We start from the raw sequence: 144,179 nt of genomic DNA, 5'->3' as shown, positions 1-144,179 counted from the left end.
GACCATGTGCTATTCAGACGGAAATTGTAGATAATGGTTTTCTTACTCCGACAAAATTGATTTCAAGATCTACAGACGAAAATTGTGGAACCTTCTTAAAGGCTTACTCCATAGGATACCACTGGGTTTTCAGATGCAGGGAATGAATGAAATCTTTACGGGTATAATTTTTCTCAGAGATTTTAAGACAACTCTATGATTCCAGATTATACAGTCACACAGTGGTTTGTACCAATGCTACATTTATCCGGGAATCAATGAGATCATACAGGCAGGAGTTGTGGAGGTCAGAGAGAATAGGAATTGTGGAGGTCAGAGAGAAAAGCGGGGACAACCAAACATCTCAGTTACAGGCAGTAACGTTAGAACCTCGGGACAGAATGTAAGAGTTACTAATAGCTGAATCAGAAGAAGCTCAGTTAGAAGTACCTGAGGGACTGGATGTCAGGGCAGTGTTTCACTTGTCAGAGAAGTTTAGTCGCATCAAATTTACAAGGAGTACCTAAGCTATATTCAAGGATCAAGCCTATCTATTCAGAAGCAGAGATTCTTACAGATTTAGTTCAAGAGGTGATTACAAGACTGAGAATGGGACATATACAAGATTTGATAGCTACAGTTATGACAAGACATATGTGTCAAGTGACTATCAGGGGTTTTGCTATAACAGAAGAAGAAGCTTGACAAACAAGGATGAGTAGGGATTCAGTTGAAGAGTTGAGACAAAGGTGGAATGTTTTCTTAAGGGAAGCAGTCATTCAAAACTTATAGTGCATGGGAAAGAGTTGGGATGGATCAGATGATGAGAATCATGAATATCTTGCTTTCATAGCAATCTCCGAAGATGGTCCAACTCACACATCTCAGGTTTCAATTTCTTGAACCACTGCAATATTTTGTTCTCAATAGTCAATGCATGATAAGATCTTAGTGTTTAAATGTTTAACACTCGCACAAGCATGATAGCATCACACATAGATAATGTTGAACTAGTTCATTAGATTATCTTTCTGGTAACCAGGATTGATGTTTAACTTGTGCATGTTACTTTAGATGATCTTAAATATGTGTTTGAATATATATTGAGCATGATTAATTGCTTTAGTGAGGTATATGTTTTTCCAGCATATAAGACCTTTGTTAATGCTTACTCTCTGTATCCTATTACAATGTGAGTTATTCATTTGATTTGAATTATTTGTTAAGATGTAATAGATTTATAATTGGGTTGAGATAGCTAGATGAGATACATCAACAGGATTGGACTAGATAGAATTAGTGATTTATTTGTTAATTCTGTTTGTTCCATATCATGCTTATATTGCTTAATTCTTATGCATAATGTTTCTGAATGAATGCCATGTATTCTTATTTAGAATTACAATAGGGCAAAGACTGCCAGTCCTCCTTATGTAAGGTTGGAACCATTTATCCCCTAACCTAGAGACAAATTTGTCAAGGGTATTTATATGGAGAAAATGGTCAGTCAAAGATAAGACTTAACATGATAAGGTTGCAGCTGTTGTTATCTCTGTTTATAACAAAATCTCTAATCCAACTGGACCCAAACTGATAAGTTGGGTACCAAGAACTTTTAATCCATTTGTGAGTGCAGGACATAACAGGTTAATTGATTCATATGTATTCTTGGTAATTCATACTCAAGGCATATGATCAAAGAAAAAGCCTCACAATCAAATGTGATTAACAAAAGCTATTCCGTCAATAATCTTTGGAGATGAGAATAAAGGTTTTCATTACGGGACAAGCTATACAGAAAAAAGGATGTCATAATGGATTCTACAATTGCTATCATGATAACAACTAATTATTGGAGTCATTGATAACATTTGAAGCAAATTCTTGCTGGAGAATCAAGGCACAAATCCTCTTATCAGACAATTCTGCATCATAGGACAAAATGTCAATTCAATGAAGGATTAGTGTCTCATCTGAAGCAGGAAGATTGAGAAGTTTGCTCTCTTAGAGTAAGGAAAGGAAATGCTCGTGGCTAGACTGGAAACTCTGAAAAGGTAAAGTTAATGGTTTTTACTGTAAAGCTTCATCTGACAAAAGTTTAGCTATGGCATCAGAAGCTCTCACCCTTGAACATCAACACAAGGAACTCTTTTGTAAAAAGGGTTTAGTGAGAGGACTGCCTCATCTAGAATTCAGAAGATGGTAAATATGAGGCATGTCAGAAAGAGAAGTCAAAGACAACATCACATCAAGTAAAGATATACCTTAGTGATGGTGGTTGACTAATCTTATGAAACAAAGTTGTTATTCGTGCATTCTCAAGACAAGACATCACAGATGGTGGTTGATCATATCAGGAGATCAAACTGGAAGCAACTATAGAGACATATTCAGCACTAGGAGCTCCGTGTCAGAATGGAGTGGTACAAAGGAAGAACCCGAACTTGATTATAGCTACAAAGGAAATATCAAGCTAATCAAGACTTCCTAAATACAAAAGGGCTGGAGCAGTCAATACAGTTTGCAGCAAGTTAGATCAAGCCTTGATCAGGATGTATACATGAAGACCACTAATGAGTTAATGGCCAACAGAAGCAAACACTGGATAATCTCAAAGTGTTTGGAGAGAATGTTCTACAGTTAGGATATTTTCCATGGCTACTCAGTGGAGTCTACAACCTACAGGGCATTTGTGGTTGATCAACAGAAGATGATTGAAAGTCTAAGTGCACAGTTCAACAACTCCATGCTCCAAGCTGTTAAAGGAAAAATTGATGGTATTGATGATTCATATCCAAGCAGTGTATAATACAACTCATTATTTCAATGAAGCCAATCAGCAAGGGTAAGGATTTTCAGTAAATCCCAGCAACAGCTTAGGGGGGCAAAAGAAGGATCAACTAGTCAGATACAATACCACATTGAATATTAAAGGACACTAAAGAACATATCTGCTGAGACAAAGGGTTTGATGTCAATATTATTCCCAGAGTCTAGTTCTTAAGTGATCCAGATGGTGGAATAATGATTAGCAGGGCTACTGAGTGTGAATGATTATTTCTCTAATTTTTTATCTGAAGAAGAAACTAATAAAGTTACAGAAGCTCTGATAGATCCGGATTGATTGGGTGACTGCAAAGCAAGATGAGCTCAATCAGTCAGCAAGCAGATTGTAGGGAAGCTGGTATCCAAACCAAATGACAGTAGTGTAATTGGTACAAGGATAACCAGAAGTCAAAATTGGATTACGATGGCATTGTTACGAGGGACAAGGCCAAACTGGATGCTAGGTTATTATCAGGAAGCAGTATCTAACAGATAGCACCGGTGACGAGACTTGAGGATATTATGACATATCAGGCACCTAATGCACATTACACTTGGAATTGGACTCTAGTAGATGTGTACAAGTGCACTCCTGGTTTGTGAGTCAAAAGAGGAAGTCAATGTATATCTCTTCTTCACAAGCTCACTTCAGGATGGTATGAACTAGTATACTACTCAAGCAATCATCAAAGACATGGTATGGCACTCTAACTGAAGTTACAGTTTAATATGAACTAGTAGAGTCATCATATTAATAACTCTCTTATCACTAGGCACAAACATAATGTTATATATGTGCTCTGATATAATGATAATGTTATATGTTGGTCTACTAACAAAAACTTGTGCAAGATTTTTTGCTAAGTAATTGCAGAGTAGGTATGGACGAGCATGTTGGAAAGGTTACAATTCTTTTTGGAATTACTTCAAGCAAGCCATTAGGATAATTCTTTTAGGAGCTCAAGCAAGCCAAAAGAACAATTCTTTTAGGAGCACAAGTAAACCAAAAGGATGATGGCAATACAAGTAAGTTAAGGATCTTTTGAAGATGCAAAATTTGGAAGATTCTGAACATGCCAAGATTACTTATTAACAGAAACCACTAAAGCTTGATCAGTGCAACTCAGGTATAATGACAAACTATAGAGGTATGATGACCTCACTCTTTACTCAAATGCTAATAGATAACATGTAATGTTCTCAAGATGCTAATATGCAAGGTTCCAAGTGGATCCTAGAGAATCCAATCTTATAGCTATTAACAAGATTATTAGATATCTTAAGGGACTACCAACTCTTGGAGTAAAGTACCCTAAAGATATTATGCTTAACATGTTTGGCTATATAGATACAGATTATGCAGGTTGTAAGAAAGACAGGAGAATCATCTCTGAAGCTGTCAACTTAAGTGACAGGAGAAGCATCTCTGGAAGATGTCAACTTCGTGGAAGAAGATTGATTTCTTGTTATGATGAGAAACAACCTCAAATCCAACAACTCTGTGAACACTTTATGACAAGGCACCTTCACACCAGGTATCATTTAATTCGAGAGCATGTCTTTTAGTTAAAGAGTTACTGACAGAAACATTTATTAAATCACTTGATAAAGTTAATTTTTCAAGACTGGTTTGTAAGTGTGGGATATCATTCATTGCATATTAGTTGGAAATCCCATATGTAAGGAATTCTTAATATAAGTTCACAAGTATTAAATCTTCAATATTTAAAGGACTTGTGAATTTATCAGTAATCTAGTACCTCGTACTTAGTGCTACTACCTTGATTATCATGATTACAATGTCATATATATTTGTAGTAGTTAAGTATTATAGCATTAAGTTTGAATACTATTTTAATTGATTTAAATTATGACTGTAGACAATTCCATTCTATATCAATCTCATAATTTAAATTTACTAAAATAATATGCAGCATAGTTATTTGTATCATGTACGAATAATTGTGATACTTTTAGTATTAGTGATATTATTTAGAATTTTTGTTCTAAGTAATCAATGCTTATTTCTAAAATCACTAATATTGAAAGTTGAAGTATTTTCTAAGTTATGTGTATAAAACTCTCAATATTTTATATGCTTAGAAAGTATTTCTAAAATTACTAATTATCCAGAGGGTGATTGCCATGTATATAAGTCATATATCCTTTTGGTGATTATTCAAGGATAATTATAAATATTTAGGTGCTAGTATCTAACTCATAGATATTTAGTATTTATTTATTTAATATTTATTTTGGGTAGTTTGGATTATGGAAATTGAAGCAATTCAATGATTTTATTTGCTCCATAATTCAAATTAACTTAAAATAAATAAGCAGCATGATTGATTATAACTAAATCTGTCAACAATTGATATCTAGTATATTGATTGTAAATTATGTGTTATAAGTTAATTATGAGATTTTGGTTTTAGTAAATTTAGCAATGCTTATATCTCAAGAATTCACTGAAATCAGAATATGATTGTAGCATGATTAGTTGTGTGTAAATTCTTGACTTATATCAGTTAATGATATTTAGTTAAAAGTTTAACTATGAACTAATTGTGAAGTATTAGTATTTATGACATTACTTAGAACTCCTCTAAGTAATCAATGTTTATCCTCAGTCACTTATACTAATATAAAAAGTGTAAAAATATCTCTTGAAATACAACTATGGTCAATGAAGATTTTGCTTTATTAGAAGTAATCATATGTTGTTCACCTAGAATAATTTTTATACTTATTTGCAAATTCCTAAACACTTTGATAATAGATGCAATACTCAATGGATCGAAGTACATGGAACTTAAAATATTTTTCTAAGATTACAAACAAGTCAATGTTGGTTAATGTTGCTTTATTTATCGAACCAATAGTGTTTGAGATATTACAGTTGTTAGGAGTTAACAATTGTACGATATATGAAATTGAATGTTGATGTCTTTTTGATATATAATTGGTATTTAATTCATTGATATCTTATTTTAATATTTAAAATAGGATGCAACATAATTATTGGTATCAAAAGTACTTGACAAGTATCAGACAATGATATATTGTTAATATTTTGTTGCAGATAATTGTGAGATTTTAAGTTCTAGTGGATTTATATGAGTTGCTACATCTAACAAATTCACTACAATTTAAAATTAGCAACATAGTCAGTCTTATTAAGATTATTTATCAATAAACAATTTTGTTGATTATAATCTTATAAATATTGATTATGGAGCTTTTGACATGAATGAGAATTGCTTAGACTTTACCCTAAGAGATCAATGCTTTTACAAAAACTCATTCATATTAAAAGATAAAATCTTTCTTTCTCTTCTTAATACTGCTAGGTCATCAGTCTGTGTCTTATCAAATCATTTATCTTTTTAGGCATATAAACAGACTTGTGCACTCGAACAAGTTTAGGAGAAAATCAAACTTTTTTCTACATTGGTGATTTCTTATTTCATTAAAATCTTTTTAAAATCACTATTGTACATCATTTCTCTCAAAGATTAAATGCATAATTTTCATTCATTATAGATCTTAAGTGCATTTTATCTCTATATTGTTATATGCTCTGTGATGCAGGTTCAGCCTCCAATGGCATTCTTTCATTTGATAGTCATGAGGTTGAAAACCCACAACTTCTATCCCAGACTGTAAAGACAAATACAGAAATAGAACCAACCAACACTCTCTTACCACTAAAATGAAGTATGAATGAGCGTGAGGGAGAAAGTGCCTTAGTGCACCATATAAGGAAGGTTCTGAAGTCAACCCAGCAGCTCTGTCTCCTACAAAGATGAGTAGTATTTAAACAAAGACAACTGCTAGCGCCCATACATCTTCTCAAAAAGATGTAATGGCTGAAAAGGCATAAAAATAGTTACTAGATTCATCCTCTCAACAGGGTGCGTCTATTGAAATTCACCTGTCGGCCAGGGTATCCGATGTAGTGTCACCTCAAACATAAACAGTTCTTGATGCACAAGGAAAGGTTACACACACAAGGATGAGTTGACGGAAATAAGAGTTTCGACCATTTTAAGGTCAGATTCGATTGTTCAAGGTTCTTTAATGGACCAATTGCCTTTACAGCTGTTAGGAGAGGATACTGATCCAATAGCCATATGTCAGTGGTCAGTGTCCACCTCCCCAGGACTAATAAACCTGGATGTATCTGCGGATAGTGGATCTGACATAGGTACAGACTGGCAACTTGTTGACAATGATTCAGATATTACCTGATGAGTCACAAGGAAATATCTTCACATATATTAGAAGGGAACTTTGATCTTTATGCTAAATTCTTTGGATCACTGTTTACCTTCCCAGAGTTCAAATCTGGAACCCTAAAAGGGAAACTAGTAACTTGTAGATTATGAGTCAGATTTATCTGACGAGTCTAACAAGGATGAGGATTTTCGAACTCCCATGGCACCACCTGTGACCTCCTTAAGGATGGCTAAGGTGATTTTCCTTGCAGGTACAGCTGGATTTTGGAGCTATGAGAGGAGTGATACACTTGTGAGAATGAGTTTAAACACGAGTGGAGAGAAGAGTGAAACACTTGTGAGGTACACGAAATAGAATCACACATTCACAGTGAGGAAGAAAGACAAAAACCATATCCCATTCCCTATCCCTAAACATGGTTCTTGATACTTCGGGTCTCGATTCTGTTTATGATTGGAACTTAACTCTTAGGAACCTAACATTTACAGATTGGATTAGAATACTTCGGGACCTTTGGGAGCTCACAATTGGTAACACTTGGTGATCTCACATTTGGGAGATATAAGGAGTTTGGAAGATTTGTGAACATGATGATCAACAGTGAAGTCATTCTTGCAGCATTTAAAGGACATGGTTGATCAGACTATGACTTGTTATTTCTTTTCCAACCAAGTAACATATGAGAACTCCTTCAAACAACAACATACATTCCTTCTCTAAGGGGGAGATAAAAGCTTATATAATAGTTTGGAGGATTCCTCAACTAAGGGGGAGAAATAGCAGGAAGGAGGAAAAAGGTAAAGCACATGTATACTACACTACACCATTGTTGTTTGTAACTACGGATCATATTGTATGGGAGAGGTGGTAAACACAAGGTGATTTCCTGGTAATCAAAAGAAGTGGTTTGGTTCATCACTATTCTTCATAGGGGGAGAAGTTGTTTTCCAAAAGGGGAGTACCATCAGTTCTTATCTGCGGATCCTATTATACGGGAGAGGTGGAAGACGAAGGTGATCTCCTTTAAGCAGTTGATTCTAATAGGGGGAGAAGCAAGAGAGATATGTGCTTCCCAACAGGAAATGTGGTTGTACAAGAGAAGCTGCTGATAATTATTTCAAGACTGAGAAGTATTATCTGGCAGAGATTTGAAGAACCAAGGAAATGAAGATGAAAACTGCTTGAAGATCAGTTCAGTGCTAAAGGAATAAGCATCTTTCATTTCAGTTACTCAAGAAATCTGGAAATGCAGCATTTGATCCAAAAAACCAGTAGCATTATTTACAAGTCCTGGTACATTACTTTTTCTAGTTGTTAGTTGAGTTATCCTCTCTATTTAATTTGTTTGTTAAGTTTAACAATCAAATAGGGGGAGATTATTGGTGAGACTGTGTAGCTGTATGAACAGTTACGTGATAACTCAACACAATAACAATACTAGAACATGACAGGTTAATAATACTACGTCTACACAAGAAATCAGGAAGAATGAAGACAAGGAAAATACAAAGAATCAGAAGATTAGAAGAAAGCCTGAAGTCTGTCTACAGGTCACTGAAAGAAGTTCATTAATATGATCATGCCTCAGTGAAAAACAAAGGTTAAAGACTTTCAGAAATGTTAAAGATTCAGTATACAAGTGCTATCGGAAGATTTTAGTGTATTGGCATTGATTGAAGATAGACAGTGTTCGAAGCATAGGAATCTGAAGAATTGAAGACAGGGTATAGAAAGAGGTTAATGAAGACATTTTCTAGAGTACCAGAAAGGATTCCAGTGAAAGTACAATTGTTTATTGCCAGTCAGTGTTCGAAGCAATAAAGTTGAGGCAAGCTTAACAATGTAATCAAGGCTATAATACGAAGACCTGAATCGGGGTTAGTCGTCTGTGAACCAGACCAGTTGCACTAGGCGTCAACAGCTCGTGAAAGGAACCTGGGTATTATTTATAGAAGGATTGTTAAGTTGAGGAACGTACTTGGATTGAACGTTTATATGTTAAAGTACGAGAAGAGGTGTGCGGGGTATACAGCTCAACAGCTCAGGGGATTGGCGAAGCTCAAAGTTTAATTGTTAAAATTAAATAAATTATTTAATGGACTTTAATATAAATTATTTAATAAACTTAAAATGATTTATTATAAACTTTAAATAAATTTATTTTATAAATCTAGATTAGTTTATTTATATAAGTTATATTTAAGTTTATTTTATAAATTAATTTAATTACAATTTAAACTTAAAAAGAAAAAGAAAACAAAAAGAGAAAAAGAAAATAGAAAAAGAAAACAAAAAAAAGAAAGGAAAGAAAATCAAAAAGAAAAACAAGAAAAGGAAAAACAAAAGAAAAAGAAAATGAAAAAGAAAATCAAATAAAGGAAAAAGGTTACCTGGGTGACATTGGTCGCCACAGGTTTTGTTTTGTTTATTTTTTGGTTAAGTACATTTACATGTACTTGGATGTTGCCACAGAGAATAAGTCCCTCCCCCTGTCGCCACACAGCTTCTCCTATACCTCCCTTGTCGCCACACACACCTTGTCACCACATAGGAGTTAGTGAAATAATTCACCAAGGCAACTTTGTTACTCCTGTCACCACAGAAGCACTCAATTCTCAGCCACAAGATTATTGGATAAAGTCTACACTTTGCAGCAGAATATATCAAGCCATTCATTCTGAAATATTTTTTGTTCATCTTCTCTCCCAAAAAGAGAAGTGAAATGGCATCATTGATTTACAGAGAAGCTCAAGCTATTTGTTTATCCGTTTAACTTCTCACCGGAGTAACGTTATAATACCCGATTTAATTCTTGTATATTCATAGGGGCATTATAATCGTTACCCGGTAATTAAATCCTAGTACAAAAAAAAGCTAGATTATTGTATAGGATTTGATTTGTAAATCTTTGTAGTAGCTAGGAACTTTATTGTTCTTAGATTGTAGCTCGTTAATTTATTTACCGGAGTGTAGCAACACCCTCGAGGATTTATATACGAATATATATTTCCCCGAATATCTTGTGTTCCTCATTTTTATCGTTCCAAACAATATTACTTTCAAGAACACGAAACCACTAACCGAGCACTAAATATTTTATCCGCTAAAGATTCGAAATAATTTTTAATTTAGTGATTATCGTATTCAACCCCCCCCCCCTTCTACGATAATTTGGGACCTAACACATCTGGATTCAACTTCCAGACAACATTAAAAATGATCTGTTATCTTTCCAAAGAGAATTTCATCTCCGCATTCTTATACAGCAGGAGAAAATCATACATCTTGATGTTCTCTTTGTTGAAAGTAGGAAGAAGAATTAAATATCATCCATATGCATCTCTTCACCATCAGCTTTGTCAGGCTTCTTAGACCAAGATTGTTGATGATAACCATCTTAGACTAGGACTATCTTGTAATTTTTGCATGTAATCTAAAAATTTCATGAAATGTACTTGTTTGGTATATTAATGAAATTTCCTTTAATTGTAAGATTTAGTCTGTGTTTATCTCATATTATGTGAATGTGAATCTATTTGAACTGTATCTTTTGATGAATGTTTGATTAAAATTATGGTCAATAATAAATTGTGATGAAGAGGACACAGTTGAAGCACAGGTTCATGCATCAGAACCTGTGACAGTTGGAGCTGAGAATGTTACTTCTCAGAAAGAAACTGCAGCTCAAAATTTTAATACTTTGAAGAGGAAATCTGTAAGTACTGTTACTGCTGAAGCAACTCCTTTATTGGCAAGCAGACTAAAGAAAATGAGGGCAGAAAGGTACAAGTCCAAGTCTATATCCGAGGATTCAACTGAAGTTGAGGAAGGGGATCAGGAATCTCTGATCTCATCAGAACCTGTGGTAATTGAAGCTCTGCCATTCCCTACTCAAGCTCAGGATACTGTGTCAACACCTCCCGTCTCTCCTATTAAAGTTACTGATGATATTGAAGAACAAGCTACAGCTTCTGAAATAGATATTCATAATCTGAATATACAAACTTTTTAGGTCCTAATATGTTTGTAGAATGGGGGTTGAATACAAACTTTACCGTTTAATCGAATTAAATGTGGAATAAACAAGTGAAACAAATTTAAGTTAAATAAAACTATTATTAAACTTGAAAGGTGTTACAACAACTGTATCGATTACAAGGAATTAATCTCAAATAAATTATCACAAATCTAGAATAAATTCGACATGAACTTTTTCTATTTTTGCGATAAAAAGATCAAATGCAAAAGCAATTTGAGATTAAGTTCTAGGGATTTTGATCCGCTAGATAGTTACACAAGAACAATAGAATGATTTTTAGTGGTTTAGATTTAACTTTAATGACTAGAAATAAATGAACTGAAATGCAGTTGAGAGTTAAACTTTGTTTGCGGCTGCTGCTTCTCTGTATTCTTTAATTGGTTGAATTGTTATGAATGTTATAGGTTCTCTGTCTTTTAAAATAACCAAGGGCAGTAGCAATTGTATTGGAGATACTATCCAAGGCTTGGCAAGGCAATCCACTGAACCGCCATGACTTTCGGTGATACAAAGGATTGAACTAGCAAGACTATTAAACTGAACTGGCAAGACAATTCTCCTCCCTGCTAGAACTTTCGGTGAGACAATTAGAAATGACCTGGCATGACAATCGGTATGACAATCTGGATTGTCATGCCAATTCAAGTTTAATTGTCTTATTGAATTAAAACTGATTTTAATATAATTTCACTTCTGAAAATCAATAATATTAATTTGAAATTAAATAATCAATTAATTCAATTAATCAATAAATTAATCTTTGCAGATATAATTTATTTTCTTAATTAAATTATATGACTTAATTAATTAATAGAGAATTAATACTACTCTTGAACTGCAACCATTCTTCTGAAAATCTTCTCAAAATAATGAATCAATTCCACCACTTCAATGTTGACACTCGATGTACTGTCTGGTTCATGAGTGACTAACTTCTGTGACGTTCTTCATGACTTGACTTTAATAACTTGATTTTCTTCAGATTAAATCCCTGTAATTATCTGATACCCTGACAAGATCTCTGACACTTGATTAAATCCACCATCTTGACTTATATCACTGAGGCTTGATCAATTTCTTAGACTTCTTCCAGTAAATTAATTCCTCAATTTTGTAGATGAACAATGTTTCTTAATCCTTTGACAGATGTTACTGTGAGAGATCTCTTTGACGATAGAACCACTATTTACTTGTTACATTCTTATTTGAGTTGAGTTAAATCCTCGAATAAACTAATAGGCTATGATATATGTCTTTCAATCTCCCCCTATTTGTTTGTTAGACAATAAAAACAAATACCTAGAGGATAACTCAACTAACAAATAAGAAAAAAATAAAAACAGAATTGCAAAGTAAATAGCAGAAATGTTCTGGATTATATTTAACATTTTCCAAATTCCAAAAGAAATTTATAAGTGAATACAAGATAGATGTTCCTCTAGTTTGAACATATGAATACATTTGTCTATTTTGATTCATTAAGCTCTAAGCATATTACATTAAGTTTTGAGCTATTTGAATTCGGTTGTCTTCACTTCTGAATTCACCTTCTTCCAAATCTTGTAGCAGCTCCTTGTCATAGACACGATCCCTTTCTGAAGAGAAACCGACTGGTCCTAACTGGTTAAACCCTAACTGACTTTAGCTTATTCTTAAACGGATTGTACCTTTTGATGTTCTTTTCACAATAAGCTTGAATCAGATCAGCAGCTCGAGTTTTCAACTTAGATGAGTATCCAGCAGTTCTTAAATGATGTCCCATCCAGACAAAATGCTTAGCAGAGTAGTCTTTAAGAGATTGTGAATCGAGATGGCAGATTTGAAGACAGTCAGACTTAAAGAATCTTACTTGAAAGGGTAAGTTGACCACTTGAGGACTAGCCCTATTAGCAAACTCTTTTAGCCTTTCACAAAGGACTTCATTCAATTCTGAGCTTTTTTTGACTTTGTTGAGAAGAACCCAAATCTCAGATAAAGAATGATTCTCAAACAGGTGAAGTGATACCTTGAAAGATCCTTCACTCTGAAAATATACAAAGATGCTCATTTCATTTAATATTCTGTCAAAAGCAGCTGAGATCCTTGAGATTTCAGTCTTGATAGCATTCATGTACACGTCATTGTTTGGATTAGAAATTTCCAGCCTGTCAAGAAGATGTAGAAACTCCCTATCATTGTTCGTGCTCAGCTGAGGTATATCAAGAACTCTCCTTGCTTCATCCCATTTTATACCAATCTTTATATTGACATCTCTTCTTCTTTCTTCAGCTTTAATGTCATGAAGATGTTGCTTTTTAAGAGTTTCTGTTCTTTGGATTTCTTTCTTCATGTTAATGATCTGAGATATTTTTTAAGTTCAACTTCTTTTCTCATCAACTCTGACTGCTGCTTCTGGAACTCTTTCTCAAAAATAGGATCCACTGGAGCTTCCTCTTCCCAGTCTTCAAAATTACTTTCCTCTTCAGCTTTAAATATACCAGCTTTATCTTCCAGGACTGTTTCAGTGGGAACATCAAGAATATCGAAGTCATCTTGCTCTCCACTATAGTAGACATCGTCAGCCTTCCTTGTCTCTCCAGCAGAAGAATCTTTTTCTTTTCCTTTTCCACTTCTCCCTTGCTTCTCCCCCTTAGTTGAGGAATCCTCTACAGATTTCCCTTTAGACCCTTCATGACCTCCATTACCTCCAGAGCCCGAGCCTCCACCAAACGGCCCTTCAAAGAAGGTCATTTACTCTTCAGTAGGACAGTGAGAATTTTTTATCATGAAATAAAAGTGCTTCATCCCTTCATTGAGATGTTCCATGCCCTTTTCTATCTTCAAAAATCTGGAAGAGTCCAATGAATGGTTCATTTCAACCAGGTCTTCAAGAGAATTCATTCTAGTATGGAGAGAGCAGAAGTTTGCAATGTCTTCGGCTAATAAAGTTGGAGAATCCTGAATGGAGTTAAGCTTTGGTATCACAGTGGTCTTCAAATCTGAGATATCATTCCTGATGAATGCCAGCTGATTGTTGACAGAGGTGGAAGAAGAAGACTGTTCAACCACTTGTGCTTTGAATGTTTGAACCTCAACCTGACTTTTAGCAAGTTATTCTTTCAGAGTAGCAATCTGAACTAACAGGTTTTCAGTGTTTGTGTATGTGTGTGCGCTCACCTGAATATCTCTCATTTCTGGTTCACTCAACTCACGTGCTTGTGTTTCTCTCAATATAATTGCTCGTGAGGAGCCATCCTGTTGCTGGTCTTCTGTACCTGCAATTAAAATCACCTTAGCCTCTTCAAAAGAGGTCAGTGGTGGTGCAATGGGAATTCGCGAGTCCTGATCCTCAGTCAAATCTATCTTTTCATGTTAAATAGATGTCTGAATTGCTTCAGGGATAGATTGACCAAGTTGCCCTCCACTTTCTCCAGATAAATCTGTGAGTGAATAATCCCGTGAGGGAGCCAGAGGTGTTAGTTCTGGGAGGGGAGAAAATGACTCTATTAGAGGTGGCTGAGAGTCAGATTTTCCCTCTGAAACATGTAATTGATCTTCTGCCGTAACTATGGCAGGCACTGTAACCGACTCAATGTGCACTCCTCTTTCTGTGTCCTGAGTGTCATCCATTGGTATATATGCTTCCATTGTGAGTAATGGAAGTGTGCTTGACTCAGTACAAGATGTCATGGCCCTATGGCGAATTTCAATAGATTCATCCTGTTGAGAGAATGTCTCTAGTAACTGTTCAGTGGCCATTTCAAAGTCCATATCCTGTTGGGAGGACAAGGATGGGATTTCAGATGCCTCGGTAAATGTTCTTCTCTTCTTGGGAGGAGGCAGAGTTGAGGGTTCATCCACATCTAAAAACACACTACTTCCTTCTAACCTTCTCGGTAACATTTTTGACAATGGGGGAGAGTTTGAGATAGGTTGTGACTCTGTGTTTTGCTCTATGACCTGGGATTGAATCTGTGGTTCTACAACTTCATGGTCAGCCCTATCAACCACTGGGGGTCTTACATCAGAAGTAGGAATAGGTTGAGAGTGAGGAACTATTACCTGCAGTGGAAGAGCATCTGATGTTTGTGCATGGGTGGCTTGAACCACTAGAGGTTGAGTTTGCTGTTCATGACCGGGAAGATTAAAAATTGGTAAAGGAATGAAGGTGGCCATGAAAGTAGATACAAGTACTAGAACTTGCATGAATTTAAAGGTTGTGTCTTAACGTGTGTAGATCTTTTTGCTTATCGGAGGGGGTTCAGTTACTGATGAGTTAGCAAAAAGAGCCTTATGCTCAGGGGTGAGAAGATGTTCTGCTATAAGCATAAGAAATCGAGCGTAGTAGCAAGAAACCCTACGATTCGTAGAATGATCACGCTTAGCTGCAGTGAGACATCTCAGAAGAATGGGTAAAAGTAATTTGCCAAAATTGATCCTTTGATTGAAAACAACCGCAAGACCAATATACTGCAGAGTGGAAGTGATGTTGTGAAAATTGGATTTAGTGCAGTTGGCAAACACTTTGGAAAGTGTATCGAAGAAAATATCCCATTCAGAAACCAAATTTGATTTAGACAGCTTAGTCAAATTAATCACCCCCTGATAGTGAATAGCATAAAAAGAAATTTGAAATCTCATTGTCAGAGGGTAAATTACAGAAATTGTCCATTAGAAAATTTAAAGCTCTATTGATGACTGTTTCATCAACTACATACTGTGTGTTTGCCACGGTGAATGAAAAAGAGTTAGAATCAGCGGCCACAGTAGAAGTTGTGCAAATCAGTCTAAGCAAGTCGACATTAATAGAATATTTGATTTAATAGCAGAGCTAACAATCGAATGATCATTTTAAAAATCTAATCCACGGCTTAAATTTTGAAACATTACAATTTTACGGATTAAAATGACCAACATGATTATGCGAGATAATATGGAAATTTAGAGCCATTAAAAAATTCAATAAAACACACACTTTCAGAATTTTAAGAATTAAATTAAGAAAATTCGAATTAAAAAATAATTAATAATTTGAATTAATTCAATTATATCAAAAAAAAATTAGAAAAAAATGTATCTTGTTGATTTTTTATCCCACAAACTCAGTAGAAGGAACAGATTTTGCAAAAACACACGACACACTACCAAATTTAAGTTCAAAAATGAATTTGGAACACTGCCAACTACAATTGAAAGAAATGTTTTTTTGAAAAAAATTGGCAGCACTTCTGTATGTATACACACGTATGTATATATAACAGGAGTGAATTTATGTTATGCTGAGTAAAAACTCGAGCAAGTAAGGAAGTTGCGGCGGTTTTGATCGGAAGAAAAACGAGAGAGAGAGAGAGAGAGAGAGAGAGAGAGAGAGAGAGAGAGAGAGAGAGAGAGAGAGAGAGATGAATTGGTTTGATTGTGAGAAAGAAAACAAAAGCAAAAAAAAACTGAGCCTAAGTACTACAACTGGTATGACAATCCCGGCAGGAAAACGTTTTGAATTGAAAATGAAAATAAAAATAACTGGTATGACAATCCGATAGTCATACCGATTGTCATACCAGTACAAAATAAAAAGAATTTTAACCGAATAAACTGGAAAGACAATCGATAGTCATACTGATTGTCATTCTAGTACAAAATGAAAAAAAGAAATATATATATATAATATAAGTTTTATAACTGGCAAGACAATTGATTGTCATACCGATTGTCTTTCCAGTATAAAACTATATTGAAAATTAAAATAAACAAAGTTAAACTGGAATGACTTTCAACAAGACAATTTCAATAGTATTGCCGATTGTCATTGCAGTTAAAAAGAACATAAACAATATTTACAATTACAGTAAATACAAATAAAAACTTATATTAATATAGTAAAACTACAGAAAATATTTACAAAATAAAAATACTCAGAAATAACTATATTTTAGTCCAAAAATAGATTTTTTTTGAATTTTAGCAAATAAAATTCATAGAAGATATTTTTAGAGAAAATAAAATATTCTGAGATATTAAAATTAACAAGTTGAATAAATAAATAAGATAGGATAATAAAATTACATAGAAAAAGCAATAAATATGGTATAAATGATAAAATAAATTTACGAATGAATTTTTCATATGACAAATTCATTCGTAAATTCATTCCAAAACAGATCTCAGATATTAACTAGTTTAATCACTAAAACTATTCAACATACCCAATTTACCAACTAATCTGGTAAATATGGATTCATCAAGTGGTTTAGTGAAAATATATGCTATTTGTTCTTCTGTTGGAATAAAAAATATTTCAACAGTACCATTCATGACATGCTCTCTTATGAAATAATACCTGATGTCGATGTGCTTGGTCCTCGTGTGCTGCACAGGGTTGGTGATGGCTATTGCACTTGTATTATCACATAGAATAGTAATTTTGTTCAATACAGAGCCATAGTCCCGTAGCTGGTTCCTAATCCACAAGATCTGAGCACAGCAGCTTCCAGCAGCAATATATTCAGCCTCGGCCGTTGAGTTGGAAACTGTTTGTTATTTCTTGTTGTACCATGAGACCAGTCTGCTACCTAGGAATTGACAACTCCCTGAGGTGCTTTTCCTATCAACAACACTTCCTGCGTAATCTGAATTTGTATATCCAACAAGGTTAAAACCAGATTCTTTAGGGTACCAAATACCTAGATTTGGTGTTCCCTTAAGATATCTCAAGATTCGTTTAACAGCAACGAGATGAATATCTCTAGGATCCGCTTGGAACCTTGCACATAAGCATGTATCATACATAATATCTGGTCTACTTGCAGTAAGATAGAGTAACGAGCCAATCATACCTCTGTAGCTTGTGACATCTACCTTAATGGAGTTTTCACATGGTCCAAGCTTGACAGTTGTAGATGACGGAGTCCTTGCTGATGCAGAATCCTCTAGATTGTACTTTTTGAGGAGTTCCTTGATATACTTGGATTGATAAATAAATATTCCATCTAACCTTTGATTTACTTGTAATCCAAGAAAGAACTTCAGCTCTCCCATCATGCTCATTTTAAATTTGTTGTGCATTAACTTAGCAAATCATTTACAGAGACTATCATTAGTAGACCCAAATATTATATCATACACATAGACTTGGACTAATATAGTATCATTTTTATGCTTTTTAGAAAAGAAAGTTTTGTCTATGACACCCCTAATAAAGCCATTTTCAATAAGAAATTCAGAAAGAGTGCCATACCATTTTCTCGGAGACTGTTTGAGACCATAAATAGCTTTGAAAAGAAAGTAGACATAGTCCAAATGATCTGGATCTTAAAAACCAGGAGGTTGCTTTACATACACTTCTTCATCCAGCTTTCCATTCAGAAATGCACTCTTGACATCCATTTGATAAACTTTAAAGTTTGAGAATGCTGTGAATGCCAGAAATATCCTGATGGCCTCAAGTCTAGTCACTGGAGCATAGGTTTCATCATAATCAATGCCTTTCACTTGAGAATATCCCTTAGCTACCAGTCTTGCTTTGTTCCTTATAACCACACCATCTTCATCTAGTTTATTCCTGAATACACACCGAGTACCAACAGCTTTCTTATGTGTAGGTCTAGGTACCAGTTTCCAGACTTGTTGATGTTCAAACTGATTGAGTTCATCTTGCATAGCAATCACCCAATCTGGATCAGTCAGTGCTTCCTCAATCTTCTTAGGTTCCATCTCAGAAAGAAATCCTGAGAACAGACATTCATTTTGAGTAGCACGTCTAGTTCTGACTCCAACATCTGGATCACCAATAATCAACTCAAAAGGATGAGCTTTATTCCAGACAGTCTGCCTTGGAAGATTTGATCTTGATGATTCGCCTCGAAATACATTGGGATGTTGTGTCCTACTAGTTGATCCTTCAGCATCTCCCCCTGAGTTGTTGCCAGGTTGACTTGATGATTCTCCGTCAGTAGCAGTGGTATCTCCATTGTTGCCAATGTTTCCATCACCATTACCTTGGGTGTCATCATAATTAACAGGTTCTTCCCCAGCAGCAACCTCAAGTACTTGATCATTATCTGATTCTGAATCTGACATATCATTAAACTTCAGTTGCTCAGAAGGATCTTCAGTTTGTATACTTGGGAGTTTAGTGTCATCAAATATAACATTGACACTTTCAATTACTCTATGTTGATCAATGATATACACCCTGTATGATCTTCTTCCATAACCAACAAAAATACCCTCATATGCCTTTGCCTCGAACTTGCCACGACGATCATCTTCATCCTTGAGCACGAAGCATCTGGCACCAAATACATAAAAGTATTTGATAGAAGGTTTATGTTCATTCATAATCTCATACGGAGTCTTCATGAAGTCCTTGTTGATTAGAGTTCGATTCTGAGTATAATATGCGGTATTGATAGCTTGAGCCCAAAAGTACATTGGAAGACCTGATTCACTTAACATAGTTCTTGCAGCTTCAATCAATGTACGATTCTTCCTTTCTACCACTCCATTCTGCTGAGGGGTTCTAGGAGCTGAGTATTGTCTGGTAATCCTTTTGTCTGTACAGAATCTATTGAGAAGTGAATTCTTGAATTTTGTTCCATTATCTGACCTTATCGCTCTAACAGGGACATTAGAATCTAACTCGATCAAGTTGATATGATCAATCACAGCTTGTGGAGTTTCATCTTTAGAGTGAAGAAATAAAACCCACGTATACTTGGAATAGTCATCAACTATCACAAGACAGTAACATTTCTTTGACATCGAACGAATATTAACTGGTCCAAACAAATCCATGTGCAATAATTGAAGAATACCAGTTATGGAGGATGTGTCTGTGCCTTTGTGACTTGCTTTCTTTGACTTTCCTTTCTGGCATGCCTCACACAGTCCTTCTGGGGAGAATTCTAGTTGAGGCAGACCTCTGACCAATTCTCTTTTAACAAGAGAATTCATTATTTTGAAATTGAGATGGGAAAGTCTCCTGTGCCATAGCCAACTCTCGTTTGACGATGCCTTTGCATAGAAACAATTGACTTCAGGATTGCTTCCAGAGTTCATGTCAGCTACGAACAGATTTCCTTTCCAGATTCCCATCAAGGAGGGTTGTTCATTTTTCTTATGCAGGATTTGACACTTCAGCTTGTCGAATAAAACATAGTAGCCCTTATCACAAAACTGACTAATACTAAGAAGATTGTGTTCAAGTCCTTGCACAATATACACATTATCAATGATAACATTTCCAGCTTACAAACAGCCATATCCCTCAATTAAACCTTTGCTGTTATCTCCAAAGGTAACCACTAGGCCAGCTTTCTCAACCATATTTGATAGCAGGGCTCTATCTCCGGTCATATGTCTTGACGATCCGATGTCAAGAATCCACACTACCGGTTCCACCTGTTTAATGCCCTGCAATACAAATGGATTAGACCTTCTTCGGAACCCAAACTTGGTTGGGTCTGTCATACTTGTAGAATTGGCCTTTATCAGGCAAAACAACATTCTTAACTTTTATGTTCTCAACTTTCTCAACGACTGGACATTTGACCTTGTAAACAGCCTTAACAAATTTTTGTTTAGACTTAGGCACAAATGTCTCCCTTCTAGCTTTAGGAGGACTAGCAGTCTTAGACCTATTATGCTTCCTATTATTCACATGCTGATGAGGAGTAGTCTTATCACTAGAAACATGCTTACCATTAAAATAAGCATACGTCAAATTAAAAGCACAAGACATACAATTAGGAGCACCACATACTTTATGAGAGGAATTAACAACATGCAAATTATGCATGGTAGACATGGCATTTTTGTTATCCAACTCATGTGTGTCTGAGTTAGTCTTAGTTGCTTTCACAAATTTGACTGAAGCTTTTGACACACTTGGCTTGGAAACAACCTTCTCATTAGCAAGATCTTCAATACGTATTTCTTCTTGAATAATAAATGAGGTCTCATCAAATGGTTCAGCAATTGATTCTTTATAGAGGGGTTTATCAACACCCTTAAACATATGTGGTACTTCCCTACCTTTAGCACAGACATGAGGAGGGGAGTTTATGCCTAATTTTCCAATAGCAGCATTTTAATCATAACCTACTCCAGATGTTTGATTAATAGCTTGCTTATTGTAGAACTCTTTAGCCTTCGAGCAAGAATTAAAGTAAGCTTTAACCTTAGTCTCAAGACCGGTGATCTTGTCTTTGAGAATAGTTTCGAGTTGTCTATAACAGTCAACTCTATTCTCTAGAAAAGATACTTGTTCTTTTAATTTGTCTTGATTAATGTACACAAGTCTTAATTCATTGACCTCTTTTTCAAGGTCTTTGATTTGTTGAATTAACATTTCATTATCACGACGAGCACAATCTAAGGAGCCTCCTAGATGATAAACTAATTCAGCATCAGTAAATTTTCCCTCTTTTCTTGACGATGGAGTATTTCCATCAATAGCCATAAGAGCAAGATTCTCAACTTCTTCATCTTCACTACCAGTATCATCCCAGCTTCTTCCCTTTGCCAGGTAAGCCCTTTCAGATTTACTCTTCTGATTTGAATCATAAGAGTTCTTCCTTACTTGCTTTGGCTTCCTGCATTCTGTGGCAAAGTGTCCCAACTCATTACAGTTAAAGCATCGAATGGTGCTCCGATCAACCATCCCTGTTTTGTATCCACCACTGCTGGTGTTAGAGGATGAAGATCCACCTTTCTGGAATCTGTTGTAGTTGGACTTGTACTTGAACTTGGGATTCCTCTTGAATCTGACATTGGAGAATCTCTTGACAATCAGGGCCATTGACTCATCTTCCAATTGCTCCAGCTCTTCCACGGAGTAAAAATCATCACCGGATTGATTTGTAGTAGGAGGATCAAATTCTGCTACTATCACATTTTCTTCAGCCTTGGAAGATTGTACCATTCTCTCTGACTGTTGAGATTGTTGTTGTTGTTGTTGTTCAGCTACTAGAGCAGTAGACGTGCTGACCACTCTACCTTTCCCGTAGACTTCCTTCTGCTGAATCTGCTCCAACTCATAGGTTTTTAACACACCATAGAGCCTTTCCAAAGAAATCTCACTCAGATCTCTCGCTTCTCTTATGGAAGTGATTCTATGTTCAAGATGAGTTGGCAGTGTTAAAAGGAACTTTTTGTTGACCTCCCTGATTGAATAGTATTTTCCATTTATGTTCAGGTTGTGATCAAAGCATTGTACCTCTCGAACACTTCAGTAATTCCTTCTCCTGGATTGGATTTAAAATGTTTATATTCAGAGGTTAGGATATCTAACTTATTCTCCCTAACTTCCTTTGTGCCTTCATTAATCACCTCAATAGTTTCCCAGATGTGTTTGGAATTTTTACAGTTCATCACATGTCTGCTCATCAAGGAATCAAGGGAATCAACTAAAATTAATTGAAGGCTGCCATCCAAGGAGGCTTCTTCCTTTTCAGCAGGAGTAAAATCTTCAGGCTCTTTTGCATAGGTTCTAGCTTTGGTAATTACAACATCATTTTCTATAATCTCTAGTTCAATAACAATCGGAATTTTTGGACCCTTCTCTAACACATCCAGATATTTGGGATTTGCAACTTGTAAGAACAAGAGCATCTTCTTCTTCCACATAAAATAATTTTCTTTATCGAACAGTGGAATTTTAACGGTTCCAACTTTTTGTGAAGTCATTATGAATTTTGAATAAATAAAAATTCAAGGAGTGGAAGAATCACAAAAGTCTAGGATCTTGATTTGTTCGTTAATCAGAAGGTTCTGATACCAATTGTTAGGTCCCAATATATTTGTAGAAGGGGGGTTGAATACAAACTTTACCGTTTACTCGAATTAAATGCGGAATCAAAAAGTGAAACAAAATGCAAGTTAAATAAAACTATTATTAAACTTGAAAGGTGTTACAACAACGGTATCGATTACAAGGAATTAATCTCAAATAAATTATCACAAATCTAAAATAAATTCGATATGAACTTTTTCTATTTTTACGATAAAAAGATCAAATGCTAGAAGCAATTTGAGATTAAGTTCTAGGGATTTTGATCCGCTAGATAGTTACACAAGAACAAAAGAATGATTTCTAGTGGTTTAGATTTAACTTTAATGACTAGAAATAAATGAACTAAAATGCAGTTGAGAGTTAAACTTTGTTTGCGGCTGCTGCTTCTCTGTGTTCTTTAATTGGTTGAACTGTTATGAATGTTGTAGGTTCTCTGTCTTTTAAAATAACCAAGGGCAGTAGCAATTGTATTGGAGAGACAATCCAAGGCTTGGCAAGACAATCCACTGAACCACCATGACTTTCGGTGAGACAAAGGATTGAACTAGCAAGACTATCAAACTGAACTGACAAGACAATTCTCCTCCTTGCTAGAACTTTCGGTGAGATAATTAGAAATGACCTGGAATGACAATCGGTATGACAATCTGGATTGTCATGCCAGTTCAAGTTTAATTGTCTTATTGAATTAAAACCGATTTTAATACAATTTCACTTCTGAAAATCAATAATATTAATTTGAAATTAATTAATCAATTAATTCAATTAATCAATAAATTAATCTTTGCATATATAATTTATTCTCTTAATTAAATTATATGACTTAATTAATTAATAGAGAATTAATACTACTCTTGAACTGCAACCATTCTTCTGAAAATCTTCTCAAAATAATGAATCAATTCCACCACTTCAATGTTGACACTCGATGTACTGTTTGGTTCATGAGTGACTAACTTCTGTGACGTTTCTTCATGTCTTGACTTTAATAACTTGATTTTCTTCATATTAAATTCCTGTAATTATCTGATACCCTGACAAGATCTCTGACACTTGATTAAATCCACCATCTTGATTTATATCACTGAGGCTTGATCAATTTCTTGAACTTCTTTCAGTGAATTAATTCCTCAAGTCTGTAGATGAACAATGTTTCTTAATCCTTTGACAGATGTTACTGTGAGAGATCTCTTTGACGATAGAACCACTATTTACTTGTTACATTCTTATTTGAGTTGAGTTAAATCCTCGAATAAACAAATAGGCTATGACATATGTCTTTCACAACTGTTTTTTATCTGGAAGCTCCATCCACAGCAGCTCAACAATCTCCAACTCATTCTCCAATTTTAAATGTTGAGATACCATCTACACCAACCACACCAGCTCTGGAGATAAATTCTGATGCTCTGAATTTAGATAATGTTATTCCTGAATCTCCAGTAGCATCACACACTCTTGTGCTGTCAGAACATAATGAGTCTTCCTCAAGTTCTGAAGACAGTGTTTCTGTTGAGACTCCAGTTCCCATTCTAGGCAAGGAAGGTAAAGAAATTTGTTGAAAAGGAAGCACCTATTCCTTGGGAGGATACTCACAGAGGTGTGGAGTGGACCAAGAAGTGGAATGACACTGATTTCATTCCAAGCTCTTACGTTCTGACAGAGCATATTGCTAAAGCTGATGAGTTGCTCACAAATGCTGATTTAAAGACACAACTCAAGATCAATGCTCTATCTACCAAACATCTTCAAGGTCTACATTCTTCTACTCATGATAAGGTTGATACACTAAAGGAAAAAGCTGATAAGCTAGATCTACAGATCAAGCTTGACAAGAACAGATATATCAGACCTACTCTGGAGAAAATCGAAGCCATTGAGAAGATTCTAGAGAAGCAACAGGCCCAAATTGATATACCAATGATTACTGAAGATGATGGAAGAGAAATTCCTATGCTGAACAACTCTGCTAAAGTGGAAGTTATTCTGAAAGGAAGATGCTTATGTTATAATGAAAACTCTTCACATCCTAAAGTTATCAGACTTGGTGATGGACTTGAAAGAACATCAATTCAAGCTCTCAGAACAGCCATTTATCAAATTGGTGACAGTAAAGATGAAGAACTGATGCAGGTCAAAGCACAGTTAGTTGAAGTTCTGAGAAAAGCTGAAGATAAGTTGGTAAAAGATTTTGTTAAGAATCATTATGGATTCAGATTGATCCAATGATGTTGGTATAGCTGCAAGGACTGTAAGTTGTAGTTAATAGTCTTATTAAACTTTTATTGCATTTGAACTTAAATGTTTTTGACATCATCAAATCTATTAACTTGTATATTTTTGCACAATTTACAAGTTGGGGGAGATTGTTAGATATATTTGAGATGTCATGTCTAATGTGTTTCATGTTTAGTTTTCAGATCTTAACAAACAGGAAATATCAGTACTTACTGGAATCAGTACTTACTGGAAGTCAGAACTTAAGGATATCAGAACTTAGGTTATCAGAAGATAGATATCAGAACTTAAGTACGGGAGGACTTATAGTTAAGGAAGGAAGCTGATTTACAGGATAGATTATCGAAACTAATACAAAAGAAGATATGCATGGAAAGAGTTAGAAGATAAGAAGACTTGTATAAGATATCTGATTGATATATTTTAGGAGACAGAATTATATTCCATATCAATTAGAAGTTATCTTGTAACTGTGTACTATATAAACACAGACATAGGTTTACACTATATGTGTTATCATTATCAAGAAGATCATACATTGTAACCTAGCAGCTCTCATGATATTTTTTCATCACTGAGAGCAAACGGTTCCATTGTAACAGAGTTTATTATATTGAATATATCTGTTTACTGTTACTTGTGTTTGAAATCGATTTAATTGTATTAAACACTGTATTCAACCCCCTTCTACAGTTTTGTGTGACCTAACATGTTAATATAAATTAATGTGTTTGAGGTCTTTATAGGATCAAGTCAATTGATTATTTATATTAAAATTACTAACTTCACTAGTAACGCATTATTATTTTTGGGATTTATCCCAATTTTAAGAATATTTGAAATTTGAAATGAGATCTCACTAGATTTGTTAAAACTATGATTATATATTAAATCGATTTATTTTTCATTTTTCACTTTAAAAAAACTAACTTTTTAAAAAGAATTCTTTTAGATCAACAATATTCATTGATCAAGATAATATTGTACAAATATTTTGAATTATTTTAATATTTTGAATTATTCAAATAAAAGTTATATATATACTATATTGTAGCATTTGATTTAATGCATTTTATATTATTTAAGGAAAAAACATATATTGTTCAATAATTTGAAGGAATTAACCAGTTCAACTGATATTTATAAAACTATCGAACTGAAATTTTTTAATTTTAGAAGAATAGTATAAAATGTTATCAAATTATTATATGAAGAAATATTAGAGTCGTAATGAAAGAAACTTAAAAACGGTTTAAATAACGATATAAATACAAATTTTCTTTCAAATTCTTGAAGAAATCATGAATATCAATAATAAGTCTTAAAAATATATAATTCATTTTTATGTTACAACCATGATTGATACCCGGTTGCGTAAAAAATAGATATGGATTGTTTGTCAGTGATAATGTGAATACCATATATAAATTATAGCAATTTATTTCTTACATAATTTTAATTTTTGAATAATTATAAATGCATATTATTTAAGTAATCAATTATCTCACTAGATGTTAATAACGATTATACATGTACATAAATCAGATATTTAGCATATAAATAATTGAAACCATAATAATTTACTAAGAGATGTAACATACAATAATTTAAATGCTAACACACACACATACATATAACTTAATCTTACTTTTTTAACAGTAGTGTAAATAAAAAACTAACATTTTCCCATACATACATACGTTGAATTTTAAAAACTAATATTTTTCATTATAATTAACTTTAATATTAACAATAATGTAAATTTTACATTATTGTATATTATGATTGCAAGTCATTCTGACTGCAGTTATGCATTTTTTATCCTTTTAAATTGAGTAAGTTAATTGTAAGTTAGTAGTTAACTCAGTAACAATATAGAGCAGTATATATAGTTTATTTAAATAAAATTCAAGATTTTGGTCAATTCTGTATTCAACATATATGTTAATTTGTAACTTTTTATTTGTAAACATACTAACGACATTTTACAGATTAAGTTTAATCGTTTCGTTTTAAACGTATACTTACTACCCTGTTTATATTCATTCATTAAATATAAAATAACGGGTAAGAAAAGTATAATATAATAATAGTTGAGGGGATATTCACTCCTAAAAATGAGGAAGCATTTGAAGCTCCTAATGTTATAGGGGGCATGGAACTTGTTGAAGAGAAATTTTATCTTCAATTCTTTAAAATTTGACTTGAGAGCCTATATACGGATATTATTGGAATTACTATGCAAATATTATAATTGAATGATGTATAAAATAAACTCTAGAAAATAACATTTATCTCGCACGAGTTATTATGCTAGTTTTATCTAAGGTCTACACTGACAGAATAAATAACATTAAGATCCTAGTAAATAGATAAATCACAAATCGGCCATTAATAGAAATTAGTGACACGTGGATAACATATACTCACATAAGCAACGTCAACCTATGCATTAGACTTTCTATAAATAGTGAGCCTTCATAAACTGCATACACAAACCTTACTCTTTACCGCTACTCACTGGTAAGATGGAAAGAAGACGGCTACTACGCTTTCTATTCCTCATCTTCACCTCTATTTTCCTCTTCTTCATCACCTTCTTAAACCTCCCTTATTCTCCGTCCACCTCCGGCTGTGACAGCTCCAGCAACCACCCTTCTCCTTGGTACTGCACCAACCGTTTCCTTCTCAAAAACCCCACGCGCCACCTCCGTAAACCTACGCGCCTCCACTCCTCCGACGTTCCACACCACCCACTTGACCCTCTTACCCTCCAAGAGTTGAAGAAAGTTCAATTCATAATCAAGTCCCACGCGCTTTTTAAGAACTCAGCTTACGCGCTACATTCCGTGGTTCTCGAGGAGCCCACAAAGCAAACTGTACTGACGTGGCAAAAGGGCGACCCGCTTCCGACCCGGAAAGCATCCGTCACTGCTCGGGTCAACGGTGAGGCTCATTTACTCACAGTTGATATTAGTTCGCAAGAGGTGACCCGGCATGAAGTGGGTCATTTATCGGGTTACCCGGTTATGACCATGGAGGACATGACAACTGCCACGTGGGCGCCACTTGGAAATGCTGACTTCAATCGCTCTATTTTGGCGCGTGGAGTGAAACTAGCTGACCTGGCATGTTTACCAATCTCAAGTGGATGGTACGGAGCGAGTGAGCTTGAAGAAAAAACGAGATTAATTAAAATACAATGCTACTCAATAGAAGGCACAGCAAATTTTTATATGAGACCAATCGAAGGGCTCACAGTTCTTCTTGATTTAGATACCAAACGTGTGGTTGAGATTGTAGATAAAGGAAAGAACATACCAATACCAAAGGCTGCCAACACAGACTATCGTTTCTCAGCCCAAAACAGACAGCCCAGTTTGATTAACCCAATATCCATTGAGCAACCAAAGGGCCCAAGTTTTACAATAGAGGATGACCATTTAGTGAAATGGGCTAACTGGGAATTTCACTTAAAACCCGACCCGAGAGCTGGGGTGATAATTTCCCGGGTCAAGGTCCGTGACCCGGGAACCGGGAAAATGAGAAATGTGATGTACCAAGGGTTTACGTCAGAGTTGTTTGTGCCATATATGGATCCAACGGATGCATGGTATTTTAAAACGTACATGGATGCGGGTGAATACGGGTTCGGGTTACAAGCAATGCCACTTGACCCGCTAAATGATTGCCCCAGAAATGCTTATTATATGGATGCTATATTTGCAGCTGGTGATGGCACACCGTATGTTAGAGAAAATATGGTGTGTGTTTTTGAAAGCTATGGAGGTGACATTGGGTGGCGACATTCCGAAAGTCCCATTACGGGCATGGAGGTAAATTTCGACTCCGTGTTATACACGTTACTAATTTTAATATTATATTTTGCTACGATATCTTTATCAACTTGGTTGCCAAAATTTAAATACTGACCGGCTCACTAATTAAACCTTTTTTTTTAATAACAGCTCAACTGTTACACTTCTAGGCGTATGAGGTTGTTAAATATGATTTTGCTAAATTATATGCATGTCCACATCTTTGCCGAATACCGTTATTGGTCGTCTTATTTTAAGGTGAACTGTAACTAGGGCTGTGTCCTAAAAATTTTGATTTTTTTGTACGAAATTTCAAAATTAGACTCTTAATTTATACTTAATATCGGTTTTAATATTTTCTTTGTAAATGAAGTAAACTATCTAAAGACATTGTAAACAAAAAATAAATTCCTACCAAGTACCATTTTTATTTGTTAATGTTCAATATATGTAGGTGAAAAAAAAATTTGGGATCTTATATTTTTGCGGTTGCTCACTCCGTCTAACGCCGCCTTGAACCTGATATTATTATGTTAAGACTAGTTTTTAGCTCCGGTCATGAATCTTGACTAAAGATTATGTGTTCAAATCTTCAGTCGAGTCTCCAGTGTACTTAAAAATTTAATGCACTAGAAATTATGTACCTACAAGAAAAGAGTCGGTCAATACTCTTATATGAGAGAAGTAAAATTTGTTGTTATTGATTTGGTGTGTTTGGAAAAGTGGAAAAGTCACGGGTTGATGCTAGAAATTTGTTTGATTAATTTGTCAGATTCGAGAAGTGAGGCCAAAGGTGACGCTAGTGGTGAGAATGGCAGCATCAGTGGCTAACTATGACTATATCATGGATTGGGAGTTCCAAACTGATGGACTAGTCAGAATTAAGGTTGGTGATTAATAATTGTTTATTAATATAACTTGGTGTTTAAGTGATTCATGAACCTTAACCCATGTAGCTGTCAGAGATTTTGTCCTTTTAAGTAAAAGATTCTGCTTCATAATATAGCCAAGTTTAATACTCCGTATTTAAGTGGGCGGAGCACTAGTATCATGACATCGGTTTCATGGCCTTTCTTTTCTATTCGTCACTTTCGCAAAACTGAAAATATTAATGCATTTATTTTCTTTTAAAACAGTGGATTGCATTGATTTCAATTCTTGTGTGCATATTAACAAAAGAGCTATGTACCTAGCATTACTCTTGACAAATACTCAAATTCAATAGAATATCAAGAACTCATTAATGGACAACAATTTAATTACTTGGTGTATTGTGTGTCAATAATATGGAATGACATGTACATATCCTAAGACAAAATATACTGTGATGAGTCAGAGACGAACTTAAAAGAAGAACCTGTGGTGAAGGATGACACAAAAGGTTATGTGTGTGTATGATTATGAGTTATGACATGAAACAACACCAAAGAAAAGTCCAATTAACGTGTTTGAACTGGATTCTCAGTATTATTGTTTGCTGACAAATGATCACAGGTTGGACTTAGTGGAATCTTGATGGTGAAAGGGACATCTTATGTGAACATGAATGAGGTGAATCAAGAGGAGAATCTGTACGGAACCCTCTTGTCCGAAAACATTATTGGAGTTATCCATGATCACTACATCACGTACCGTCTTGACATGGATGTGGATGGTTCCGCTAATTCGTTTGTTAAGGTGAATATCAAGAGGCAAGAGAACTCAGCAGATGAATCGCCAAGAAAAAGTTATTTGAAAGCTGTAAGAAATGTGGCTAAATCAGAGAAGGATGCACAAGTCAAGCTCAAGCTCTATGATCCATCTGAATTTCATGTAATAAACCCCTCAAAAATGACTCGAGTTGGAAACCCTGTGGGGTATAAGGTGGTTCCTGGTGGCACCGCTGCTAGTTTACTTGATCTCGATGATCCTCCTCAGAAACGAGGCGCCTTTACTAATAACCAGATATGGATCACTCCGTATAATGAAAGTGAGTATTGGGCAGGGGGGTTGTTTGTTTACCAGAACAAAGGAGAAGACACTCTCGCAGTATGGTCAGAAAGGTGAGTATTTTTTTTATTTTTTTTACTATGTTTTATATTTCTCAAAATATTTGTTGGGACAAAGATTTGAATCTATGACCTTGAAGCCTCAATGCGAGTGTTTTGCCATCGACTTAAGCAGATTTATTAATGATTGCATATTCATGATAAGACTGAACATGTAAATTGTTTATTACAGGGATCGGCCAATTGAGAACAAGGATATTGTAATGTGGTACACATTAGGATTTCATCATGTACCATGTCAAGAAGATTTTCCAATTATGCCAACAGTATCGTCAAGTTTTGATCTAAAGCCTGTAAACTTCTTCGAGAGCAATCCGATTCTCGGGGCTCCTCCAAACGAGGAGAAAGATCTTCCGATTTGTAAGGCTTCTGCATCAGCTTGATCTGGTAACTCATTTGGCCTTTTTCGTTATTGTAAATTATTCTAAATGCAGAAGCTTTGTATCACACGATCTAACCTTAAATCCTCATAAATAACACCCCGCTCTTCATGATTTCCTAGGGGAATGAAATGGGATCTATGTAATTAATGGTTGTTAAGTAGACAGTTCAAACTGAAGCACTTGTGTTTGATTATGCTGTCTACATGTAAAGTATGATTGATATTTTTAGCTGTGAAGAAGATACTACAGGATACTTGCAGCATGCTAGTGGAATCTGAATTTTCAGCAATAATGCAACTTGAATCAAGTCGATTGGTACTGTTACTCACCCCACCGGCCCTTTAATTATTCACAAATTTATAAGATTCTTCACGCATAGGAAAAAGCAAGGCTATAAATATCGGGCGTGTTCGGGAAATCTATGAAGTGGGCTTATTAACTTATAAGCCCGCAACATTTTATCGAAGAGTGTTTGTCTACCCAACTTATAAGTTGAATTTACAATTTATAACTTTTGTTTACTAACTTTAGTTTTTAAAAATATTTTTTTAAATGTTAACTTAACTTAAAATTCAAGAATTAAGATAATTATATTTAAAAATTATTTATTTTAGTTTATTTAAATAAAAAAAAAAATCTGGCTTATAAGTTAAATTAGTCAAACACTTGTATAACTTACAAGCATTTATCAACTTATCACTTATCGGTCACTTATTCGATTTAAGTCATAAGTTACTTATTTTAAGATTTCCCAAACAGGCACGTCATCTTTACCAAAATCTTTTTCGTTTAGGGAGACTGGCCAAATTTTGAAAATATTTTTTTAATATTTTTGAATTTTTAGGTGCTTCATATATTATTGAAAATTAAATTATAAAAAACGTAAAATTTTATTTTATGGGAAATACATATTTTCCGGTGCCCCTTACTGGATACCCATGTGTCTATGAACTGCCCCTTACTGGATACCCAATTGTCTACGAAGTCGTGAATAAAGTTCCACTTTAAGTTACTTAAAAAAAAAAAACAAATTCCAAAAGCTTAAAGTATACTTCGGAACACTCCGTTTACACAACTTACAAACACTAAATTCATCAGAAGTTTAGGCATTCAAATATGAATGAATTATAAATGGACACGGGTAAGCTGGTAAATAGACACCGCAAGTGACTGAGGAGTTTACCATTTGAAAATCGTTGTGGACAAAACTCTAAGTTTCCCAGATAGAGGGGACTTCAATGTACAGACCAAGCATTTCACGTAAAATTAATCCTCAGGCATTTGTCATTCTGTTTATAGCGTGTCCATACCATGTGGCAGTGACCAGTACTAATGGCCTGCTCAGCTGTCTCATACTTCCGTCGTTGTCCTCAATACCTGACACACACGCCGAGGCAGGTAGTGCCGGAGCAGGAGCTAAACATTACAGTGTCGCCATATAAAGTTTTAACAAAATTGATATTAAAAACTATATTTTCTTACCTAAATTACTTTCTTGTGAACATGATATAAACGCTACATACTTGGTGCTTTGTACATATTAATTCAAACAAATTTAAATTGCAATTTTAATACAGTAACTAATTATAAAATAATAAACATTACCTGCCAATTTTAAGCTTAACAAGATGCTTCTATTACCAAGGCGGAGGTTTAGAACCAAAGGTCCGAGCCAGGTGTGCAAGATAGGAATGGAGCTTGGGTTCAAAAAATGGGAGGCTTCCTAGTTCTTTCTACAGGCAGACCTCTTGGGCTAGTGGCAATGGTAAGTGTGCCGGAATCTTATCGACTCAAAAGTATACTTAGGGGTCAAGGATTGCATGAAGCAGAACATACTTCTACGATGCAGTTCTGGCGTGATGCATAATATGCCTACATTTGTGAGGTATAGGGTCTTATAGAAGGTCTTTTTTAATAGAATGTGTCTTTTATCATTATCAAAATTGGAACACCATATATATTTAACTGTAAACTTGGAAAGAGGACTTCTGCAATCCAATATAAGATAAATTTATTTACCAATCAGAGGAAAAATTTGCATGAAATCATGAGCTCAATCAAAATTTCAAAGTGCAGGACAAAATTGACTTCCTACCTTTCACTATAAGATTGCTTGTAGTTTACGTATGCAGTAGATAAAGAATCAGTAACTAGGACATAGACAAGTGCAGACAATTACAAGCTATATTACCGGATCTCTCTCCATCTCTACATGAGAAACAAATTTAAGCAGCAATTGCTTCCATTTCCACTAAGACTCCACGCAAGGAAAATCAGATCACGCAGCAACTGCATCCTCCTTTGTGGCAAGCTGGTTTTGAATGTGTTGAGGAACAACGTCAAATTTGGCCAATTGCATAGTGTACGAAGCACGACCTTTTGTCATTCCTCGAAGTGTACTAACATACTGAAACATCTCAGCTAAAGGAACAAGTGAATCAACAACCTGCAGCAGTAAAAACCAAAACATCAATAGTGCATTAATACAGAGACTCTGGTAAACAAATTGATCTTTAATAAAGTTGGCCTCCTAATACACTGTTAAAGTACTTCAGTAAGGTGCAAGATCATTGTTTAGCCATTCTTTATTTCATTTTTTGTGGCAAAAACAACGAACCATATGACAGTTTATAATAGAGGCAGAAAATATGATTTGTTTTACAGCTGAAAAGTTCAGAATAATATCAATCCTGTAACGTACATGATTATACTAATAGAAGTTGTACTTGTGAGTTGTGACAACTATTAACACACTCAAACTAACTATAATTCTCAACTTCAAAACATTAGAGTATCGGTCATTTCTCATTCTTTATTATATTATTACTGGATAGAAACAATGTCTTAGGCAACCTATACAACATATCCGGCTCAATATTTACTAATTGCTGCCCCTTGCCAATGACAAACCGAAATCCGGGTTGCAAGAATATGCCACAAAAACATGACTTTAGATATAGTTTGCAAATAAGTCGATATACCATACCTTAAGACCTCCAGGTTTGTCACCGAAACTGTTAATTTGACCTCTTCTCGAGTTGAGATCACCAATCACATCTCCCAAGTGTTCTTCAGGGGTAACAACCTCAACTTTCATTATCGGTTCTAACATCTTTGGAGCCGCTTTTCTGATTCCTTCCCTAAATGCTCCTCTAGCTGCCAACTGAAATGCTAAGACGCTTGAATCAACATCATGGTAGGAGCCATCTACCAATACAGCACGTACGTCTACAACAGGAAAGCCTGCAAGAACCCCATTACTCATGCACTCCTCCAGTCCTTTCATCACACCTGGAATATATTCTCTAGGGACTGCACCTCCTTTGATTTCACTCTTGAACTCGTATCCCATACCTGGTTCCATAGGTTCAAACCTTACTGTGATATCAGCAAACTGTCCTTGCCCACCTGATTGCTTTTTATGAACGTACTTAACTTCTGCGATTCTGGAAATGCTCTCACGGTAGTTCACTTGTGGTGCACCAACATTAGCTTCTACCTGCAATTGCCACTCTAAGTTACTAAGTCCACGTCAAAAACATTAAAACAAGAGTTTGTGTAACACATAAATTTATAGGTAATAATAATTTTAAATGGAAAACACACCTTCAAAAAACGTTAGAAAGAAGATAAAACATTGATTTAAATAATATTCTAGGATTGTGAACATACTAACATATTCATTCCGTACAACAGAGGCATTAATCACATACTTACACATACACACAACAAGATATACTATATCATCATGTGGGTGTTTTTGTGCATCTGGCCTATCTGTTTGTGTATGTATTCTTACACATTAAAATACAACATTGTTGTAAAGTCAAACAAATATCAACCAGATTCAATATTAAATAAAAAGATGAAAAGTACCTTGTATTCTCTCTTCAATCGATCAACAATAATTTCAAGATGCAATTCACCCATTCCTTCGATAACAGTTTGATTGATCTCTTCGTCCCGTGAGAAGTGGAAAGATGGATCTTCTTGAGCTAGTTTGACCAAACCAGCTCCCATCTTATCAACGTCTGCTTTAGTTTTAGGTTCAATAGCAACCTTAATAACTGGATCGGGGAAATCCATCCGCTCAAGTACGATAGGATGCTCCGTATCAGACAATGTTTCTCCGGTAACTGTGTCTTTTAACCCTGCAAGAGCAATAATATCACCTGCTAAGGCTACCTTAACATCTTCTCTACTGTTGGCATGCATTTCCAGAAGTCTGCCAATCCTCTCTTTCTTTCCCTTATTCGCATTCAGCACGTAAGATCCTGCAGCAAGCTTTCCGGAATATACTCTTACAAATGTCAGAGAACCCACAAAAGAGTCACTCATGATTTTAAAAGCGAGTCCACTAAATGGTTCATCATCACTCGCAGCCCTCTCGATTACCAATTCTGGGTTTTCAGGGTCTGTCCCTTTCATTGGTGGCAGATCAAGTGGAGAAGGCAGATAATCCACAACAGAATCAAGCAATGGCTGGACACCCTTGTTTTTGAATGCTGAACCGCATAAAACAGGGACAAAACTGTTTGAGATGGTTCCCTTTCTAATTAACTTCTTGATGGTAGCCTCATCCGGCTCAATTCCTTCTAGGTAGGCCTCCATAGCTTCATCATCCATGTCAATTATAGTCTCAACCATCAGTGCCTGGTACTCTTTAGCTAACTCTTGAAGATCATCTGGAATGTCTTGATACTCAAATTTAGCACCTAATTCTTCCCCTGACCAAACTATAGCCTTCATTCTCACAAGATCAACAACTCCTTTAAAAGTATCCTCTGCACCTATTGGTATCTGAAGCACTACGGGTTTGGCACCTAAATTTGTTACTATCATATCTCTTGTTCGAAAGAAGTTTGCCCCTAGACGATCCATTTTGTTAACAAAACAGATTCTGGGCACCCCATATTTATCAGCTTGCCTCCACACAGTTTCAGACTGAGGTTCCACCCCAGCAACACTGTCAAATAAGCAGATAGCACCATCAAGAACCCTGAGAGCACGCTCAACTTCAAGTGTGAAGTCAACATGGCCAGGAGTGTCGATAATATTAATCCGGTGATTGTCCCAAAATGTAGTAGTTGCAGCTGAGGTTATAGTAATCCCTCTTTCTTGTTCTTGCTCCATCCAGTCCATTGTAGCTGTTCCCTCATGTACCTCACCAATTTTATAGTTCCTCCCAGTATAATAGAGGACACGTTCGGTTGTAGTAGTCTTTCCCGCATCAATGTGAGCCATGATTCCAATATTCCGGTAGTCCTCCAGTGGCACTGCACGTTTTGCCTCTACAAAAGATCCATTGAAGATGAGAACCACACTTCAAATTTTCCACATTATAAAATACAATGCCAGAGAAAGTTTAAATTTCCCCAGAAGACTCTGTAGTAAAATACTAATTTCAGCATGTCCAACATATCATATAATTCAGCAATTCCAAATTAATCATGTCACTTCGTAACTAAAAAGTACAAACACATACTGTTTTAGTATGGAACATATCAAAACCTAACTATTGGACCAGCACCAATTCCCCGAGCACATTAGAAAGTTGGAAATAAACATGTACACGACATAAAGTGATGAAATTGTGCAAAGAGCAACACTGAAACAATTTAAAATATAAAATATCAAAACATCAACCTACAAAAAACTTGACCCAGGCAAACTATCGTATAACAGATGATTCATAACTATCTAGCCGTCATCATATAAATGGGCAAGCTCTAATCTTTGTAACTTACAAGAATTATGCAAAAAATTGAGTCTTTAGCAAACAAAAAGGAAAACCAAAAGCAAGAATTAATAAAAATCCAATCTTTTAACCTAAACAATAAATATAAAAATCAAAATTTCAATTTCAGGAACAGATACTACCAATCTCTCTCTCTCTCTCTCTCTCTCTCTCTCTCTCTCTCGGAGTGTTGTATACCTTCAGGAGTGGCCATGGCTGAAACAGAGAAATCACGTCTGGGCATAACAGAAGAGAAGTTTGTAGAAGAAGTTAATACAACAGGTCCAAAGAATTGAGAACTAGATGAAGAAGCAGAAGAAGAAGAGACAGAGCTTCGTCGAGAAATGGGTCGGAGTAAAAACCGGCGAGGGGAGAAATGAATTGGGCGGCGTGCGTTACAAAGGCCGTAAGTGTTGGGAAGTGTAGACATTCTTGAAGTAGTTGTAAGTGCTGATTCTCCCGCCATTCTGAACGGGGTGATTTGCAGAGATAGTTTCTCTGCTGTGTGTGTGGCTTTGGGGATAACGAGAGAGAACACACACTCTGATTTTGTGTATGGGTTTTGGATTTTTGCTTCTCTTTTCCTTTTATCTTTGCCATTTTTTTCATTTTTGTAAAATCAAATCAATAAACGAGATAGAATATATGTGGTTTATGAACTGGATAATAAATTATTCATTCCAACTCTCTGCCCCTCTTCACAAAAACAAAACACTTCTCTATGCATCTTGTAAATTGTAATGCATTTTTCTTTTTGTAAACAAGGGTTTTATTACTTATATTTTTACTTCATATATTTTGGGTTCTAAAATACGAAAAATTAGGGGATGAAAGTACTTTTTAGTAATTAATCGAATAATTAATAATTAATTAAAGTATTAATTTAAATAATTTAACTTAATAATAATAATATAATTTTTATTTTAACGATTGCCTAAATAAAATTAAATTGATGTTTAAGTGGCAAATTTTACCAAAAAAACTACGAATCAATAGTTCTGCCGTTCATACCTGATATCTAATTGTTTTACACGTGATAGACAAGTGTCAAATTCTACTAATATTTAGAATGTTGTGTATGTAATTTTTAAAATTTCAACTTGTACATATTTTGTTAGAAATAAAGTGCATGGCCCCTAATAATTTAGTTAAAGCGTACAAAAAACATCACTGAAAGCAGTTTATACTCAATGATCGTTTAGACTGTTGAGTGATGGTATGTCATATCATATTTATAAAAAAAATTCAGACTTTGATATTTATGGTGACTGGAAATATTTTGGTTGTACATGATCTCTAAGTTAAAGATATGATATTCATTGTAATTTATGTAAAATTGAAATTTATGATCGTAAGTTGATTGAACCTTGTTGTATATGGAATCAACAATGTCTCGATCTAATTTCAGCGTTCTACAATATTGTTAAATTCATTGTGATGATGTGTAGTTAGCAAATTTATTGTCATCATATGTTGTTGTTTAACATGTATTGTTGTTTTAATGTAGCTTTTGGATATCTATTACAAAATTTCACGATGTGACTACTGTGAGAACTTCTAAACCTTTTTTTTGTACTTCATATAAGATTTCTCAATATTTGTTCTTTATGAGAAAATAACCTAGATAGCACAAAAAATGTAAAATGCTTAAATAATTGCCCTTTACGACACTCTAAAATGATAGACCGTGTTGTATTTTTGGTTCAGGACAGAAAGACAATAATTACACACGGGTTAACATGCAATTAGAGTACCGTGCCACAAGGTTGACATGCAATTAGAGTGTTGTGCCATAAACTTTTACGGTTTTTCTGTTGTGTGCCCATGGGCATACACTAAGTACAAACTTGTAACAACCCAAATCTGGGGTCAAGATTTGGTGTCACTAAACAATCTTTACATACAATAAATGAATATCAATTAACCCCTTGAATCCAGATCGTTTACAGGTTATGGTATGAAACAAGAATCTAATCTTCTACAACTTTCAACAACTAAAATACAAGTGTCAATACCTAATGCTCTTATCACATTCTTCTAACACATTCGACCTCTCGCAACGGAAATTTCTCTAACTTCGGCTGTCTATCAAAGCTATCCACTTTTATCCTTATCTGTTTCTGGCAGAAATAAGAATTTACAAAGCAAGAGTGAGTCAAAAATGCCCAGCAAGTATATAATTTGAGTTTCAACATTAATATCAAAGAAAACTTCCGGACAAAATCTTAAAACAATTTTAAACCATTCTATTTATTTTGAGTGAGTGATCGAATAAACGTTGGCTGTCACCAGCCTTTAACTAAAATCCAAAAATGACAAGCGATTCCCCGATTCATCTCCTGAATCAGGTTTTTTTTCCGGTTTTGGAATCATAAAACCATTCTAGAGAGAATGCCGTTAATGACGATCAACAACAAATTAGACTGGACACTAGTTCGCATCTATATTCTGTTGATCAGTCAGAATATAATGTAGATCTATATCTCAATATATAGATCTAGTCGGGTCCCCAGGCACTACGGCCCATCTCGAGGCACCAGTGATCCCGGTCCTCAGGATTAAGTAAAACTCAATCCCCAAAATATCACTATCCAACCCGTAGAGTGTTTTGATGTCAAATCATTTTGAATTCAAAAATCCCAATTCAGGGTTCACAAATAACCCGAAAGAATGGGTATTTGCTCACGAGAGCAATCGAGTTATAGGAACAATAATGAAAGGAACGTGCATAATCAGAGTAATTGTAGCGAAATGTAAAACAGTTAACTATTCTGAATTTAGAATAGGAGCGAATAATATTTGCAGTATTTAAAAGAAAATTCAAGAATACTTGCAGTATTTAAAAGAAAAATCCAGAATACTTGCAGTATTTAAAAGAAAATCACGAATACTTGCCTCGATAAGTTTTAATCACTATTATCGGTCGACTTTTGGATTGCCTTGAGCGTTTGGCTTCATCGTCAAACCATTATTCTATTCTGGATACAATCCCAACACTCAGGCCCTTCGATTTGAAACTTCACCAATCTCAACATCTAATCGCTGGATCACTCCTAGTCTGATGTCGATACTCGGGTTTTCCGTCTAGGACCTACAGGGTTGAAATACCCTAATTCAGATAATCGCTTAAGCTTAACATCAAATCACTATCCTACTCTACCCATATGATTTCATAACTGAACTCATATTTATATGTATTATTGAAATACACATAGCAATTATGGTTCACCTCTTCGAAACTCGGTTCAATATTTATTTTTGAAAAATACATATATTCGTCGTTTTGAAAAACAGGGCAATCGATTATTTGTAAATTATTTTGTCTCAATTGCACTTAAGTTCATATAATACAACTATATATGGTTATTCGACGTCTCCGATAATTATAGGGTACGTTCCCGTATTTTTCGGAATTAATTTCTCGAAAATCGGGCAGCGTCTCCTTTATTTGTCGGCCTACCCGTCGAACATCACGACGCCAAAATCAATCACAATCAACCACAATACAATACAATTCACAATCCACTTCATCAATCCCATCCACCAATACGAATTTACTTTATTAATTATTATTTTCGAAATTTATTTTACAACTAATTTTATTTCATTTATAAACGTAGGACTCAGATTAAAATCATCACGGTCCACCGTCGGCTCGCCGAAGCTCATCGCCGACGGCGATAAAATTCGCGGGTTTTCGATTATATCGAACATCCTTCGCGAATTTCATCAATAATTATTAATTAAATCTCGCATCATTGAATAATTTATTTCACAGCCCGAATCAATATTCAACAATACACCAAAATGGTCAATTTAATTTCTGCAGAGAATTAATAAATTGAATTAATAAAATAACATTTCCACAGAAAAGTTAATTCAAGGCAGCAAATCGCAGAGCACACGCGCGTATGCGCAGGACGGAGCTCCGGTCACCTCACCGGAAAAGGCCCGGTCGGCAACCGGATAATCATCAGAAATCAGGCAGCCAAGGAAAACAGCAACAATAATAATAACTTCACAGACCCACACGTATATACACGATTGTATACACATAGAGACATATGACACGCGCCACCGCCGTTGCCTGGCCGGAGAGCCGGCGGCAACAGGGCGGCGAGAACAAAACAAAAGCGTCGAAGCGTCAAGCTTACCAAGAACAAATGGGGAAAGACTGAAAAGTCGATTGAGAAAAAAAATCACGGAGAGAATCAAAAGAGAGATATGCAGAGGGGAGAGAGATTGATATGAGAGAGGGAGAGAGTTGAGAGAGGATTAGAGAGAGAGGCGGCCGAGTTACCAAGTAACACAGGGAAAAAGAAGAAAAGGGGATAAACTTGGGAAATCTTATCGCGTTATTCCTGAATTTTGACATCGCATTTAATATTTAAACGAGTTATTTACGGTTAGAAGTAACCCGAAGATTCATAAAAGCAATTTAAAAATCTCGAGTTAATTTAGAATTACTAATACAAAATTCTGAGAATTTTTAAATCGTTTTTAAAACGCGCATCCAACCCGTATTTTGCAAATTAACGAACAGGCGGGCGGTTAAGTAAAACCCAGAAAATTATCGGAATAGTTTTAAAATTCTTGAAATATTTAAAAGTTAATAAAATAACATTTTCATGATTTTTGAAACATTTTTGAATAAAATACTGATTTTTACTGTTAAGTGCAATTCAGAAAATTATTTAAAAATAATTAATCAATAAAATGTTGATTCTAAATTTTATAAACTCCTAAAAATAATAAATAAAATTATAAAGCAACAAAAATAATTTTAAAAATAATTTTAGCATTTATAAGAATAAATATTCAATAAAATTACTTTAAAATAAATTAAATTCATACAGTTCGATAATTAATTATAAAATTAATCTTCGCGTCCCGCAAATCACAAACAATAAATAATACAACAACACATAGCTGACAGAACCATCACATATCTTATTTGTTTAATAATTCGATAATTATATTTACATATCAGATCTGAAAATAGATTACTTAGACGCTAAGTAACTAAAAAGACGATAAAATTTTAATACCCGATTTGGATAATTATCAAAACAGATCCTCTTATAAAACACTTTATACAAGAATAAGATAGTAATGTCTCGCCTTTTGAGAATATGGGTTCTTATCAATATATAAAATGATTTGCGTATCGAAAATTTCACACCGGGACTCGTACAGGTCAAACCGTACCCCGGATTGAAAAAGTCAAAACACGAAAAGTGTTCAGAATTATCAGATTAGGTTAAAAAGGAGTTTTCGGAAGATTTTCGGGTTGTAAAAACGCAAAAACAGTTGAAATGGAACGATTTCTGATTCTAAAAATTAATTTTATAATTATGTAAAATAATCATTATAAATTCTATAAATCCTTATAAAATCGTATGATAATCCAAAAATTACCAGAAAAATACCAAAATTATCTATATTTAATTATGGATAATTAAAAATTAAAATATCTACATTTTTATCAGAAATAAACATCCAAATATTAATATCAATTATCAAATAATTCACCGAAATTCACATAAAAATCACATAATAATTATTTATTGATAAAGACAAGTACATAATATTTCCCAGGCATTACAAAACTTCTATAAATTTAGCTTGTTTTGATTGGCCAATACAGTAGAACCTCGATAAATGAATGTTTGATAAATGAATAACCTCGTCTAATGAATAAATTTCTTCGGTCCCAACTTGGTCCAATGGGCTTAACGAATAATTTCGCTTAATGCATTAACGAATAAATACAAATGAAGTCTTTATAGGCCCTATGTAAATATAAATAAATAATCATTATATTTCAAATAATGTATTTTTATTTATATAATATATCATGAATACATTTCATTCAATGACTAATTTTCAAACACATTAATAAGTCATATTTTTTCGAAAAATGCCTCCAAAGTTGATTGTTTCTTTCCTCCCCCAAAATGCATATGATCCTTGATTTTGTGTAAAGCATGCACCACTTCTGGAATATTTTGATCATGTTACAGCAAGTAGTTTTTTATAGTGACAATAGCTTGAAAAGCTTCTCTTGAGGATACTTGTGGTATAGTGATACTATCATCGGGTTCGGGATCATTTGCCTCATCATTTAGTACAGCTTCAATGATTTCTTCGTCCGTAGGAGAATCCATAACCGCATTATTCTCTTCAGGATAGTTCAGAAGGTGTTCAACATTCATCACATTTCTATAGTTCAATTTAGAAAGGAATTTAGTTAAATCTTGGATCTCTTGTTCTAGCTGACCATCTTCTACTTCAGGAACATCAACTTCTTCTGATCGAATTTTATAGTGGCGAAAACAGTTTGCTATTGTTTTTGTTGTCACATCAAAACTCCAAGCCATGGTAGCAAAATTAATAGCATCCAAAATATTTATTTTTTCAAGATTTGGTGAGTCAGCCTCAAGCATCTGCAAAATGCTAGAATAGAAATGACGTCGATAATGAACTTTGAATGCTCTAATAATCCCGACATCACATGGATGAATTTTAGAAGTTGTGTTAGGGGCAAAAAATATAACTCCACATTTCTCAAGCCTTCAACAATATTTGGATGTGCCAGGCAATTGTCTACTAGCAAGAGAACCTTTCTACCATTTTATTCTCTTGTCAAACTAATGACAATATTCTTGAAAAAGCAAACCAGTCATCCAAGCTTTCTTATTAAATCGATACTCGTAATTAAGATTATTCATATTCACATTCTTAAAGCATCTAGGTTTTGCATACTTACCAATAACCTAAAGAGGCACTTTATCAGACCCGTCACCGTTACAACAAACAGCAATAGTGATTCTCTCCTTATCTTTCTTCCGCCCTTCAAGCTGCTTCGTGGCAAGTGAATGGTCAACCTCCAACCGATAAAACAATCCGGTTTCATCCATATTGTATATCTTTAAGGTTGAATTGGTCTAGTTTTGACCGTATCTCGGGTATAGCATTTGCAATATCCTCCATGTTAACTGAACCACTCTCACCAAATCGTTGGTAAGACTTGATTGAATATCTTGCCTTAAAACGTTCGAGCCATCCACTAGAAAAGCTAAATTCTGAGTTTGTTTCTCCATACATTTTCTGCATAAACTCTTTTGCTTTACCCTGGATCATTTCTCCTGACATATTCACCTTCTCTTGTCTTTGAAGAAACCATTCATATAAAGCTTTCTCTAGTTCAGGATATTTAGCTGACTTGTGTCTCTTAACATTGCTATTTTTCATCTCATCAGACAAATATTCCGATGATCTTTTGAGAGTATTTGATATTGTGGTTTGGCTAGTAACCAAATCAAAATTTTATTTCACCCATGTTTGCATATCTTTTTGGCTAATACTTGGATGCTCCTTCTTATGCTCACACATGGCTCTCCTTATCTGATCTGTTAAAGTAATTTTTGTTACTGGTTTTGCTTGCTCGTTGGAAGCCATTATAGTAGATTGAACACCAAAATAGTAATATGATTGTGTTATAAAGATACAGTGAGAATTTAGAATTATATATAACTTGGTATGAGGTATTGAGTAGACATCTTAATTCTAACTATCATGCATGTACACAGTAGTCTCAATACATGGTACGGTGCACTTTATCTACTCCATGCATGCATATACAACTAATCTAGAATTCTAAAAATATGAATGTAATTAAAGTTTGCATAAAAGTTATAACTACCAGGTACATTTGAACTTAATATATACAAAATGATATAATTACAAAAAAAAGTCTAAAATATCATCTAAATGAATTAGTATTCATTTATCGATAAATAAATATTATATTCATTAATCGATAAATAAATAATCTCGCCAAATGAATATTTTTTTTTGGTCCCAAAGGTATTCATTTATCGAGGTTCTACTATACTTCTTAATGATGATGGACCCCCTTGCATTTACAACAAATACACCAATCAAAACACTCCAAACTTTATAAGTTTTAGTTCTTAGTATGTGCCCAAACCCACTTTTAAATACTAAAATATTAATAATTAGTAGAAAGGTGTTATGAGTGCAGTGGATTATGTGTAATAGCACGTGTGTGTGTGTGTGTATATACATTATTTGTGTGGTCATTAATCAACGCAATATAAACTCACGCATGTATGAAAATGACTGTTTGGTACGTATTTCTTGTATAGTACGGACATAGAATTTGTGTAAATGCTACTTAAACATGTGTTTGCAGTTTTTTTTAAAAAATCAAAAATTTACGGGGAGAAGAAACGTCGCACGTCATTACATTTCTCAAAACAAATCTTTAGGTTGCGTTTATTTTTTCAATATATGTCGTTTGAGACCTTATTTAATAAAATTGTGCCAGAGGGTTTCAACACCCTTATTTCACTGACTTCTTAATTGTTTGTTTCAGAATATTATCATCTCAACAGCTAGGCATTTAAATCTAAATCTATTTTACCTCAAAAGTTTTTCATGCTCCCTATGTCCCTCTCATTTATTTATATTTGAGAAAGAGTGTCTGACACGCATTTTAAGGTACATATAAAGTATTGTTCCCTTAAAATATGTGCCGGACACTCTCTCCGAAATGTAAAGAATTGAGAGGGACGGAGGGAGTATATATCATTGTCATGATCTATATGTAAGAATATATGATGTTGTATGTGTCACATATAATATATTTTTATTTTAATAATTAATCATTATATATAATCTTATATCATATACATACCAATAATTATTGTCTTGAATAGGTGAATTTAATCGAAAAATACTTAACAAATATATCGTATCATTATTGAACAAATACGTATTATATATTTTATTTTCCGTATAATTGTATACATGATCATTAGATATTATATAATTAATTTATTTATTTCTTATAATTGTACACATGATCATTAGATTTTGTTAACCATTTCTTATATGTAATATCGTAAATTTTAATATAACGTTTATTTTAAAAAGTATAACATCGTTAGTTAAATACATGTTATGTGTTAACTCATCTATCCTTTTCGTAAAATAGTTCTTTTATATGTAAAATACTGATTAGTTTTATTATTTTAGTAGTAACTTAATTTTTTTTGAAATATATAGGTAACTAAATCAGCAAATATAAAAAGAAAAATATGATTAAAAATGTTATTATATAACTCTAACGCGACAAATACCTAATAAGTGTATGATTACTAATACAAAAGATATATTAACATAGTAATATTGAAGTGTGCATGTTATTGGCTATACACAGGTTCAATTCCTATTAACAACATTTTTTTAATATATTAACCATACGGGCAAATCTGTCATTTCACTGAGAATAAAAAGTCTTACCAATATTACGTCCATGTTATCCTATTATAGAAGACATAGAAGAGATAAGTTATATTTCCGGTCTTTTTCAAGCTTGAAAGTAAAAAATATTTATTTATTTTACATGTTGGAAGTTTGTAATTACATATTATATATACACACACACTTATATATATATATATAAATATATATATATATATATATGGTCGCACTCAAATGAGAACACCCTTCTTGTGAGATATAATATCTAATCATATCCGCCCATTTAAATACATCAAATTCATTTCCCACCATTCAGTTAATATTTAATTATTTAATAATTCACCATCTTCTTTTTAGTTTAACCACTCATCACCTGCAACCACTAGAGACCACCATTTTCAACCTCCACCATCACCGAAGACCATCATTTATGACAACCAAATCTCCGGTGACCACCAGAAATTCACGACCGTCAAACATAAAATCACCACCGTTAAACCAGAAGTCACTAGAAAAATGAAAAATCACCACCAGGATATAAAAAATCACAACATTCAGCCACTATTTCAGCCCACCAGATTCGGCTAACAACTCCGTGCATCAACTCCGACCACCAAAATCATAACAAATATCACCATATTTAAATTGAAATCACCAACAAATAAACTATAAACACCACAACCCCACCATACTACGGAAAATTACACGACGACCTCAAGCAATCCCAACAATCATCGTAATCTCTAATTAATCTAAATAAAACTATAAAGATGATACACAACACCAAAATGAAATTTGTGATAAATTAGATATGTAAAAGATGGAAGACTAATGGAATCTTTGATGGTCATTGTGATGGATAATATAAATCGAAGGCTATGTAAATCTTTGTAGTTGTTAATTTTAAAGCAGAAGTGGTCCACGATTATTTCGGCCAGCAAGAAGATTTCGGGCGACGGTGATGGATGGCGGCGGAGGTGGGAGATGAAGATGGGGAGATGGGGAAGGAAAGAGGAGAAGAAAGGGAGAGGGGGATGAACAATCAGGCGGGGGCGGTGGAGCAGCGATGACGACGAGCGGTGGGCGTGGAGAAAGACAGTGATGTCGATGAGAGAGATGGGGATAAGAGTGACGGGTTTAAAATAAATTATTTAAATAAACTAATTATTTATTAAAATAATTAATAAAATTAAATAATAAATAAATAAATATCGAATTTTGGAAAATATTTAAAATAATTCAGATTTATTTATAAAATAAATAAATTAATTAATTAAATTAATTAATCAATTTATTTAAATAAATGTTAGGAATATGTTGTAAGCTTGACGATAACTTAACAAAACACTCTAAGTAGATAAGTTAAATGATTTTTGTAACCATTATTAGATGGAGTAGCTTGTATTAAACAAGTTTGTAGCACATTTCTTTATGCAAAAAATAACTTAGTAGTTTAGAAGTTATAGTGAACTATGAGTCATGTTGACTACTAGAAAGATATATAAAATAAATCGGCTAATTGTAAATAAAAAATGCCTTGTAATTCTGTATAAGTGAAAGAGTGTTAACTGCTAAAGAATTCATCATCAACGGATAAACTTAAAGCTTCAACAAAAGACTCAAGATACTTTCAACTGATAATCCACTTGAGACTCAACGGATGACTCAAAAAGTAGTATCAACGGATAATGCTGGAGTCTTAAAGAATAATATATTCAAATAGCAGTTAAAAGCGACTTGACAGTCACATGGGTTGATTGTATAAAAAAGGAATGTGGCAACCTGTTTGCATGTTTTAGAGAACAAAGAAATATTTTCATTTCCATGCTTAACTGAAGATATTCAAAGATGCTGGATAGAGAAATGAAGCAACATGTGAATAGACCTAGATTCTTGTTTTTATTGTTTGTCTTATTCATGTGTAACTTGGTAGTATATAAACCAAGCGTAGCAAGTGTTTATTAGTAATCGATCAAGTGAAAATAGGAGTTGAACAGAGAAATAGATAAAGTTACATCTGTTAGGAATTCTCTCTGTTCATCTTTGTAAAAACACTTGTAAGCAGCTGTGTGCATTCTTGCATCATAGAGTTCTCGAATTTATCACTACGCCATAAGTGCTCAAATGTTATGCTCTTCTGTTGTTGCCTTATGTCAAAAAAGCGTTGCATTTTCAATAATGCAACACCAAGGGGTGTTACATCTGCGGCCGTTCCATTAGAGGCCTAATGCAACGCATTTTGGGGGTCTATAGCAACACCAATAAGCATTGTCTAATAGATGTAATACAACAGTATATACATCAAATACAACATTAAAGCATGGGCTCTCACATAAGCTGGATGTAAGACTCCATGTGTGGGGCCCACATTAAGGCCACGTCAGCATGTGAAACGTGGATGCCACGTTAGTAGTGGGCCCCACACAAGCACCATGTCAGCAGTGAGCCCCACTAAAAATGCCATGTAAGCATTGGGGGCCCACATGCCACATCAGCAGCGGTCCACATGGCACGTCACTAGTTTGTAATGCAACAATTTTTATCAACTTTTAGGACAGTAGAATATAATTAAAAGCAACGCTTATATAGCTAATGCAACACCACAATATCTGGTAAAAACATTACCATTACTTTATAATGTAATACCCAAATATCAAATGCAACGCTTTAATTAAAATTTTTACAAGATAATATTTCATAATTACAGAAGCCCATTATCCTAATAACCATTCAACAATTTCTATTAGCCATCCAAAACATCATCCAACAACCCCATTACAAGTTCCATCCACAAAATACATCCAACAACCCAAACATCATACTAACTACTAAATTCATTACAAGTTCTTCGATGTGCCAAAAAGATACTATTACAATTGCAGCTAGAGCTATTACAATTTGTGGGGTATCAAATACCCTTAATGTAAGAAACTGTTCTGCTGGTACATGAATTGGTGAATCCTGCAAATCAGAAGTAAGACAAAAGTTTTAATAATATCATTGTATTATCTCCAATTAAAAAGTATGCTTTTCTAAGCACATACTAAACTTTTGCTTTTGCAACGCCTATAGTAGCAGCTAGTACCAAAGAAGTTGACACCGAGGGCTGAACTTTCTTATTTTGCAGGCCATCTAAAAAAAATAAAGAAATGGAATCATGTTGCATTATAAAAAAGGAAAGCGTATTTTCCAGAACAAAAAAGGAAGAAACCATGAATAAAGTAATTAGGTCACTATTAAGAGAATAATCACAACCCTTGATAATTAGCTCTCCTCTTTGAAGTCTTTGCATACCCCTAGCAAAAGTGAGTCCAGCTTTTGAAGAGTTTTACCCAACCAAATCTGAAATTGTTTTTGAGGACAGAATAGTCATACAAAGGTTTAAACTAGAAACATAGAAGATGTACATGTACTGAATGATTTAACATGAACATTATGTACATCTCTGCAAGAATATATTATTAGAAATTCGCATAACACACCTCAACACCGCATCTCATCTCTTGTATTGTTGAATGTTCTGAAAAACTGTCCAAAAGTTGCAGATACTCAGAGAGTACTTGAAATGCCTGCACAATTCAACATCTGAGAATTGGACTAGTGCTCACTGAAGATTATATCAAGACTAAAAAACTTTACGGAATTTAAAATACCACAATATATTGATACAAAATTTGGTATGTGAAATCCAACCTTACAAAAGTTATCATTCCCCACATGGGCTTCAAGTGCCATTTGTACAACAAGTGCATAACGTAATTCAGTTAAGATGGAAAACATATCCTGTAAATATTAAGAGATTATTGCAGGGCACGAATATGCATATTAAGGGATAACAAAGTAATTATGTACTAGATAGTAAGCAACATAAAGAGTAAAATCAAATTCCTAGTTGTCAAGGCCTCGTTTTGGGTACACTACATGAAAGTTCACAAAACAGATAAACAAACAAATATGTATAATAAAGTACATCATTGTTATTAACCCAACTAATAACCAAGTCCCTAATAATAAACCACCCAACATATGAGTACATCGATAGCCCATTTAATATCTCATATTATATTTACATACATTAGAAATTTACAAGATTAACATTTAGATATGGGGTCTCCGTTTCTCATTTACACCCGCTCTCCCAACCCACTCCCCACTTCTCACAACTCTTCTCCATCCACATTTCTTCCACTACCCTTCTACACCCACTTCATCCCTATACAACCATCTTTTCTATTACATATCTTAATCTGATGCCCTAATCAAGATAACTTCTCCTTTAAATTGGATGGCCAATCACGAATGGTTGACTTTTGTTGTGATTACTGATTACTTTGTTCTTAGATTTGAGTTTGGTCTACTATAATTCTTTTGTTGCTCTTACTTCTAGGTTAGTAATGGTATGATAAACACACATAATTTTCTGTTTCTCATACAAATCTTTTATTGTTAGATAAACTGAAATAATATCCATTAGTAAACATATACATACCAACTTCAGATACATGTTATGATTCCGCAAAGAACATTATTACAACTACTAATACCACACAGGTTATATCAATTTCACTGGAACTTGAATACTGAAATTTGCAGCAATTTATGGATTTTGTGGGGGAAAATCAGGTTACAGGTCAACCGGAATCCTATAAGAAATCCATTAGAATCTGATTCTGTTTTTTCCGGGTTCAGGTAATGTAACACCCCCAGATCCGGGGTCGGGAATCCGGGTTGTCACGGTCTTTCTTTCCACAATATCACTTTACTTAATTAATAATAAATACCCTCATGCTGTGACCCCACACTAACACACACCACAACTCGTTATAGTCTCAGAGATGAAATTGAAATAAGTACAAGTCTTTGAATCCACAATTTAAAATTATTACAACCCAAAATGATTACTTGATAATTTACAGTTAATTGCCATTATCTGCCACAAGTTATAATTATACATAATTGGATTCTCAAAAGTAGATGGTCTAAACTACAATGGATCTACCTCTGCAGCTATAGCAGCTACAATATCAGCGGGAAGACGCGGGACGCTTCCCACGCGCTTGCGCTGGGTCTGCTGGAGTCTGGCCATCTCTCCTAACTGTTGTTGTGTGATGAAGAAATAAAGCAAGAGTGAGCCTTACAGCTCGCAAGATAATATGTAGTGATAACAATAATACAAGTATCTAAATGGATACTTACTAGAATCTTTATCGTGTGTAAGATAATTACTTACTAGATATAAGTAAAAACAAGGAATGAAGTTACCAATACTTCCCCACACTTATATCATTTATAAAGCTACTTGAACTATCACCGTTCAAAGTATAATAAAATTCACGAGGTCATCCCATAGATGAGACCACAAATAAACTTGAAAATATTTGATCTTTGAAATATTTTGAAAAGAAATGAAGTTACGAGATACTTCATTCAATGGATACACCAATAAAAATGTTTGACCCTGTCAATGCTTCGGCAACCACCCATTAGTAGCCTTTCGATCGAAATGCTACGGGTAGTGTTGCAGAATTATCCAAATGGATGATGAACTCATTACGGGAGTTTACCGCGCCAGGAAGACCACTTACGATGATCAGTCGTAGTAGTACAACCCCACCATTTTCTACATGTAGAGGAGAACCTGTCGGATTTACTTGTCAACCGAACACTGAACTCCTAAGGAATGGACCGCCTTAGCGGAACTTCCAGGCCATTTGGGCCAATATAATAAGGCTGGGCCGGCGCTACTCGACCACTTACGCCACTCCTAGTTCAGATGAAATCCATGACTCTGAAACGTAAAGCTCGTTTCCCCCTTTCCCCAAGTAGAAACTTGTTGATACGGCTCCACCAAGAAGTCGTATCTAGTTGGAAAGGAAAACTCACCGATATTTCCCAGGCGATGCCTGTTAATGGATTAACTTGTTCCAAGAATTTTACTTCCCGAATATTGGGTAAGTAATCAAAAAAACTCTTTTACCAAGACAGCAACCTTGTTGCGAATATAAAACACACCACCGAGCCGGATCCCCCATGTTTTGAGCGAGTATTTAAATCCCCTTTTTTAAAAGGAAGATCTTAAATATAAAAATAGTTTTGGGATCCGCTCTATCTTTTGAAAATCATTTTAAAGACTCGAAAACACTTTAAAGAGTGTTTGGAGTAAAACTGATTTAATGAAGTAAATCAGTCCCCAGAATATTTAGAAAATGTCTGAATATTATTATTTAAATAATATTCCCATAAAAAAAATAATCTTTATAAAATAATTGAAGTAGAAGTATTAAATTTATACTTGAAACGAGTATTAAATAACCCAAGATATACTTATATGAAAGTATTATCTTTATTTGAATAATCGAAAATAAGTTTGATTATTTACACCTTATTCTTTAATAAAATAAAGAATAAATCTCAGCAAATAATCGGAGTCATAGATCCTCAAATGAATATTCAAATAATATTCAATAAATAAAATACGCTGAGTCATAATACCTCGAATGAATATTATAAATAATATTCATTAAATAAAATAAAGGAGTCATACATCCTCAAATGAATATTCAAATAATATTCATAAATAATATAAAAGAGTCATAAGCCCTTGAATAATATTCGAAATAATATTCAATAATAACATAAAGTTTAAAGTTATCGAATAAACCTTATTCGATTAATAGTTTGGAAAACTATAACCATATATATATATATATAAATATATATATATATATATATATATCCATATCCATATATACAAGATTACTCGGGATCCTCGACTCCCGGTTTTAGAAAATATTTTCACCTTTGGGTCCCTATACTAAGGGTATATGCAAGATACAACTATCCTCTAGCATAGGTATTATCAAATAAACCAACAGATATATATCTCAAGAATATAAAACAGGCATGCATATATACCATATCACATGCTACAATATATCGCAACATTTGCTAAATAACAATCATGCAATATCACAAGATAATGCATATACATACATTTACATCACAACAACAGTGTATCGGATAGAATACTTGCCTGAGCGACTTGGGGGTGAGAAAGGCTCGGGACGAGTCTGGCAACCTATAAACAACAAGTAAGTTGGAATTAAACCAAAATCACTTGTAAGTCTATGCTTTAACTAACTTAGACTCTAATGCTAGTTTTACGCTCACCGATTCGCTTAAGTCACTCGGGTACCCTCGGCTCCACCATTTTTAATAACTTGACCTTTACGAGTTTTAACGCGATTCCTTCGCGAATGACTTACCAACTGCCTAACACACTTACCATAAATGTTTCATACATTAATTAACCCTTTTTGGTCTTTAACCTACATTCCAAAATAAGGCGAGGGAAAAAGTTTCGTTCGTGAAACACCGTTACTTGAAACGGTCGTTTCTCCTAAACCGTAAATCGGAATCGGACGAACTACATATCAAAACGAAGCTCGTAACATGAGCTATCTAAACATGGCAGTGGTCACAATTTAGCAGGGGGTTCTCGGGTCCTAATGCTATGCACAAAAACAGTCCAAAGAAAATCGGACATTACGACGGCTATGTTTACGCGATTTCCCATTTTTTAAACTACCCACAATCAACACAAACCATCCTCAAATCCACACACATCAAACACCCATCCTTACCACATCATAACAATCCCAAACAATTCAATATTACTCATTCATACATATGCTTAACCTAACTTTAATCATGCTTTAAGTTTCTTTAAATCAAAACCACTAAATTATCATTTCATTTCACCACCATTCCAAATCTCAACTCTAAACATAACAACAAGATACCATAACATCCTACTCATCAAAATCACCTTATAACATATAAGAACCTAGGGTTTGAAAATGGTATACCTTCCTTGAAGTGGTGGGTTGAGCTAGGAAGCCTTAATAAGCTTGGAGTAGTCTTAAGAAAGCTTGGATCTTCAAGAAAACAAGAAAAAAAACTCAAGTTAAAACTTGAAAACACTATTCATTGTCTTCTCCAATGATTAAATCAAGAAGCTAGAGAAAGAATTTGTGGCTTAAACTTATGATATAGCCATTACTAAGCATAAAGAAGGTTAGGGAATTTTCTTACCAATTAAGGATGCTTGGATCTTGATTTTTGAAAATTTAAGCTTTGAAAATGTGTAAAGGCCGAGAGCAAAGAATGAAGAACAAGGCCTTGGTTGATTTTTTGATTTTGATGAAATGATTTGCTAGTTGGTTGACTTGTTTTTGTTTTCCATTTAGCAAATTACCACCTTGTCCTTGCATTTGTGTGGTCCTAAATCAACCACACCTCCTTCCTTCCATGTCATGCTTATGTCACCCCTATGATGTCATCCTCCCTTCCTTGTCTCCTTTCTATTGGTTGGATGACATCACTCCCCTTAAACCCTTTGATTAACTCCCTAATCGTTTGCCTAATGACCGCTGATCTGTTGCACGGTTCGCTTAACTTTCGTTCTCGTTTATCGTTTGAAGGATCATACCCGGGATCTTATTACTTAGGTTCCCTTGACCTTTCTCAATACATTATATTCCTTTTTATGATCCTCTATTATAATCCTTTAATTTAAATCCTTTTTATCCTGTTACCTTATACTCAATTCTCTCCGTATCTTGTGGATTTCCGGGAAAAACCAAAGTGTTCGGAATTGGGTTCTGACGATATTTACATACACTTATATACTTCATATAGTACTAATAAAATCCCAGAATATCCATAACAGAACCCCTACATAGTGTGGCGTGAAAAGTTTTCTCATTCAGCTAAAACACTATTCACAAGGGTTACAAAAAGTTGAAAAATTTTGGGGTTATTACAGTCTCCCCTCCTTAAAAGGATTCCGTCCCGGAATCAAACAGAAAACAAATGGGGGTACTTTTCTAGCATTGCGCTCTCTAGTTCCCAAGTTGATTCTTCCACATTATGATTCTGCCATAGTACTCTGACTAGCTTGATCACCTTGTTCCGAAGCACCTGCTCCTTCTTATCCATAATCCTTACTGGCTTCTCCACGTAAGTTAGATCTGGCTGCATATCCACCTGCTCGTACTCCACTATGTGCCTGGCATCTCGATGATACCTCCTTAGCATTGACACATGGAACACATTATGAACTTGTTGCAAATTAGGGGGTAGGGCTAGCTCGTAAGCTAACTTTCCAATCCGTCTTAATATCTCAAAAGGTCCAATGTATCTTGGGCTTAGTTTTCCTTTCTTTCCGAACCTCATTAATCCCTTCCAAGGGGATACTTTCAACAGTACTAAGTCCCCTACCTCATATTCCTTGTCCTTTCGGGCTAGGTCTGCATATTTCTTCTGTCTGTCTTGGGCTGCTACAAGTCGCCCTCTGATAAGATCCACTATATCTTTGGTCCTTTGGACCACTTCGGGTCCGAGCATCTTCCGCTCTCCTACTTCATCCCAGTATAAGGGAGATCGACACCTTCTTCCGTACAAGGCCTCATAAGGCGGCATCCCGATGCTAGCATGAAAGCTATTGTTATAAGAAAACTCGATCAACGGCAGGTGATCATCCCAACTTCCTTTAAGGTCTATTGCACAGACTCTCAACATATCCTCTAGTGTCTGGATGGTCCTTTCACTCTGTCCATCCGTCTGGGGATGGTACGCGGTACTCATATTTAACTTGGTCCCCGCACATTCCTGAAAGCTCCTCCAAAATCTGGAGTTGAACCTTGGGTCTCGGTCTGAGACAATGGACGCTGGGACTCCATGTCGCGTCACTATTTCCTTAAGGTAAATGTCCACCAGTCTATCGACTGTATATCTCTCATTGATAGGAATGAAATGAGCTGACTTTGTCAATCGGTCTATAATTACCCAAATGGCGTCGTGATTGGCTTTCGTCCTTGGCAAGCCTACAACAAAATCCATCGCTATCTGTTCCCATTTCCATTCGGGAATCTCCAGGGGTCGCAAAAGTCCACTGGGTCTCTGGTGCTCTGCCTTCACTCTTTGGCAAGTTAAACACTTGTTCACCCATTCTGCTACGTCCCTCTTCATGTTGGGCCACCAGTAATATTCCTTCAAATCCCTATACATCTTGGTACTTCCTGGGTGAATGGAATACCTTGAACTATGGCTTTCATCCAAAATCTCATCTTTAAGTTCTTGAACATTCGGAACCCAAATTCGGTAGGAGTACCTCATTATCCCTTTATCATCTTTCTCAGTATGGATCTCTTCTCCAGCCATTGACTTTCTGTCTTCATTCATTATTTTCTCTTGGCACAATCTGATCTTTTCCAATAATTCTGGCTGCATTGAGATCTCAAAAAGCTTTTCAGTTCCGGTTCCGGTTACCTTTACCTCTATTTCCATTTTCTCAAAATCCCTTATCAACTCTTCCGAGGTCGTTATCATTCTGAGTCTTTCCTTTCTACTAAGGGCATCAGCCACCACATTGGCTTTCCCTGGATGATAGAGAATCTCACAATCGTAGTCCTTGATTAGTTCTAACCATCTCCTCTGGCGCATGTTGAGCTCTTTCTGCGTAAATATGTACTTGAGACTCTTATGGTCTGTGAAAATCTCGCACTTCTCTCCATACAAGTAGTGCCTCCAAATTTTTAAAGCAAATACTATTGCCGCGAGCTCAAGGTCATGAGTAGGATATCTAACCTCGTATTCCTTCAATTGTCTCGACGCATACGCGATAACTTTACCGTGCTGCATAAGCACACATCCTAATCCTTTGTGCGACGCGTCACTATATATCACAAAATCTCCTTTTCCATCCGGCAATGCCAGTACCGGAGCCGTTATCAACCTTTTCTTTAATTCCTGAAAACTGTTCTCGCATTTCTCCGTCCACTCAAACTTCTCTGTCTTACGAGTAAGTCGTGTCAAAGGGGCTGCGATCTTCGCAAAGTCCTGCACAAATCTACGATAGTAGCCGGCCAATCCTATGAAACTCCTCACCTCTGTGGGTGTGGTTGGCCTTTCCCAATTTGAGACTGCCTCTATCTTGGAGGGGTCGACCAATACTCCTTCTTTATTGATCACATGTCCTAAAAACTGTACTTCATTCCGCCAGAATTCACACTTCGAGAATTTGGCATATAACTGCTCCTCTCTGAGTATTCCTAGAGCTATCCTCAAATGCTCTGCATGTTCTGCCTCAGTCCTTGAGTAGATCAAAATATCATCGATAAAAACTATCACACACTTGTCCAAGTACTTCTTAAATACTCTATTCATTAAATCCATGAAGGCCGCTGGGGCGTTGGTTAATCCAAAGGACATTACCAAGAACTCATAATGCCCATACCTGGTACGGAACGCTGTCTTGGAAATATCTTCGGGCTTAATCTTTAGTTGGTGATATCCAGTTCTCAGGTCAATCTTGGAAAAATAAACAGCATCCTTTAGCTGGTCGAACAGATCATCTATTCTAGGTAATGGGTACCTGTTCTTTATGGTTAGCTTGTTCAACTCTCGATAGTCTATGCACAACCTCATGCTCCCATCTTTCTTCTTAACAAATAAAACTGGTGCTCCCCACGGAGACACACTGGGTCTTATCATACCCTTATCCAAGAGTTCCTGCAATTGGATAGCTAATTCCTTCATTTCTAACGGGGCTAACCGGTAAGGTGCTTTTGAAACTGGCGCCGTCCCTGGGGCCAACTCAATAGCAAATTCAATCACTCTATCGGGTGGTAATCCCGGAAGGTCTTGGGGGAATACATCTTCAAATTCGTTGACTACTGGAATATCTTGTAAGTTGGGCACCTCCTTCTGTGTGTCCACCACATAGGCTAGGTAAGCCTCACTTCCTTTTCGTAGCATCCTTCTGGCCTGAGCCATAGTCAAAAATTTCTGCGTCTGCCTCTTTCCTCTAAATATAATTTCTTTCTTCCCGGGGATATTTAACTTAACTTTCTTCCCTTTACAGTCTATCTGAGCATCGTTGCTAGATAGCCAGTCCATTCCCAAAATCACATCAAACTCCCCTAATTTAAAAGGAATCAGATCAACACTGAAAGATTGCTCCCCTATGCCTATCTCGCAGGCGGGGTGAATCTGGTTAACAGGAATAATCTCATGATTGGCTATTTCTACTTGCAAGGGTTCTATCAAGGGTTTAGCCTTAAGTCTTAACCTACGCGCAAAGTCCTTTGATATAAAAGATTTAGTTGCTCCCGAATCAAATAAAACATTTGCACTGACTGAATTTAGAGAAAGGGTACCTGCTATCACATCTGAATCTTTCATAGCATCCTGGACTGTCATGTTGAAAGTCCTCGCAGTAGGTGGCTTATTAGAAGCAGCCCTGCTTGCTCCCGAAGCTGCTGGTTTGTTCATTGGGCATTCTCTCTTCCAATGACCCTGGCGTCCACACTGATGACAAGTGGTGGTTGGAATGACGGCAGGGGCTGACGAAGGGCATTTGTGAGAATAGTGGCCCACTTGCCCACACTTAAAGCAGGTTACTGGCTTTCCTTTACACTCCCCAGTGTGATTCCTTCCACAAGTGTTACAGGTTGGCAATGGGGGTCGAGACTGGTTGGAATAGGACATTCTTGACTTCTGGCCGCCCTGGCTCACACTCACACTCATTGGTCGCTTAAACCCAGTGTTCCTTCCTGGTAGGGACACTGCTCCTCGATTAAACCTAGTTGGGAAGCTCCTTCCTGCGGAACCTCCACCCATGCTCATACTTTTCCTCTTTATTCCTTTCTTCTCTCTTTCCTTCTGCATCTGTTCACTTCCGACTTCTACAATCGTTGCTTTTTGCACCAGAGTGGCATAGTCCGTAAGCTCAAGGATTGCCACCCTATTCTGAATCCATGGTTTCAGTCCCTGCTGAAACCTCCTAGCTTTCTTTTCCTCGGTGCTCACAAACTCCGGCACAAACCTTGATAATTCGGTAAATTTCGCTTCGTACTCTGCTACAGACAAATCATTCTGCTTTAGCTCCAAGAACTTGAGCTCCATCTGGTTTTCCATAAACCTCGGGAAATACTTTCCCAGAAACAACTGACTAAATCTCTCCCAGGTTATAATAGCATCTGTCTCCATGTTTTTCTTGGCCTCCCACCAGTAGTTAGCTTCTCCTTTCAGAAGGTAGGTAGCAAATACAGTTTTCTGTGCCTCATCGATACTCAAAATCTCAAAAGATTTCTCCATTTCCTTTAACCATGCCCTTGCCTCAACTGGGTCGGCTGATCCGTGGAACTCAGGGGGCTTAAGGGACTTAAAAGCCCTGAAAGAGTTTGCCACTGCATTGTTACTTCCTTGAGGGGGTGGGTTGGGTTGACGTTCCAAATTCTGTCTTAGGAGTTGCATGAACTGGCTCATGGGATCCATGCCTGGGTTTGGTACTGGTTGCTCAACCTCGGTTTCTCCTTCTTCAGCCTCTACCTCGAATCCCTCAACATCATACGTTTCCTCTTCCTCTTCATACAGGGAGTCATCCTGTTCCACATAATCCTCATCTTCCTCTTCACTGTGATCTTGGTTTCTATTGTCCTGATTATGGCTTCCCTGGTCCTCAGACCCAGGGTTCGCCCTAGTTCCAATCTTTCTTGGCGGCATGATTCTGATAACAATAAAAACAATTATTGGGAAAAATTCAACGTTAGGTCACAATCATATACAACATTGTGCCTTGCACAGCTCTTATAATGGGGAGAACGTATATCGCAATTCTATTATTTTAAGAAAGTTCTAATACGAAGTGCAGTAATAACAATAATAAAACAGTGATCCCGTCACTATGGAACTGAACTGAAAGGAAACAAATATATACATAATGCGAGAATACATAGTTTGATCTGGTCAAAAGTACAACAGTGCTACAGTCATCTGTCCCAAAAGTGATACACAAGAGTCTATCTGTCTAGTCAGAAAAAGGGATGCTATATACAAGTCAACTATCCCGGAAAATTGGCTCTTACTAAGGCCTCGGCTAACTAGACAACTAGACTAATCCATCATCAATCCTGAATCACACACCCGAACGGGTCAGCTCCCAAACCCTTTCCATCGCACGACGGAAGATATAGTCGGCCTGCCGCCTGGAGATCCTACCATGCCTGTCCCCCTGGAGAGATCTGAGTCTCGCTCGGGACGTGAGCTCTATCCCTGTAAGCTCCCTCCTCAAGGATCGGGGTATAGAAGCCCTGGTCTCATAAGCTCGGGTACGCCTACCCGCCCTCTCTGCATCCAACTCCCTCCTGGCCTCATCCAGTCGGGCCTCGGCAACAGCCACTCGGGTCCTCAAAACATCCTGAACATATCCATGAGCTAACGAAGACTGCCTCTGGGCAGGGTCAAGAGGTGGTGAATCCGGAGCCGCTGAGGGTGCCTCCTCGGTCTGCCTAGGCTCGGAAGTATGGGTCTCTGAGCTGTCATCATCAGGAATCCAAGATAGTGGTGGAGGGGTAGGGGCTCTGACCACCGGAAGTGTGGGTAAAGGGATACCATCATACACTACCATAGGTCCAACACACTCCTCAGCTACTGGGACCTCATCCGGGTCCTCCTCATCTGGAATAGCAATAACCTCTGTCTCTGACTCCTCTGAGGGGTCCTCCTCATCCTCCTCCATCTCAGGCTCCTCCTGATCCTCAACATCCAGCAATGCCTCATCATGCTCACGCTCGTACCTCTCAGGGTCCTCCATCTCAGGCGCCTACACATTAAACGAGCTAAATTACTATCATGATATTTATAAGGGTTCCCGTAAGGGTTTTAGCTGTCAGTACTACTTTAAGTAGTCCGACCATGAACTTGGCAAGAGTTCTTATTATCTTTGTGAGTTTATTATTTTATCGTCGCATCATCTCTGAGGTTTATAACGCTTAGCTCTGATACCATTTCTGTAACACCCCCAGATCCGGGGTCGGGAATCCGGGTTGTCACGGTCTTTCTTTCCACAATATCACTTTACTTAATTAATAATAAATACCCTCATGCTGTGACCCCACACTAACACACACCACAACTCGTTATAGTCTCAGAGATGAAATTGAAATAAGTACAAGTCTTTGAATCCACAATTTAAAATTATTACAACCCAAAATGATTACTTGATAATTTACAGTTAATTGCCATTATCTGCCACAAGTTATAATTATACATAATTGGATTCTCAAAAGTAGATGGTCTAAACTACAATGGATCTACCTCTGCAGCTATAGCAGCTACAATATCAGCGGGAAGACGCGGGACGCTTCCCACGCGCTTGCGCTGGGTCTGCTGGAGTCTGGCCATCTCTCCTAACTGTTGTTGTGTGATGAAGAAATAAAGCAAGAGTGAGCCTTACAGCTCGCAAGATAATATGTAGTGATAACAATAATACAAGTATCTAAATGGATACTTACTAGAATCTTTATCGTGTGTAAGATAATTACTTACTAGATATAAGTAAAAACAAGGAATGAAGTTACCAATACTTCCCCACACTTATATCATTTATAAAGCTACTTGAACTATCACCGTTCAAAGTATAATAAAATTCACGAGGTCATCCCATAGATGAGACCACAAATAAACTTGAAAATATTTGATCTTTGAAATATTTTGAAAAGAAATGAAGTTACGAGATACTTCATTCAATGGATACACCAATAAAAATGTTTGACCCTGTCAATGCTTCGGCAACCACCCATTAGTAGCCTTTCGATCGAAATGCTACGGGTAGTGTTGCAGAATTATCCAAATGGATGATGAACTCATTACGGGAGTTTACCGCGCCAGGAAGACCACTTACGATGATCAGTCGTAGTAGTACAACCCCACCATTTTCTACATGTAGAGGAGAACCTGTCGGATTTACTTGTCAACCGAACACTGAACTCCTAAGGAATGGACCGCCTTAGCGGAACTTCCAGGCCATTTGGGCCAATATAATAAGGCTGGGCCGGCGCTACTCGACCACTTACGCCACTCCTAGTTCAGATGAAATCCATGACTCTGAAACGTAAAGCTCGTTTCCCCCTTTCCCCAAGTAGAAACTTGTTGATACGGCTCCACCAAGAAGTCGTATCTAGTTGGAAAGGAAAACTCACCGATATTTCCCAGGCGATGCCTGTTAATGGATTAACTTGTTCCAAGAATTTTACTTCCCGAATATTGGGTAAGTAATCAAAAAAACTCTTTTACCAAGACAGCAACCTTGTTGCGAATATAAAACACACCACCGAGCCGGATCCCCCATGTTTTGAGCGAGTATTTAAATCCCCTTTTTTAAAAGGAAGATCTTAAATATAAAAATAGTTTTGGGATCCGCTCTATCTTTTGAAAATCATTTTAAAGACTCGAAAACACTTTAAAGAGTGTTTGGAGTAAAACTGATTTAATGAAGTAAATCAGTCCCCAGAATATTTAGAAAATGTCTGAATATTATTATTTAAATAATATTCCCATAAAAAAAATAATCTTTATAAAATAATTGAAGTAGAAGTATTAAATTTATACTTGAAACGAGTATTAAATAACCCAAGATATACTTATATGAAAGTATTATCTTTATTTGAATAATCGAAAATAAGTTTGATTATTTACACCTTATTCTTTAATAAAATAAAGAATAAATCTCAGCAAATAATCGGAGTCATAGATCCTCAAATGAATATTCAAATAATATTCAATAAATAAAATACGCTGAGTCATAATACCTCGAATGAATATTATAAATAATATTCATTAAATAAAATAAAGGAGTCATACATCCTCAAATGAATATTCAAATAATATTCATAAATAATATAAAAGAGTCATAAGCCCTTGAATAATATTCGAAATAATATTCAATAATAACATAAAGTTTAAAGTTATCGAATAAACCTTATTCGATTAATAGTTTGGAAAACTATAACCATATATATATATATATAAATATATATATATATATATATATCCATATCCATATATACAAGATTACTCGGGATCCTCGACTCCCGGTTTTAGAAAATATTTTCACCTTTGGGTCCCTATACTAAGGGTATATGCAAGATACAACTATCCTCTAGCATAGGTATTATCAAATAAACCAACAGATATATATCTCAAGAATATAAAACAGGCATGCATATATACCATATCACATGCTACAATATATCGCAACATTTGCTAAATAACAATCATGCAATATCACAAGATAATGCATATACATACATTTACATCACAACAACAGTGTATCGGATAGAATACTTGCCTGAGCGACTTGGGGGTGAGAAAGGCTCGGGACGAGTCTGGCAACCTATAAACAACAAGTAAGTTGGAATTAAACCAAAATCACTTGTAAGTCTATGCTTTAACTAACTTAGACTCTAATGCTAGTTTTACGCTCACCGATTCGCTTAAGTCACTCGGGTACCCTCGGCTCCACCATTTTTAATAACTTGACCTTTACGAGTTTTAACGCGATTCCTTCGCGAATGACTTACCAACTGCCTAACACACTTACCATAAATGTTTCATACATTAATTAACCCTTTTTGGTCTTTAACCTACATTCCAAAATAAGGCGAGGGAAAAAGTTTCGTTCGTGAAACACCGTTACTTGAAACGGTCGTTTCTCCTAAACCATAAATCGGAATCGGACGAACTACATATCAAAACGAAGCTCGTAACATGAGCTATCTAAACATGGCAGTGGTCACAATTTAGCAGGGGGTTCTCGGGTCCTAATGCTATGCACAAAAACAGTCCAAAGAAAATCGGACATTACGACGGCTATGTTTACGCGATTTCCCATTTTTTTAAACTACCCACAATCAACACAAACCATCCTCAAATCCACACACATCAAACACCCATCCTTACCACATCATAACAATCCCAAACAATTCAATATTACTCATTCATACATATGCTTAACCTAACTTTAATCATGCTTTAAGTTTCTTTAAATCAAAACCACTAAATTATCATTTCATTTCACCACCATTCCAAATCTCAACTCTAAACATAACAACAAGATACCATAACATCCTACTCATCAAAATCACCTTATAACATATAAGAACCTAGGGTTTGAAAATGGTATACCTTCCTTGAAGTGGTGGGTTGAGCTAGGAAGCCTTAATAAGCTTGGAGTAGTCTTAAGAAAGCTTGGATCTTCAAGAAAACAAGAAAAAAAACTCAAGTTAAAACTTGAAAACACTATTCATTGTCTTCTCCAATGATTAAATCAAGAAGCTAGAGAAAGAATTTGTGGCTTAAACTTATGATATAGCCATTACTAAGCATAAAGAAGGTTAGGGAATTTTCTTACCAATTAAGGATGCTTGGATCTTGATTTTTGAAAATTTAAGCTTTGAAAATGTGTAAAGGCCGAGAGCAAAGAATGAAGAACAAGGCCTTGGTTGATTTTTTGATTTTGATGAAATGATTTGCTAGTTGGTTGACTTGTTTTTGTTTTCCATTTAGCAAATTACCACCTTGTCCTTGCATTTGTGTGGTCCTAAATCAACCACACCTCCTTCCTTCCATGTCATGCTTATGTCACCCCTATGATGTCATCCTCCCTTCCTTGTCTCCTTTCTATTGGTTGGATGACATCACTCCCCTTAAACCCTTTGATTAACTCCCTAATCGTTTGCCTAATGACCGCTGATCTGTTGCACGGTTCGCTTAACTTTCGTTCTCGTTTATCGTTTGAAGGATCATACCCGGGATCTTATTACTTAGGTTCCCTTGACCTTTCTCAATACATTATATTCCTTTTTATGATCCTCTATTATAATCCTTTAATTTAAATCCTTTTTATCCTGTTACCTTATACTCAATTCTCTCCGTATCTTGTGGATTTCCGGGAAAAACCAAAGTGTTCGGAATTGGGTTCTGACGATATTTACATACACTTATATACTTCATATAGTACTAATAAAATCCCAGAATATCCATAACAGAACCCCTACATAGTGTGGCGTGAAAAGTTTTCTCATTCAGCTAAAACACTATTCACAAGGGTTACAAAAAGTTGAAAAATTTTGGGGTTATTACAGGTAATCATTTGGGTTCGAGTTTGGATTTGGATTTTGCAAACCCACCCATTCTCATCCCTAATTTTTTCAACCCTATTTTAATCAACATGACATTTACGGCCTTAAAATATCTAAAATAAATCAGGCTAGGGGTTTCAACCACATTTAGCATTCTTCCAACAAATATCAATCAAACAAATATAGCTAGATTACTGATAATTGCTGACTCCGAAGGAACGTTTGTTACCAGAAGGGCTTACTTTCTTCTAGAATTTGTGGTACAATTAGATCCCTTGATACTTCAGTCCTTGAAGAGATTAAATGTCTTCGATCATTCTGCACATTGTCAAATGTAAATAATATCTTAATCATCTACATATCCAACAAGGAACCTTGTGGAATGACAAGTCCAATTTGTTAACAGTAAAATCAACAATAAGCCAATAGCAAAAAGGGGCATATCGGAATACCTGAGGTTAGCGATTGCTACCATTTCTTTCAGCCGTTTTTCCTTCTCCTGTTCAAAGTCGATAAGAAGATAAACGAATAATCGTTGCCTTATCTCCTCGCCGTTGTACGTACTTGCAAAAACAAATACAATATGGCTTGCAACTGATATATAATAGAAATTAAAGAGAGAGAAAGAGGAGAGGGGAGAGAGAGAGAAATAGATAGAGGGAGGGAGGGAGGGGGGAGAGAAGATTACCTAATGAGTTTTGTCCGAAATGAGAGTGACAAAGGGGGGAAATGAGAGTGAGAAATGGGGGAAATTTGTCCCAAAATTTTCGCAATGGGGGGAGTTTTGTCCGCCCAAAATTTGGGTCAAAGAGAAAGAGTATTAAGTGCATATATTATATTCCTATTTTTTTAACAAAACAATAGCTGTCTAGCGTGGTTTAGAGTTCCACATAGAGTCTCTGTGCCTAAGATTAGGTACAACTCCTAGCCTTGCATTTTTTTAAAAACCTATATTTTGATTAAAAATATTTTATTTTTTAGATTTTTTTAATTTTCAAAATTTATAATTTTACAAAAATTAAAAATACGATTTAAACTTATATAAAATGTATGTCTAAATATGTTTAATTAAATAAAATAATGTATTTTATATTTTAAATAAATGATTAAAATTTTAAACTTATTGTATTTATTTTGATATTATATCTATTTTTATAATCTCAAAAATAATATAATATAATATAATGAAACGCTTAAACGAAAAACCTATATTTTAATTAAAAAATATATTTTTTAGATTTTTTTTATTTTTCAAAATTTATAATTTTACAAAAATTCAAAATACGATTTAAACTTATATAAATGTATTTCTAAATATGTTAAATTAAATAAAATATTACATTTTATATTTTAAGGAAATAATTGACTAAAATGTTAAACTTATTGTATTTGCTTTGATAATATATCTATTTTTATAATCTCAAAAATAATTTAATATAATGCAACGCTTAAATGTGGTGTTGCACGTCACAACACTAACAATTTTAACAAAACAGTACATTTCTGTTTAATGTAATGCTTTTTGACTAGTCTAGGAGAAGATTAAGCAAAAACATATCTAACAGAATGATTTTCTTGCAACACTCAAAAAAGCATAGCATTTGAGCACTTATGGCGTAGTGTATATATATCTCTGGTGGAAATATCAATCCACCAAAAAGTTTTTAAACCGTCTTGTTTAATTACTTTGTGTTTGAATACTTACAATCATTTAATCCCCACTACTGCATGTTCATTCACAACTATATATATTTATATTCAAAAGAGATTTTAAATTTTCCAAAAGAAACCAAAAGTCCATTCAATCCCCCTTCTGTAAATCCTGTTGTTAGATTGTTAGGGAATAACAATAAATAAAACTGATTTTTGATTTTTTTTAAATAAATTCCAGAAACATATTTTTGAAATTGAATTTGGGTTTTTCAGATCAAAACCAGGTACAAACCGGGTCTGAAATCAGATTGCCAAGAACAACCCGGGTCATAAAAAATATGACCGGAAATTGCACAGAATCCGCCGACCGGCCAGGATTTCGGCCAAAACAGTACAGTTTGATGTGGGTTTTGCCGGGTTTCGATTCCAAACAATCTCAACATCTCATATCAATCAACAGATGACCATAATCATCCCGGAATCTCACTCTTCGGCCAAATCAAACTAAACTCCGACCAACGATCGATTTAACAGATTTATAAATGAAACTTCAAAATTAATATCTTAAATTAAAGCTTATAACATGAATAATCTAAGCTCTAACACCAAACATATCACAGGTTGCTCAAAATAAAAAATGATCAAATCAAAATTGAACATAAACCCTAATAATCGAACTATGAATTACAGCTACCGTTTGATGAAATTGATGATGCAAATTGATCATAAACTATCATATAAATCTATAAAAACAATCAATTTCATCAAATATCCTTAGAATCAAAATGCCCCAATTTCAGTCAAGAAACCTAAAAATCAAAATCGAAAATCTATGAATCTAGACATGAAATTGATAGCATAATCAGATAGAATAGATCAAAAGCTTTAATTGAGTACTTACATGATAATATTTGAACCTTAGAATCACTAGAAATCACAGCTTGATTCTTTGGCCCGAATTCAAGAACCCTAATCCGATTTTCAGAGAATTTTCTGATTTTTCTGATTTTTTATGATTTTTATATAAATAATTAATAAAAATAAATCTATTTATAATTGTAGATAAATACCCCTAATTATAATTGAGTCCTTAATTATAACTCCTTATAAAATTAATTAGCCCTTGATTAATAATTTATGGGAAATAATTTTTAAATTTTTAATTCCAAATAATTACAAAATATATGCCAAAATTTTCCAAAAATTATGAATAATCCAAAAATACAAAGATATGAAATATTGAAAGTCACATAATTTTATAAAAATAAAAATATGATTTTTGTGGGCTTCTGAGTACCCGTAGGGGCCCGGAAAAATTATTTTTCACAAAACAAGACATTTTCAAAATTAACTTGATGTTCGGAAAATGAATGTGGTATACGCCATATGATGCAAAATAAGGCAATGGTTCTATATATAATAATAAATATTAGAACGAAACTTGGATAGTATAACTTTTATTATAAATCCATTTAACACGTAATAAAATATTCGAAAAATATCCCGAACCATACGGAATACATACAACACATAACAACTAACATTTTATGATCAATACTTATTTATGATATAATAAGACACATAATACTCACTTAATATTTTACAAAATGGTCATAATTTCCTAGTTGTTACATTATGTGTAACAGCCACCTGGCTTTGGAAATCCAGAATTCCCAAATTTTGTTTATAGATTGTTAAAGGCTCTCTATGGATTGAAGCAAACACCTAGAGCATGGTATGACACACTGTTAGAATTTCTACTAAAGCATGGATTCACTAGAGGAATAACTGACAAGACTATATTCTACAAGCAGCATGATGATGACATTATCCTAGCTTAAACTTATATGGATGATATCATTTTTGGATCTACTAATGAAGAGCTGTGTCAAAGATTCTCAAGACTCGTGAAATCTTTATGAGATGAACATGATGGGAGAACTAAGTTACTTCCTTTGCCTTCAAGTTAGCCAAAGAAGTGATGGAATCTTTATTAGTCAAATCAAGTATGTCAAAGATCTGTTGAAGAAATTTGGGATGGTTGACTGCTCACCTGCATCAACACCTATGTCTACAGCTACCAAATTGGATGAAGATAAGAAAGGAAAAAGTGTAGACATTTAAGGTTAGAGAGGAATGATTGGATCTTTGCTGTACTTAATTGCTAGTAGACCAGACATCATGTTTGTAATATGTTTGTGTGCTAAATTTCAAGCAAATCCCAAAGAATCACATTTGATGGATGTCAAGAGAATTTTTAGATATTTTAATGAAATAACGCACTTGGGATTATATTATCCTAAGGGAATTGGATTTGAAGCTGTTGGATATACAGATGCATATTTTGCTGGATGCAAGGTAGACAGAAAGAGTACAAGTGGAAGTTGTCAATTCCCTTGTCAAAGATTTGTATCTTGGTACAGTAAGAAACAACAAGATGTGTTAACTTCCACAGTTGAGGCTGTATACATAGCTGCTGGAAGTTGTTGTGCTCAAGTGATTTGGGTTAGAAATCAATTAATGGACTATGACCTAGTGTTACATAAGATTTCAATTATGTGTGACAATACTAGTGCCATATCTATTGCAGTTAATCCAATTAATCATTCTAGAACTAAGTACATTGATGTAAGGTACCATTTTATTAGAAAATATGTTGCAAATGATACTACTAAGCTTATTTTTATTCCAACTGAAAAACAGTTAACTGATATTTTCATTAAACCTTTGGATGAATCAACTTTCACAAGAATTGTAGGTGAAATTGGTATGTTAAATTCTTCATCTTAAAGGCAAGAACTCAGCTAATGTGTTGCATAAGATTTATTTTTGATAAATTAAAATTAATTTTATTTAATTAGTAAAAATATTAGGAATATGATTTATAAATATTTCAGGATTCTCTGTATATATTTATTTTTCAAATTTCAAATAACTTGGAATTTTTCTAATTCTAAGTAAACTGTCTAAATGTTAATTCATATTTTCAGTATGTGAAATTAATATAAGAAATAACTGAGAATGAACAAAAGTATGTAGAGAACTGAGTTCTCGATAAGTCTAAATGACTTCTCGACAAGTCATTTTGAGACTTCTCGATTAGTATTTTCCAGGACTTCTTGATGGACTTCTCGATAAGCCTCTTTATGACTTCTCGATAAGTATTGTATAGATCCTGATATACATATCAATATGGAGTTCTCTAAAAGTATAAATTTTAGAATTATCAATAACTCAGAGCTGTAATTATTTAATTCAATAAATTATTTCAGTAAAATACTTTTGATATATAATCAATTCTAATTTTATGTTGATTTATTCAATAAAAATTGGAATAATTCAGTCCAATTAGGACAAACTGGGTATTTAGTCTACATCTCGATTAGTCACTATCTAGTTCTCGATAAGAGTCAAGATAGTGACATCTCAACATTAGTCTTCTAATTCACGTGACTTCTCGATAAGTAAATATGAACTGTTTATTCCTTCTCGATAGGTAACATAGCACACAGGGGCCTTCCATAGCTGAGACCTTTCCTTCACAACCATTAGATTTTAGGAATCCAACTACTTCATCCTCTCAAAAGGATGAAATTGGTAAAAAAAGAGAAAACAAACATTTATGGTAGTTGTTACTTAGAGTGGTGATGATCAAACACAAACTGAGTCACCCTTGGTCGGAAAACCAAAGAAGCAAAGGAAGGTTGAGTTGACCACTTAAATGGCCACCTCTGCATCTTCTAAAAAATATGCATTGTAATAATGGGGCAACAATAGACTCTAGTGGAACCTTCCCAACAAGGTGTCACTATTGAAACAAGTATTCTCCCCAATGCATCATGTCAAGAGTCTGCACCCCCTCTTGAGCACTCTCAAGAGGGTGAACGAAGTCATTTGGTTGGCACACACAGTGAGAGCACAACACTTGAAACTCCCTCATCCATTCAGGGGGTGTTGCCAAAAATCATTCCTGAACTCACTCATCTCTATCTCAAATTTCTTCATCTTATAATGAGAGGCTTGAATTATCTACTCAAGCCTTGCCAACATAAAGTGACACGGTTCAAGAAACTGTGCTCACCACTCAGATACAATCTTTAGATGATGAGAGGCTACATGTTGAGGTAGACCTTGATGACACCATAAAAAATGTAGGGGTTTCATCAGTTTTTACTAAAGACCATGTGCAGGTTTAAATTGCACCTTCATGTGCACAATAGTCTTCAAAGACTGAAAGGTTTGAGGGTAGTGCTCTTAAGGGGGAGCTACTCAAATCCCCTCCAATTCAATTGGAGGTTTCTCAAGCAGGAACAACTCCCCTCACAACCCTAGCTAAAATTGATTTGTCAATTGAATCCGAGAGTACAATTTCCAATGATCCAGCTATTGGGGAGGCAAGTTATGAAGCACATTCAAGTGCCAATTCCTTGCAAGAGGAACAAGGATTTGAGGTCATGGTACATGATAGTAACCTGGTTAAATCTTCTCCAATTCTAATGGAGGTTCACTCTACTAGTGAACAACACATTATCACAACCACAATTCATACTGTGAGTCAAACTGTGACACATGTCATATGAACAGTTTCACCAACTCTTCCATCCACCTCAAATACTTCCAACCAACCATCAACCTCAACAGCCATTAACTAAACTTTCACACAACCTTCACACCTCATCTCACAATAGCTGCAAGATGCTCAAGCCCGACCTTCAATAATAAATAATTTACTAGTTGATCAACTTGCAGGCCTAGCCAACATCACCCAACAACTTCTCACAACTTATATGTCTAACCAAGACTATCTGGAAATCTTGTTGTCCTATAAGGAAGATGTTGAAGATCAGCAAGCCAAAATTGCAGATGAAGCTGAGCAGGATGGCAATGTGGATGCATGACTGTCATAGGACTTCAGTATGACTATGGAGGAGGCCTTGGCCAAGTTTAGAGAAGACTATGCACCATTTTGGGGAGTAATGCTAAGGTCCTCACTCCTCGAGAAGTCTATGATTCCATTACAGAAGTTTGTAAAGCATAATTAAAAGCATTTCATCATATTGGAAGAGAAATAAATAAAAATCTGGATGGACATTAGACTGGAATAAAGAAAATGGTAAATCAAAGGATTGATGAACTTATGCCAACATTCTCATAGATGAAACTCTTTCTCTTACACCGGTTGAAGAAAATCTTACAAAATTAAGGGAATCTTTCATAGCCTTGCATGAGGTGAACCAGAAGTAAATTACCCAAAATAATGACTCTAAGGTCAAGCTGGATCAGTTGTACAAGGCTAGATATGAATCATCAGCTTTGGTATTTGAGGAGATCAAGAATGTTGTCCAGAATTCACTTGGTACCATCTCTGCATCCAGTTCACAATCTATACCCTCTACATCAACAAACCTTCAAATCCAGAATCTACAAGCTCAAGTCACAGATCTTCAGGCTTCCAACACTTCTCTGTCAACTCAAGTCTCACAGCTTACCTCCCTTGTCACGAGTCAATAACAAGATATCAAGTCTCTAATAAACTCCCAGAAATACTTGCAAATATAGACATCACTGTCACTGGGAGCTATTATGGGTGCTTTAATATACCCCTTCAGGAAACAGCTCAACAAGTAAGGACCCAAATCCCTAAACATATCAATATGCCTGTCACCAAGCCTAAGAGGGAGATGAAGTCCAAGCTAAAATCCAACCAAATTTCAAGCAAAAATGAAGATGATGTTGGATTAGACAGACTCAATAGGGTAGCTGAAAGACCTTGCCTTGACAAGAAATTTGATCAATTTATTGAAGCCCCGAGAGTCTCTCTAAATTTTAACCATTTCTCATAAAAGAAGGTTGTGGAAAAATATATCAATTACCTGAGGGTGGTGATGGTAACTAAGGGAAATTTCAAGGAGAAGAAAGTGGTTGTTAACATAAATGACTCAGGTATGGACAAATGCATGCATGTTTATCTCTCTTCCCTATATTTAAGAAGAGCATCTGAATTGGATATCTTCATCAACAGAGTAAGGGTGGTGATTTCAGAGGACACTCTCCTGCTTAATGAGCTCAAAAAGGGTCAAATAGGTGCATTTCCTGAAGCCTACCAACAGCCAAGCAATGGAGTGGCCTACATTTTTCCAAAACCCAAGAAATGCAAATATTTTTAAATTTCAAAATAATGTGTCATGGGAAACAAGAAGCTAATGATGATCTTGAAGATATAATGAAGTCAAAGAAAATCAAGACTTTTGAGGTTGTGGAAATGATCAAAATTCTTGGCAAATACTTGAAGAATGCAGACACTATGCTACCTAGAACACAAATCAACACAAAAGATGATTTGGATGATGATGAGCAGATGAAAAATGAACATAAATCTTCTGGCTCAAATTTAATTCATTCTAGTAAAACTAGTGGTAGCAAAGTGGATGACAAGAAGAAGGGGAATGAAGATAAGAAAGGAAAGGATGATGGGAAGATAAAGAAAAAGGATGGAGAAGGAGGAGATAAGAAACAAAAAGTTCAAGAAATTCAAATTTCACAAACTCTACAAATCCAAAAAAATATACCAAACCAAACAAAGACTCAATCTATCCAATCCCCAAAGTCTAAGTACCTATACAAGCCAACTGTTAATTCTCTTCACAGCTAACTAAGTCTCTCTAAAGAAAATATCAAAACCACCTTCATTCGAACCTCCAACTAGAACTCACTTCAAAATTGCAGGAAGAAAGCCAAGAAAAATTCAAGCTGAAGCTGGTGCACTTTGGAATTGTTTCAATCAAGATGACTTTCTGCCAAATTCTGAAAGCATATCAGAAGATGATTATCATAAATAGTTAGCTGAAGAGATAGTCAAAGTCTGTGTTGTCACACTTGGAGAAGTCAGGATCTATTCCAAAGATGGCACCTCTATTTTGCTGAATAGAGAAGTCATTGAAACATTTTTAACTGCAGAATTGGAGAGAGTGATAGGTTTGATGAATGCAAGGGACTCATACACAAGAATGTGGAAGGCTGTGTTGGATGAAAGGTTGAGAGATAGAGATATCAGGAATGCAAGGGAAAAGGCTGAAAGGGAGGAAAGAGAAAAGAAATATGCTAAAGATATTGAAATATTTGAGCAGAGGTCAAATGAGCTGAAGGTAAGGGGGTTAAGTAGGGATCAAACTGGCGGAAGCTCTAAGATGGACTGAGATTATTGAAGAACTTGAAGTATTAATCAAACTCAAGGACCTTATTAGAAAAGAACCTGGTTATGGGAAATTTAGTTAAGATTTGTAACTCTGTGTTGATGTAACTGCAAGTTATATACAAATGTACTTTGTAAATTTGTCAGTCTCATTGTATTTGATTTTAGCTTGGGGTTAGTCTAGTTATCAGGAATGAATTTGTGATAATTGATCTTCTCACAATCGGGGGAGATTGTTGTGCAAGACATGCCTATATATAACAAGACTTAGTCATATTGACAACTCTAAGGATAAGTTGTATGATAATCTATATTTGTATTATGCAATTGTATTCCTTGAGTCTGTAAAAATGTTAAATAGATTATGTTGGATGATTTTTCTATGAACAACCTTCAAGCTAAGGAATAAACTCTGGAAGAAGATCAATTCCCGATCATGCCTCGGAGAGAAGTGTAGCAGCTTGAATTTGAATAATACTGTTCTAAGAAAAATGCTCCAAGTCAAATATTGACAAGTCACAAATCAAGGAATATCGAGAATTCTACCGAGAAGTCCAAAATGACATGTAGAGAAGTCCCAAGAGATATCGACAAGTCAACCAGCATGTAGAGATCTCATATATCGACAAGTCAAAATATATATGTAGAGAACTGGAGATATCGACAAGTCATTTATTCATGTAGAGATCTAGAGATATCGACAAGTCAAAAATCTTCATGTAGAGAACTCAAGATGTCGACAAGTCAAAAGCCCATGTAGAGAACTAGAGATGTCGACATGTCATTCTACATATAGAGAACTGGAGACCTCGACTAGTAATTTATATATGTCGAGAACTCGAGATATCAATAAGTCATTTTACTTATCGATATATCACTTCTCTACAGAACAAAAGGAAACCTCGACAACCTATCTCATAATTCAGAATACAGACAAGTGCAAGATTAAAGATTATCAGTCAACAAATAATTCATTCACTGAATTGAAAAGTCTACAAAAGCAGCTTGAAGAATACAAGATCACAGACCAAGATTCACTGGACAAAGGATGGTAACAGACCTACAAGATTCTGCACAAATTTCCTAACACCAGAAATGGAAATAGACAAGATAACTTTAGAAAGTGTGTTCGTACATTTTAGTGCAAGTTTTATAAATTTGTGATGTTGATTTATAAAGCATGCATAAGTCCTTAATTAAGATATAAGAAAATAGATCTGGAAAATATCTCGTATTCTCTCTCAAGATTTGTACCCGAGTTCTTATTTCTAAGAACACAGATTTGTAGCAAAACAAATTTGATTAATACAATCAAGTGAATTTTCTTAGATTTGTATCAGCTTGATTGTATTAATCAGATTTTGCTACAAACTCTGTCACTGTCAAGGTTTAACCCGCAAAACCTTGGCACTAACCCAACTTGTTTATTAAACGGGTCACCCAACCTGACCCGAATAATTCATCTACTCGACGAATTATTTTATCTACTAACGATATAATTATTCAAATTAATTAGTAAATTTAATTTAATATATATTTATCAAATCAGTACACTTGATTTTTTTTATTTGTGTAGCATAATGAATAAAATACATTTTTACGTTTAAAAATACTATTTTTGTATTACAAAATTATTCATGTCATATTAATTAATTAAAATTCATATATACATTTTATTAAAAAATATAAAAAATAATAATAATAAATGATTGAACCTTTATAAATTTATGTTTAAATGATCAATTATATTAGAATTATATTATATATATTAATAAATATTTTTAAAAATATAATTTTACAAGTTTAGCAGGTCGGGTTCGGGTTAACTAGGTTGACCCATAACCCGCCTTTTTTATTTGGTCAATTTTGAATCCGACCCGTTTTCGACCCAATCTATATAAGAACAAACCTAACCCGTAAAATCCGTGTCACGTATAAAAACAACCTTAACTCATAAAATTCATATTAAATTCGTGTAAGGTTGTCGGGTCGTGTCCATTCACACACCTAAGTTCCTGTTTGTAAACTAGTGCTATTGGTTTCTAAACTCCCACGTCACTTGTTCCGTAACCTCCAAAAGTACGAGCCGAATGGTTGGGCCCACTTATCTAGAGAAAATGGTGGTGGGTAAGATGTGTTCTGAGCCCACAAGGCCTAGTATCTTTCTTTAGTTTCAGACGTGGATCAAAGCCCATCCAGTATATAAAGGATACATCTTTATCATAACAATCAACTTGAACACACATGAACAAAGAATGATAATAGGGATATTAATTTTATTTTTTATTTTTTGATGCATACAGCTACAGGAGGTTTTTGAGAAATTATACTTCAAAATAGAGATAATATATGGATTCTTTTGTTTTTGGTAATAAATCTAATAATTTGGATTGCCCACCTTAATGCTTGCTATTCAAACCGTTTTCAGTTTTTTTTTTTTAAATAATTAGGCTCATACACCTCACAAATGAGTATATATTCTTAGAAATAACTGGACAAGTCATAATCAAACTCAATTGAACCCATAAATTGAGACAAGGATAGATAAAGTGTTACCACAAGTATATAATTGCTTAATTTAGTTATCCAGTAAAACTTTGCTATTCAAATTTACGTACACTTATTAAGAGCACAATACACCCCATGAAATCAGCTAAGAAACAACTTCCGGAGACCAGATTCTAAAAGCGTATAATAGAACAATTTAGTAACTGCAAAAGTTAAAGTAAACCTCAAGAACTGTTATTTACATACAGTGACAGAAGTATTTACATGATATTGTGGGCACATTATACATCTTACTTTGGGCTTTATTTACAAGTTCGGCATTTAAATTACTTATTCATGTTGGAACTATTTGGCCGAGTTGAAATAAACACAGCTCTCAAACCAAATTCTAGGGAATATTGCTGGGAGCAGCAGTAGCTTGGCGTCGCACCATGAACTGATTTACCAGTGCAAGTGCATTACTAGTGACTTGAGCAACACTGACGACCCTTCCCTTTACAGAGGCTTTGATTCTTCCATCCCAGAGAGGCCCAGAAAAGCCTTCAATACAGGTGTTTTCAAATGTGAGAGCAGCACTAATCCATGTCTGCACATTGCTCATGTGCCACACAAAGTCCTGAACTCTGACTTTATCCATGAGATCCAACTCCTTCATCGAACGGTGAAGCTGATTAACGGTATTCTGCATATTGTCTATACAATCTTTTACTGCTTTAAACTCTCTTGGCTTGATTCCTCGCACTTTAGGCATTCGAGAGACAAACACTGTGGTCGATTCAGCTTTGGCTAGGCTCACGGACAAGGCAGCTCGAGCAAGTTCATGCTCGTTTTGCTGGATTTTACCGGCATAGACTGAAAGCAACTGAAAACATAATACAGGATATGAAGTAGCCTTGCACGAGGTTTTAATGAAATTTGTGGCTCTTGGGGTTGAAGTGGTGACAACAAAAGACCCTCTGATATAAGTTATATACTGAAAAGAGAAGATTAGTAACAAGTAAAGGCCAAGACTTGCCATTTCCTTGGAACAGAGAGAAGAAAGATGATGGAGATGGCAATAGAAGTGTGAAGCTTTAATAGTTTCAATTCTCTCGAAGGATGCGGAAAAATTAACAATTTTATAACAATAATTTAAATTGATCGTTTCTTGAGAAAATCAGATATGGTTATATACATTACTCTTTTCTAGCATTTTGAGTATGAGTCACCCAGTAAACCTCTGTGCTGGTTCCATTCCCAACATTCATATGCCCACGTATTCTATTTCTTTACTCAAGGCTGTAAACCGCAGCAGAAACAAACCTAAATAATTAAAACTGTCTCAGAAGATAAGTATTGATGCTACTTGCAAAGCCCGGAATTTCAGAAGTCAACACATAAACAATGTCTTTTAACCAAGAGAATATCATCATATGATCTCGATTCTTTCCACTAAACAATATACAAAAGCACAAGCTATAAATAACCATGAGTACTCAGAAATATAGATGAAGCAGATGATACGATTGGACAAAGTGGATCATTTGCCAATGCTAATGAACGGTATTGAAACTATATATAAAATATATGGTTTTTATTTAAATGCAAAGGTCTCCGCCTCGTATTCCAGACTCTTTAACAATACATATCATACTTTTTTTAAGAAGACACAAAGAAAGGCCCTTCAATAATACAGATCTGATGAAGCTGAAACTTAAAATACAGATATAGACCTGTGTGAAAACAGTGTGCAGGTAAGGGCCTTAGCTTATATGATGAATCCTTGAACGTCTGGAGTTAGGAGTCTAGACTTTCATGATGACCACAGTACACTGTAAAATATATGCTCCCTTCAAACTATACAAATTTCAGATAGCATCTGGTATGATCTTTGATTGCCCATTAACTGAGCAACATAGCTCATATGTTGCAAAAGGCTGACAGATGAAAATATAAATTCTGGGATACTGATTGATATAATGCTAACGGGGGGAAGGATTCCAGATTTCCTTAAAAAAACTCTTTTATTAACCAAAGACGCAATTACATCTCAGTTTGTATTGACTTACATTGTAACAGTAAAAATTTAGTTAAAACCTGGTTATACAAAATACAATTGTGAAGATGGAAACTAAAAAGAAAACATTTTCCAAAAATACTCACTTCCTATAGCCGATGTCATAATACCGTCAATTTAGAAATTTACAGAAACTAAACTGTGATGTACTTCAACATTGCGCCACGAAGTTTTTCCATGAAATCAGCTGCTTCTTTCTGTAATGAAATGCACATCGAAAAGTACAGGGTTTAGTATGTAGCTAAAAATTTTCTGACCTATTTCTAAACTATGAGTTATTGCACATATTCAGTAGAACTTCTAGCTAAAATAAAAGCTTGCACTAGTTATTTTTCCTAATTTTACTAGCCATCTCTAAATCAGTGCAAAGAATTTCGCAGCCAACTCGTTATGTGATAAAATGGGAGACAAAGTGAAGAAGTTTTCCTGAGATATATATATTATATTCTTCGCACTATGTTCAAAGGGTCCATCCGTACTATTTTCTTATTGAAGTATAAAAATCAGGCTCTTATATAACCCTGCCCCTTGTTTGAAATTATGAGATGGACCAAGCTGTGCGAGATAAAAAAGGTCAAAGGAGCACTTGAATTCAATTTTTCTTTCACGCCCTTCATCAGTTACTCATATATTTCATGTCATAATGAAAAATAATTTACCATTACGAAGTCGGCTTTTATTTCTATCCTACAGTGATAGTTCCAACCATTTATAAGTCCACCACAAGGTAGCAAACATGTAAAATATTAGTGAATATATGATAAGGTAAACAAAATGATTCCCTTGATATTCAAGGGGAAGGCATGTTAAATTAAGCTTATTCGTCTCAGTTTACTGTGTTACTAATATCTCCAATATCAATTATCTACAGCCTAACTGGTTTCTAAAGCATGCCAGATTTATGAAGTAGTGCAGTGATACCAATGAGGATCAATATTAAGCGATCGACGGAAGGAGCCCATATAACAGATTTCCCCAAGAATAACCCCTAGCACCGTATCTACAGATTCTAATGTGTCCTTCCAAAGGCATTTATTATGACATCAACTATAACTTGAGCAGCCCAATGATTTATTTCTAGAGTTTTTCAAATTCGAATAGTTTTAATAAAAAAAATACTCATATTCCCTACCTGGTTACTTCTATGCGCACTTGCTATGTTTTCATCAAGAAGTGTCAACAGGGATTTGTTGAGCTCGTTGCGTTCAAGCATTTCAAGTAACTGCATAACAAGATACAGCTTAATTAGCATTACAAGTTTCTAGAGTGTTATTACAGTTGGAAGTAATATAAACAGAAGCACAAGTATATGCACTAACAGTCGCTTTGATATCCTTCGATGTCAATATCTTAGTTAATCTTTCTCTTGCCTTCACAATGTTAGCTTGCAACTTATCATAGGCTTCTGCAGAAACACAAGGGAACGTTATGGACTTTTTCTAATAAATTCAAATTGAAATTTGTGCTCAACTGTACAACTTAGCAAACCTATTCCTTCCAGAAGTGCCTTTTGTAGTGCTTCCAATTCAATCATTCTATCTTCCATGTCCTACACAAGTTATCATCAAAAATGCATTTGTTCAATATCTGCATCCAAATATGATATTAATTAGTATATATCAATATACAGACCTCTGTTTTCGCCACGCCAAAACGCAGCTGTCCAATTTCAAATTTTACGCGTGAGAAAAAATCTTCATCCAACCTGCAACATCGTAAATAAAGTCATTCAGAAAATAGGTCCTTTTGAGGGTCAAGAGTTTTGAGAATAAAGCATTACATAAATATAAGCACATATCTGGAGAGAAATTATAACATATATTTCTCATTACTCTCTATATATTTCTCATTACTCCTTTACAAATAATTTTTCTGTTCAGTAAAATTCCCCAACGATCATAAGAAAGAATTTAGCCACTCATCTTATCATTTGAACATAATTGTACAATACTGAACTTAAAGCAAAAATAGAAATATCGAAATAAAAACAATCAAAATCTCACCCCATTAATGTAAAGATGTTGAACAAGAAACTCACAAATAATCAAATCTAACAAGCTAATATTAGTTACAAAAGCTAGTCATCAAACTCAAACTGATAAACCACATAACATGTGCACACATTTTCTTATATAAATGACCCAAATCCCCAATATGAAAAGTTGAAAACTTCAAATAACTAAGAAAAGGAACAAATTACCGAGGTCTCAAACGAGCAATCTCGAATTCAAGTTCCTGAGCTTCAGTATCAAGAAAATACTCAATCAAACCAGCAGGAGTATCCGGAATTACACGAGTCTAACACAATCAAATCAAACAAAAACAAATACATCAACCACAACTTCAACAACCATATATTCACTTAGACAATCGAATAAAAACATTTAAAAACAAAACTTTAGAAAAATGAAGAAAATTACAGCTCTGAGATTACGAAGACGTTCTTTTTCCTCAAGAACTTGGCGCTTAAAGTCTTCTCTAGCACCAGCATCTTTCTCTAAACGTTGTTGAAACTCGCGTCTCGCAATGTGACCTGTACTTGGTGCGCCCAGCACTCCTTCTGGGTCCTTTCTTCAACAAAAACACAACAAACTCATTTAAGTGTGAAATATTTACTATACATATGAATTTGAAATAGGAGAGAGAGAGAGAGGAGGGAGGGGAGGGAGAGAGAGAGAGAGAGAGAGAGGAGTACCCATCCTATACAGCGAATTTTAGTAGAGAAGTTGGTGGGTTTAGGAAAAGATGAAGTTTTGCGGCAGGGGGTTACGCCGGTGCCGGAGAAGCTGAGAGTGAGACTGAGAGTGATGGCCATTTAATTGAGGTCCGTTAAACCACTGTCTGTTTGTTTTGATAAGTATTCTTATCTGTCTTGAAAATAATGCGTAAAGCACTTGAAGATTCAAGCGTGACGAAATTTCATAACTTCTGTTTTACAAAAATATCTATAAAGTTGTTGTTTTATTTTAGTCGACAATGTCTTTATTTTTAATTTTTATTTTTTTAATAAAAAAACCTTCTTTTATTATATAACACAGATGACAGATTTGCAGTTGAATAGAATTTTTCCTTTAGAATTTTGTTAAGGCCTTCCATTTGTATCTAATAATTTCAAAGTTGCTTAATTTCATGTCAAGTGCGTACAAGTGTTCCATTTGCTAGGGGTTTAAGGTTTAAGTTGTAACTAGGCATGCTCTGTGTATCAAGCTGCGCCTGCAACTGCAAGAGAACAACATTCATAACAAATGTGAGTCGACTCCGGATTGATGCTGCAATCAACTCTAAAGGCCAAAATGTTATACATTTAGTTCGAACAGTATCTGTGAGATGAATCATCCATGCTGCAATCAACTCTCAACATAAAAGATACACTTCATTAGCTCATGCTAGCACTTTTGCTATGCATATTTTCATGTTAAATCATGTTTCTGTTTCACCAGCTTGCTACGTGTACCTCCACCTTCCCCTTACACAGTTGCGGCTTAGAAAACATCGTAAATAGTTTTGATCCTTGGCCTAAAGTAAAGATCGTCTCCCTTTTATACAAAATGTTATCGTGTGTCTTAGCATCATCTACAACTTGATAGCTGAGTTTTTGTCTTCTTTAGCTCTCCCTAGCTCAACCCCTCAAATTAACCTAGCTGTGATGGTGAAAGCTAACAAATATATAAACCATGGTGCATAACAGTACAAGCTTATAATCTAAGTATTCTATTATCTGTACAAGTACGATTAGGCAGTCATTGATCTATAAACGTCTAAAACTTTTTATCGTACTCTTTTGAATTAAACTCCAGCTGCAAACTTTGATAATGTCTTTGGTCGGAACTTTTTAGTCTTTTGCCAAACTTCAAACGTCTAAATATGTAAATATGGCAAACTTATCTTAAGGGAAACTAAAGTGGTTCATGTAAGTTCCAATATCTACGCCGTTGTATCTCTGTTATTTTTCATAATAAGCTCAGAACAATGTAAACTATTTGAAAGGCCTCGTTTAATCTTAAGCTCAAGTCCGTTATAATTGTACAACGACATTTACAAGATCATACAACCAGCTGCTAGTTCGTCTTTAGTAGTAGACGGAGTAAACTATACGATTCAGTGTGAATCATTTACATAATCTGGACGGTCTGGTTGGTTTTTGTCAATTCTTCATGAAAGTTATCTGGACCTGGTAACTAATTAACAGGTATCAACCTAAAAAAAATAATTAAAAATTGTTATCTTGCCTGATTAGTTGAGTTCCTACAAAATGAAAGTTTAAGCCTTTCATGTATCATAAGTGTTCTTGATTTTCACATGTATCGCGAGTAAATGGCACATCACTTGTGAAAGATTACGTACTTATCTCACGTTGTTTAAGATAAAAATATCACATATGTTTCTTACAAAGGTGATTGAATTAGTATCCGATCATACAACTCAAATCTCCCATTAGTTTTAACTTCTAAGGGGACCTAAAGAGAGCCGATCACATGTAAACTAATAATATTGACAATTACAGAGGACCTGCGTTATGCATACGGTCACATAATGCAATACCTGACAAACATACACGGCTATATATACATAACGAACTCCACCACAACTGCGAAAACCCAACTCCAACAATATTTACTCCCTGCATAATCCAGATATTTGTTGAAAAATATTAATAGTTGGGGTTGGGGTTTAGCCATCATGAAGAGCTTGATTGTGATGGTAGTGATGGTAGCCATGATGGGGAATTTGGCAGTGAAAGGAAACGACGACTTTCCGGACCTTCCGCTGTGCGCTGTGAGCCTAGCGGGCTGTGTAGATTATCTCAACACGACCACAACACCTCCAGATACTTGTTGTTTGCCACTAAAAGAAGCTATAACTGATCAGCTTCCCTGTCTGTGTAGCCTCTATAATGACCCTTCCTTGATTATATCTCTTGGATTCAATATTACTCAGGTTATTGAGCTTCCTGCTAGGTGTGGCATCAACTTCAGCATCACTGAGTGCACAGGTCTGTGATTTGTGAATTATTTGGATCTTATTTCATTTTCGGACTTCATACTTCATAACTGTGTGTACAATTCTTCTGAGGATTTGTTTATTTCTCTTTTTCGATCGAGACTTTGTGACGTTAATATGTTATCATTGAGTTTTTTTTTGGTAATGGGTTAATTACAGAAAATTTATTATGCACGTAGGTAGACTCTTAACTTCTTGTAACAGAGAAAATTGAGGTATCATCAAAATACAGTTAAATATATAATTATTTTCTCCTTTCCAGGATCACCGGCTCCGATTTCTCCAATGCCCTTTCCAGGAACTCCTACAACCCCATCAGGTAATGAAATATGTTTAAATTATTACTAATGTATGTATGTATGCATTGGCTTGGTAATTTATTTATTTTGCTAAATCAGTTTACTTGGTCTTTATTTAATTTTTCTATGCAGCAACACCACCAAGTGACGCTGGCCGGAGTGCCACGGCAACATTTAGCAGCTTGTTCATATTGGCTGCAGCCATGCTCTATAGGGCATGACGTACTCCATATAGACATTCTGAGATTTATGTAGAAGCGTCTGAGTAATGGGAGCGGAACTAAATAGCCATAACTTCTATAGTTCTATGTTCCAAATGTTGGCTATGGTTGTATCATTAATAGGTGTGAGATAATATTTAGTATTATGTGTTGGGAGTGTAATTCATGTTACACATGTATCTCTCTGTAAAACTATCCCTGCAATAAATTTTTTGATGGAAAACTAAGTTTCTGTCAATGGTACAGGTTTACAGGAATGTGCATAGTAAACTGTAATTGTGCAAAAAATGACATATTGACATAGATAATTGGCCCATTTAGTGACATAAACGATTGTACTAATTTGATGAGAGTGATGAATCTTATCACATATACAAGTCAATAAAATTGGACTCTTGTCTTGTGCAATAGACATAAACTGATAACTCTTGTAGTTGTCGAGGCAAAGACACGAGTTTCCAAGCCTTTGATAGTGTTTTTCATATCATAATTTATAAACTAACGGGACACATCCTAGTGAATTCAACTACTTCACAATTAGCATGGATTACAAGTTGTTATATACATACCGGTATGGTAAGGGGTAAGTGTTAAATATATGATCATATTGGGGCATTCCTCTAACACCTTAAGGTTTTAGATGAGCTGGTTACTCAACATGGTATTAGAGCTTAGGCTGGCGGGAGAATTAAGGTTCGATTCCTAGCCACCCCCCAGTGTTTTATCTATCTGCTTCATATACCTTCTCAAATCTCAGTGTTTTATCTATCTGCTTCATATACCTTCTCAAATCTCAGTAACTCTTTCTTCAAAAAAAAGAAAAATAAGAAAAAAGAAGGGGGATCTCTCAAAGTTCTCATTTCTTCTTGCAAAATATTCATTAAACATCTTAACCTCTAATATTCATTTAAGTCAGTCATGTCTACAGGACGTATTACATACCAAGATATGTTAGATCCGTTGTTTGTTCATCCTTCAGACAACGCTAACTCAATTCAAGTGGATAAGCTGCAAGGATCTTCTGATTACAGAGCATGGCGTAGATCGATGGAAATCAACAGATGTCATGGCTATGTATAGCAAGACAAATAATTCTAGACCATGCACAGTCTGCAAAGGGAAATGCCACACTGTAGAAAGATGTTGGACAGTAGTTGGTTTTCCGAAATGGCACTCTAGATACAATCCTTCTGAACCAAACAAGCCCAGACTACCACAACAAAACTCTACACCTAGATGGTCAAAATTCAACGCACCAAAACTGGCAGCAACAGCTCGAGTTCAATTGCCTGATTCTGGAACAAGTGGATTACTCTTTTCACAACAACAATTGGAGCAACTTGCTCAACTGATGCAACAAGGACCTGTAAAAAACTCAGATTCTGATGAAGAGCTGGATGTGCACTTCTCTGGTATGATTTCTGGACACCTCTCTAATAATTCTCTTGATTGGATTATAGATTCAGGGGCGTCTAATCACATGACCCCCTGTTTGAGCTTACTTTCAAATACCTCATCTTTTGCACAATCACATAGCATAAATTTACCTACCGAAGATTCTGTGGTTATTTCTCATACTGGAAGTGTTGTTGTTATGCCTGGTATTACATTAAAGAATGTCCTCTGCGTCCCAACCTTCAAACACAACTTACTTTCAGTTCAAAAACTTGTTCAAGACAATAATTGCGAAGTTAATTTTTCACCTACACAGTGCATTATCACAGATAAAACCTCCAAACAAGTCATAGGTATTGCCAATGTGAGTAATGGACTTTATGTTTTAAACTCCAATTCTGTTGCATCTTCAAACTCAGTAATGCTTTCAGACCCAGAGTCATTGTGGCATCATAGGCTTGGTCACACGCCTCTACCTAAACTCTTCAAAATTCCATATCTTAAACCATTATTGAAAAATACTGCTCACACGTGTCTCACCTGTCCAATGGCCAAAATGACAAAGCTTCCATTTCAATCAAGTGAATCTATAGCCCCTAAAAAATTCGATCTAGTGCACATGGATATTTGGGGGCCATATAAGGTCTCATACCAGTCAAAATACAGATTTTTCCTTACCTTAGTTGATGACCATACTAGATATTGTTGGGTTTATCTATTGAAGCAGAAATCAGACTCTTTGGCAACACTTGAGTCGTTTCTTAATTATGTCAAGAATCAGTTTGAAAGGAGGATTAAAGTGATACGATCTGATAATGCATTGGAGTTCAGTAGCACTGCTTGTAACTTATTCTTCTCCAATCATGGGATCCTGCACCAAACTACATGTGTGTACCGTCCTCAACAAAATGCCAGAGCTGAAAGAAAACATCGAAATATTCTTGAACTTGCTCGAAGCTTAAGGTTTCAGTCTAATCTTCCTTTACATTTATGGGGTGACTGCGTTTTAACAGCAGTACACATTCTAAACAGAATTCCTACAACTGTTCTTCAGTTCAAAACACCCTATGAGATACTCTTTAAAGAATTGCCAACATATGAACATTTTCGAATCTTTGGCTGTTTGGCGTTTGCTCTCAACCCAAGTTCTTCACAAGATAAATTCCAGCACAGGGGGTACCTTATCTGTTTCTGGGATATCCACCGTTAACCAAAGGATACAAATTGTTGAACCTACAAACACACCAAAATAAACTAAAACCTGTAGCTTGCGAGCTACACAATAAAAGACACAAAAGCTGTAGCTTGTGAGCTACACAATAAACACCGACAGTTTCTGTCTTCGTTTACATTTCCTAGCTCAACCCTCAGATTAACCTACATCAGTCTGTGATGGTGAAAGCTAACAACAAACTAAAACCTTGATGTTTAACAGCAAAGTAATGTTATTGATGTACTCAATATGCTGTATAAGTAATCTTTGATCCATCAACGTCTTAAACCTTTTATTCTACTCTTTTGTACCAAACTCCAGTAGTAAACTTTGACAATGCCTTCGTCATCTGTTCCTTTCGTTTATGTGCCAAGCTTCAATTTTTTTCTTAAATGTCTTAAACCTTTTACATACATAAGAAACCCAAACTTTAGTCGTTTATAACTTCCAGATCACAGTTGTACACTGTGTTATCTATTGTAATAAATAACAATGTAAGCTAGTTAAAAAAAGCCTTGTCTTAATCTCAAACTCGGGAGTTAATAACAATATATAAAAGATCATACAACCAGCTGCAGCTGTTAGTTTGTCTGTAATTGTCGACGGAGTGTACTATATGATCCAGTTTTTAATATATATTTTTTTCTGGTTGATATACTTGTGTAAATCATGTAAATAATCTTGACGGCCTGATTGGTTCTTGTCAATTCCTTGCATAAATATATGAGCCTGATAAGTAACACATGTCGACAAAAACAAACAAATTAAAATTGTTATCTCACCTGAATATTTAACTGAGTTTGTACAATTACATGAATGCCAGAAATTGTTCAGATGACTGTCCAGACCAGAAAACATATATAATTCAGAGCCACCATCATTCATCAATATCTTATACATAATATTGACAATTATATAGGACCTGCTTTATGCTTACGGTCGCATAAACACAGGCATACATGACAAACATACTGCATGTATAAAATGAACTCTACCACACTTTCAAAACCCAACTCCAAAAATTATTACCCCGGGCACAAAAGTAGTCGCCAAATTTATTAAAAATTGGAGTGCAGGTTTAGCCAGGATGAAGAGCTTGATTGTGGCGGTAATGGTGGTAACCATGATGGTAAATTTGGCGGTGGAAGGACAATACATTCCAGAGTGCGTTGTGAACCTGGTGGGTTGCGCAGATTATCTCAATACGACGACAACACCTCCAGCTACTTGTTGTGTACCCCTAAAAGAAGCTGTAACTGATCAGCTTCCGTGTCTGTGTAACATCTATAATGACCCCGTTTTGCTCAAATCTTTTGGAATCAATGTTACACAGGCTATTGAGCTTCCTGCTCGGTGTAGCATCAACTTCAGTATCAGTGAATGCACAGGTCTGCGATTTGTGAATTATTCGGAATTTGTTTCATATTTGGACACAAAAAAGTGGTATTACCAATATAAAATAAAACAAATATAATTTTTTTTTCTTCCCAGGATCACCTGCTCCGAATTCTCCAATTCCACAACCAGGTAACCAATGTATTTTTAAAAAATGTCAGATTTAATTATGTATCTTGTTATCTGGATTAGCAGCATTTGATATAGATTACACAGTTCATTTGCTTCTATAAGCTGGTTTAGACACTGAGAATTAAGTACCACTAGACCCTCCCATTATACCAGCATATATATGACATATACTGCTTATTAAAATTCCATTGTTGTTTTTGTGCAAAGTTCCTTGTAAATAGGAATATAGGATTATGTTTTTCTATTAGTCATTTGTTACATCTTTTATACTAAAAATTAAAAAGGGCAGAGGTTCAAAACTACCAACATGAAGAAGTAGAAGGAGTACTTGAATTGTAATGCAGCCGAGTGTATTTAATCTTTTTTCCTTTCCAGGATCAACAACTCCGAGTTATCTGACAGCTCCGAATTCAGAACCGACAACTGGGAATTCTCGGACAACACTATCAGGTAATTGTTTATGTTTAAACTACTACTACTAATGTACTACTATCAGGTAATCGTTTATGTTTAAGCATCAACAGAATTTGGGAAATTTCCTGTGTCACTTTCACTCTTATTTTGGATGTTATGTATACAGTATTGTGCCTGCAGCCTGCCTAGACAGTTTAATTTGTGCCAGATCTCATTACAAATACATGATGATCAGTACATAAGTTTCATGCATGAACTATTTTATTAAGCCCCCTAACAGTAGAGCTGGTCATGTATCTCTTTACTCGTTAAAAGTCAGAACAGGAAGCATCAAATTGTCCAGCCGTTCAAGTAGCATTATAATTCGGCAGTTAAATTGTCTTTACAGATCGATCTTGATTACGAATTTGTTTCAATTTTGGTTTGCTATGCAGCACCACAACCATCAAGCGACAGTGGCCGGGTTGCTACTGCTACAATTAGGGGCTTGTTCATTTTGGCTGCTGCCATTCTCTATTAAGGGTGACTTTCCATGTACACATCTTTGAGATTATTAATGCAGAGCCATTTGAGTACTGCAAGATATGGACATCTGTGTAATGTTGTCTATTGCTGTATCATTATAGGTGTAAGCCTACAATTTAGTGTCACGTGTTCTTAGTGTAATCTATGTTACACATGTACCTGTCCGGGAAAACCTTATCTGCAAATAAATTTCTGGATGTGAAGATTTAGTTCGGTTAGTGCTACCACACTTCACAGGACTCCGCATAGTGTACTCGAGCAAAAAAAAATGACATTAAAAGCATTGTAATAGTCCAAAAAACTCTGTGAATTCTATCAGTGTGATGAATCCGAGACATACAACTCATTTAAATGGACCTCCTGTCTTGTGCAATGGACATAAACTGATAACTGTAGTTTTTCAGGTAAAAAATACAACTAAACAAGCCTTCTATGGTGTTTTTCATGTCATAAACTAACGATACAGATCCGTGTACATTTCATATATTTGGCATGCAGTACGATAGACTGCTTAAGCCAATACTTGGCATTCTTAAATTTTGTAGGAAAATAATAATTATCCATCCCTGGCTCCATGACAGATTCAAGGCCATATTCAGTGTCCGTTTAGAAAATTTTAAAATAAGTAACTTATGACTTAAATCGAATAAGTGACCGTGTTTGTATAATTTAACTTATAAGTCAATTTTTTTTATTTAAATGAATTAAAATAAATAATTTTTAAATATAATTATCTTAATTTATATAATCTAAGTTTGATTAACATTTTAAAAATATATTTTAAAACTAATATTGATAAAAAAAATGAAAAATAAAAAATAAGTTAAAAAAAAGTACGTGTTACTAACATTCAACATTCAACTTATAAGTTTATAAGTTCACTTTATAAATTTGGTCGACAAACACTCTTTAATAACTTATTACGGGCTTATAAGCCCATAAATTGGCTTATAAAATTTGCCAAACAGGAGACCAATGCTCTTTATGTTAACTTACTATGCTCAATAATGCGAGCACCCACAAAGTAAGTTTTCGGGTATTTTTTTAGCTATTGTATTATGTATTTTAAAATTATTAATATCTTTTCATTAAAAATATTTAAATTTCCAAGTCAAGAACTTGAATCGTAAGGCAAATATGCGCATAAATGTTTTTATTTATCAAAATTAATGTTATAGAATTTTTTACTAAAAAAAATAAAACCAATAAATATTTATATATTTATCATTTTTAAATCACTTATTAATTTTAAATCATAATTTACTTATTTTAAGATTTCCCGATCGGGCACCGGATAAACATTTAAATTCTTATCCAAACAAGCCAGTAATGAATTGATTTTGGAAGCTACCGGAAGCATCCAGTCAGCCTACTCAACTCGAGCCCCCTGTTTTATTTTTCTTTTTGTTTTGGAATTAAAACCACTCTTGTTTCTCACTTTACATCTTCTGTATCTATCTATCTATCTATTATTCTAAAACCCTAGTAGCCATGGACGCCAAAAAGCTCAGCGAATTGAAGCAGTTTATCGAACAATGCAAATCTAATCCCTCTATTCTCAGCGATCCTTCTCTCTCCTTCTTCAGAGATTATCTCGAAAGGTACTTTTTCATTTTTTCAATTTTTATTTTTTAGGGTTTTAAAATTGTGATTTTGAAATTTTGGAGATTATTGATTGTTGTGTTCTCGATTTGCGTGTCAGTGTTGGTTGTAAGCTTCCTCAGTCTGCTTACAAATCTGGAGATCACAAATCGGTAATTATTTTCTCTGTTTTTACATGTATTTATGTGTATATGTGATGTTAGATTGATGATTAGTTGATATAGATGCGAGTTAATGATATTTGAAGTGTTTATTAAGTTTATTTTGTTGAGTGTGTTGTGTTTGATGTGTGATTTGTTGGTGTTTGAAGGCGTATGAGGTGGATGATAGTGATGAGGATGAAATGGATGAAGTGAAGGAGACTGGAGAGCCTCAGCAGGATTATGAAGAAGAGGAGGAGATTGTTGAATCTGATGTTGAGCTCGAAGGAGAGACTGTTGAGCCTGATAATGATCCTCAGCAGAAGGTATATGTTGTTGATCTACATTGTGTTTTTTCGTGTGTTTGGTTTTCTGAATTTGTGTTGGATTTTGAGATTGAGGTCTATGTTGTGGTAGATGGGAGATTCGTCTGTTGAGGTTAGTGAGGAGAACATGGATGAGGCTCAAGAGGCCAAGGGAAAGGCTATGGGAGCGATATCTGAAGGTATATCTTTCATAATTTTTTCGTGTGTTTGGTTTTCTGAATTTTATGAAGGTATATTAGATTCTGTGTGAAGGAAAAGTTATAATGGCTGACCTGTATAATTTTTGTTGTTGCTTGTTACCGGAAAATAATCTAAAATTGTTGTAGACTGTTATTGATATTGTTGTGGTATTGTTTGATAATTGATTATGTAAAGCTTTGTTATATAGCTGCTTGAAATGATGCAAAGGATGGTGTTACTTAATTGTTTTAACTGAAGTCCCAAATGCAAGTCAGCAATTTAGATCTTATGCTTGGATCGGATGATTTGTATATGCTCTTTATTCTTAGTTATTTTATCGTGAAGTTGTAATGCCATTGTATTATGATCCACGTGTCTGATTTAGTGTTGTATTGATCAGGCAACTTTGAGGAAGCAATTGAGCACCTCACGCAAGCTATCTTGCTCAACCCTACGTCAGCTATAATGTACGCCACTAGAGGTATATGTCTGGCTAAAGTTTCCTTTTATGACATTTATGGTCATGTCAGATGTGTCGGTTTATCATTTCCCCGTGTTCTCTTTTCTTTCAGCCACCGTGTACATCAAGATGAAGAAGCCGAATGCTGCTATTCGAGATGCCAATGCTGCTCTAGAGGTAGTGTATAGTTTTATTCACGTGTTTACCAGAGTAGTTCTCAGATTATGAAAATATTATTAAAATGATATTCTGTAAAATAGCAGTATTAATTTCAATTGTTATGTTATTAATATTTTTAAAATATCTTTCTTGATCTGTTTTCTACCGCTTTATCGCACTTGGTACTTTATGCATACTTCTAGTACTTTATGCATTTGTGTGTACTTCGTTTCTTCACCTGTATCTGTTCAACTGTTTTGCAATAAATATTCATTAATGGCCTTTCATGTTCAAAAATTTTGTACAAGTAGAGGTGTTAATTATCTGAGGATTGTGCGGATTGTCAACTGATGCAGATTAATCCTGATTCTGCGAAAGGCCACAAATCCCGAGGAATGGCACGGGCAATGCTTGGCCAGTGGGAAGAGGCTGCCAAAGATCTTCATGTAGCTTCAAACATAGACTATGACGAGGAGATAAGTTCTGTACTCAAGAAGGTTGGCTCAGGAAACTAATAAATTTATGTATTTTATAACATTATTTTGTTTCTGTTTTATAAGGTTGGCTATCCACATGCGGTGTCAACAGGTTAATAATAATTAATAGTTACTTGTAACTTTCTGGATACTCGTAGGTCATGTTATTATGTTCCTGGGTATATATTATAATATAAACCCTACTAAGCTTTGTGTGTCGTACATCTACTCTGGTCTAGGTGGAACCCAATGCTCACAAAATTGAGGAGCACCGAAGGAAATATGACAGGTTGCGGAAGGAGAGGGAGGACAGAAAAGCTGAACGCGAAAGGCAGCGTCGTAAAGCTGAAGCTCAGGTGAACAATTGTTACCATTGACTTAAATGTCAACTTTCATAGTTTTATACTTCTATCACTCAAGTGGCTAACAAATTGAATGTAATCCTTTGGCAGGCTGCCTATGAGAAGGCTAAGAAGCAAGAGAAGGCATCGTCAAGTAGAGGACCTGGAGGAATGCCTGGTGGAATGCCCTTTCCCGGTGGCATGCCCGGAGGCTTTCCCGGTGGCATGCCGGGAGGCTTTCCCGGTGGCATGCCAGGAGGCTTTCCCGGTGGCATGCCAGGAGGCTTTCCTGGTGGTGGCATGCCAGGAGGCTTTGGTGGCATGCCTGGAGCTGGAGGTATGCCAGGTGGCATGCCTGCAGGTGGTGGTATGCCTGGAGCTGGTGGCATGCCTGGTAACATGGATTACAGCAAAATATTAAATGTAAGTTGATAATAATTTTTTTTGCTAGTCACGCACTGTTATATCTTCTAAAATGTTGTGACATATAACTATTTTAAAAAATATATATAACATAATTGTTTAATTATCTGAAAAGATACAGTATTATTGTAGAATGCTCTGTGGTCATTTTATTTTGCTTTCCTCTTACGTATCTGAATTTAATTATTCAACCAGGATCCCGAGTTGATGGCGGCATTTAAGGATCCAGAAATCATGGCTGCTCTTCAAGATGGTATGCCACACTGTTTTCTTGTTTATTAGACCTGCATCAAGACAATATCAAGTTAAAAAGGCATATGAGTAATATGTTACATTTGTATGGTAATACGAAAATCTTTCACTTAATCTTTAATATTTTGGGTGTGTAAAGTGTCAAACATATGAGCGGTAAAAAGTCCTGCAGTACGATATTTATGTTAATTTTTATGTTCCTCTAGTGAAAAATTAATGTCAATGTTTTAGTGTTAATTAAATCAGCTGGGTTTGGAACATTTCTGGTTTATCTTTTCTTTCAATGTAAATTAAGTATTTATTTAATTGCATTTGTCATTCGATGTCTATGTTGCACATGATGTAACTTATTTTGTGATGCTCTGATGTGTATTTATGTAAATTATGTGGTCAGTTGTTGCAACTTGCTCTAAATATTTCATACCGTGCAGTGATGAAAGATCCAGCAAATCTTTCAAAGCATCAGTCGAACCCTAAGGTGGCTCCCATAATTGCGAAAATGATGAGCAAATTTGCTGGCCCAAAATGAGACTATGGATTCCACCATTGTTAACCTTGAACGTTTTTAACCTTGTTTTTAGAAAGTTAAATTGGGTTGTAATGAATTTGGTTATATTCAAGTTTGTAATGAATTTGGTTATATTCAAGGTGGATATCTTTTGTAACTTCTAAAGTTGATTGAACAAGTTACTCAGTGTTACAGAGCTTTTGCTGTATAATAGAATGTCATGTTGTACTTGGATATCATAGGTTTATTCGTGGAGAATTTTTTGCATTAATATTACATCTCCTCTGGGCTTTCCATGGAAAACAAGCAGAGGGAACCTTTTGCTGTGGAAGTCGGTCAAAGTAAATAGCTCTGCTATTTATTTCTGAATATGAAAACATAACATATTTCTTATTCCAAGATTTTTTTTATTTGTGCATGTGTATTTTTATTTCAACTTGCGAGGTATTAGGTCTTTCCCTATTCAAGATTTTTTAACCTTGGTAATCACTCCTTAATCACAAAATTGAAGGAAAGTGTGGGGATGCTGTGAGGATGATGATTGGCCTGTATTTTACTTGGAGCTTTTTCTCGTTTGGATACTGAGATTTCCCTTGATGGAGAGACGTGAGATTTCCCTGTTCCTAGCTCATTTTCTTTCTATTTGTTCCGTTTTGGATTCGGGGGATAACTGTTATTTAATGTAACTCAATATTTCATTGATTCATAAATGAGAATGTTGTGTTCCCTGTGAATTAAACTACTTCAAGTGAAGCTAGTCTGGCTTCTAATTCTACAGAGTATTACTTTAAAAGGGGAACAAAATATGGAGTTGGAACTCAGGAGACTACGGTGTCTGTTTCCAAACCTTATGACTGTTCTACTGTTTTTTACTTCCAAAGACTACTTGCCGGGAAAGATGGTCGGATGTACAATGGTAAGATTCCACTAACTGTACTTAACGTTCTCGCCCTTTGACGATTCAGGGGTGTATGATCGTGGAAATTTATGGGACTAAATCAATTTATATGGACTATTTAATGTGCTTTTGCACACAACTACTTTTTGCTTAAAAATAACTAAAATTGTTTTGTAAAATTATAAAGCTGATTTTCTTTAATCCAAAAAGCTGTTGTATTTTTGGAAAAAGTTGATTTTGCTGTTATAATGAAATAGTAATATGATTTTTGCAATAACACTTTTTTCAAGTAGTGCACCAATTTTTAATAATAATTCCAAACAGATTCTATAAATTATAAATATTATTAAAAAAAATATTTCTGAGTATGATTTTTATATTCTTGTTTTCAAAAATAAGACTGCAACCTTTATAAATGCAACTTTATTTCAAAAATCATTTTTCAGATCCGTAACTTTGCAACCTCAACTATAACTTTATTTCGAAAAATATTCAAATTAATTCTTACAGTCTGCAACATTAACAACCATATACACAAGAAAATCAACCAAAAAAATGGAACCTATGTTTACAAAGATTTACAAAAAATTGATAAAATTGCATATACTATTTCCGACTCAAATGCAACTTTACTTCAAAAAATTTTAAAAATTATTTTTTCGATTTGCAATCTTGTAACTCAGATACAACTTTGCTTAAAAAAAAAATTCAAAACTAATTCTTCTGATCTGCAACCCAACAACCACTCTATTTCAACAAAATTAACCAAAAACTAAGTAATAAGTGACTTCGACCATATCTATGCAATCGATGGTATACTCACCACTTATTCTTCTCTTTTATCGTAATTAAGCGCGTTAACAATCCGCAATCATTAACTCGGTGAATTATTGTACGTTGTTGTTATCATGATTGGTTTTATGTATAAATATTTTTTATGTATGTATTCATATGAAAAAGTCATGACCGTTGGAAGGCATGCGAGGCGGCCGGATGGGCTTGCACTCACAGGATCAAAAAAAGCAAACGTTGGAAAATTCCTAGCCTCAAAATGCGATCATAAATTTTGGGTTAGTTGTTATGCCCGCTTTCGATCATGAGCCCTAAACAATTTTCAATGGGTGTATTGAAGAATTGGGCCAGCACATACGAGCTGGGCTTCCACATGTGAGTTAGGCTCGCGGATTGATGTGTGAGCTGGGCTCGCGACGTGCGAGCTGGGCATAGAGATTGGTAGCACTCGCTAGGCCCTTATTATTTATGCTGGGCTCGTATGCATACATCATATGAAAGAGCGTGTTCACATGTGAGTTGGGCTCGTGGGCTAGAATCAACTTATAATCAGGATTTATAGGCTTCCTGCCCATCATATGCGAGCTGGGCTCAGGCGCCTATATGCGAGCTGAGCTCATGTGCTCATATGCGGGTTGGGCCCATGAGCTCACATCTTGTGGAAAATGAAGGAAAACGTCTTATTTATTGATTTAGAAATAAGGCGGTGCAGACCGAGGCAACCAGGCCCATCCGCGTTAGAGGACTTTGTGTGTAACATGGAAAGTAACTCATAGATGATTGAGTTGCTCGTAAATTTCGGGGCCGACATGGGGTATTCTTGCAATCACGAGAAGAAATGCGGAGATGCCGCGAGATTGTAGGAAGCGTGTGGAGCCGATCGAGATTTACGTGACTAATGGGCCGAAGGCCTAACTTTATCATGAGTTTGGGCTGCACTGGTCGAAGAACCACAGGGTTCAGCATATGTGACTTGTTCTCCAAGAACTACGTGAGACTTGATCCCTATAAATAGAGTACGTAGGCACTTGTATGAGAGATGAGTCGACACTTGATAAAGAATGTAGCGACTGGGAAATTCGCGACGTGATTAAGTGAATAAAGTATACTTTTGTTATAATTCTAAATTATGTAAATAAAAGTGTGATTAAGTGAATTATGTGAAGTGGAAAGGTTTAAATGAATATTATATTCCAGTTTGATATATGATTGAGAAGCGTAATTGAAAAGGCTCAGCGTCGGGCCGTCATACAGGACGCGACCCCTTACGCGAAAAAGGGGAATAATAATAAAAGAGAAATTTTGTGATCGAACATGAATTGTGATGTGTGAATATATATGTTTGCCTGTCTATATGCATGATTATGTGACCTGGATGATTTTAAATGATTTTATGGAATTGATTTGATTTAATTGAGGTGTATGGAACCTTTATTCATATTTATAAAAATTATTTGAGTATGGTCGAGACGTGAAATTTATTTTATTATCTCCAATATAGTCTTAGAGACTTTATAAAAATAATAGATGAAATTATTTTGTGGTCGGTGTATTTTAAAATGATTTTCTCAATGATTTTCTCTCTCATTCTTTCTCATTCTCTCTCTTTCTCTCTCTTGCATGCAACATCAAGATTTAGTCCAAATTCAAAGATCTTGCTACCTATAGTCATCATTTCCGATCTTCTACTCATACACCATTTGCATGTAAGTGTTTAAGCTAGTTTCAAAATCAACTTCTCTTGTTTATATCTAAGAAAACCTCAATTTCTTAGTGTATGATAATAGGAGAGGTGTGGTATGCTATATGTTGTGTTTTCTTTGGTTTTGACTCGGTGTAGTTCGAATTTTTGGAAAAATAAAGTGGGGTTTTGATTTCCAAATAATTTTTAATTGATGATCCATGATTTACTTGCTTATATTTAGTATTGAGTTTGGTATGGACTATAAAATCTTATTTTTAAGAAAATTCTTTGCATGCATATAAGATTTTGTGTATTCAAGCTGTAACTTGGTTTGATCTTAAGTAGAATTATTAAATAATGGATTTTGGCGAGATAAATATGTGAGTTAAAGGTTGCATGTCAAAAATGGTGTGTGCATGTGTGTGTATTTAAAAAACCCGAATGGGTTTTGTAATTAAAAAGGGAATAAATTGATTTTTATGGCTTGCATGCTAATTGTTTTTAGTTATTGTTTATAATCAAAATGATTACTTGATTTTATGAATGAAGTTCTCGGTTTATATGATTTTGGTTTGATTTTATGATAAAGATGGTCGATTTGGGTTTAAATGAGAGAATATGTGTGAAATAGATCATGCATGTCAAAATAAATGGTTGCGTGTGATTATGGATGGTTTTTATGTTAATATTTGGTTCGAATTATAGGAATTAAAAAGAAAGATTGAGTCGTTTCGATTCTCAGATTGTATAGGTGGTCGTTATGATTATAGTATTGAGTTTTAAGTGAAGTATATTGTTTTATGTGTTATATGAGTATACTTGTAATTATACTCGTAAGTTTAAAGTAAGCGATAGAGCGGATTGGGTTAAGTGTTAAACGTTTCGGGAACGTCGAGTGGGAATCTAATCAGGGTTTTGAATTTTTGATTATAGATTCGAAGTGTGAAGGCATTCAGGCTAGAAAATGGAAAGATATTCTAGGTGGCAGTAGCTCAAACCCCGTAAAACAGGAAAGCGAATCCAGGAAAGTAACTCTGCTTGTATAAATTGTTTATAGAGAGGATATTGTTGATTCCATGATAGAGTATTGATCTTTTATAACACTTGTGAACCTGTTATTGATTCTTGAGAAACCCTGTTATTGTTCCTTGTGAACCTGTTATTGATTCTTGAGAAACCCTATTATTGTTTCTTGTGATAAACCTGTTATTGATTCTTGAGAAGCCCTGTTATTGTTCCTTGTGATAACCTGTTGCTGATTCTTGAACCCTGATATTGATTCTTGTGCCATACCTGTTATTGATCCTTTGTAGCACCCTAATATTGATTCTTGTACCATAAATGTTATTGATTCCTTGAAACACCCTGATATTGTTCTTGTAACGACTTGATTATTGTTCAAACCCTTACAGTAAACTGTTGATTTGTATCCTGAAATCCTATTGACTCCTTTGGATACCTTGAATTCTCGTGAACCTTATAAGAACTTTTATGAACTCCCTTGCGTATTATTTCAATTAACCTACATCCTTCATTTGTATATCTTATTCTGTAATGATTCTAGAACTTTTTTGATTCCCTAACTTACGTACCTTGATTATAATTTAATCTCGACCATAGTATTGATCTTTGATTACCTTTGATTCATTCAATTCATTTGAATTCTTGAATTGAACTTAAGAATGATTTTCGACTTGAAAGAGTCCGAATGATTTCATATTCTTGGTAATGATAAAATGAACTTAGTCAAACCTTTCTTTTCCAACACAAGGTTTTCCAAATGAATTTCTGATGGATTGGATTGAGACGTAAGAGACTAGTGGGACTAGTCCAGTCATATAAGAGACTAGCGGGGCTAGAAACATTTAAGGCTGAAATTATGTCATAGGTACCTTAACAACCAGATGGAGGTCGGTACGGGCTGATCACCCGTGTTATTATTTATGAAAGTTAAAGTAGTCCAATCAAGGGTTCCCTATCACTTTATAAAGAGAAACTGAATACAATTCTTTAGCAATTGCTTCTTTGAAAATGAAATGATTTAAAATGATTTGAGATGAGTTGATTGTGTTATTGTTTAGCATACAGCTTTGAGAACCCTTATTCTTGTCTCTGATATTGTTATCAATCATATAAATGATCCCCAGAGTTGAATAGATTCTTGCTTTTCACTTGAAAGATCCTTGAGATCCTATTAATGATTTGTGATGAATGTCGGCTTTCACCCTATCTTGAGCCTTGATTCCCGAAAGCCCAAACTTTTCTTCATAACCATTTCATAGTCCAAGGACAGAAATCTGCTACCTAGAGATTTAAAGTAGAATGCCTCAAGAGTTATATTGATATTGTTATTGCTGCATCATAGAACTGTCATATAGTTACTTGTTGAGCTTTTTATGCTCATATATTTTGCTTTGTTCTAACCATGGCAATTAAGCGAGAAGATGACCAAATTTAGGTGCACTGCTCGTAAGAGCATACCTGGTGGCCCATACCGTGTCGTGGGCTTCCATATGCCAGAGCAGGTAGTACAGGATATGTGAGCACACACTATAGTTGGAAGTTGTAAAGATACAATGGGTTATCAGTCGGTTCCAAGTCGGAATCGATTATGTAAATTTGATAATATAGTTTGGATTGTAATAATAATATGTTGGTTGATAGTTTTGTCTTGTCTCATACTTAATCCTGCTTAGATCCTATTAGTAGTTAATCGGGGTTTATGTTTAATTATTATTAGTTTAAAGGTGTGTGGGTCCTCATTTCCTAACCCCGAGATTGAGGGCGTCACAAACAATAACAAAAAACCCTATTCTTTCTTGAGGAGTCAACATACAAGCTCATCCACCACCATACACAACCTTCCTCCGCCCTCAAACATCACCCTTAATATTCATTCCGACCATCAACCTCCAAAACACCGTTATACGAAATTCTCCCTATAACAATGAGAAAAGAAGATTACGAAAAAATAGAATAAAGAAAATGATCTCGAAGAGTATTTGTGAAATGTAGAAAGAAAATGAGAGAAGAACTTATATGTGTTGGGCGTCGTATTTTGAGAAATCAAACTTAAAAAATAAACAAAATTGAAAATAAAATATTATGACCGTGCTTTTGTAATAGAAAAGTAGTATTACGATACCATATGGTCTCTTGTAACGCTAAAAAAGTGTTGATGAAAGTCAAAAAGTATAGCTGTAAATAAAAAAAGCTATGGTCACACTTTTTTGAAAAACCAGTTCATCATCAATGTGGGTGCCATCTTAGGGTTCTATGGTTACACTTTTGATTTTTAAGTTACACTGTCAAAAGTGTGACCATTGAGGGTCTACGCATATAGTTTTTCATTACGATAACATCTGTAATACTGTAACAATAGACCAATAGTCACGCCACTATAAGTTTTGTTACATCAAATTGGTGTTACCAAACGCCTTATCTGAACAACCCTCTTTCCACTGGTAACACTATTTATATATGAAAACATTTTTTTTATAAACATTATGTACCTTTACTAATAGTTTTTATAAGGTTTACCTACACTTTTTAAAGTTTTTCCAACATATAAATATTGACCATTTACATTATTGGTTACACTTTAAAGGGTTATGCCAACATTTTATTTAAAAAAAAAACATTATGACATTTTGAAAGTACCATTTCCCAAAAAATCTGCCAACAATCATCAATATTCACAATCCAAGATCATAAAAAGGTCCAAACCAATAGTAAACATGTCCAAGACAACCATAAACATTCGTAATCCAAAATATCTTAAAATTATCTAATATGACTACTCAGTGGCAAGTATAGTGTACAACTGCCAAGTTAACTACAAGTGCATGAAATCATAAGAGAAATCATGAGAAGTACTACTCACACTCATCGAAATCTTCTATCAATTTATTGTTCGCAGTAAAACACACACGAAAATACACGGAAGCGTACGCGATCACAAGTAGTATAAGATATAAGTCAAGTTCGTTCCCATATGGACTGGTTTAGGTTAAGTTCAGATTATGCACCTATGCAACAATGTATAATTATCACTCACTGCTAAGACAAATAACAATTTGAGTTTTAATTTAACTAAGAGATTATACTAAATAACATTAACTAAGAGAATTAAAAGTGATTTACTTATATAAGAATACAATATGGGATTCTAACTTCATTAAATACTTCATTCAAAGTTTATGTCTTTAACCTTAGCATGTGATGGTGATGACAACTAATCAGACAACACAAAACTAGTATACGCTAAGTTTTGTTATACGTATACCCTACTATCAAATATCCACAATTAAGATAGAAGTTGAATAGACAACAATTATGCTTAATCCCTATACGTCTATATAGATTGAAAACATAATGGTTTAAGAATAAGTTAACTATCGTGATTACATAGGGTGAATAAGATGGTTAAAATTACCCATGAATTATGCATGTCAATTCATACTGTTAGGTCCCAATTTGTTTGTAGAAGGGGGGGTTGAATACAAACAGTACCGAATAATCGAATTAAATGCGGAATAAAAATGTGAAACAAAATTCAAGTTAAATAAGAATATTATTAAACTTGAAAGGTGTTGCAACAACTGTATCGATTACAAGGAATTAATCTCAAATTAATTATCACAAATCTAGAATAAATTCGACATGAACTTTTTCTATTTTTGTAATAAAAAGATTCAAATGCTAAACGCAATTTGAGATTAAGTTCTAGGAATTTTGATCCGCTAGATAGTTACACAAGAACAAGAGAATGATTTCTAGTTGATTGGATTTAACTTTACAAACTAGAAATGTGATCTTGAATTTAGCAGATGGAAAATAAAATGTTTTCTGCGGCTGCTTTTCTTTCTGTGTTCTTGGTTGTTGACTTGTGTTCTGTATATTTGATGATTTTTTCTTCTGCTGCTTCTGTTGTTTTATATTAAAACAACCCACTTGAATTTAATTGGCAAGACAATCCCAACAGCTGGTATGACAATCGGCAGGACTATTGATTGTACTAGCAAGACAATCTGATTGAACTACAATGACTTTCGGTATGACAATCAGTTGAACAAGCAAAACAATCTCCTTCCCAGTAGAACTTTCAGTATGACTATTGAAATGACTTGGCATGACAATCGGTATGACAATCCAGATTGTCATGCTAGTTCATTTTCAATTGTCTTGCTGATTTAAGACTGTTTTTAATCCAATTAAACTTCTGGAAATTCTTAATATTAATTCTGAATTAGTTAATCAATTAATTCAATTAATAAATAAATTAATCTTTGCAGATATAATTTATTTTCTTAATTAAATTATATGACTTAATTAATTAATAGAGAATTAATACTACTCCTGAGCAGCAACCATTCTTCTGAAAATCTTCTGAAAATCACTGAGAATTATGAATCAATTCCACCACTTCAATGTTGACACTCGATGTACTGTCTGGTTCATGAGTGACTAACTTCCGTGACGTTTCTTCATATCTTGACTTTGATAATTGATTTTCTTCAGATTAAATCCTTGTAATTCTTTGATACCCTGACGAGATCTCTGTCACTTGATTAAATCCACAACCTTGATTTATATCACTGAGGCTTGATCAATTTCTTGAACTTCTTCCAGTGAATTAATTCCTCAAGTCTGTAGATGAACCTTGTTTCTGAATCCTTTGACAGATATTACTTTGCGAGATCTCTTTGATGGTAGATCCACTATTTACTTATTACATTCTTATTTGAGTTGAGTTAAATCCTTGAATGTACAAATAGGCTATGGCATATGCCTTACAATCTCCCCCTATTTATTTGTTAGACAATAACACACAAATACCTAGAGGATAGCTCAACTAACAAATAAGAAAAAGATATAAATAGAAATGCAAAGTAAATAGCAGAAAAGTTCTGGACTAGATTTAACATTTTCCAGATTCCAAACAGATGTTCCTCTAGACTGAACATATCTTCAAGTAGTTTCATCTTCTTTTGTACAACCACATTTCCTGTTGAGAAGCACATATCTCTCTTGCTTCTCCCCCTATGAGAATCAACTGATTTAAAGAAGATCACCCTCGTTTACCACATCTCCCATACAATAGGATCCGCAGATAAAAACCAATGGTACTCCCCATTTAGAAAATAGCTTCTCCCCTTATAAGAAAATCACCTTGTGTTTACCACCTCTCCCGTACAATAGGATCCGTAGTTACAAACAACAATGGTGTGGTGTAGTGTACATATGTAGGATCTTTTTCTTTCTCCCTGCTATTTCTCCCCCTTAGTTGAGGAATCCTCCAAACTATTACTTAAGCTTTGTCCAGAACTTATCTTCAAGTAGTTTCATCTTCTTCCTCACTGTGAGTGTGTGATTCTGTTTAGTGTACCTCACATGTATTTCACTCTTCTCTCCACTCGTGTTTACACTCATTCTCACAAGTGTATCACTCTTCTCTCATAGCTCCAACATTCAGCTGTACCTGCAAGGAAAATCACCTTAGCCATCCTTAAGGAGGTCACAGGTGGTGCAATGGGAGTTCACAAATCCCCATCCTTGTTAAACTCGTCAGATGAATCTGAGTCATAATTTACAAGTTGCTAGTTTCCCTTTTAGGGTTCCAGATTTGAATTCTGGGAAGGTAAACAATGATCCAATGAATTTAGCATAAAGATCAAAGTTCCCTTCTAATGTCTGTGAAGACATTTCCTTGAGACTCATCAGGTAATATCTGAATCATTGTCAATAAGTTTCCGATCTGCACCTATGTCAGATCCACTATCCGCAGATACATCCAGGGGATTTAAGCCTGGGGAGGTAGACACTGACCACTGACATATGGCTTTTGGATCAGTATCCTCTCCTAACACCTGTAAAGGCAATTGGTCCATTAACGAACCTTGAACAATCGAATCTGACCTTAAAATGGTCAAAACTCTTGTTTCCGTCAACTCATCCTTTGTGTGTGTAACCTTTCCTTGTACATCAAGAATTGTTTATGTTTGAGGTGGTGACACTACATTGGATACCTTGGCCGACAGGCGAATTTCAATAGACACATCCTGTTGAGAGAATGAATCTAGTAACTGTTTTTGTGCCTTTTCAGCCATTACATCTTTTTGAGAAGATGTATGGGGGCTATCAGTTGTCTCGGTTTAAATACTACTAATCTATGTAGGAGACAAAGCTACTGGGTTGACTATAGAACCTTCCTTATGTGGTGCACTAAGGCACTATCTCCCTCACGCTCATTCATACTACATTTAGTGGTAAGAGAGTGTTGGTTGGTTCTGTTTCTGTGTTTGTCTTTACAGTCTGGGATAGATGTTATGGGTTTTCAACCTCATGACTGTCAATGAAAGAAAGTCATTGAAGACTGAACCTGTATCACAGAACATATGGCAATAGAGAGATAAAATGTACTTAAGATCTATAATGAATGAAAATTATACATTTAATCTTTTGAGATAGATGATGTACAATAGTGATTTCAAAGGATTTTACATGAAATAAGAAATCACTAATGTAGAAAGAAGTCTGATTTCAATGATAACATTACCAGCTTACAAACAGCCATATCCCTCGGATAAACCTTTGTTGTTATCTCCAAAGGTAACCAGGGGGCCAGCTTTCTCAATCCATATTTAAAAGCAGGGCTCTATCTCCGGTCATATGTCTTGATGATCCATTATTAAGAATCCACACTACCGGTTCCACCTGTTTAATGCCCTGCGTTATAAATGCATTAGACCTTCTTCGGAACCCAAACTTGGTTGGGCCCGGCATACTTGTAGAATTGTCCTTTGTCAGGCAAAACAACATTTTTAACTTTAATGGTCTGAACTTTCTCAATGACTGAACATTTGACCTTATAAACAGCCTTAACAAATTTCTGTTTAGGCTTAGGCACAAATGTCTCCTTTCTAGCCTTAGAAGGACTAGCAGTCTTAGACCTATCATGCTTCTTATTATTCACATGCTGACGAGGAGTAGTCTTATCATTAGAAACATGCTTACCATTAAAATAAGCATACATCATATTAAAAGCACAAGATATACAATTAGCAACACCACATGCTTTATGAGAGTGATTAACAACAGGCAATTTATGCATGGTAGACATGGCATTTTTGTTATCCAACTCATGTATGTCTGAGTTAGTCTCAGTTGCTTTCACAACTTTGACTGGGACTTTCGACACACTTGACTTGGGAACAACCTTCTCATTAGCATGATCTTCAACACATATTTCTTCTTGAATAACAGAAGAGGTCGCATCAAATGGTTCAACAATTGATGCTTTATAGAGGGGTTCATCAACACCCTTAAGCACATGTGGTACTTCCCTCCCTTTAGCATAGACATGAGGAGGGGAGTTTATGTCTAATTCTCCAATAGCAACATTGTAATCATAACCTATTCCAGATGTTTGATTAACAGCTTGCTTACTGTAGAACTCTTTAGCCTTCGAACAAGAATTGAAGTAGGCTCTAACCTTAGTCTCAAGACCGGTGATCTTGTCTTTGAGAATAGTTTCGAGTTTTCTATAACAGTCAACTCTATTCTCTAGAAAAGATACTTGTTCTTTTAACTTGTCTTGATTAATGTGCACAAGTCTTAATTCATTGACCTCTTTCTCAAGGTCTTTGATCTGTAAACTTAACAATTCATTATCACGACGAGCACAATCTAAGTTACCTCCTAGATGATAAACTAATTCAACATCAGTATATTTTACCTCTTTTCTTGACGATGAAGCTTTTCGATCAATAGCCATAAGAGCAAGATTCCCTTCTTCTTCATCTTCACTATCAGTATCATCCCAGCTTCTTCCCTTTGCCAGATAAGCCCTTTCAGAGTTACTCTTCTGATTTGAATCATAAGAGTTCTTCCTTACTTGCTTTGGCTTCCTACATTCTGTGGCAAAGTGTCCCAACTCATTGCAGTTATAACATCTAATGGTGCTCCGATCAACCATCCCTGTTTTGTATCCACCACTGCTGGTGTTAGAGGATGAAGATCCACCTTTCTGGAATTTGTTGTAGTTGGACTTGTACTTGAACTTGGGATTTCTCTTGAATCTGACATTGGAGAATCTCTTGACAATTTGGGCCATTGACTCATCTTCCAATTGCTCCAGCTCTTCCAAGGAATAAAAATCATCACTGGATTGATTTGTAGTAGGAGGATCATATTCTGCTACTAATACATTTTCCTCAGCCTTGGAATACTGTACCATTCTTTCCGACTGTTGAGATTGTTGTTGTTGTTGACCTTCAGCTACAAGAGCAGTAGATATGCTGACCATTCTATCTTTCCCGTAGACTTCCTTCTGCTAAATCTGCTCCAACTCATAGGTTTTTAACACACCATAGAGTCTATCCAAAGAGATCTCACTCATATCTCTAGCTTCTCTAATGGCAGTGCTTCTATGTTCAAGATGAGTTGGCAGTGTTAAAAGGAACTTTTTGTTGACCTCCCTGATTGAATAATATTTTCCATTTATGTTCAGGTTGTTGATCAACGCATTGTACCTCTCAAACACTTCAGTAATTCCTTCTCCTGGATTGGATTTAAAATGTTCATGCTCAGAGGTTAGGATCTCCAACTTGTTCTCCCTAACTTCCTCTGTGCCTTCATTAATCACCTCAATAGTTTCCCACATGTGTTTGGAATTTTTACAGTTCATCACATGTCTGTTCATCAAGGGATCAAGGGAATCAATTAATATTAATTGAAGGCTGGCATCCAAGGAGGCTTCTTCCTTTTCAGCAGGAGTAAAAATCTTCAGGCTCTTTTGGATAGGTTCTAGCTTTGGTAATCACAACATCATCTACTATCACCTCTGGTTCAATAACCATTGGAGTTGTTGGACCCTTCTTTAACAAGTTCAGATATTTGGGATTCGCAACTTGTAAAAACAAGAGCATCTTCTTCTTCCACATGATATAATTTTCTTTATCAAATAGTGGAATTTTAACGGTTCCAACTTTTTGTGAAGTCATTATGAATTTTTGAATAAATAAAAATTCAAGGAGTTGAAAAATCATAAAAGTCTAGGATCTTGATTTGTTCGTTAATCAGAAGGCTCTGATACCAATTGTTAGGTCCCAATTTGTTTGTAGAAGGGGGGTTGAATACAAACAGTACCGAATAATCGAATTAAATGCGGAATAACAATGTGAAACAAAATTCAAGTTAAATAAGAATATTATTAAACTTGAAAGGTGTTACAACAACTGTATCGATTACAAGGAATTAATCTCAAATTAATTATCACAAATCTAGAATAAATTCGACATGAACTTTTTCTATTTTTGTAATAAAAAGATTCAAATACTAAACGTAATTTGAGATTAAGTTCTAGGGATTTTGATCCGCTAGATAGTTACACAAGAACAAGAGAATGATTTCTAGTTGATTGGATTTAACTTTACAAACTAGAAATGTGATCTTGAATTTAGCAGATGGAAAATAAAATGTTTTCTGCGGCTGCTTTTCTTTCTGTGTTCTTGGTTGTTGACTTGTGTTCTGTATATTTGATGATTTTTTTTTTCTGCTGCTTCTGTTGTTTTATATTAAAACAACCCACTTAAATTTAATTGGCAAGACAATCCCAACAGCTGGCATGACAATCGGTAGGACTATTGATTGTACTAGCAAGACAATCTGATTGAACTACAATGACTTTCGGTATGACAATCAGTTGAACTAGCAAGACAATCTCCTTCCCAGTAGAACTTTCGGTATGACTATTGAAATGACTTGGCATGACAATCGGTATGACAATCCAGATTGTCATGCCAGTTCATTTTCAATTGTCTTGCTGATTTAAGACTGTTTTTAATCCAATTAAACTTCTGAAAATTCTTAATATTAATTCTGAATTAATTAATCAATTAATTCAATTAATAAATAAATTAATCTTTGCAAATATAATTTATTTTCTTAATTAAATTATATGACTTAATTAATTAATAGAGAATTAATACTACTCCTGAGCAGCAACCATTCTTCTGAAAATCTTCTGAAAATCACTGAGAATTATAAATCAATTCCACCACTTCAATGTTGACACTCGATGTACTGTCTGGTTCATGAGTGACTAACTTCTGTGACGTTTCTTCATATCTTGACTTTGATAGTTGATTTTCTTCAGATTAAATCCTTGTAATTCTTTGATACCCTGACGAGATCTCTGTCACTTGATTAAATCCACAACGTTGATTTATATCACTGAGGCTTGATCAATTTCTTGAACTTCTTCCAGTGAATTAATTCCTCAAGTCTGTAGATGAACCTTGTTTCTGAATCCTTTGACAGATATTACTTTGCGAGATCTCTTTGACGGTAGATCCACTATTTACTTATTACATTCTTATTTGAGTTGAGTTAAATCCTCGAATGTACAAATAGGCTATGGCATATGCCTTACACATACACAAACCTATGCTAGCATGGCAAGTTCTAAACCTCTATATTCACTTTTGCTTCAATAGAGATTAACAAACAATCTTAGATGTTAGCTACGCATCAAAGATGAATAAGCACAACCAAACTAGAAAATCATACACACACAAAGGATTTAAAACAATTAACTATTGAAATCCATAAATAAATCCTCTAGAACCTCATGACAACGATTAAATCGAACTCATCATCACCGTGGGTTCCAATGAAAATATGACAATAAACAATATAAGAGTACTAGGGTTCAAAGACAAATAAAAAACAAGCATCCAAAGTATCAACTATATTGAAGAATATAAAAGTCTTCTTCTCCGTTGCCGTCTTGTGCTCCCCAGGTCTTCGTATTACTCTCCCTTGGCTCCTTGTTATTAAAAATGAATTATTATTGGCTTATATATGCTTCTGGACGACCTGGGCCCTCAAAATCATCAAATTCAAGTCAAATCAGGATTCTGGCGCGACCGCCCCACACTCCGCACGGGCGTGCGCGTTCTCGGTCAATCTGACGCGGCCGCCCCGCTTCCCGTATGGGCGCGCTGTGTCTCTGGATTTTTCTTCATTTTCTTATTTCTGCTGTATTTTGAGTTCCGTCTGTCAGAATTTGGCGATTCAATACTCCACGTGAAGCTATCGAGATGCTCTTCAACATGAGAATGATCTTGACTTTGACCTCCTTTCAGCATATTTCTAATAAAAGCTCATTTATCCATCCAACTAATGCCTGTAATGCAATAACACAAAAACACATCAAAAATACCAATAACTTGAGTCCAAAACACCAACTTTAGCTTGTAATGAAGCGTTCGAAGTAGATATAAAATCCACTTATCACACCCCCAAACTTGAATCGATGCTTGTCCTCAAGCAAAAACAGACTCAAAACTACAAAAAAATTCTAATGCATGAATGCAACTACGTGAATGCAACTAAATGATAATGCAATCGATCCCCTCAGAACAACCATAACCAACCAACAAGCTAATGCTTCTAAAAATGAAATGACTTAAAACATAGTTCGAATAAACCCCACAAACCAACTTCCAAACCAGAAACGTGCATGTATGGATGTTTAACAGATTTACTCTCGATACTAGATCAATAACCATAACTTATCTATCATTAAAACAATCATGAGTTTATAAACATAATATATGTTAAACGCATAATGACTTACAACACTTCCTTTCTACTAGAGTTATACAAGGATTCATGCTATTATTGAACATATAACAAAGATGCTTATTTGACCGTGCAATGAATGAGGTCCCAAAAGACTTATACAATAATACCCATGTAGCGAGCGTTAGGTTAGCGGATCCCAGACTATCCAAGCCTCAGGTGAATAGGCACAAAGTCCCCTAGAATTTAATAACTCGAGTATTAAAGAGCTCACTCTTGATCAATTATGCATAATACATACTCTTTTTTTCTTTTTTCTTTTTCCTTTTTTTTTTCTTGTTTTTTTAACAAATTCTGAATGAGTGCGTTTCGCTCCATCTCATTCAACCCTAAACTACTCATAAATTATGAGCCGGCTACTAGCCATTTGACGCCTATCCTTATTCACAACTAGTAATGAAATCCTACTTTTCTCCAATTTAAAAATTCAATGTTCCTATGTCATTACGAGAATACCAAAAATTCTAAATATAACCAAGTGATTAAATCTCAACAAATAAACAAGTATGATCATAATCTAGATCAAACACAATCTTATAAGACATGTGATTTTTTTTTAGGCATGCAAATCAATTCATTAAGACTTAAGCAACCCTCTATCCGTCATCACCACACTCAAATTAACATCAACTTATCAGATAGAAATAGCTCAACCTAAGGGATCATATTATATGCATGCACATGTAACTAAATGAACTCACATAAAAATTACAAATAAAAATGTCCTATATGAATAATCATGCAAAAATACGTATATAAAATACAACTAAACATGCAACATGAATCTATATGAATCTATATGAAAACACACAAACTAATCCTTACATTATCACCCCTAAACTTAAAATTTTCAATATCCTCATTGAAGGTAATAATAAGGATACAAGGCATACCTAGTCTTCGGGAGGATCACCCTCTTCAGGTGGAGGATCAGGTGGCCAATCAACCTCAACACCAATGTCTCGAAAAATAGTACCGGGAGCGTATATCAAATCTTCAGCAAAACGTCGGTGTATGTCATGCATGGCCTCAATACGCCGAATCAACCTTCTATACTGCGCATGACCAAGACCAAACCTATCAACTGTCTGTGGTGCACGAGAGGGACCCTCTGTAAGCATGGGAGGAACCGTTCGGTCACCCTTTAGATTATCATAGATATATTCCAACCCCTTGTCAGGGGCCCCTTATCAGTGGGTGCACCTAAAATGTATAACTCAAATAATCTGGCAGCGGTTTGAACCCAAGTGTGGGAGCTTCTTCAATACGGTTTGAGACGCTCCTGAGAAATTTTCATCTCTGCTAACCCAAGAGAATCGAATGGCATAACGAACTTCCTCTTCCACGGGGGTGCATTCAAAACCTGCAGTTGCTCTGCTCCTACTTCATCTTCAATAACTGATTCCCCTATTAAGGATCTCTTTAAGATATCTGACTTTGGCAATTGCTCAAGCTCCGAATTCACGACAGAGTCGACCCTCTACTTTAAAGCACTCTTCTTTATCCGTGGGTAACTTTATTGCCTTAAACATATTAAAAGTGACCTTCTGATCTTGAAACTTCATTGTAAGCTCTCCTTTTTACACATCGATCATAGTTTGGCCTGTAGCCAAGAATGGTCTTCCCAAGATGATGGGAATCTTCTCATCTTTCTCGAAATCCAGAATTACAAAATCAGCAGGGAAGATGAGTTTATCCACCTTGACCAAGACATCCTCCACTATACCTCATGGATAAGTGATGGTCCGATCGGCCAACTGTAAGGACATGTTTGTCAGTTTTGGCTCAGGCAAACCCAGTTTCTTGAAGACAGATAAGGGCATCAGATTGATGCTAGCTCCCAAGTCACATAAACACTTGTCGAAAGTCAAGTTTCCAATAGTGCAAGGAATAGTGAAGCTTCCAGGATCTTTAAGCTTCAGAGGCAATTTATGTTGCAGCACAGCACTGTACTCTTCCGTTAGATTAATGGTTTCCAACTCCTCAAGTTTTAGCTTTCGAGATAGAATACCCTTCATGAACTTAGCATAGCTCGGCATCTGTTCTAGAGCTTTCGCAAAAGGTATGTTAATGTGCAACTTCTTGAAAACCTCAAAAAGTTGGCAAATTGCTTATCAAACTTCTGCTTCTGAAGTCTTTTAGGATATGGTGGAGGTGGGTAGACCTGTTTATCCCCTGTATTACCCTCAAGAGGATTGCTTTCAACAGATTTTTTCTTCGGTTCCACCCCGACATCCTTCTCCACCACTTTTTAAGCTACAATCTCATTTTCTGGAATTGACAAGGGTGCAGATGTACCTGCATTCTGAACAGAAATTTCAGAATCTTCGTCTTGCTGAAATTGGGGGCTCGCGACCTTTCCAGACCTCAAGGTGATGGCATTCACCTGTTCTTTAACTTCCCTCTTGCCTGGATTGGCTTCTGTATCACTAGGAATCGTTCCTGATGGTCGATTCAATAAGGCGTTAGTAATTTGCCCTATTTGGTTCTCTAGAGTCTTGATAGAAACAGCCTGGCTTTTGCATATAAGAGTCTGGTTTATGCACATAAGCCTCAACTCCTCCAATTCAGATTTTTCATTCGAAGATTGACCTGCACCTCCATGAGTTTGTTGTTGAAGTTGGAGTTGTTGTCTTGGTGCAAATTGTTGCTGAAAACCAGGATGATTGAATTGCTTGTTTCCAAACTGCTAGAACGGCTGTTGCATCGCATTCTAATTGTTGCTCCAGCCGAAGTTAGGATGATTCCAGTTGTCAGGATAATAAGTGTCTGGAACTGGTTGCTGCGATCTCTGAAAGTTGCTGACAAACTGAGCTGATTCACTAGATATAGCGCATTGCTCCGTCGCATGCGAACCTGCACACATCTCACAAACACTGGTTATCTATTTAATACCATAGTTAGCTAGAGAATCGATCTTCATAGAAAACGCCTTTAGTTGAGCGGTGATAGCCGTAGCTGTATCCACTTCAAGAACTCTTGCTACCTTACCCTGCGGCATTCTATGGGTTGGATACTGATATTCATTAGCGGCCATCAGTTCAATTAGCTCATAAGCTTCATTACAGCTCTTAGCCCATAAGGCTCCACCTGATGCTGCATCGAGCATGAGTCTTGACTGTGCTCCCGAACTGTTGTAGAAACAATTGATGATCATCCAATCAGGCATTCCATGATGAGGACACTTCCTAAGCATCTTCTTATACCGCTCCCAAGCTTCACCTAGCGATTCCCCTGATTGCTGCGCAAACTGAGTAAGAGCATTCCTGATTGCAGCTATTTTTGCCATAGTGAAGAATTTAGTGAGAAACTTTTGAGCAAGATGTGACACCCCCAAATCCGGGGTCAGGGGATTTGGTCGTCACTATGAAACCTCAATCCAAAATAACCTGTTTAATCAATAAATAAATGCCAACAGTTAAAATATAGCATCTGCGACCCCAAACTACACCAAGATCTTTTTAGGTTAAAGTTCTAGAAACAAGATATCCAAATTCCACAAATAATTTTTTTCACTTTCTTTTAAAACATCTTTTTCAACAATTTTAGAACTCAAAACTAAACCCGCTAGTATAACTTCGAAAAGAAGTGTACTAGGCCCAAATACACGATAACACATCTATAATATATATATATACACAAAAAGCTTTACATTATATAACTTACACTAGTTCTGTAAACCCTGGACCAACCATCTTCGTAATTGCATCCTTCTTAGCCTTTCTTGAATTATGCAGCTAAACAGCTTCAGTTAATCCTCACTGGAAGGTTAAATTTAAAAACAGGCAAGTATGAGCCAAAGAAATGCTCAGCAAGTTCAGTATAATATATATGGTTTTTGATATAAAAACCGACATCTGCACTAGAGCAGAACATTTAAAATTATAATTGCTGAATCAGAAAATTTGTTAAGGAATCCCAGAATTGGTTCCTTGAATGTATTCAAAACCATTTTGATATTTTTGAGCGAAAATGCTTCAGCAGTACTTTAAATCTCGATGAGAATAAAACTCGTAAAAAGTGTTTACAGAAATATTGTAAACAACAATCACATGAAACAGTGATTATGGACTGAATCATAAACCCATTCACAACCGAACTCTTGATATTAATACTCATTTTAATGTCATATCAAATTAGATATCAATATAAACTTTGATGCTCACAACATCCATACTGAAGTCAATATCAATCATCTATATTAATACCACCTTTGATATTTAACAACAAACTAAATATCAATATCAACCGGAACCTGAATCAAAACTGCATTTTAACCTTTTATTGAAAACTGAAGCACGAGATAAATCATTTATGCATGATTATCAGCAACAATATTATGCTAATAAAGAAAGAACGACATATAATCAATGATATTTGAATAATAACTGAAGCTAACAGTAAGCTTATAAAACAGTAAGCGATAAGTTTTAGATTGGAAATCACAATATTCCAGCGGATGCCTTATCACATGCTGATTAACCACTGTGATAGAGCTGGATTATAATTCGTAGAATTCAGATCCCAAACACGATAAGTTTTCTACATGTCTCTTGTGCTCCCTAGGTCTTCGTATTACTCTCCCTTGGCTCCTTGTTATTAAAAATGAATTATTATTGGCTTATATATGCTTCTGGACGACCTGGGCCCTCAAAATCATCAAATTCAAGTCAAATCAGGATTCTGGCGCGACCGCCCCACACTCCGCGCGGGCGTGCGCGTTCTCGGTCAATCTGACACGGCCGCCCCGCTTCCCGTATGGGCGCGCTGTGTCTCTGGATTTTTCTTCATTTTTTTATTTCTGCTGTATTTTGAGTTCCGTCTGTCAGAATTTGGCGATTCAATACTCCACGTGAAGCTATCGAGATGCTCTTCAACATGAGAATGATCTTGACTTTGACCTCCTTTCAGCATATTTCTAATAAAAGCTCATTTATCCATCCAACTAATGCCTGTAATGCAATAACACAAAAGCACATCAAAAATACCAATAACTTGAGTCCAAAACACCAACTTTAGCTTGTAATGAAGCGTTCGAAGTAGATATAAAATCCACTTATCACACCCCCAAACTTGAATCGATGCTTGTCCTCAAGCAAAAACAGACTCAAAACTACAAAAAAATTCTAATGCATGAATGCAACTACGTGAATGCAACTAAATGATAATGCAATCGATCCCCTCAGAACAACCATAACCAACCAACAAGCTAATGCTTCTAAAAATGAAATGACTTAAAACATAGTTCGAATAAACCCCACAAACCAACTTCCAAACCAGAAACGTTCATGTATGGATGTTTAACAGATTTACTCTCGATACTAGATCAATAACCATAACTTATCTATCATTAAAACAATCATGAGTTTATAAACATAATATATGTTAAACGCATAATGACTTACAACACTTCCTTTCTACTAGAGTTATACAAGGATTCATGCTATTATTGAACATATAACAAAGATGCTTATTTGACCGTGCAATGAATGAGGTCCCAAAAGACTTATACAATAATACCCATGTAGCGAGCGTTAGGTTAGCGGATCCCAGACTATCAAAGCCTCAGGTGAATAGGCACAAAGTCCCCTAGAATTTAATAACTCGAGTATTAAAGAGCTCACTCTTGATCAATTATGCATAATACATACTCTTTTTTTCTTTTTTCTTTTTCCTTTTTTTTTCTTTTTCTTGTTTTTTTAACAAATTCTGAATGAGTGCGTTTCGCTCCATCTCATTCAACCCTAAACTACTCATAAATTATGAGCCGACTACTAGCCATTTGACGCCTATCCTTATTCACAACTAGTAATGAAATCCTACTTTTCTCCAATTTAAAAATTCAATGTTCCTATGTCATTACGAGAATACCAAAAATTCTAAATATAACCAAGTGATTAAATCTCAACAAATAAACAAGTATGATCATAATCTAGATCAAACACAATCTTATAAGACTTGTGATTTTTTTTCAGGCATGCAAATCAATTCATTAAGACTTAAGCAACCCTCTATCCGTCATCACCACACTCAAATTAACATCAACTTATCAGATAGAAATAGCTCAACCTAAGGGATCATATTATATGCATGCACATGTAACTAAATGAACTCACATAAAAATTACAAATAAAAATGTCCTATATGAACAATCATGCAAAAATACGTATATAAAATACAACTAAACATGCAACATGAATCTATATGAATCTATATGAAAACACACAAACTAATCCTTACATTATCACCCCTAAACTTAAAATTTTCAATATCCTCATTGAAGGTAATAATAAGGATACAAGGCATACCTAGTCTTCGGGAGGATCACCCTCTTCAGGTGGAGGATCAGGTGGCCAATCAACCTCAACACCAATGTCTCGAAAAATAGTACCGGGAGCGTATATCAAATCTTCAGCAAAATGTCGGTGTATGTCATGCATGGCCTTAATACGCCGAATCAACCTTCTATACTGCGCATGACCAAGACCAAACCTATCAACTGTCTGTGGTGCACGAGAGGGACCCTCTGTAAGCATGGGAGGAACCGTTCGGTCACCCTTTAAATTATCATAGATATATTCCAACCCCTTGTCAGGGGCCCCTTATCAGTGGGTGCACCTAAAATGCATAACTCAAATAATCTGGCAGCGGTTTGAACCCAAGTGTGGGAGCTTCTTCAATATACGGTTCGAGACGCTCCTGAGAAATTTTCATCTCTGCTAACCCAAGAGAATCGAATGGCATAACGAACTTCCTCTTCCACGGGGCTGCATTCAAAACCTGCAGTTGCTCTGCTCCTACTTCATCTTCAATAACTGATTCCCCTATTAAGGATCTCTTTAAGATATCTGACTTTGGCAATTGCTCAAGCTCTGAATTCACGACAGAGTCGACCCTCTACTTTAAAGCACTCTTCTTTATCCGTGGGTAACTTTATTGCCTTAAACATATTAAAAGTGACCTTCTGATCTTGAAACTTCATTGTAAGCTCTCCTTTTTACACATCGATCATAGTTTGGCCTGTAGCCAAGAATGGTCTTCCCAAGATGATGGGAATCTTCTCATCTTTCTCGAAATCCTGAATTACAAAATCAGCAGGGAAGATGAGTTTATCCACCTTGACCAAGACATCCTCCACTATACCTCATGGATAAGTGATGGTCCGATCGGCCAACTGTAAGGACATGTTTGTCAGTTTTGGCTCAGGCAAACCCAGTTTCTTGAAGACAGATAAGGGCATCAGATTGATGCTAGCTCCCAAGTCACATAAACACTTGTCGAAAGTCAAGTTTCCAATAGTGCAAGGAATAGTGAAGCTTCCAGGATCTTTAAGCTTCAGAGGCAATTTATGTTGCAGCACAGCACTGTACTCTTTCGTTAGATTAATGGTTTCCAACTCCTCAAGTTTTAGCTTTCGAGATAGAATACCCTTCATGAACTTAGCATAGCTCGGCATCTGTTCTAGAGCTTTCGCAAAAGGTATGTTAATGTGCAACTTCTTGAAAACCTCAAAAAGTTGGCAAATTGCTTATCAAACTTCTGCTTCTGAAGTCTTTTAGGATATGGTGGAGGTGGGTAGACCTGTTTATCCCCTGTATTACCCTCAAGAGGATTGCTTTCAACAGATTTTTTCTTCGGTTCCACCCCGACATCCTTCTCCACCACTTTTTAAGCTACAATCTCATTTTATGGAATTAAAAAGGGTGCAGATGTACCTGCATTCTGAACAGAAATTTCAGAATCTTCGTCTTGCTGAAATTGGGGGCTCGCGACCTTTCCAGACCTCAAGGTGATGGCATTCACCTGTTCTTTAACTTCCCTCTTGCCTGGATTGGCTTCTGTATCACTAGGAATCGTTCCTGATGGTCGATTCAATAAGGCGTTAGTAATTTGCCCTATTTGGTTCTCTAGAGTCTTGATAGAAACAGCCTGGCTTTTGCATATAAGAGTCTGGTTTATGCACATAAGCCTCAACTCCTCCAATTCAGATTTTTCATTCGAAGATTGACCTGCACCTCCATGAGTTTGTTGTTGAAGTTGGAGTTGTTGTCTTGGTGCAAATTGTTGCTGAAAACCAGGATGATTGAATTGCTTGTTTCCAAACTGCTAGAACGGCTGTTGCATCGCATTCTAATTGTTGCTCCAGCCGAAGTTAGGATGATTCCAGTTGTCAGGATAATAAGTGTCTGGAACTGGTTGCTGCGATCTCTGAAAGTTGCTGACAAACTGAGCTGATTCACTAGATATAGCGCATTGCTCCATCGCATGCGAACCTGCACACATCTCACAAACACTGGTTATCTATTTAATACCATAGTTAGCTAGAGAATCGATCTTCATAGAAAACGCCTTTAGTTGAGCGGTGATAGCCGTAGCTGTATCCACTTCAAGAACTCTTGCTACCTTGCCCTGCGGCATTCTATGGGTTGGATACTGATATTCATTAGCGGCCATCAGTTCAATTAGCTCATAAGCTTCATTACAGCTCTTAGCCCATAAGGCTCCACCTGATGCTGCATCGAGCATGAGTCTTGACTGTGCTCCCGAACTGTTGTAGAAACAATTGATGATCATCCAATCAGGCATTCCATGATGAGGACACTTCCTAAGCATCTTCTTATACCGCTCCCAAGCTTCACCTAGCGATTCCCCTGATTGCTGCGCAAACTGAGTAAGAGCATTCCTGATTGCAGCTATTTTTGCCATAGTGAAGAATTTAGTGAGAAACTTTTGAGCAAGATGTGACACCCCCAAATCCGGGGTCAGGGGATTTGGTCGTCACTATGAAACCTCAATCCAAAATAACCTGTTTAATCAATAAATAAATGCCAACAGTTAAAATATAGCATCTGCGACCCCAAACTACACCAAGATCTTTTTAGGTTAAAGTTCTAGAAACAAGATATCCAAATTCCACAAATAATTTTTTTCACTTTCTTTTAAAACATCTTTTTCAACAATTTTAGAACTCAAAACTAAACCCGCTAGTATAACTTCGAAAAGAAGTGTACTAGGCCCAAATACACGATAACACATCTATAATATATATATATACACAAAAAGCTTTACATTATATAACTTACACTAGTTCTGTAAACCCTGGACCAACCATCTTCGTAATTGCATCCTTCTTAGCCTTTCTTGAATTATGCAGCTAAACAGCTTCAGTTAATCCTCACTGGAAGGTTAAATTTAAAAACAGGCAAGTATGAGCCAAAGAAATGCTCAGCAAGTTCAGTATAATATATATGGTTTTTGATATAAAAACCGACATCTGCACTAGAGCAGAACATTTAAAATTATAATTGCTGAATCAGAAAATTTGTTAAGGAATCCCAGAATTGGTTCCTTGAATGTATTCAAAACCATTTTGATATTTTTGAGCGAAAATGCTTCAGCAGTACTTTAAATCTCGATGAGAATAAAACTCGTAAAAAGTGTTTACAGAAATATTGTAAACAACAATCACATGAAACAGTGATTATGGACTGAATCATAAACCCATTCACAACCGAACTCTTGATATTAATACTCATTTTAATGTCATATCAAATTAGATATCAATATAAACTTTGATGCTCACAACATCCATACTGAAGTCAATATCAATCATCTATATTAATACCACCTTTGATATTTAACAACAAACTAAATATCAATATCAACCGGAACCTGAATCAAAACTGCATTTTAACCTTTTATTGAAAACTGAAGCACGAGATAAATCATTTATGCATGATTATCAGCAACAATATTATGCTAATAAAGAAAGAACGACATATAATCAATGATATTTGAATAATAACTGAAGCTAACAGTAAGCTTATAAAACAGTAAGCGATAAGTTTTAGATTGGAAATCACAATATTCCAGCGGATGCCTTATCACATGCTGATTAACCACTGTGATAGAGCTGGATTATAATTCGTAGAATTCAGATCCCAAACACGAGTACTCAAACAAAAGCTACATACTGGCCACAACCGATATGTACTTTAATTAAAAGGCACACTGTGGCCAAAGGACAAAATTGTGTTAACATATTTCAGTTAACACAAAGCCCTAATGCTGGACCGTCCACTCGGGCCACTAACGCATCTTCCAATCAAAATATTTTTCCGTCATAAAGGAATTGAATCAATCGATATCCTTTCATAATCTACTCCCCATTTCTCATGGTTCGGAGTAATCTCAACAACTGATGGCGAAATAACTAGAATGATTAGTTATTCGCTAAATATGTAATCAAAATCCACTGTATAGAGTAAATCTTGATAGAATAGTTATTCACTATCTATCTGAAAATGAATTATATTCTAGTAGAACAATTGCTAGAATAGCATGAATTCAATAATCCAATGATTATATGCATGGAATGTCTCCCAAAATCTTTATAAAATACTCTAAATTTTCGAGTATGTAAACATTTAAAAATCTAAGCAGTTTGATAAGTAGAACATTAAACTATTCTGGAATTAGAATAGTATAGAAATACTTGCATAATCAAAATCAATCATTTTGATGTCTAAAATATTTAACTATTATGGAATTGGAATAGTATAAGAAAACTTGCCTTTGGTTTTTTAGCAGTTAAGCACACTCGCAATAACACAGTTGACTCGTTCTGACATCTCATGACATTGATGTCTTCTATTTCAATAATTCACTGATATGTTGCTCCTGCGATTGCTAGAAGCCCGATATGCTTTATTGTTCAACTATACTCTGGATCTCAAAGTCTCGTCTTGATCATCTTAAACAACTCACATCTATAATTAAAAAGATACACTCTTAATTGTCTACAAGGTAATTACTCAACGAACTGCGCGTCAAAACTCTATCGTCTACCCAAACGATAACCCACATATAAAGAAAACAGCCAGACAGAAGACTCTTGACCCATATACACACGTAGACATGTTTCAATGATATGTAAACTGGAAATTTATTTATATAACAAACTCATTCATATCCAATAAATGGATAGGAAATCTACCTAAAATTCGGCAGCATTTCCTCTAGTTATTGGACTATCCACATATTTCTAATCTCAATCAACAATCAAATATATAGTAAGAATCAACCTTGACTTTTCCAGGTGTTAGGGCTAAAACACGCGCTAATATTCACGCAAGTATACACGATCACAAGTAATATAAAATAAACTCTAGTTCGTTCCCACAGGGACATGTTTAGGTTAATTTCAATCAATGTATTTATACATCACCAGTATGGTTATTATCCAATGCTAAGACGAACAACAATTTGAGGTGATTTATACTAAATTAACTAAGAGATTATACTAAAGAACATAAACTAAGAGATTAAAGAGAGTTGAATAATATATGACATAAATATGGGATTCTAACTTCATTAAATACTTCATTCAATAGCCTTTTCGTTCTTAACCTTAGCATGTAATGGTGATGACACTAATCAGATAATACGAAACTGATAAATGCCAACTTTTGTTGTATGAATATCATACTATTAGACATCCATAAAAGAGATAGAAGCTGAATAGACACCAATTATATTGAGACCCTATATGTCTATAGAATTTGACAACAAAATGGTGTAATGCACAAGTTATCCCTCGCGATTACATAGGGCAAGTAAGATGGTTAAAATTACCTACGAATCATGCATATCACGTACATGAACCTATTCTAGCATGACAAGTTCTAAACCCTTAAATTCACTTTCACTTCATTAAAGATTAACACACTATCTTATAAGTTCGCGACCCTTATTAGATGAATAAGCACAACCAAAACTAGGTTATCATACAATCACCACACACTAAGGCATCGAAATGAATTAACTAAAGAAATCTATAAATTAATCCGTTAGAACCCCACTATAACGATTAGCCCATAATCAGACTCATCATCAACGTGGGTTCCGATGAAAGCATGGTATAATAAACGTAGTCTTTATACTTAATAAAACCAAGTATGAAACAAGAGTAAAGGTTCACGAATAAGAAAACTAGCATCCAAAGTTACAACTTAAAACAAAGAATCACAAGAATAAACTAGATCTTCTTCGCCTTGGTTGAATTGTGCTCTACGGTCTTCTTACGCCTTCTCCTTAGCTCTGGTACGTCTTGTTAGGAATATGTGTATTAGTTTGATGATAAGTTAAACAAAACACTTAAGTAGAAATCTAGTATTTGTAGCCTCAACGGATAAGACCATCTTGGCTATCCGTTGAAGGAGTAGCTTTACTTAGCAATAAGTTTAGTATTGTAGCACATTTCATTCTCTGGATTCAAGTTGTAATTCTTAGATGTTGTAGGAAATTATCAGTCATGTTGACTACTAATGGATATGCAAATAGGAGGGCTAATTGTAAATATTTCATGCCTTGTAATTTTGTATAAGTGAAGAAGTGTCAACGGATATTGAAGACCTTCAACGGATAAGAAACAAAGCTTCAACGGATGTCTCTAATGCTTCAACGCATAATATCCATCAACGGATAAGTGCTTCAACGGATAAAGACTTCAACTGATAATGCATCAATGGATAAAGCTTCAACGGATAAAGCCTCAACGGATAAGGCATCAACGGATGAAAGCTTCAACGGATGCTTAGTTCATTAGCAGTTGATAGTGACAATTCACAAGCTGACAGAGGCACATGGGTTGACAGAGACAAACTGGAATGTGGAAGCCTCTAGGAGGAATCAAGAAAATGCAGCATTTCCATTCTGATGCAAACAAGGGAGTATTCAAAGATTCACAGATTATCCTAGATTGCATTGGATAGAGAAATGAAGAAGAAACATGTGAAGAATCTTTTTAATTGTATTTTACAGTTTTGTCTTCACTTGTAAACTTGGTGATATATAAACCAAGTAGCAGCTAGTAATTAGTTAAGAATTTTTCCAGAGCTGTTTAGAAATATCCAGAGAGAAAATCATCTAGTTTGTACTAGGAAGCAGCTGTGATTTAATTCTTTGAATCACAGATTTTCTGAAATAACACATCTCTGGTGGAACAACAAATCCACCAGAAAAGTTTTTAAGTTCTTTGTGTTCTTTATATTTGTGTTTGAATATATATCTGTCTGTATTAGCTTCAAGCAATTCACACACTTGTTCTCAAAAACACTTAGCCTTAGAAACTGCTCAAAACTTGAAAAAGTTTTGAGATTTACATTCAACCCCCCTTCTGTAAATCTCATTGTTAGTCCACTGGGAATTACAATTGGTATCAGAGCAAGCTCTTAACATACCAAGAGTTTAAAGATCTATTCTGCTAACATCATGAGTAAGAAGGATATTGGTGTGAAGATTCCAATCCTGGAAAGAGATAACTATCATCACTGGAAGGTGAAGATGCACTTACATCTTCTCTCTCAAGATGAAAGCTACATCGACTTCATTGATAATGGTCCTCACATCCCACACAAGGTGGCAACAACTACTACTGCAACAGTTGCTGTTGGACAGTCTATTCCCAAGCCAAAGGCAGAATGGACTGTTGAAGATATTGAAGAGGTCCACAAGGACAAGAAAGCCATGAACATTCTGTTTAATGGCCTGGATGAAGATATGTTTGACAATGTCATCAACAGCCAAACTACTAAGGAAATTTGGGATACTGTGCAGCTTATCTGTGAAGGTACTGAGCAAGTTAGAGAAAACAAAATGCAGCTTCTCATTCAACAGTATGAATATTTTCACTATGAAGAAGGAGAATCATTGAATGATACCTTCAACAGATTTCAGAAACTGTTGAATGGATTGAAGCTGTATGGGAGAGTGTACCAAGTCAAGGACTCCAATTTAAAATTTCTAAGGTCTCTACCAAAGGAATGGAAGCCTATGACTGTTTCTCTAAGAAATTCTCAAGATTATAAGGACTTCACACTTGAAAGATTATATGGAATTTTGAAGACTTATGAACTTGAGATGGAGCAAGATGAGCTGTTGGAAAAAGGAAAGAGAAAAGGAGGATCAGTTGCACTTGTAGCTGACAGTGAAAAAGTTGAAGCCAGGAATGAGGAAAAGACAATGCCAAGTCTCAAAATTGGCACAAGCAAATCAGAATCAAGCAAGGGTAAAGAGCAAGTTGCTGAGGATGAAGACAATTCCAGTCAGGATGACTCTGATGATATTGATGAACATCTGGCCTTTCTGTCCAGGAGGTTTACAAAGATGAAGATCAGAAAAAATACAAAATTCACTAAGCCAAACAAAAACATGGTGGACAAATCAAAGTTCAAATGTTACAACTGTGGCATTAGTGGACACTTTGCAAGTGAGTGTAAGAAGCCAACTTCTGATAAAAAGAAATTTGAGCAAGTTGATTACAAAAAGAAGTATTTTGATTTGCTCAAACAAAAGGAAAAAGCTTTTCTCACTCAAGATGATTGGGCAGCAGATGGGGTCAATGAAGATGATGATGTGGAATATGTCAACCTAGCCCTGATGGCTAATTCTGATGAAAATGAAACTAGTTCATCAAGCAACCAGGTAATTACTACTGATCTCTCTCAGCTTTCTAAACATGAATGCAATGAAGCCATAAATGATATGTCCAATGAATTATATCATTTGCGGGTTTCCCTTAAATCAATAGCTAAAGAAAACACTAGGATCAAAGAGAATAATATGTTTTTAAGTGATAGGAATGCTGTGTTAGAGAATCAGGTAATTGAGCTTGAAAAGATTAAACTTAAATGCTTGACTGTTGAGAGTGAACTAGAAGAAGCTGTTAAGAAAGTAGAAATTCTTTCTAAACAGTTAGAAAGTGAGCAAGAGGTAATCAAGGCCTGGAAAACATCTAGGGATGTTAGTGTTCAAATTGCCAAGGTTCAGGGAATTGAATCATTCTGTGAGGATGCCTGAAAGAAAAACAAAAAGGAGTTAGAATTAATTGATGGATTGTCAACGGATGTGGAATCAACGGATGATGAAAGTTATCCGTTGAAGGAAGAAAAAGAGCATCCGTTGAAGGCTCATCAATTAAAACAGGCAAGTAATTTTAAAAATAAAAACCTTAATAAGAAGAATGATTCTACTCTCTAGAACTTTGTCAAAGAAGGAGCTAGCACATCCAAAGATGCCAGTAAGGTGAATATAGGACACATGACTTTGGATCAGCTGAAAAATAGGCTTAAGTTGGTTGAGGATAAGAAGGAAATTAAAAGAAAATCTAAAAGAAATAGGAAGGTAGGGATTAACAAACATAACAATTACACACCTGATAGGTATGCTCCTAGAAAAAGCTGTGTGCATTGTAAAAGTGTTAATCACCTATCTGATAATTGCAAATCTGTTAAAAATGCTACCATGCCTTCAAATCCCTCCATGCCTAACATGTCTATGTCACCTCTGCATGCTATGCCTGTTATGTCTCATTAGAATCCTCATGCACATTTTGCAAACATGCCATATATTAATAATCCTTATTTTACTGCATTTAATATGCCTCACATGCCATACAATATGCCTATATGGAATAACATGTTTGCACAATCTATGCCTTATCAATCAAATGTGCTAAATGATTCTGTGACTAACCCTACACTTCAGCCAACCACATCTGAGATCAAGGTTGACCCAAAGTTACCTAAGTCAAAAGATGCAGGAGGAATGAAGTCTAGGAAAAAGACTAACAAGGCTGGACCCAAGGAAACTTGGGTACCAAAATCAACTTGATTGATTTTGTTGTGTGCAGGGACAAAGAAGGAATCTATGGTACTTGGACAGTGGCTGTTCAAGACACATGACAGGAGATTTCACCCTGCTCACAGAATTTAAAGAGAGAGCTGGCCCTAGCATAACCTTTGGAGATGACAGCAAAGGATTCACTATGGGATATGGCTTGATTTCAAAAGGAAATGTCATCATTGATGAAGTTGCATTGGTTGATGGTCTCAAACACAACTTATTGAGCATCAGTCAACTATGTGACAAAGGGAATACTATTTCCTTCAATTCTGAAGTCTGTATTGTCACAAGTAAAAAGGACAATAAAGTGGTTCTAACTGGAGTTAGAAAAGGAAATGTGTACCTAGCTGACTTCAACTCTACAGATGTAGAATCCATTACTTGTCTTTTCAGCAAGGCAAGTACAGTTGAAAGTTGGCTATGGCACAAGAAGCTATCCCATTTGAATTTCAAGACAATGAATGATCTAGTCAAAAAGGACTTAGTTAGAGGAATGCCTCTAGTGGAATTCACAAGGGATGGGCTGTGTGATGCTTGTCAGAAAGGAAAGCAAAAGAAAGTATCATTCAATACTTTCTTGAATCTGCAATTGATGAACCATTACAACTGCTACACATGGACCTTTTTGGACCAGTCAATGTATTGTCAATTTCAAGGAAAAGATATTGCCTAGTGATTGTTGATGAATTCTCTAAGTTTTCATGGGTCTATTTTCTTGGATCAAAGGATGAATCTAGTGAAATCATTATCAATCATATCAAGCAAGTCAACAATCATCCTGATTTCAAAGTAAGGAATATTAGGAGTGACAATGGAACTGAGTTCAAGAATTCAACCATGAAGTTATTCTGTGAAGAAAATGGGATCATGCATGAGTTCTCAGCTCCAAGGACTCCACAACAAAATATGTGGTGGAAAGGAAGAACAGATCACTAATTGAGGCTGCAAGGACAATGCTTGAAGAGTCAAAACTCCCAACTTACTTTTGGGCTGAGGCTGTTAACTGTGAATGTTACACTCATAATATTTCTCTAATCAATCAGGCAAAAGGCATGACTCCCTATCAATTATTCAAGAGAAGAAAACCAACTTTAAACTTTCTGCATGTCTTTGGTTGCAAATGTTACATCTTAAGAAATCAATCTGATCACAAAGGGAAGTTTGATGCAAAGGCTGATGAAGGAATATTTGTTGGTTATTCTGCTGGAAAATCTTATAGGGTCTACAATCTAAGAACCAACATTGTCATGGAATCTGTGCATGTTGTGTTTGATGATAAAAAGATTGATGGACTCACAGATGAGGGACATCATGAAGGACTCAAATTTGACAACATTGAGATATATTGTGATGATAGTGAAGATGAGAATGATGAAGAAGGCATCTCAAGAAGAATTCAGAATCTGCCTTTGGATAATCCACAGAATGCTGCATCCGTTGAAAGTCATAATTCAGCTTCCGTTGAAAGGAGCAATACAGCATCCGTTGAAAGACAAAGTGCATCATCCGTTGAAGTTCATAATGAAGCATCCGTTGATCACAGTCTGTCAACGGATAATCAATTCACTTCATCAGTTGATAGAGCTCCCAATTCATTTCAAAGGATCAGCAACTCAGGGGGAGTTTCAACCAATCAACATTCTATCTCACATCATGACAATACTGAGGCAACCTCATCTAGAGCTAATCTACCACCTCAAAGAAAATGGACCAAGAATCACCCTTTTGAACTGATCATTGGTAATGCTACATTTAAAGTGCAAACTAGAAGGGCTACTCAAGATGAATGTCTGTATAGTAGCTTTCTATCACAGGAGGAACCTAAGAGAGTGGAAGAAGCTCTATTGGATCCAGATTGGATTTTAGCAATGCAAGAGGAGCTAAACCAATTTGAAAGGAACAAAGTATGGAAGCTGATACCTAAACCAAAGAACAAGAGTTCTATTGACACAAAATGGGTATTCAGAAACAAGATGGATGAAAATGGCATTGTCATAAGGAATAAAGCCAGATTGGTTGCTAAAGGCTATTCTCAACAAGAAGGAATAGATTTTGATGAAACATTTGCTCCAGTTGCCAGACTTGAGGCCATCAGAATCTTTCTAGCCTATGCAGCTCATGCCAATTTCAAAGTCTATCAAATGGATGTCAAGAGTGCATTTCTAAATGGGGAATTGGAGGAGGAAGTTTATGTAAGCCAACCTCCAGGATTTGAAGATCCAAACTTTCCAGACTATGTGTATTATCTGTTGAACATTTCACAAGAGGTACTGTTGACAAAACTCTCTTCTTTAGAAGTGTTAATGGCTCTAAAATACTTGTTCAAATTTATGTAGATGATATTATATTTGGATCTACAGATGATAAGCTTTGTAAAAAGTTTGCTAAGTTAATGCAAAGTAAATATGAAATGAGCATGATGGGAGAGCTAGCTTATTTTCTTGGTTTACAAGTTAAACAAGTTAGTGATAGAATTTTCATTAGTCAAACTAAATATATTTATGATCTTTTAAAGATGTTTGACCTAATGGACTGTTCATCTGCAAAAACTCATATGGCCACTGCCACCAAGCTTGAATTAAACAAGGCTGAAAAATCTGTGGATATTTCAAGTTATAGAGGCATGGTTGGCTCACTTTTATATTTAACTGCTAGTAGACCTGATATAATGTTTTCTACATGTCTCTGTGCTAGATTTCAAGCTGACCCTAAAGAATCTCACTTAGTGGCTATTAAAAGAATCTTCAGATATCTCAAAGGGACTCCAAATCTAGGAATTTGGTACCCTAGAGAGTCTGGTTTTGATCTAATTGGCTACTCAGATGCAGATTATGCAAGCTGTAAAATAGACAGGAAAAGCACAACTGGCACCTGTCAATTTCTAGGGAACAAGCTTGTGTCATGGTTCAGCAAGAAGCAAAATTCTGTTTCTACATCAACAGCTGAAGCTGAGTACATTGCTGCTGGTAGTTGCTGTGCACAGATACTATGGATGAGGAATCAACTATTTGACTATGGTTTGACTGTTGACAAAATTCCAATATTCTGTGACAACACAAGTGCCATTGCCATTACTGAAAATCCAGTGCAACACTCAAGAACCAAGCACATTGACATCAAGTACCATTTCATTAGGGAACATGTGATGAAAGGTACAGTGGAACTTCATTTTGTTCCAAGTGAAAAGCAGATTGCAGACATATTTACCAAGCCACTTGATGAATCAACATTCACAAGATTAGTAAGTGAGCTAGGTATGCTTAATTATTCATAATTTATGTTCTCTATATAATCTGTCTTGAAGCCTGAAATGAATTTGCTGCAAGAACAAAGTTGGCTTTAAGTAAGACTTGTCCTATCAACGGATATTCCCTATCCGTTGAAAGCCAAAATTGTTCTATCAACGGATGTTCATTATCCGTTGAAAGACAAATATATTTCTGGTAATTTTATCCTTCAATGGATAAAATGGTGTTGATCATCAACGGATAACTATTTACCTTATCCGTTGAAGTGTCACATCAGTTACTATAAGTGAGTCACAACCGTTGATTTCTTTACTTAACCGTTGATACAAATATACACTGTTGTATGTATTTGTGTTAAAGGCAGTTTTCAGAATTTCTACAGTTTTCTTTCCTCTTAAACAGCTGTAATTTATTTAAAAGTATCATTTAATCATTTTATTTTCGTTTTAATTCAAGAAAGTATAAAAGCCCAATTGAACTCTTATTTTCACTTTACGCTTTCTTGCAATTCTTATTCTCCTTCTCTCCCAAAATTCTCAAATTTTTCTCTGCAACCTCTACTCACAACAATGGCACCAGTAGTCAAAATTATGTCTCAAACAGGATTTGTTTATGAAAAGAATAATTTCGTAGCCTTGGTTGAAAAGAATGAAGCCCATTCTGATTATCACAAGATGATGGACTTCATCAAAAACTGCAAACTAAGCTATGCAATGCTGGAAGCCCCAACCATCTACTGTGAGGTGATTGAGGAGATTTGGACAACTGCAGAGTTCAACTCCACAGATATGACTATTGCCTTCTCTCTCAAAGGTAAGGATTATTGCATTAACTGTGATGATATACAGTCTTGCTTTAAGTTGCCTGAGAATAATGCCATAACACCACACACTGATAAAAATGTATCTGCTATGTTAGATTCCATAGGCTATGCTTTTGATTCTGCTAGTTTAGGTAGCATTAGAAGGAAAGGCCTTAGGAAAGAATGGAGTTTTCTTGGAGATGCCTTTATTAAGGTTTTTGCTGGGAAGATTAGCAATTTTGATGCCATAACTTCATCTCTTGTTAATATGCTTTACATGCTAGTTTCTGATAGGTACTTTAATTTTAGCAACTGTGTCATGCTAGAATTAGGTTCCAGATTAGGTAACAAAGCTAATAGACCACATAACATCTACTATGCTAGATTCTTTATGTTATTGGCTAACCATGTTGCTGAAGGATTGGTCATATCAAATGAGAATAATAAACTCAAATGCTGGGCACAAGAGAAAAGGGTCCTTGCAGACCTTTTGAGAATGAACCTCAACAACCAGGTGCCATTGGTATATTTGCCAATCATGAATGCACCACAGGTAAGTGAGGTAAACACTTCTATAACTCCTACTATCTCCAACCCCATTGTTTCTTTGTCTTCAAGTGTGGCAATGGGATCTGTGTCTTTGCCCAAACAGGTTCCTACCAAAGCCACCAAAACTAAAGTTTCAAAATTCAAGTCAAAGAAAACTACCTCTGTTGTTTCTCAAAAGACAACAGTTGTAACAACTACCATAAACCCTGAAGGGAGTGAACAGGGTGTGAGTGGTGAGGGGAGGGGTGAACATCAAGAAACCCCCCGGGATAAGGTGGGAGAGGTGAGTGGTACCCAAGCCAGCCAAGCCACAGTCTCTCAAAAGACTGTGGTGGTTCAAAAGGAGTCTAACACATCCCTAGTTGCATCCTCCCAAAAGGGTGCAACTATTGAAAATAGTCCCCAACTAGGGATACAGACCAAAAGAGGGAGGGACACTGAAGCTACGCATTCACCAATTAAAGCCTTTTCAAGGAAGAAGAAGGACAAGACCCTAGTTTCCATACAAGGGGCACACACAGCACAGATACATCCACCTGTATCTGTGCCTTCACAAATTCAGCTTGATGTGATTCCAGCAAATGTGGAGTCACAGCCCCATTCTCTCATAATAGAAACACACCAATCATCAAACTCTCCATCATCCTTTCTGGATGTGGATATGATATTCACGTCAATTCCTGATTCTCCCTCATTAAAACTCAGGGAGGAGCCCCACTCAAAACCTGATGATCATCATCTTTTAGATGATTTGTTGGATCATTAGCCAATTCTTTCAGATGTAGTTGAAGAATCTGTGTTACCTCACTTAAAATCAATTCACACAGATTCAACAATTATGGCACTTTCCATATGTACATCTTTTCCTTCTTCAACGGATATCTCTCATCCGATGACAAGTGGTTGTTCTTCAACGGATAAGCTTAACAGCAGTTATCCGTTGATACCATCAGTTTCCAATTCAACGGATACTCCCTATCTGTTGATGGTCTCTACACACATAACAGAAACAATTCCAACTGTAGAGGATATGGCTAATGTACAATCACTTTTAGGTTTGAGGGAAGGGAATGATCTTTTGAGTGAGAGGCTGGGTTGCTCCCAGGCAAAAGGAGAGGTTGAGAGTCACCATATGCATGCTATTTCTTCCAGCATGGCAAAAGTGAGTGAGGGGAGTGCCACCTTAGAAGGTGAGGGTGAGGGTGTGTGTGAGCCAGGGGGAGCCCCTGATGCAAGAAAATAGAAAAAAAGAGAGAAAGGCAGGTACAGAAGCTATAAGGGTGGATCCAGCCATTGCTAGTGAGTCAATGAAAGTGGATGATGCAGAAAAGGAAAGACAATTTCAGCAACATTACAAAACTGAAATTGATAACATTTCCTTGGATGCTGACACTTTTACTCATCCTGTTTCAGCCTATCAATTATTGGCTACTTAGGGCAATGTGGAGGCAGAACAGACATTAAACATTGTACACACTTCAGAATCTCTTCTCAGAGACAAAGCTGCTGTTAACAAGCTGCCTTCTCAAGCTGGTGAGCCATCTGAAGAATTTGGAGTAAATTCTAATGATGATGACTCTGATTCTTTGGATGAGAGCATGAACTTAGGGGGAGTAGCAGGCCCAAGTTCTGTTCCAGATCTTCCTGAATGGGCATGGGCAAAAGCATCAACACCAGGAGAGTTTGGTGTCACTTTGGTCAGACAAGTCATAACAATTCAGAAGGCCTTTCAGGAGACTACAGATGCTGGTACCAAGGCAATTCTTCAAGCTCATCTGGAATCTCTGCATCTCCTGCAGTTGCAGCACTTCAAACAGAATCTAAGTGTGGATGAGCTCAAGCAGGATATTGCTGATCTAAAATCCTACAATGCTGAGAAGTTGGATTCAGTCATACCTTATGGTACTATGCAAGATTTGTTGGGGAGACTGAGGAAAGAATCTGATGCTGACAAGAGACTGGCCAGATTGGAAACCAGAGTTCAGATCATTGAAGACTCTATGGTCACCATTCTTCAGAATCAACAAACTCAAACAAATCTACTCATGCAGCTGGAAAATGCACAAGGCTTGACCCCTACCCTTGATGATAACAAAAAGGGGGAGAATAAAGGGGAAGGGGAAGGAGAGCCATCAACAACAGTTCAAATTTCTCAAATGCTAGTTCCTATCATCACCACTTCTCCAATTATTCCAATCAAAGGAAAGCTTGATGGAATTGATCTAATCCAGATAGCAGCAGCTGAATTGCAAGTCAAAGAGCAAAGAAAGAAGATTGATGAAAAGATGCAACAAATATTTGGTTTTACAACTTCTCAATCACAATCTGTGAAGCATAGTACAAAAGTGGAATCAATTATTATGGAGCTCAAGCCAGTAGGGAGGAATAAGGTTGGAGAGACTTCTTCCAAGGATCTGAAACCTATGGTTCTCAGGCCCAACAACAGATCCAATAAGGACTCTACAAAGAATCCCCTGAAAGAAGTGGATTTTCCTCTTCCAAAGGCTGATGAGGACAAGCTTTTGGGTAGAAGTATCTCAAAACTCAAAGAGACCATGGATGTGGCTGTAAGGAGGAACATGGCTATTATCTTCAGAGAGGGAAAGAGCATATGTGTGATGCAAGGATATCCCAAATTCTCAATAGCCAAGAGGGAAGAAACCAGAAGGTTGAAGGAAGAAGCCAAACAGCTAAAGGCTGACAAAAGAGCACAAGCAAAGCTTGAAAAACAGCTAAAGTCAAGTCAGGCTGAAGAACAGAAAGAAATTGAAGACAAAAGTGAAGATGAAGCTATGGGGGACAGGGTTGATACTGATATGGAGGAAAGGAGTAAGGGAAGAGAAGAATGGCAAAAAGGGAACAGAAAGAAGGTCAATGCAAAGAGAAAGATGGTAGATGAGACTGAAGAAACCCAATCAATATCCAAACCACTACCCTCTATTCCTGAACCTGTAACGCCCCCAAATCCGGGGTCAGAGGATTTGGTCGTCACTGTGAAACCTCAATCCAAATTAACTTGTTTAATCAATAAATAAATGCCAGCGGAAGATATTTATCATTTATGACCCCAAACTAATCCAAGATCTTTTAAGGTTACAGTTCTAGAAACAAGATATCCAAATTCCACAAATAATTTTTCTCTTTCTTTTAAAACTGTTTTTCAACAAATACAACTCAACCTTAAAACTTAACCCGCTAGTATAACTTCGAAAACAAGTATACTAGTCCCAAATACAATACACAATTATAATATAATATAATATAAACAACTTTACACAATAAAACTTACACTAGCCCGCAAACCCTGGACCAACCATCTCCCAAAAGCTTCTTCTTTGCTTCCTCGAATTACGCCGCTAACCAGCAAGCTAATCCTCACTGGAGGTTAAATTTAAAAACAGGCAAGTATGAGCGAAAGAAATGCTCAGCAAGATCATTATAGTAAATATCGGGTCATTTTAATATAAAATCGACATCTGCATCAGCGCAGAACATTTAAAAATCATAATTGCTGAATCATAAAATTATAGTAGTGGAACCCCAGAATTGATTCCTTAATTGTATTCAAAAACCCTTTTTTTATTTTCCAGCGACGTGCTTCATCAATACTTTGAATCATAACGAGAATAAAACTCGTAAAACAGTGTTTACGGAAATATCGTAAACCACAATAACATAAAACAATGATTATGGATTGAATCATAAAATTTATTCAAAACCGAACTCTTGAGATTAATACTTATTTTGTTGTCATATCAAATTAGATATCAATACGAACTTTGATGCTAACAACATTCCATACTAAAGTCAACCCCAATCATCTGTACTAATACCACATTTGATATTTAACAACAATATAAGTATCAGCATAAATCAGAATCTGAATCAAAACTGCATTTCACCGTTAATCCAAAACAGAAATAGTTGATAAATCATTTATTCTATGAATATCAAAATGATATGATAATTTAGATTGGAATCCTCGAACGACGGTGTGTTGCCGCCGGTGATCAGCCGCAGAGCAACACCGGTATGCCAAAGCATATCCAACTAAACAAAGGGGCACCCAAGGCACACATCGGCCTAGCAAGGTGTTATATCCTGTATAACACATAGCTCACACTGGACCGCCGCCACGGCCTCTTACGCAACCATCCAATCTTAAAAACATTTTATTGAGAGGGGTCATAATACTCGACACCCTTAAAAACTTTTATTCCCCCATTCACTTGGGTAGAAAACCAAAACAATGTCATCTTTCTCAAAATCCAAAACATTTATAAATCTGATAATTGGATAAGTAAAATCACTTAGCTACTCTGAACATAGAATAACAGAAGAATACTTGCAACAAAATCATTTTTCTCAAAACCCAAAACATTTGTAAATCTATTCTGAACATAGAATAACAGAGGGTACTTGCATAAACAGAATTATTTAATTCAGCAATATATAAAATATTTATCTATTACGAATTGAATAGGGAAAGCAATACTTGCATAATAAGCTTCAAAATAAATATCACTTGAACAATAAGTGATGATAGGGATACTTGCATAATATGAATCGAATTAAACGTCACTTGAATGATAAGTGAGGTTAGGGTACTTGCCTTTGGGATTTAGCAGTTAGTCACACTCGCAATGACGCATCTATTCTGACATTCTGCCTCAAAACATCATCGTCTTTATTCAACAAATCATTTGGTCTGCTGCTCATGCAGTGCTGCAACCCAAGATTCCATACTATTCAACTCTACTCTTTACCCATTCCATCTGGTCCTGATCGACTTGAGAGATCCGCATCTATAATTAAAATATAGAACTTTAATTGTCTAAACGATAATCACTCGACGAACTACGCGTCAAAAGCCTATCGTCTACCCATACGATAGCCCACACATAAATAAGACAATCAAACACAAGACTCTTGATCCATATACACACATAATTCACATAACACATAAACACATAACTCACGTATCACTTAATTCATATCACATATGACTCAGTTCATCAAAAGGTTCGACTCGATAAGTTTAAAACTGAAATCGGGTCAAAAATGTGATTTATCTATCAATAATCGACTCAGAATAACTTGTAAAACAAGCGACCTTTCGAAACAAAATGATTTTGGTCTCGAAAGTATTTTTATTGAAATCGGAATATTTTTCTGAGTCTGTACGCGTTCGTTTCGTATTAAACGGACGAACGGTTAATTTATTATGAATTTTTTTTTTTTGAACATTTTTCGGAATTAAAACGGGCTCCAAATCATTTAATAATTAAATAATAAGGCTCGAACACTCGAAAATAATTTTATAAGAATTATCGAGCCTGGAAAATAATTTAAAATAATATTTTAAACCTCGAAACTATTTTTCAGAATTTTTTTAAATCAAAAACAAATAATTAAATCTAATTAAATAATCAATTAAAATTAATTAATAATTGATTAAGTTAATTAATCAATTAATGTTTAATTAATCGATTAATTAAAATAATTAAAAACTAATTAAAATTAATTAATAAAATAAATCAGATTTATTTTTGAATTTAAAGTGAATTTTGGAATTAAAATAATGATTTTAGGAATTAAAAATGAATTTTGAATAAATTTTTAAAAAAAAGAAAAGGCAGAAACAGTTTCTATCACTCATTCTGGAACAGGGAAGATCAAAGGGCAGCCGGAGTTGGGTGGCTGACCGGCGGAGACCAAGAACACGGCGCCGGTTTCTGGGAAACCCAGTTTCCGGTTGCCGGTTCCGGTCACCGGAAATCGCTCCGGCTATGCCCAAAACCACCTCAAACGCTGTGATTTCTAATCCTAATCGATCCTAAATCCTTTCAGCAACTCAGTTCTAGCAATAACAACCTTCAATATCAATTCAAACATCATTTCCGGTCAAAATCGACCCTTCTCCGACAAGCCAAATCGGAAAAATCCGAATTCAATCAAATCACAACCAAAAACAACGCTACAAGCATAAAAATAAAGCTAGGATCATTTGTAAACTAGCCGTATCATCAATCACTATCTCAGATTCAAGAACAATTAGAAAAAAAATGATTCAAAAATTAAAATAAAAACAAGAACTCGGTTGAACATCTCCTGGACTAAAACAAATCAAATAAGTGCATAATTCGGTCCTACTAATCATGGCAAAGCTATTAACATCACTAAAAACATCCAAAACAGTCCAGAAATCAAACCCCCAATTTTCGACTAAGAACCCTAAAAATCGATTTTAAAATTTAACCACTGTTGGAACGATTTGATGATATAAAATGATAGAGAATCGTCTGTGATTCATTTTGGTTATTCATACTTGTGATTTGGTGTTCAATAACACCTTCAAAACTGTCTTTGATTTTCAAAACTCTTCAAGAACACCAAGAACACATATTCAAAGAATTTTCAGAGAATCAAACCTTAATTTCTATATGATATTGAACTCTATTTTTGAAGTATAATATACCAAATCGACCAGAAAAACATGCTCTACAACATGGAAGCATCAAATCACATCAACAACATCAAGAACAAATTTTCATAATTTAATTATCAAATAATTCGAATTTAAATAAATACATAAGAAAATTACTATGATTTCTGGAAAGAAACTGATGATTGATTCAGAAAGAAGATTTCGAGAGCTTCGTTTTGATATGCTGCACGCCCGAATCGGAGTTCGATAACGCCTTCGTTCGTGTGTTTGATTCTCGGGAACGTTTCGGTTTCTCGGGTTTTTCTCTGTATTTACGGTGTTTTAACTGGTTGCAAATGAATAAACGGAATAAATGAAATAAGAAATAGGCTATTTATATTTATGGAATATTGGATCATTCTGGATCGGTTTGGATCGTTAAATTAGTTACTTAGCCGCTAAGTAACTATAAAAACGATACAATTCAATACCAGAATTGGATAATTATCAAAACCGAGCTTTTTATAAAATACTATATATGAAAATAACGTAAAAATATCCCGTCTCTCGAGAATACGGGTTTTTGTCGATTACCGAAATGATTATCGAATCGAAAATATTGCGCTGGGCCACGCACGGGTCAAACCGTCATCCGGATTGAAAAAGTCAAAACAAGGAAAATGTCCGGAATTACCAGATTAGGTTAGGATGGAGTTTTCGGAAGAGTTTCGGGTTATAAAAACGCAAAAACGGTTGAGGTTGGACGATTCCCGGCTTTATAAAATAATTTTGGTAATTATTCAGAAAATAATTAATAATTCATAAATCAATATAAAATCATATAATAGTCCAAAAATTACCAGAAAAATACTGTAATTATCTATATTTTATTCTGGACATATAAAAATTCAAATACTCGAATAATATCACATCTAAACACCCAAACATCAATTCCACTTATCAGATAATTCACCAAAATTCACATAAAATTCACATAAATAATTCCAAATAATTATAATAATAATATTTGAAAATATGGGATATTACAGAACCCATTGTGCCTGACCCCTTCATGAACATTCATGGTGAAACAATCATTCCCAAGGAGGAACCAATTGATTGGGACACCATCAAATTGCCCACCTTCCTAACCTCTTCTCCACCATCAAAGAAGCAGAAAAGAAGAATCAAATCAATACCCTCTAAAGCCTCAATCAAATTCACACAGAAACCTAAGCATAAGCCTCAAGCCTTTAAGGATGATTATGTTCACATCTGTGACATAAAAGAATTTTCAGACATTGAACTCTATCTGGATGAGCTGGAGGAAGTAAGGGGAATAGCTGCCTACAGACAGCTACCAGAAAGACTAGTGTTCAAATACAAAGGAGATGGGGAAAGAACCTGGCCTCTTTACAGAATTCTGAATGAAGGCTACTCTACCTTGATTAGAGTCTACTCAGTCATACAAATGGATTCTGGCTTTACCAGGACTGCCAAGACTGAGATTCTCAACAAGATTGCCAACATAAGGAAAACTTGGAGGGAGCCCAATGCTTTACCTAGAACATTACTCATTCAAGAAAGAGGAATTACAATTCACAAATCACCTCATTGGTTGATGGAATTCAGAGACAACAAAGGAGTCAGAAGATTTTTCAGAATTGAAGATCAGCTCAAGATTGCCAGTAATGAAACTCTCAAGGATATGCAATCTAAGTTAGACATCAATGAAGAAGATGAAGCTGAATTCTACAGACAACTTCAACTTCAAATAGAGGAGAATGACAGGAGGCTAGGAAAGAAAACAAGGAATCAAAGGAAAAGAAACTAATCTACTCAGGCTAAAGGAGCACCCTTGGAAACAATGTAACTCTTCAATTCCATCTCAGCATACACATTTTTGTAGCACTTTTGAATTTCTGCTTTATTACAGTTTATATATTTGTCAAGTGTTTTGTTATCATCAAGCTAAACCCAAATTTATGCCTGCAGTTCTAGTAGACATAAATAGGGGGAGATTGTTAGGAATATGTGTATTAGTTTGATGATAAGTTAAACAAAACACTTAAGTAGAAATCTAGTGTTTGTAGCCTCAACGGATAAGACCATCTTGGCTATCCATTGAAGGAGTAGCTTTACTTAGCAATAAGTTTAGTATTGTAGCACATTTCATTCTCTGGATTCAAGTTGTAATTCTTAGATGTTGTAGGAAATTATCAGTCATGTTGACTACTAATGGATATGCAAATAGGAGGGCTACTTGTAAATATTTCATGCCTTGTAATTTTGTATAAGTGAAGAAGTATCAACGGATATTGAAGACCTTCAACGGATAAGAAACAAAGCTTCAACGGATGTCTCTAATGCTTCAACGCATAATATCCATCAACGGATAAGTGCTTCAACGGATAAAGACTTCAACTGATAATGCATCAATGGATAAAGCTTCGACGGATAAAGCCTCAATGGATAAGGCATCAACGGATGAAAGCTTCAACGGATGCTTAGTTCATTAGCAGTTGATAGTGACAATTCACAAGCTGACAGAGGCACATGGGTTGACAGAGACAAACTGGAATGTGGAAGCCTCTAGGAGGAATCAAGAAAATGCAGCATTTCCATTCTGATGTAAACAAGGGAGTATTCAAAGATTCACAGATTATCCTAGATTGCATTGGATAGAGAAATGAAGAAGAAACATGTGAAGAATCTTTTTAATTGTATTTTACAGTTTTGTCTTCACTTGTAAACTTGGTGATATATAAACCAAGTAGCAGCTAGTAATTAGTAAAGAATTTTTCCAGAGCTGTTTAGAAATATCCAGAGAGAAAATCATCTAGTTTGTACTAGGAAGCAGCTGTGATTTAATTCTTTGAATCACAGATTTTCTGAAATAACACATCTCTGGTGGAACAACAAATCCACCAGAAAAGTTTTTAAGTTCTTTGTGTTCTTTATATTTGTGTTTGAATATATATCTGTCTGTATTAGCTTCAAGCAATTCACACACTTGTTCTCAAAAACACTTAGCCTTAGAAACTGCTCAAAACTTGAAAAAGTTTTGAGATTTACATTCAACCCCCCTTCTGTAAATCTCATTGTTAGTCCACTGGGAATAACACATCTCCTTATGAAAAAAGACATTAAATTATGTTTATATAGCAGCCCATGCAAAGTGAAAGTCTTCTGGATCAAAATCAGAATAGAAACATAATTTTCTTTTCTCGACCTGGAAGTAACGCGCGGACGTGCTGACATTCTGCCTTCCTGACGCGGCCGCGCGCTTCTTCAGCGCGTGCGCGCTGTGCCTCTGGAAAAAATTTCCAGACTTCTTCCTTTCTTGCTGATTTGAGTTGGTCTTTCACGAGCTTTAATTCCGGACACCGTCTTAACACCAAATTAGCACTAAAACCATGCTAATTCACCTGGTTACCTGGTAAATGCCTAAAATGCAAAAACACTACAAAATCATGTTAAAAACACTAACTTGAGTACAAAATACTAATTCAAAGCTTTACGGAGTGTTATAAAGTGTCATAAATGCCACTTAACATACCCCCAAACTTGAATCAATGCTTGTCCTCAAGCATAAATAGACTCAAAGAACAAGAAATAAAAATTCATGAATGCAACTATATAAATGCAACGATCCCCATAGAATAACTAATCCAATCAACAAACAACCTCTCAGCAAATGCAGTTATTCGTACAAAGATCAATCAAACCCCACAAATCAACTTACAAGCCAGAAACGTGCGTGTGTGCAAATGCTTACAGATATACTATCGCAACTAGATCAATAATCATGACTCACTACTCAGCAAAGCAATTGCAAGGCTATAAATAGAATAAAAGCTAGACTCAAAATAACTTATAACACTTCAATTTTATATCAGAGGTTACATGGATTCACGCTTTTATTCATAACACAAAACAACACAAATATGCTTATTTGATCGTGTAATGAGTGAGGTCCACAAAAGACTTATATAATAATACCCATGTAGCGAGCGTTAGGTTAGTGGATCCCAGACTATAAAAAGCCTTAGGTCACTAGGCACAAAGTCCCCTAAGAACTTAATAACTCGAGTATTAAAGAGCCCACTCGTGATCAATTATGCATTAACACATACTTTTTTTCCTTTTTTTCTTGCTTTTTTTTCCTTTTTTTTCCAAATTTCTGAATGAGTGCATTTCGCTCCATCTCGCTCAACCCTAGACTACTCATATAAAATGAGCTGGCTACTAGCCATTTGATGCCTAGCCTTACAACAACTAGTAATGAAATCCAATTTTCTCCAACTTTTAAATATCCATGTTTTTTTATCATTAAGAGAATATCCTAAATTCTAAATATAAACAAGCGATTAAACCTTGACAAACAAATAAACCATCACCATGAGCTAGCCCTCAAGCAACCTATAAGACTTAGTGAAATACAATTGTCTCTAGCATGCGAATTAACTCGATAAGACTTAATTTCACTAAATACGACATCACTACACTAGCATCAATATCACAAATCAATCGGCAAAATCAACTACAGGATCATGTTATTATGCAAATGCATGAAACTCTATGAACAAACTATCATAAAACTACAAAAAAAACTACTACATGGCAAACATGCAACTACATGAACAAAACTAGCATAAATATGCAAACTACTTGCGACTCACACAAAACATATACTCCTTAACTACTACCCCCAAACTTAAAATATTCACTGTCCTCAGTGAAGGTAATAGCAAGGAATCAGGCATACCTAATCAGAACTAGGATCATCACCCTCAGGGGGTGGAGTGTCAGGAGTGTCTGGAGGTGGATACACCAAGTCCTCACCGAATAGCGGCCACTGGATGTCAACTCCTGTGGCTCTGAAAATACTCCCTAACGCCTGGGTGAGGTCATGTACAAACTTGATATGGATGTCATGCATCACATCCATTCTCCTAGCTAGACGCCTATACTGCATCGAACTCAAACCATCACTGCCCTGTGCTTCCTCCTTCTGCTGCTGCTACGATCCCGAAGGACCAACCTCTTCTCTTAACTGAGCTCTCCAAGCTGCTCGACGAGCCTGCGAAGTCCCACCAGCATAAGCCTGATCCGCTGGCCTTCCACCTGGAAGATGGTCATAAGAATAACCAAGCCCCTTAGGATCGGGCTTCCCACCATACCACTCTGTCATGTTCAATAGTGTCGAACTATCAATCAGAGCACTAGGGAGCTACAACTGCTCATGTACGGGCCAATGAACTCAAACCGCCATGCACAACTTCGTCACAATGGACACATAGGGTATCGAACCCGTAGTACTCCCTCACAAGAACCTCAGAATACCCTGATGGATAACCATCCCAAGATCCACATAACCCCCTGCAGAATGCCCCATAACAACCGTGCACGCTCATGCACATGAGAAGATGGCATGATATTAGCACAAATAAAAGATTTCCATGCACGTGCAAACCTGTTCATGCATGGGGCAGGGAACGTGGTATACTCGTTCGTGCCCTTCTTGAACTTTCAATGCGTCTCAGGCATGCACAGGGTAGCAACAGTTAAATCCAAGTTAAACTCCTCCGGAGTATTCTTGTTCCAGTTCTCCTGCTCCTCCTTCCTCTCGGGCTGCTCAATCACCCTACGAATCACCTCCGTACTATAATTCACCGCCACCCCCCTCACCACCGTGAAACCGTTCTTCTCCGCCTTAGCATTAGCATAAAACTCACGCACCACACTCATGGGCACGACAACGGGTGTCTGGCAGAAAACAACCCAGCCCATCTCCAAGATCATCTCCAACAACTTACCATCCTTCCCCGATGGCAGAAAACCACGCTCCTTGGCTATAGGCTTCGAAAGTAGCCGCACATACTCCGCCTCAGCCTCGGAAGTTGAAAACCTAGGCCTCACATCACCTACACTCGAAGAATCAGTGGTGCTGCTGCTTACTTGAGTTCACTGTCTTTTTAATACCATTGTGAGAATAGAAGTTTGTAAGAGAGATTGTGTGTTTGAGAGTTTTAAGAAGTGATGGAGAAGTTTGTGTATAAGTGTGTGTATATATAGGAGATTGGGAGATAATTAGTTATGGAAAAGGAGTGGGAATTGATTATGAGAATAATGAGTTTGATTTGGAGAGGGAAATTTGAGATGTGAAAGAGTAAAATTCTGGTGGGAATTGATTTTATATTAAAATCCCCGAATTTTCTCTTTATTCTGCTATTTTTACTTTTTTTTTGAACTCAGTACTCGGCGCGGCCGCGTGCTAGATCAGCGCGGGCGCGCTCAGTTTCTGCCATTTCAGTGCGACCGCGCGCTAGATTAGCGCGGGCGCGCCCAGTTTCTGGAATTTCAGTGCGGCCGTGCGCTAGATCAGCGCGGGCGTGTCATGCTACTGTAGTGACACTGCTTTTTTTTTTTGTTTTTCTGATTTTTTTGTGTTTTTCTCTTTTCTTTCTGCTTCCTCTATCTACTAATGTACAACATACTTGAGTTGCCTCCCAAGAAGCGCTTGGTTTACGTCGTTAGCTTGACGTAGAATCTCGAGATCAAGTAGTCAATAAAACGGCACTAACCACCTCACGGTTTGCCGTATCCCCATAGTAGTGCTTCAACCTCTGACCATTTACTTTAAATGCTTGGCCTGGATCATTCTCAAAAATCTCCACAGCTCCTTGTGGAAACACAATTTTGATTATGAAAGGCCCGGACCATCTCGACTTCATTTTTCCAGGAAAAAGACGTTGACGAGAGTTAAATAATAGAACTTGTTGTCCCGGCACAAATGACTTGAGCATTATACCCCTATCGTGCCACCTCTTGACTTTCTCCTTGTATATTTTGTTAATTTCATACGCTTGAAGCTGAAATTCGTCGAGTTCATTCAATTGAAGCATTCTATTCTTACCAGTTGCATCCAAATCAAGGTTCAACTTCTTCAAAGCCCAATATGCTTTATGCTCGAGCTCCACAGGAAAATGACACCCCTTACCATAAACCAACTGAAATGGCGACATTTCCAACCGAGTCTTGTATGCTGCCCTATACACCCAAACAGCTTCATCAAGTTTCAAAGACCAATCTTTCCTTGATGAATACACAACTTTCTCTAGAATACGCTTGATCTCCCTGTTAGACACCTCTGCTTGACCATTAGTCTGAGGATGGTAGGCTGTAGCAATATGATGATTCACATTATATCTTTGCATCA

At 35.6% G+C, this 144,179-nt stretch overlaps 8 protein-coding genes, 1 long non-coding RNA gene and 2 other non-coding genes across 13 annotated transcripts; 6 read left to right on the top strand and 5 right to left on the bottom strand.

The window, feature by feature from the left end:
• The first annotated feature begins 27,573 nt into the window (after positions 1-27,573).
• LOC141663580 (amine oxidase [copper-containing] gamma 2-like) lies at positions 27,574-31,602 on the top strand. Its single transcript, XM_074469363.1, has 4 exons — positions 27,574-28,927; positions 29,682-29,795; positions 30,404-30,951; positions 31,130-31,602. Exons 1-4 carry the CDS (start codon positions 27,620-27,622, stop codon positions 31,338-31,340), a joined length of 2,181 nt encoding a protein of 726 aa, XP_074325464.1. The 5' UTR covers positions 27,574-27,619; the 3' UTR covers positions 31,341-31,602.
• Positions 31,603-33,326: 1,724 nt separating this feature from the next.
• On the bottom strand, positions 33,327-37,644 carry LOC141668317 (elongation factor G-2, chloroplastic). The gene is made up of 4 exons (XM_074475132.1): positions 37,276-37,644; positions 35,217-36,631; positions 34,327-34,839; positions 33,327-33,786 (listed from the first exon to the last, which is right to left on the bottom strand). The coding sequence occupies exons 1-4, from the start codon at positions 37,541-37,543 to the stop codon at positions 33,619-33,621; spliced, it is 2,364 nt and encodes a 787-aa protein (XP_074331233.1). The 5' UTR covers positions 37,544-37,644; the 3' UTR covers positions 33,327-33,618.
• Positions 37,645-43,094: 5,450 nt separating this feature from the next.
• On the bottom strand, positions 43,095-43,997 carry LOC141665387 (uncharacterized). Its single transcript, XM_074471375.1, has 2 exons — positions 43,866-43,997; positions 43,095-43,523 (listed from the first exon to the last, which is right to left on the bottom strand). Exons 1-2 carry the CDS (start codon positions 43,995-43,997, stop codon positions 43,095-43,097), a joined length of 561 nt encoding a protein of 186 aa, XP_074327476.1.
• A 5,041-nt stretch (positions 43,998-49,038) lies between these two features.
• Positions 49,039-65,980, bottom strand: LOC141668583 (uncharacterized). Of its 3 annotated transcripts, none has more exons than XR_012553094.1 (7): positions 65,807-65,980; positions 65,584-65,672; positions 50,062-50,151; positions 49,851-49,937; positions 49,624-49,710; positions 49,413-49,500; positions 49,039-49,329 (listed from the first exon to the last, which is right to left on the bottom strand). It is a non-coding gene; the product is annotated as an uncharacterized LOC141668583 (long non-coding RNA). The 3 variants fall into 3 exon arrangements; XR_012553095.1 differs by having other exon boundaries at positions 49,418-49,500; XR_012553093.1 differs by having other exon boundaries at positions 49,039-49,500.
• A 10,959-nt stretch (positions 65,981-76,939) lies between these two features.
• On the bottom strand, positions 76,940-78,589 carry LOC141668226 (21 kDa protein). The gene has a single exon (XM_074475003.1). It carries the CDS (start codon positions 77,723-77,725, stop codon positions 77,096-77,098), a length of 630 nt encoding a protein of 209 aa, XP_074331104.1. The 5' UTR covers positions 77,726-78,589; the 3' UTR covers positions 76,940-77,095.
• Positions 78,590-78,691: 102 nt separating this feature from the next.
• LOC141668225 (uncharacterized) lies at positions 78,692-81,685 on the bottom strand. The gene is made up of 8 exons (XM_074475002.1): positions 81,459-81,685; positions 81,184-81,330; positions 80,964-81,061; positions 80,396-80,468; positions 80,252-80,312; positions 80,083-80,168; positions 79,896-79,985; positions 78,692-78,960 (listed from the first exon to the last, which is right to left on the bottom strand). The coding sequence occupies exons 1-8, from the start codon at positions 81,576-81,578 to the stop codon at positions 78,898-78,900; spliced, it is 738 nt and encodes a 245-aa protein (XP_074331103.1). The 5' UTR covers positions 81,579-81,685; the 3' UTR covers positions 78,692-78,897.
• A 1,589-nt stretch (positions 81,686-83,274) lies between these two features.
• LOC141668040 (non-specific lipid transfer protein GPI-anchored 7-like) lies at positions 83,275-84,506 on the top strand. Its single transcript, XM_074474723.1, has 3 exons — positions 83,275-83,756; positions 84,027-84,083; positions 84,196-84,506. Exons 1-3 carry the CDS (start codon positions 83,444-83,446, stop codon positions 84,282-84,284), a joined length of 459 nt encoding a protein of 152 aa, XP_074330824.1. The 5' UTR covers positions 83,275-83,443; the 3' UTR covers positions 84,285-84,506.
• Positions 84,507-85,027: 521 nt separating this feature from the next.
• On the top strand, positions 85,028-89,676 carry LOC141668299 (uncharacterized). Its single transcript, XM_074475116.1, has 5 exons — positions 85,028-85,696; positions 87,969-88,280; positions 88,384-88,419; positions 88,795-88,869; positions 89,268-89,676. Exons 1-5 carry the CDS (start codon positions 85,351-85,353, stop codon positions 89,351-89,353), a joined length of 855 nt encoding a protein of 284 aa, XP_074331217.1. The 5' UTR covers positions 85,028-85,350; the 3' UTR covers positions 89,354-89,676.
• Positions 89,677-90,721: 1,045 nt separating this feature from the next.
• On the top strand, positions 90,722-94,459 carry LOC141666652 (FAM10 family protein At4g22670). Its single transcript, XM_074472771.1, has 11 exons — positions 90,722-90,959; positions 91,061-91,112; positions 91,271-91,426; positions 91,518-91,605; positions 92,007-92,087; positions 92,179-92,243; positions 92,582-92,722; positions 92,941-93,057; positions 93,154-93,465; positions 93,661-93,718; positions 94,149-94,459. The coding sequence occupies exons 1-11, from the start codon at positions 90,850-90,852 to the stop codon at positions 94,244-94,246; spliced, it is 1,278 nt and encodes a 425-aa protein (XP_074328872.1). The 5' UTR covers positions 90,722-90,849; the 3' UTR covers positions 94,247-94,459.
• An 18,955-nt stretch (positions 94,460-113,414) lies between these two features.
• Positions 113,415-113,521, top strand: LOC141669146 (small nucleolar RNA R71). Its single transcript, XR_012553438.1, has one exon. It is a non-coding gene; the product is annotated as a small nucleolar RNA R71 (small nucleolar RNA).
• Positions 113,522-118,831: 5,310 nt separating this feature from the next.
• Positions 118,832-118,938, top strand: LOC141669145 (small nucleolar RNA R71). The gene has a single exon (XR_012553437.1). It is a non-coding gene; the product is annotated as a small nucleolar RNA R71 (small nucleolar RNA).
• Positions 118,939-144,179: the final 25,241 nt, after the last annotated feature.

Source organism: Apium graveolens, chromosome 6 (genome assembly GCF_009905375.1).
Source record: "Apium graveolens cultivar Ventura chromosome 6, ASM990537v1, whole genome shotgun sequence".
In the NCBI taxonomy this organism is placed as follows: domain Eukaryota; kingdom Viridiplantae; phylum Streptophyta; class Magnoliopsida; order Apiales; family Apiaceae; genus Apium; species Apium graveolens.
Note: the sequence above shows the minus strand (reverse complement) of the source record. Positions and strands in the feature narration are given on the sequence as shown.

Bases quoted from the DNA above. Each gene is read 5' to 3' on its own strand.
- LOC141663580 (XM_074469363.1), top strand. From the start codon at position 27,620: ATGGAAAGAAGACGGCTACTACGCTTTCTATTCCTCATCTTCACCTCT. The intron at 28,928-29,681 runs GTAAATTTCGAC...TTAATTTGTCAG, and splicing joins GTCCCATTACGGGCATGGAG to ATTCGAGAAGTGAGGCCAAA. The intron at 30,952-31,129 runs GTGAGTATTTTT...TGTTTATTACAG, and splicing joins CTCGCAGTATGGTCAGAAAG to GGATCGGCCAATTGAGAACA.
- LOC141668317 (XM_074475132.1), bottom strand. From the start codon at position 37,543: ATGGCGGGAGAATCAGCACTTACAACTACTTCAAGAATGTCTACACTT. The intron at 34,840-35,216 runs GTACTTTTCATC...TGGCAATTGCAG, and splicing joins GATTGAAGAGAGAATACAAG to GTAGAAGCTAATGTTGGTGC. The intron at 33,787-34,326 runs GTATGGTATATC...TTACTGCTGCAG, and splicing joins ACAAACCTGGAGGTCTTAAG to GTTGTTGATTCACTTGTTCC.
- LOC141665387 (XM_074471375.1), bottom strand. From the start codon at position 43,997: ATGGATGAAACCGGATTGTTTTATCGGTTGGAGGTTGACCATTCACTT. The intron at 43,524-43,865 runs GTGCCTCTTTAG...AGCATTTTGCAG, and splicing joins ACGGTGACGGGTCTGATAAA to ATGCTTGAGGCTGACTCACC.
- LOC141668226 (XM_074475003.1), bottom strand. From the start codon at position 77,725: ATGGCAAGTCTTGGCCTTTACTTGTTACTAATCTTCTCTTTTCAGTAT.
- LOC141668225 (XM_074475002.1), bottom strand. From the start codon at position 81,578: ATGGCCATCACTCTCAGTCTCACTCTCAGCTTCTCCGGCACCGGCGTA. The intron at 80,313-80,395 runs GTCTGTATATTG...TAACTTGTGTAG, and splicing joins TTGGCGTGGCGAAAACAGAG to GACATGGAAGATAGAATGAT. The intron at 78,961-79,895 runs GTAGGGAATATG...ATTTCATTACAG, and splicing joins GTGCGCATAGAAGTAACCAG to AAAGAAGCAGCTGATTTCAT.
- LOC141668040 (XM_074474723.1), top strand. From the start codon at position 83,444: ATGAAGAGCTTGATTGTGATGGTAGTGATGGTAGCCATGATGGGGAAT. The intron at 83,757-84,026 runs GTCTGTGATTTG...TCTCCTTTCCAG, and splicing joins CAGCATCACTGAGTGCACAG to GATCACCGGCTCCGATTTCT. The intron at 84,084-84,195 runs GTAATGAAATAT...TTTTCTATGCAG, and splicing joins AACTCCTACAACCCCATCAG to CAACACCACCAAGTGACGCT.
- LOC141668299 (XM_074475116.1), top strand. From the start codon at position 85,351: ATGGCTATGTATAGCAAGACAAATAATTCTAGACCATGCACAGTCTGC. The intron at 88,420-88,794 runs GTAACCAATGTA...TTTCCTTTCCAG, and splicing joins TTCTCCAATTCCACAACCAG to GATCAACAACTCCGAGTTAT. The intron at 88,870-89,267 runs GTAATTGTTTAT...TTTGCTATGCAG, and splicing joins TTCTCGGACAACACTATCAG to CACCACAACCATCAAGCGAC.
- LOC141666652 (XM_074472771.1), top strand. From the start codon at position 90,850: ATGGACGCCAAAAAGCTCAGCGAATTGAAGCAGTTTATCGAACAATGC. The intron at 91,427-91,517 runs GTATATGTTGTT...ATGTTGTGGTAG, and splicing joins ATAATGATCCTCAGCAGAAG to ATGGGAGATTCGTCTGTTGA. The intron at 92,088-92,178 runs GTATATGTCTGG...CTTTTCTTTCAG, and splicing joins TATAATGTACGCCACTAGAG to CCACCGTGTACATCAAGATG.